Source organism: Peromyscus maniculatus, chromosome 16 (genome assembly GCF_049852395.1).
Source record: "Peromyscus maniculatus bairdii isolate BWxNUB_F1_BW_parent chromosome 16, HU_Pman_BW_mat_3.1, whole genome shotgun sequence".
NCBI classification, from domain to species: Eukaryota; Metazoa; Chordata; class Mammalia; order Rodentia; family Cricetidae; genus Peromyscus; species Peromyscus maniculatus.
The window spans coordinates 55818166-55962344 of record NC_134867.1 but is presented as its reverse complement, the minus strand read 5'-3'; the positions used below and the strand labels follow the sequence as shown (position 1 = coordinate 55962344).

General features: G+C 40.9%; 1 protein-coding gene and 1 long non-coding RNA gene across 2 annotated transcripts; one reads left to right on the top strand and one right to left on the bottom strand.

Moving 5' to 3' along the window:
• Nucleotides 1-49544: 49544 nt before the first annotated feature.
• Nucleotides 49545-111501, top strand: Nox3 (NADPH oxidase 3). The gene is made up of 13 exons (XM_006978063.3): nt 49545-49620; nt 50202-50297; nt 50412-50522; nt 51834-51918; nt 60854-60999; nt 63486-63667; nt 69333-69462; nt 74706-74798; nt 76852-77105; nt 82508-82670; nt 96672-96818; nt 100178-100302; nt 111375-111501. The coding sequence occupies exons 1-13, from the start codon at nt 49573-49575 to the stop codon at nt 111499-111501; spliced, it is 1707 nt and encodes a 568-aa protein (XP_006978125.2). The 5' UTR covers nt 49545-49572.
• On the bottom strand, nt 104196-111106 carry LOC121823097 (uncharacterized). The gene is made up of 3 exons (XR_013045237.1): nt 109646-111106; nt 109406-109513; nt 104196-104313 (listed from the first exon to the last, which is right to left on the bottom strand). It is a non-coding gene; the product is annotated as an uncharacterized LOC121823097 (long non-coding RNA).
• Nucleotides 111502-144179: the final 32678 nt, after the last annotated feature.

Here is a 144179-nt window from a genome sequence, read left to right as displayed (position 1 = left end):
ATGTTCCCTCCAACACATGTCAATATAAGAGTTGTTACATGTTTTATTTCTTATTACATTCTTATTACCTTAAACAACTTTTAAATTTAATTATATTTTGAGTACATTCTTCTCCCCCACCAAGTCCTTCCAGATCCTCTCCTCCTTCCTGCGTATCCAACTTTAAGTTCTTTCTCAAAAAAAAAAAAAAACCCATTACAACAAAATCCCCCAAAACCAAGAAAACAAAGTAAAGCCCCCCCCCAAAAAAACTGCAACTACATAAAAGCACACACAAAACAAACAAATAAACAAACAAACAACAAAAAAAAAACATGGAGTCCATTATAAATTGGTCAGCTACTGAACATAAGGCCTGTCCTGGAGTAGTTGGTATACCCAACATCACTCCATTGGAGAAAAAACCGATTTTCCCTCTCCCGCAGGTATAAATGACAGTTCCATTGTTAACCTTTACCCTAGTGGCTAGGTTTCATTCATTTATTTTTAAAAAAAAAATAGTAAAGTAAGATATAATAAAATACAATAAAGTAAAATAAAATTAAAAACTATCACACTGAAGTAGGACAAGACAAACCCACAGAAGGAAAAGAGCCCAAGAGAGGGCACAAGAGTCAGAGTCACACTAGTTTACACACTCAGAAATATCGTTAAAAACACTAAACTGGAATCCATTATATAGACGTAGAGGACCTGGTGCAGAGCTGTGCAGACCCTGTGGATGCTGCCTCAGCCTTGCTTGTGTTGATGTAGAGAGCCTGGTTCTGGTGTCCTCCATCCCCTCTGGCTCTTACACTCTTTCTGCCTCCTTTCCAAGGGGTGCCCTGAGCCCTGGGGGGAGGGATTTGATGGAGACACCCCATTTAGGGTTGAATGTTACAAAGTCTCTGTCTCTGTGTGTGTGTGTGTGTGTGTGTGTGTGTGTGTGTGTGTGTGTGTCTCTCCCTCCTTTCCTCCCTCCATCACGCCCCTTTTCTCCTCCATTCTCCTTTACAGGGCAGCTACTGAGATTCATAGCCTGCCTACCTGCCTGCCTGCCCTGCCCTGGAATTCTTCTTTTAAACTCTAATAAAATTGTCTTCTTTGGCTAAAAGCACAAAACAAAACAAACTATTAAAATCTCAACGGGCTTTTGGGTAATAATGACAAATTGACTCTATGGAACTAAAAAAGTCAGACTATTCAAATGTATTTTTAGAAAGAACTAGAAACTAATAAAGAACTTACTAATTAATTTCAGGACAAAGATGTAGCTCAGTGGTAGACTACATACATGCACAAATGACACTAGGCCCTCAGTTCAATCTCTAGCATTGAGAAAAGAAAACAAAAAAACAAAACAAACAAAAAAATCTCTCACTACTTTTAAAACTTTTTGGAAAATTATAATAATCATTAAATGAGTCTTGAATGTCAGACATACATAACCAAGAAATAAATTAAATCCAAAAGTATAGCCCATGAATAATTGGCTGACTTTCTGCATAAACACCAAGATAATTCAACAGGAAAATGACTTACCCCTCAATAAATGATGTTAGAATAACTAGAGATCCATATGCAAAAGTGAAACACTTTGAATAAAGCCTCTGGCTTTACTCAAAAAGAAAGCATACACCAACACATATTTTTGGAAGAACTCACAAGAGAAAACTTTTGTGGCCTCAGGCTAGACGGAGATTCTCTAGAAAACAAAAAGCACAATTAAAAAAGAAAACAGCCCAGCCCCAGTTTGGGCCAAGCCCCTCTGCTTCCTGGCTGCTGACATAATGTCCCTAGCCTCCCAGAAGGCCCCAGCCACCATACGCTCCTTCAACTTTACCTTCCTCAGCCTGATGGGCTGCCCTACTGAACTTGTGAGCCAAACAAATTTCTCCTCCCTGTTTCCCTCAGATTTTCATCACAACAATGAGAATGTCAAGACTCTGTGTCTTGACATTGGAAGGGATGCCACTCAGACACAAAAGGAAATACCCCACTAACAGCCCCGAGAGTGTAACTGATATTACGTGAATATCACACAGGAAAGGAAGCAGACACACGGCACTTCATATACAGAGGTAATAAATATATCAGTAGCTACAAGAATCCAGGGCAAAGGAACAGCCTTTCCCACACAAAGGTCTATGGGAAAGCCTTTGGGGTTGATGATAAAAACATTTTGTGTTTAGTTTGTGATGATGCTTGCATAGCTTTACATTTTTGTCAAAACCAACCAAATAAAAGACTCAAAAGGATTCATTTTATTGTATTTAGAAAAGCCATTATCCATCCATTGCACGAATAACCGACCCCCTCCCTGAAAGGCTCTAGTCCCAGTGACCTTATATGCCTTCTCTATGCATGATAAACCTCAATGAAATGTATTACTTATTTATTTAAATATTACATTAAAAAATTTATGTGTATGTGGTATACATCTGTGGGGGTCGGGGAGTGCAGGTACCCACATAGGCTAGAAGAGGGCATCAGAGTCCCCAGAAGCGAGAGTTATAGGCAGTTGTGAGTCACCCAATGTGTACATGCTGAGCACCAAACTCGGCTACCGGCAAGAACAGTAAATGCTCTTAACCTGTGAGCCATCTCTCTATTCCCCTGAAATTTACTTCGTAAAACAGAAAGTCAAATAAATATAATTAAATGAAATTGTCATTATTTATTCAAACATGAGCATTAAAGAGAAATGTCTCTTGCTCCCTATCACTACACATCATAAGTTTGGCAACTTTGCAAAAGTAGCTGAGGGTGACCTAGAACTCCAGATCCACCAGGATCTGCTCCCCTGGAGTTGGGAATACAAGTATGTGTGTAACAACAAGCATGGCTATGCAATACCTGATAAGTTTTTAGCCAATGGTTATATTTTAGAATGCAAAGAATACACATAATTGTAGCTCCATTGTGGAATTAGTAGTTTGGTATGCACACAGAAATGGCAGGGTCTATTACTTTAGTACCTTATCTGGATTATAATTTCATTCATAGCATTCTAATTTTTTAATCAGTGTCATTCATTTTCTATAAATCATAATAAAAGCAGCATTGGGATAATATGATGTTTACCCTTTTGAAGTTTTACTTCTAAACTGATTTGTCAAAATTTGAAAAACAAATTCATTGATTGGAATGGATTTTCCCAGCTCTGCCTCCAAACGTGTTGTAATCTATCTTGTAACACTGAGCACATTTCCTCGTCAATATGAAAATTAAACTTCAGGGAATGACCTTATAAATAGACCAGAGGAGCAGAAGGATGCTGAGAACCAGTTAACGACACTTTCAGGTAATCAAGCCCTGTAAAAATGTACTATTTAAATGTGTGATGTTCAGAATGAATCAATGTGAAAGGTCCATTCCAAGGCTGTAAAGGGGCTATGCTGGATAAGAAGGGTACACCGGCAAGTCCAGATCACAATCACCTTTAAGTGGCCTCTGTGTGTGTGTGTGTGTGTGTGTGTGTGTGTGTGTGTGTGTGTGTGTGTGTGTGTTCTACAGGTTTAAAATATTGGTCATAAAGGCACAAGGAGACGCGCACACACACACACACACAAAATTTCATTATCAAATCAATTAGGACAGTATTGAATTAAACCAAGTAAAGGTGCTTTCCCCTGTCAGGATTTCTCAGAATCTTTCATGCGCAGATCTACGTTGTGATTCTCATCAGAGAGAGGTACACGTTAAATACAGTGTCCCCAAATTATTAGTCAATGACATATTTTATCACAGGTCAGCAACCAGCAGTTGTATTTGAAAAACAAACCCTGAATTATATGGCTTGAAGCATAATTTATTTTCCCTCAGAATCTTTTTCTTAAATATGTGAGCACAGCTCTCCAAGCTGTGTCTCAATCTTTGAACAGGTACCTCATCTCATTTATTCTGGTTTGTAAATGTTAGAAGCAATTATTTTCTTGTTTGTTTTCTAATAGTTTCTTGGAAAATTCAGGTGCACAGAGCAGGACAAGAAATGGACATGGAAAAGAGACCCTCCCAAGAGGACGGGCTCCCAGTGACCTTACATTTGCTCCCATTGCATATATATGTAATTTGTTTTCCATAAGTAATTATAAAGAATGTACATGTAATTTACCTTATCTTAAATGATTAAAATTTATTCTTTAAACTTAGGAAAATTGGTCCAGTACAAAGATACAATACAAAGAGACTGTTTTTTTGTAAGGTGAAGGTAGGGCTGATTTGCTAGCAGCCCCAGTTGAAAGAATGGTTCCTGGACACTTTTAAACATCAAGGTTGGGCTGGAGAGATGTAGAGGGTAAGAGTACACACTGCTCTTGAGAGGACCTGAGTTCAGTTCCCAGCACCCACGTCAGGCAGCTCACAGCCACCCATAACTCAGCTCCAAGGAGAGCTGATGTCTCTGGCTTCTTCAAGCATCTCTACACACATACAAACATAATAAACATGGAGTAAACCCTAAAATGCCAAGGCTACCTCACCTTGACCTTAACCCACTTGCATTAATAAATTTGGCATTGTTGTGGGCTCTATTGTTTAACAAGAATAAAAATGAAAGCAGGCAACCTTTCTTTTGGCTTGTGGTTTCTGCCCACCACACTGGGGAAGGTCTGGTGGAGCAGATGATGTCACTGCAGCATATGGAGGAGTTTGTTGACATCATGGGAAACACCGGGAATCAGAGAGTAAAGAAAAACCAGAGGTCAGATATCACCTTCAAAGACCCACTCTCAGTGACCTTCCTGGACCAGCTATATTTTATCTCTGAAAGGACCCACAGCATTCCAGAACAATGCCACCAGCTTGGGAACACACACAAAACATGAGCAAGTATGGAACATTTCCAACCCGTAACCCTACTGCATATGGCATATGATACATTTCACACTCATGGTTCTCAGGGTGATGGAGGGACATCGCATACATAGAGTTTATGCTTCCTACTAGACTATGAGTAATGATGTCCTTTGTCTATGACCCAGGAGTCTTGTATCTTTCTGAAGGCACTCATGAAACTCTAACACACATTCTTATTAGCTTGCAAACAGGATGAAATCTCAGGCCCCTCATATTTCCTTGACAGCTGTAACATTTACACTGAGATGACATTTTCAGGTAAATATCTTCCCATGTAGCAAGAAAGGTTTGAAGATGTCAGCGGAGGATTGAACAACACAAAGTGGGGATTGTAAGGAGACTTGGCCCTTGCTCATATAACCAAACACTTAGTATGGGTTCCCAGGGGCTGCCCATGTAAGATACGAAAGAAATGTCAAAAGAATGTGAGAGAGGTAGAATTTCAGAACACAGTATTTTGACTTCATGGTCATGCTGTATGTATCCTCTTACACTAATGACTACAGGTCTTAAAAGAAGTTGGCAGGAAGTAACTGGGAGAGTTGGTATGAGTCTATTCTCCAGACTTGGGTAAACAAAGAACAAAACAGAAAAAGGGAAGAGGGAGGGAGGGAGGGAGGGAGGGAGGGAGGGAGGGAGGGAGGGAGGGAGGGAGGGAAGGGCAGTGTTCAGAAGTTAAGTAGCTCTATGTGTAAACTGTTCTGTATCTTTATTTGAGATACCCTGAAATAATCGAAGTGCCTGTAACATACCTATGATTCTAGAACGAAATGGGGGATTAGAAAGGTACTTTACAGGAACAAATTGCAAAGCACAAAATTCTGAAAGAATAAGTTCTTATAAAATTGGAGAAATGCACGCACAATGTCATTGGTTCCTTAAAAGAAAAACAAACAAACAAACAAAAACAAATTCTGTGTAGTGCAAATTCCACTTGGTCTGATAATAAAAACCCAGACTCAAATAACAGAGAGGAAGCTGAAGATCAGAGAAGCAGGACAGCCAGCCACTAGATTCCTCTAGGAATCCTCAGACTGAAAAGGGCTGATCTCCTGTCTCCACCCACCTTATCATTTTCTCTCTCCATCCAGCCATATCACTTCCTGTTTCCTCCTCCCAAGTGCTGGGATTAAAGGCCTGTGCTTCCCAAGTACTGGGATCAAAGGCATGAGATCCCAAGTGCTGAGATTACAAGTATGTGCCACCACTGCCTGGCCTCTAGTGGCTAGCTCTGCACTATGATCGCCAGGTGAGCTTTATTTGTTGGAGCACAAATAAAATATCTCCACAGCTCTGCCTTATTATTTAACATTGTCATAGGCAGGATAATAGTCCCATAAAATGGCCATGTTTTAATTCTCAATAACTGAAAGATGATGAAAACAAGGTAACAAAATAAAAATAAGACCTTGCAGATTTAACTAAGGTTATAACCCTTAAAATGGGGGTGATTATCCTGGATTATCTGGGTGAAACTCATCTAAATACAGGAACTCTTAAAATGGGACAGAGACACATCAGCAGGGAAGGTAGAAAGATTTGTAGCAGGAGAGGGAGGCAACCCCCTGCCCCTGATCCATGGCAGCAAGAGAAGGATATCACCCGCCTTTGCTGGAAGCCCTCATGTGGTCCACAACACAAAACCTATAAGAGCACAGATTGGCTCCCAGGTCACAGTCAGCAAGGAAAGGGAGATCCCAGTCCTACAACTACATGGAACAATATGTATGAGCTAAGGTGGTAAATTCATTTCTAGGGTCTCCAGAAAGGGTCAGCCCAGGAAACTCTAGACAGTATATCCAGCTTGTTTTCAAGTATCCCTGGACTTGTGACCCACAGAACTACAGGACTCTAAATACTGGCATTGTTCTAAGTACTAACAGCATGGCTATTTGTCATAGAAGAAATAGAAAATTAACAGAGATTCCATATTCCCTCTGTAAGCACAGGGGGATAATTTGCATGACTACTTTTTATATTTGAGGGTTTCAGCAGAGATGACCCAATAATAAAGCTAAGGAAATGTTGCCAGTTATAAATTCAGGTGTCAGTTATTTGCCTACAGACATTAGCCAAGTAAATAAAATAACTTGATAAATAATTGAAACTTTGCTATCTGATACCTTTTCAATTATTCAACGACAAAGGATAATGGGAAGCTCATTGCCTCAGAGTTTAAATAAATATTCTCTTATGAATTTAGTTAACTCTTATACTATGACCACGATGTCAAGGCTATGACAACCGGCAAGGATGAGAAGACTTCTTTTGGATTAATCTTCAGTCATTGAACAGGAGGCCACCGTGGGTTAGCGGATTGAATAGGTTAATATTTGCATCTTGCCCAGCAAATGACCTAATCCCTCTGAAAGGACTTTTCTTCTTAGAGTGATTGAAGTTAACTTCTCTTTGAGAATAAGACCCGTTGACTAGTCTAAACTTCAGATTTGAGTACTGTAATTCATGCTTTGGAAAAGTGATAATATAATAATGTAAATGACTATTCTATAACTCACAGTAAGAATTTAAGCAAACTCTAAAAAATGTTAATAAAGAAACAGGAACTTAGGAGAAGACACCCTGTGGGGTACAGTAAGTGATACAGAATGACCACATCTATATGACAGCTTTGGTCAACACTCCTAAAGAGGAGATGCACTCTAAGGTCATTGTGGGAGAATAGCTCTTCACACAGTATCTTACAACCTTTCTCTCTTAATGTAACTGTACAGTGGCTGGTTAGAGGTTACAGATTGCACTATGCCAACTGTCTCTATCTCAGGAGCCAAAGATTCTCCAGATTCAACATTTTTACAGCCTGGTTGTCATCAGCAACAGTAGCAAAACCAGGATAGAAAAATGTACTGGAAACTCTCTAAGAACTTGTCTAGGGCTGGCAAGATGGCCCAATGGGAAAAAGCACTGGCCTATGGATCTGACAACCTGAATTGGATCCTGGGAACCCATGCAATGGTAGGAGGAGACAAGAAAACTATACAGTTCCCTTCCAGCCCCCATACACACAATGTGGCATACACAATCACAATGCATAAAAGCAAGGTCTAAAAAAAATAAATAAATAATGTTGTATCAGAGGTACAACCTATGGATGCCACTGAAGAGACACCAAGGAAATTTCAGGAAGAAAAAGTTATTTTTTTTTTTTTACTGAGTTCGGCGTTTATTTCTTAAATTGCACCCAGTGCTCATAAAAGGCAAACCCAGAATGGAGCTTTAAGGCTAAATGTCATGGACTCTTTCTTTCTATTTGCAAGAAAGATAACAGCAAATTCACCTCAAACAGATATAAAAAGAAAATTTATTTGAAAAAGACCCCAGAAAATGGGAATTGCACATGTCCCATGCAACTCAAAGCAATGCCCGTTTTCAGAATATTTCTTTTTATACATGATTTTTCTTCTGAAAACAACTGTATCATGCACTTTACCATTCATCTGGCTTCTATTACAGCTACTCAGCTCTGCCACTGTAGCATGGAAGTAGTCATTGCCTAGTATCAACCTAGAATGACTGTGTTCTGGTCTTTCAAGTCTTTAAAGACACAATATCTTTTAAACCTATAAATTCTATGCTTTCTGGGATAGAGGTCAATAGAAAAAAAAACATGATGTTTATGTCTTTAAAGACTTTCCTCATGAATCAGGTGAGCATATAGATTTGGCCACTACACAGTAGTTAATAGCCTCTGTTTTACTATATTGTATCTAGAACACAATGCTGCCCTTATAGACATGTGGATATAAACACTGTGGGCAGGATGTTTCCAAGACTAGTCTCCCCCATATTATAAGCTAGAGTCTCAGGTACATCTCCAGACATTAAGCCAATCTAAAAAATGATGGTATCTTCCAATTATTTGGCAGCAACTCATTTTGGAGGGGGAGAATCATTGGAGAAGAGCAGGATTTTTGCAGCCAGAGTTAAAAGCCACAACAACCCAAGACTTCTATACTAGTCTGCTCCATTTGCAGACAAAACATCATAGACCAAGTGACTTAAACAAAAGAAGTTTGTTTTTTATGGTTATGAGGTCTAGGTCTACAGGGAGAATATTAAACTATTGCCAAGACCTCTCTTCTCCTACATCTTCATAGGGAATTTCCTTTGTACTCTTCTGAGTCTGTTTCTAGTTCTTACAAGCAAGAACATCAGTCTTACTGAGTTATAGCTCACCTGACTTTAACTGTGTCTTTAAAGACTCCTTCCAAATGAAATCTCATATGGTGGGACTTCAATGTGCACATTTGGGAGAGAGGACACAATATAGTCCCTAATAGCTTCTCTCAGAAGAGACCCCACAAAACTCATTCTAAAACTGACCCCTAAAGCCTCCTTATTGCCGGTCCCCCTAAGCTTTACTATCCACTCCCTTCCCCATCAAAGTTCACCAAAAACTGGTAAACCTCCCAGCTTTTCCCTTATTCCTCTATCCCAGAAAGCATGGCATTTGCAGGTTTAAAAGATAGCAGAAAATATCCCTTCCCTCTTTCAGAACCTAGATCTTGTCCAGAAAGACATAGTTACTCTCAGAGAAGTCATCCTGTAGATGATGGGCCAAAAAAGAGTTGTCTATTTTCTTAGTAATTGAAGCTAACATTTACATGGAACTTTACTACCAAGAAATCCATATACACACATATGTACATATATACATATACTACACCATTGCTTTGCCACTATGGTTTAGGTCAGGAACACAGGAAATCTTTAAATTAAACACAAAATCTGAGCTTCAGAAAGTTTCATGGATTTGCCTACACCTGAGCTTCTCAACTCAAATCACCAGTGCTCTGATTGACTAAGGTATATTTGGTCCCAGGTATTGTTCAGAAAGCTCTAGCTGCTACCTCTTGGTTTTAAATAAAAGACGGTCTGAAATATCATTTTGGTTCATGGTTTCAAACATCTCAGGAGGAGGGCTTTGGCTCCCATGACCTTGGACCTGGTGCAAAGCTGAATATCATAGAACTGTTAGAAAGGAAGATGGCTGTCTTCTGGAGTCAGAACCAGAGTGTGAGGGAGAGATTGAAGCCCAGGTACCACCTTCAAAGAAAACCCAACTGACTCTCCTCCATCTAGGAACTACCTCCAAAGGTTTCCCCAACCTCTCAAAATAGCTCCACTATCTAGGAACCAAGAGCTGGAACAAGACCATTTTCTATCCAAAAGGGAACTTCCCCAAGGTATGAAAAGCAGATCTGATCCAAGGATAATGGAGAGGAGATAAGGCCAATGGGATGAATACACCAGAAGAGCTAAACACCAATCGAATTGAGAAAGGCCACGTTTCCCTGTGTGGAGGTTTGAATGTAATTGGCCCCCATAAGCTCATAGGGAATGACATCATCAGGAGGTGTGGCTTTGTTGGAGTAGGTATGGCCTTGTTGGAGGAAATGTGTCACTGTGTAGGCGGGCTTTGAGGGCTCATATATGTTTAAGCCACGCCCAGTGCCTCCGAATAATTCCTATTGCCTACCAATCAAGATCCAGGACTCTCAGCTCCAGCACCATGTCTGCCTACATGGTGCCATGTCCCACCATGATGATAATGAACTAAAATTCTGAACTGTAAGCGAGGCACCCCATTAAATGTTTTCCTTTATAAGAGTTGCCATGGTCATGGTGTCTCTTCACAAAAATAGAAACTCTAACTAAGACACCCTGCCTATTCTTACCTGTACTGATTTAATAAATTCCAAACAAAAATTCAAAATGCCAACTTATAGGAAGTGGTGGTGGAAACAATAAAGAGGTACCCACACTTCCTCCAAAGGCAGTTCAAAAAGGAAAGAAGACTGGAGATGATCCCAAGACATGGCGGGAGTCACCCCCACAGGAAGCAGGCTTTGAGATCCATTTCAGACATGCCTAGTAGACTTTTCTTAATATACTGCCTTTGTGTGACAGACACCAGTAAGCTTGATCTGCCTGCAGCCTGTTTATAGACACAATGGTCTGTAGGGGATAAAGCTTAAGAAAAAATCCTCCCATCACAATATTTTGTGTTGAAAAGAAATTGTCCAATCCTTCCCCTGCTGTCCTCTAGAAAGGCCTTTTATTTCCTAAAGGGCATGTTGCTTAAATCATTCCAACCAAGACTGTGCAAGGCTCTTCAAAAGCCCTTCTCCAGCTGCCCTTGGGAGAGAATGCCAAAACACATTAGGTTCTGAAGTTCTGAATTGAAAAAATGTTTCTAATTCAGATCTCACAGTTTCCTTGACTAAATTCCATGGCATTACTTCTCATTATATTTCCTCTTGGCAAAATATATATCCCTACCCTTCTTCTTACCCTTCGGATGGCAGTCAGGAGTTATTGTACCTTTCCGATTCATCACTTAGCTAAGACATATACAGCGTATTGAGTTATTTCAGCCTCTTTCTTCAGGCTCAAATCCTTAATGTGATCTCTTTATTGTAGCCAGCATTCTTCTGTGTAAAGATCTCAAAGTTAGGAGGTATTTTTAAAAGTCACTTTAATCCTGCCACACAAGTGATATCCAAATCTTATCTACCCAGGAGACCCACAGACAGAGCTCCAAACGGTCCCTCAGCCTTCAAGAGACTCAACACCTTACTAGCTAACCCTTTACATTTGAAGAGCAAAGTCTATTTTCTTATTATTTGGGGGGTTTTGTTTGTTTGTGCTTCTGTGGAGAAAAAAAAATGTGACTTACAACTCTTTTTCTATGCTCTGAAGTTCAAATGGAAAGCTGCCTATTGCATATACTTCCAATCAAATGTTGAGAACAACTTCTAAAGTCACCGAGGATCCCTAAGACCCAGCTGATGTCAGGAAGTAAAAGCATTCATTAAGTATGGAATGAGCAACTAGTTTAAGTGCCTGGATAAGGTATTGGGGATGGGAGACAGAGAAAGTTAAAAGACAGAGGAGTCCAGTGGGATAAGATGAACAACTCTGAATATTCTATAGTACAGTAGGGTAATTATTGTGACAACGATTGATTATGCATTTCAAAGTGGCTAGCTGAGAGGATTTTGAATGTCCCCCGACATAAGAACAAACAAATTCTTGAGGTAATGGATATATCAATTCACCTGACCTACTTGTTATACCTGTACACACATATTGAAATGTCACACTGTACTCCATAAATACACATAATTATTATCCGTTAAAATTGCAAGGCCATAGATAAAGCCCTCGCCATGTCTAACGTTGAGAATAACAGCAATATGTCTAAGATTCTAAAATAAACCTACATTTCAAGAATGACTTCTGTTGTTTGTTTTTGGAAGATGACTCAGCGTGTTCGGCTGGCTCTGCAATCAGCTCCACGAAACTGCAGTTGTCTCTAGGAAGTAAACGCCTACCATAAGCACTAAGTCCTAAGCATGCTCAAGGACAGAAACTTTTGGCTAATTCTTTGTACTTGTCTCTAGAAAACCTTTTATCATGTAGATGGAGAAGGACCCCATCAGCTGACTATGAAGAAGGGAAGGCCACTTCCTCCTTCTTGACTGATGGGAAATTAAAGGTCTCCCAGAAAGGAAATGACACTGCTTCCTGTGTTTACCTCTGCCAGCACAGCCTTTAAAGATACATCCAGTGGATTAGGGATACAGTTCTATGGTGAATCATTTGCCTGGCAGGTGCAAAGCCATGGGTTTGATTGACTTCAAGAATTCACCCTCCTGCCAGATTAATCCTTGGAATGCTAGCTCTGACCTGCTCAGAGAAACTCCAACAGATGCATTCTCATGCAGAATAAAAGTTAACCCCTCACCTGGTAAGCCAAATTCTTTACGAGCCACCTTGAGCCATCTTAAGCCTGCCTCTTTCCATCAGCCTCCCATAGTCTCTTCGTAGACCTCGAACACAGACAAAGATGACCGTTATGCCTGGACCCATACATACAGATATTGACACTGTCATGGCAGTACTCTCTACCAGGATTGCCCTCACCACTTCCTCCCAAATGAGTCAGTTCTACCTGTTCTTCAGAGTCTGCACAGGCTCCTCTCCAGGCTCTCTGCTACTGCTCACAGTATCTCCTAAACCCTCATGGAACTGGGTTTTGTTTTTATTGCATTCCTTGAAGTACTTCCATACCCCAATTTGCATTGTCCTATGATCCTCCCCATTATACTGATCTCTTACATAATAGACTAGTTCTAGACCTTGAATCATGTAATGATCAATAAATGTTTATCAAATAACAGCCAACACAGCCAATAATGGGAGGTTATGCAGAAATTCAAGTTCCAAGATAAAGGTGATCAGTATGCATGTAATATATAGAGAGAGAAGTGAAATGTTATATTTATGCATGTGTTTGCATACATACATACATATAGTGTATATATACATTATAGATACATATATACATACACATACATATGCATGGATATATACCATAGATACATTTATATATATTATAAATAATATATATATGTATATATAAAAGCTTTTTAGAACATTGGCTCTGGGTGGGTGCTTGATCCAGAGATTTCTGTGGTGATATGACTGCATCTTTTTTACACACACATTTTGCTTTGAGAAGGAAAAGAATTCATAACTTGCTGTCATTGTGTTTCTGAGCTGATAAGCCAGGCCAGACGCTGCTTCACATCCGTCATGGCCTCCTCCATTGGTGGCTTTGCATTAACTCCTGTTATATTTCTATCCTGTCCTCTTAACGGTCTGGGGATTGCTGCAAAGCTGTCATTATGCTTTATAGCTGGTGAGGAAAAAATGGAACAATTCAATTCCAACAAAGATAATGCTAGGTGACCCTCCTTTGCTTGCTAATTCTATGAAAGGGCCAGAGGAAAAAAATGCAAAGAAACATCAACATGCTATTTCCTGAAATAATCCCACCCTTCCAAAGTCCTCACAACAGTGACAGGCACAGCAGAAGAGGCAAGGTGAGCTTCCAGAAACTAATGATAGGGCCACCCTCCAGGATGGCAATAATTGAGTTTTAATATCCTGATCTTGCCATAAATCCTCTATATGTAAAACTTGAGCCTCCACTAGCCGAGATTAATGGTTAGCAGTGTATATAATATTTATTAAACTTCTTTTTATGTTGCTTGGCAATCTGTGCTACCATCAAACAAGTTGAAGTAATTGACATTTAACGCATCAACCTGCTTTTGACTGAGAAGCATGACATTCATGTAGATAGTAAACATTTGGCAATTGCTGTAAATGTCTCCAAATTTAACGTCATGACCTTTTCTCAGGTAAATGTTTTTGGATAAAATGTAAATAATGATTCACCGGATGTCAAATACCACAGGATGTCAGATACTGTACAATGTCAAGTTTACTGTCTTGTTACCCTCCAGAGGTTCATAGATTGCTTGGCTTGTTGCATCTCTCCATGAGTCTCATATTAAAACTCACTTGCTGCTACTTATTATAACTCCCTCCCCCATCCCCACACACATACACACAATATTTTCAATGAAGAAATGTGGCTTAGTTTCCTTGTGTAATTAAACAGAACTTGGCATTTTAAAAATCCATACTCCAGCATGGAAAAACTAATTCTGTTATAGAGGTCTCTGAGATCCAGCACATGAAATATCCCTCAGAATCTCTGGAAGTACAAGCCTCCTATTGGAAAGTAGAAAGTAGGGCAAACAGATTCAAAGGGTCCACCCTTCCATCTTCCAACATCTCTTTCTCTTTTCCAAAGATACAATGAATGCTCATATTATCAAGCATAAGGTAAGTGCACTGAATCACACCACTCTGCAGAAGCCCACCTCACTCATCAACATGAAAAGCATCTACCCAGTAAACATCACAACCAGTCCTTCTGTGTTTAAATATGCCTCCCGATGAGTTAGTCTGTCCACAAATGTTTCTTTAGTACACACTGAGCATAAGAAATTTTGACCTGCACCTTCCACTCATTTCATTTTTAACGCTGTTGTAATTGTTGCTGTCTGGGTTCTAGGGAAGAAGGGCTGATTGATGGGGGTTGGGGGGACGGAGAGATTTTTGTTTGCTTTTTGAATCAGGATTTCACAGTGTAGCTCAGATTATCTTTGAACCCCAAATCATCCCGCTCTGACTTCTGGGTGCTGGCAGTACAGGTGTATATAGCTGGATCATCCTTTTAGTTTTCAAATTATCCTAAATAGACTATTTGAAAACTGTTAGCAAATTCAATAAGAGTATTGCAATATTGCAACAGAAATAGATACATGCTGACATGCTAAACAGTAAGTTTAAATCTATGTAACATTGTTTTTGAGGTTCAAAGGCAACCAGGCATCTTGGTCGAATTCCCAAAGAGGCTTTCAATATGGAAGTCAGATGATCAGCTACAGAATAAAAGACTGGGACCAGTGATGGACTTGCTATCCATTCTGCTCTCTGCATTACTCTGGACAGTGTGACTTAACTCTGAGGAAGGCATCAAGACCCTTCCCAAAGAGTGCTTACACTCTGAGGGAAACAGCATTGTTTGCACATTTTTCTAGTGTCCATGGTACCAAATCACCATTGATGCTGTTGAACTCTTAGAGACAACATTTCTCTACACCTTCACTGTAGATGTGGAGAACCTGGGTCTCAAAATATTTACACAACCTATTCAAAGTCACATTTCTCCATGGCCTCATAAAGTCAGAGCATCTCCCACTTTCTAGGGGACTTTTCTAGACTCAACCTCATCCGCTCTCCTGTCCACTTAAGTTGTAAAATACTAAAGGTCTCAAAAAAATGATCTGATCCTCATACAGTCATCAGGATCCGAAAATACCAGACAGTCTGAATGCACTCTTTAATATCCCTCAGAAAGACTATTTTGGATTATGTTCAAAATCATAACAATGATAATCATTCAACCTCCTTTATAATGCCTGTTACCTTCCAGACACATTACTAAACTCTTTGCATATATTAACAGACTTAATCCTCACAACAACCGGAGTGAGGTTATTATCCACACTTATAAGATTAAAAAAAAAAAAAAAAGTAAGGCCCAGAGAAGAGGAGGGTAGGTCTTAAATAAAATGTTCTTCAAGTTAATAAGTCAGTGCAGCCGTCAGAGAAATAAGCTCACATGCTTTAATGCTTTGAAATTCCCATGGTGTGCTCTTAAGTAAAAACCAATATATACACATATGTTTACACACGCATGTGTTCTTTTGTCTGCTTTCTTTTACAAAACACAGTGTGCAAGGTCTTAGCCCTAACCTATCAAATCAGAATACCCCTGACTAGAGTCTGCCCCTCTGTATTTATAAACAGATTATTCTGATGGGAGTTGTACTATTAGTTAAGACGACCTGTCCTCTACTGATTCATTCTGGGAGAGAGGGGGAATCATTGCCTCTGGTTGCATTCTCTCTTCTGAGCCCACCAGGCTCCAGCAGATCGCTCCAAACCCACGATCACACAGGGTTTTCGTTAATCTTGGTAAATCACAAAGCAAAACTAATAGAGATGAATATGAATGGGAGAGAGATTTGTAGAGAGAGGGAAAGGTAGGTAGGAACAGTAGTGGTGTGGTAGGTGAGAGTATTCAGTATGTAAGGTGTACATACGTGAAATTGTGAAAATAATACAATACTAGTGATTAAAGTCAAAAATTATCGACTGTCCTTATACTACTGGATTTGGCAAGGAAGGTGCCCTAAATAGCATACAAGATTGGAGCCTACAGTTATAAAGTGATTATTTTAAATCCTCAAGGCATATTTAGATGATTTTAAAAGAAACAAAAACATTCTGTATCAAATGCAAGAAAAATATACCCGAATCCTAGCAGAAGTAGGAGTTTGTAGCCCTGATAACACTGGGTGTCCGTACACTGCCTCATGTCACCATCTGCTAGAAAAAAAAAAATTAAAGTTGGGAACTTTAATTGTTTATCCCTGATTTAGACCCTTGAACCCCAGTGCCCTTCAGGCTAAAGTAAATTTTAAATTCAATTCACTTGAAGGAGTTCATTGGTGACCTTTGAGAAATCAATTGCATGGTGTACCAGGATGAAAGATGGTCTAACTTGCCTATAAACTGGTGATCTGGAAAAAAAAAAATGTGTGTTATCCCTGTCAAACACACTGAAGAACACTTCCCTGTTCAAAGTTCAGTGATGGCCTGTTATGTCCTAATGGGAACCTTTGAATCTCTATTGTGAAGTACAGTTGAAGAAATGAATACTGAGAACCAGGTCTCTGCACAAATATATAGTGATTTTTATAAGCTTTCTTTGGGGCTTATTCTTTGTTTTGACTACTTGAATAAAAATTGGAGTAATTATTAAATTGCAATCTTGATTTTTAAAAAAAAAACAGTGCACTTCTTTTTTCTGTAAAAGTAAAAGTAGTCTGTACATAAACAAAACTTTAGAGTTAATCATACAAACAAAATCTCCCTAAGGTGTACATGGGGATTGTCACAAATGACCAATGAATCTGCCTTTCGGGATTCACACGCTCTCTCTGTTAGGAACCCACAGGCACTTGAATCTCAAGATTCATGACCCAGTAGCTGAACTTATTTCTTATCAGTGCTAATAGACATACCCAGATAACCTGCAGCTCCCCTCTCTAGAGATTACATCCAAAGCATACCTCCTCCTCAAAGCCAGTGCATCACGTCATGTGACTCCAGTAAATCAGTTAACAGCAGCAGCTCTTTCAAATCACTTGTTAACTAGCACTACTACCAGTTTCCAATTTTGGTGACATTTACCAAATTGTCTTAATTACCAAGGCAACTTATATAAGAAAGCATTTAATGTGGGACTCACAGTTCCAGAGGGTTGGCATCCACGACCATCATGGCAGGGAGCACAGTCACAAGCACACAGTCACAGCACTAGAGCAGTAGCTGGGAATTTACATCTTAAGACACAACCACAAGGCAGAAAAAACTGAGAATGGGTGGGTTTCAGAAACCTCAAAGACCAGCCCCGGTGACACACCTCCTTCAACAAAGCCACACCTCCTAATCCTCCCAAAACAGTTCCGCCAGTCGGGAACCAAGTATTCAAATATATGATCCTATGGGGGCCATTCTCATTTAAACCACCACGCTAACTTAATAGATCCACCAATGGAGTAAACAATCAAACTCAGAGGCTAGACCATAAGATACCAACAGTCCTTGTTTGGTGAGGGAGGCCAGCATAAGCTTGGGGGAAAACTGAGAACAGGTCTGGCAGTTCATGACAGAGAGGTTAAAGTGTCCCCAGTTTCTTATCTTTTTGGGAAGCACTTGCATTCCTCTGCGGATTACCCTCAGACTTGGTAAACAACCACTCAAGCCCCATCTCTTGTCTGCCTAGCCAGCAGTTAAACACTGCTTCTCAGGGCAGCTTATATAAATAAGTTATGGACAATATATTGCGAGCCTCCACCACCTAATAACATCATGTATTTTTTATGGATTGTTGGAATTTGCAGGTTGGAGGCATATTCATTGAGATGGATAATAGCTGTGTGCATTTATTTTATGCACTTAGCCTTCTCATTGAGGACTGCATTAATCTTGTATTTTACAATGGTGAATGCCAAAGAAGTATCTATTCCACTCAGAAAAAAAAAAAAATCCTGTTTTGGCTTATAATGTCCTTGCTCCTTCCGCTTATCTTCTGTTTAGACATTTTTATTAGTATAATTGTTTTTTGGAAGCATAAACCAAGCTCTAGAATCTAAGAAACAGAAGTTCCTATGCAAAAGATTTATGACCCAACATGAAATTTTCCTGCACTTTGAAACTCGGGCTCCAAAGTCAAGAAGAATTTGATGTCAGAATGTTTTAAATCATTTTCTAGAAGAGATGTAATGCAAGTGCCTAGAGACACTAAGCTTCCTATAAATGGAGTTAAATTTCAGATTAATATGCCTGGGTATCAGGCAGCATTAGGTGATTTAACCATCATTAGCTTCCAATTGCTACGCAGATTAAATAGCTATTTTATTCTAAATGCAAACACAAGAGCACAACACAGACCTATTATTTAATTGTTTTAAATAGACTACAGTGTTGGATATTTCTAGTATGACAGTTTTTCTTAACCCCACTGCAAAAAGCCATGCTGCTAGTGCATGAACATAAACTAATCCATGCCAGGCATCATGACACTATAGAAAAAATATCCAGCACACAAGAGCTTCGGGGTTTTGCATTTTCAAATATCTGTGTTGACATTCTAGCAATTTCCCTACTTATAGAACATGGGAGATGGAAGGGACCTAAGACGTAATATAGCCCAGCACATGTATTTCACATGGGACAATTTGAATGGGTAAGTGAGGAAAAGACTAAGGCAAAATGCAAAACTTTTGGTTTCTACTATGATGCTCTTTTCTTCCATGTTGCATCATATCTGCATGATCATGGAAACTAAAGAAGCAGTGTGCACAGTAGCAACTTACATCTGTCAGTGTATTCTACGAAGCTCTGTGTAGCTTGGAACCACAGGCAGTATCAAATCCTATACATGCAATGCTGGGGGATAATGTTCCTGTATACTGGTTTCATAAAACACTGATTGGCCAGTTGCCAGGCAGGAAGTATAGGCAGGGTGAGCAGACCAGGAGAATGCTGAGAAGAGAAAGGGCAGAGTCAGGAGTTGCCAGTCAGACACAGAGGGAGCAAGATGACAAGGCAGAACTGAGAAAAAGTACCAAGCCACATGACTAAACATAAATACGAATTATGGGTTAATTTAAGTGTAAGAGCTAGTCAGTAATAAGCCTGAGCTAATGGCCAAGCAGTTATAATTAATATTGATTATTTTATAAGCAGGCTGCAGGACCACAGGGGGCCAAGCAGGACCAGGCAGGACTTGAGAAACTTTCTGACTACAATGCAATATGTTGTTTTCCTCTGTAACCTATAGTTTGATGGTATGGTAATAGATTTAATCTCTTCAATGTTTTACAATCTGGTACCTCCTTTTGCATTACAACTCTTGAACATTGGGACCATGTATATGAAGCATGGGTCACTTGAACACATGCATAGTGATTGTAGGACAGTCAACGTGATAAGTAAGTCTTAGGCAGATGCATATGATATACAGTGTGGATATGCTGGCCAAAGGACTTATTTTATATACTTATATACTGGGTAGGACGAAGTAGGTCAGTGTTTCCATTATGATATACAGAACAGCATACAATTTGATAGTTATAAACTGTCTATCTTTTGAAGTTTCTATTTAGTATTTTTATACTACCATTGACTGCAGGAAATTGAGACCTCAAAAAGCAAAGCCATGTGGGGAAGACTGTTGGATGTGAATTATTTTATATCCTTCTGTGATGACTTGAATGATTCCATGATCATCATAATAAAATTCTTCTTGAATATTTTTTTTCAATGAAACCAACCAACTGAAACTCAAATTGCCTTGTTGTAATGAAAATATTAGCCATTTTCTTTTCCTTGCCTTTTTTTTTTTTTTGACTCATTCATAGGACTTTCTTTTACAGCTTCTCCTTCCTCAAAATTATCTTTTCGAAAGTGCTGTTACTGGAAGCTTGTCTGTTGTTTTCACTTAAGGTAAAAAGTGTGAATGCTTCGCTAAACTTGATTTAGAGTTGTTCTGTCTCAGCTATGCATGTAACAATCCTGAGATTTGAAAGGTCTTGTTCGAATACCCTGAATCAATTGATTCCAATGTCTTATGTAAATGTAAATGAATCTACAGATATCTAAATGCCAGCGCACAGCAGAGAGGGAAACCTGATAAATCCTTAATGAATGCAACCCTTATTAGCAGTCTATGGTCCCAATGAGAACTCTCCTTGTAATTTAAAACAGCATTATAATTATCCCACTTCCCATAAGCTGCTACTGTAATGACACCAAGCTTGCAGTCCGTCATACGGGTGGCAGCACCAAGTACACACGTAGCTGTTCACTTTTAATAAGTCAAATACAGTAATGGGTGTCCTCCAGTAATAACAACGCAGCCTGTATTTATGAATGCTCAGGAATGTTTACTTATAATAGCACACATTAAAACATTAAGTAAGGAGTAAATATAGTAGACAATGAAATACTGCATCCAGATAAACAAAATGTTCTTAGACAATTGGCAGTTCTTGCCCTTGCTGCTCCGTCCGCTATCCTGCAGTTGTGCCCTGGTTTTGTCAAATGACAATGACACCATGGTCTACACTGTGAACAGAGTTCCTCCTACTCATGCAGGAGAAATCTCTTGGTATAAAAGTAAGAATGGCAAATCCAAATTGGTAAGTATATGTGCATCTGGAAATGCTGTGGAGTTCCAGCCACAAAACAGTATGACGTGCCGAAAAGTGGCTTCATTGTGCAATGCCGTTGCTTTAAGTCGTTTCCAATACTTCACGTCACAGCCTGAAGTATTGATAATGAGGTGATTCGTGGAGAGTGATGACAGTAACCTTTTACCTTTGCTATCTCTTCAAAGGTCACTTGGTTTTACGGACTTTTATAGGCACTCATTTGAAGTAATTGTGTACTATATTTCAGTGAAATCAGATGTTTAATGTCAGAAGAGGAAAAGATGCCCCAGCCGAATTTGCCCTATGTCTTCTAGACTGAAGGTCACCATGATGTGTTCTTCACATTAGCAGTACACTCAAAGAATTATTTCTTGAATACATGTTGAATGACAGAAAACTGTAATAAATCTGGTTAGTGGTCTTCATGTTGGCCCTATAACACAGTGGGTTTTCTTCTATCAAACTACTCTGCAATTGTCTATTTACTGGCCTGCACCCTCCTCCATAATGAGCAGCTTGAGACCGTGATGATAACTTATTCCTTATGATTCCTTCAGCTTCTTATTTAGATTTCCAATTGGACATAGTACTTTGCACACAGTAGGCATGTGATATACACTTGTGAATTAAGGGTCAGGTTGGGAGGACAGATCCAGAGTGGAAAGAAGGAATAAACAAAGAAGGGAAACAGGAGGAATTCTTCCCTACCACCCCTTTTTAAATTTTTAACCATTTATTCTTATTACTCTTTAATTATGTATATATGTGTGTATTTGTGTACAGTGATTCTCAATCTTCCTGGTGATGTGACCTTTTATTAGAGTTCTTCATGTTGTGGTGACCCACAACCTTAAAAATATTTTCATTGCTGTTTCATAACTGTAATTTTGCTACTGTTATGAACTGCATTGTAAATGTCTGTGTTTTCTGATGGTCTTAGGTGACCCCTATGAGAGAGTTGTTCGACCTTCCTCAAAGGGGTCTCGACCCATGGATTGAGAACCACTGGTATATGTGCATACATATGCAAGTACAGTGTCTGCAGAGTCCAAAAGAGGGAATTGGATCCCCCTGGAGCTAGAGTTGCAAGTAGTTCTAAGCTCTCTAACATGGGCTCTGGAAACAAAATTCAGGCCTTTTCCCAAAGCAGTGCATATTCTTAAGCACTGAGATACCTCTCCAGCCACCACAACCTCTTGACAAGCTATGCCACTTTATCTTTTGTGGTGGCCCACAGAAGCTCCTAGTAAGGCCTTACTCAAGGTCAGAAAGTCTGAGCTTGCTTTGCCCAGCAGGGCTGCATAATAGGATGATTTGGCCAAAGATGTAGTTACCAGGTGTCTTGAAAGGTCTACACTTGTTGGTACTTTATACCTCAACCTTGGGGGGGAGGCTTTTGCCCCTCCCCTTGCTAATGTTTAAAAAGCTCATCATGAATAAACTCAGGGTGACAGGGTATTGACCCAGTGCCCTCCCAAAGCCATCCTGTACCTCTGTCTTTCTCTCCATCTACGTCTATATTTCTTCCTATTATTTCTCAATTCCTCACTCCTCTCTCCAAGAACACTTCGACAGGTCGGGGCTGGACCCTGACAATCCTTGTAGTACCAGCAGCGTTGTACCTGTGAAGGAAATGGCAATCTCTAGATACCTATGTTCACTCAGAAAGTAACTGTATCAAGAAAAGATGCCAATACAGTGTCCTGATGCTATGAAATTTAGAGAAACTCTCTCTGGTTACAGTATATTTGGAGTTCCATTCAATTAAGTTAATCAAGCATGAGACCATACACATCATTTTTTAATAATTTGAAAACACTGAAGTAATGTTTATGAAGTGCCTGGTGTGTATCTGATAATATGCTACCCACTGAAAGAAACGCAAAAGAAGCTCACAACCATCCATTCACTCGGCATTTATTGGGGATTTAGTAATTTGCCAGATGTGCTGAATGCTTTCCCTGCCCTTGAGATAATTACATTGTTTCTGCAAAGCCAAAGCATGCAAGTATGAGAAACACTATGAGAAGAGGAGATAAATAGAGACATTTTCTAAGGAAGGTAATGTTACCCAACATCTGATAAGTGCTTCCAGCAGCCAGGCGAGGTACTAAGCATTTTACTCATATTATTTTAGTTAATGTTCACCACTCTATACTTACTGAGCTGCCACATTATAGCTGGAAAAAAAAACTTAGCTCAAACAGTTAATTAGCAAACTGTCTCCATTCAATCACACTGCTAGAACAAAAGATCAAGGCCCAGGAGTTTACAGGCATTTCTTACTGTTCTGGAGACTGGGACATCAAAACCAAGGCCCCAACAGACTGAATGTTTAGTGAGAGCCTTCTTTGTATGGATTGTCTTCTCTTTAACTTCACATAATGACAGGCCCAAGGGAGCTCTCTGGGTCTCTCTTTTAAGGGCCCTAATTCCATTCATGAAAGCTCCACTTCCTTGAGCTGATCAGTTCTCAAAGGCCCTACCTTCTAATACCATCACTTGGGGGACAAAATTACAACATAAAAACTCAAGAGAGGGGCATAGCCATTCAGACCAAAACATCCTGCTGTGGATATCGCTCTGTATAAATAAAAGGCTGATTGGCCAGTAGTCAAGCAGGAAGTATAGGTGGGACAAGCAGAGAAGAGAATGCTGGGAAGTGGAAGTCTGAGGCAGAGAGATGCTGCCAGCCAACACCATGAGAAGATGTTAAGATACCGGTAAGCCACGAGCCACATGGCAACTTATAGATTAATAGAATGAGTTGATTTAAGATATAAGAACAGTTAGCAAGAAGCCTGCCATGGCCATACAGTTTGTAAGCAATATAAGTCTCTGTGTGTTTACTTGGTTGAGTCTGAGCGGCTGTGGGACTGGCGGGTGAGAGAGATTTGTCCTGACTGTGGGCCAGGCAGGACCAGGAAAACTCTAGCTACAACATCCCCCAAGTCATCAAGTGATGCCTCCAGCCAATGATCTTCATAGCTCTTAAGTCCATGTAGGTAAGCCCCTGCTCCAATATTTCTGGTTACCTGCCTAAATTTTTAGAGGTAAACAATACATTCTCAAAAAATAAGAATCCCATACCCCCTAAAATTCTAAGAGAAATTTTACAAAAGGAGAATAATCTAGACCTTTGAAGGTTGACCTGATTTTCATGATCTGAATAAATGGAAGAAACAATATCAAAGTAGAAGCAGAGACTTCTTAAAACATCAATGAAACATTCCACAAAATGACAAGTTCTAGCTGGGATCAGAAAATTTAATAAAAAACTGAAACCTCTGCTCAATAAATCGGAGAAGACTAATGGACAGGACAAGAATGACAACCTGTAGCTCATAACCCACCATGCCAACTCCTTCCTCTTCCATCCCCACTTACTTTATGATATTAAGTTCTTGCCCTGCTATCTCTCTCTCTCTCTCTCTCTCTCTCTCTCTCTCTCTCTCTCTCTCTCTCTCTCTCTCTCTCTCACACACACACACACACACACACACACTCTGCTATTCAAACCTCAATTTAAGGCCTTACAATTTCTTCCTGGGATTAGTGCAAGCCCATTTGCTTGTAACTTCATGCAAATTCATCTCTCTCTCTCTCTAAACTACAGTTTTCCTAAGCAACAAAGTAAGCATGATAATTAAACAGTTCTAATAGGCTACTGTGAGCATAAATGGCACAATCCATGGGAAATAGCCACCTGGGGGCCTGGGAAATAAGATGGACTTGCAGGAGAAGGAGAACATTTCTCTTCTATCTCCTTAAGTGTCTGGGCCCTGTGAATTAAACTGACATTTCATAGATTAACTGGTGGAGAAAAGAGGCACTTAATGCCATATGTGTCTATATTTTTATAACTTTTCTATAGCTACAGTCTCAATTTCCTTCAGCTCAAAATAAGCTGTATGCCAATGTAGCAAATTTGGAAACAGCATCTAGTCCCCTTCAAACTGAATGTTTGCTTTGCCTTACTCTTATCTATCCTTTTATGATCTGTCTCCTCTATTATCCATATGCTAAGCTAAAGCTAATGGTCATTTACCAAATACACCCTGACTATTTAGGTCTGCTGACTCCGCGTTTCTCAATGGTCTCTTTGCCTGAAGAATGAGATCTAAACCACCTTGTCTGAATGCTCTTGTTGGCCTACTAATAGGACTCATTCTATTTGAAAAATAAGGAACGCCTCCTCTGGGTGTCAGGAACTAATCTCGATTTGTAATGGGGGCAACAACAAAATGGATGACTCAAAAGCTAGAGCTCTCGATGAAGTTGTGGAACCCAGATAGAGCACCGGGGTCCCCAGCACGTTCAGGAGCCCATAGGTGTGGCTGTGATGCCAGCGGAGAGCATGGAGCATTCGAAGATAAAGGATCGCAGGTCCTCGCGGCCCCAGCATTTAAGGAATAGACGAAAGAATACATGAAGGAACCTGGGGAGACAAGCAACGGAAGTTAAATGGACTCAAAGGGAGCTGCAACTCAACCAGGAACAGAGAAGCAAAGGAGCGGTCAACATGACAGGGAGTTGTGTCTCAGTGCCGTCCCAGTGTGTGCTGTGGCATGGGTATAAACCCAATGGCCACAGCTCCAAAAGAAGACGATGGATGGATGAAAGCACGAGCTACGGGGCTACTCTTGAGATATTTTTCAGCAGGTGAGAGTTTCCATGCACTCAAGAGATGGGATTTCTTTTACGTAAAAAGCTTTCTTTGTGAGAGATTTTTTTTTTCAACCATGACCACCGCCTTTAGAGTTGTTTTAACACGTTTGAAGAGATAGTGATGGTCAGAGAAAATGACATTTAGATCAAGGAAAAAAAAAAAAAACCTCTGATCTAAATGATTTTGAGATTCGATCGGCATCTGGGGATTTTGCTGCTGTTGTTTGTAATTTCAAACATGATTCAGGCTTGTAGCCATGCTTAAGGACCTGCCCATGGTGTAGAAGAGAGATTAAGGAGTCCTTCTGGCTGTCTCATAGACATGGATTCCTTCCCAATCAACACCCAAGGGGAGAAAGAAAAAAAAAATCTCTCCCTCTAAGTTCTCAGCTGTTGTCCTCTGACAAAGAGAGATTAACAAGAGAAAAACAAACAACCTTTATTAACATGTAAATTTCATACATACCTGCGGGGAAACTCAGAGAATAAGCAACTCAAAAAAAAAGCATGGCTTAAAAACACCAGTTTGTGGAGCATTTTCAACAAAGAACAATGCATGGGTGAGGGAGGTGAGTTAAGTGGGTAAAGTGTTCACCCTGCAAGTGCAAGGACCTAAGTTCAAATCCCCAGAACCCACGTAAACCCTAGCACAGTAGCTCATATCTGTAATCCTAAGGCTTCGATGAGAAGCTAGGTGTCGGGGACAGGACAGGCTCCAGAAAGCCCTGGCCAGTCAGCATAAAATATGTAATGGAAAAACAGCAGAGACCCCGCCCCCAAACAAGGTAGATGATATTGATGTCCAAGGTTGTCCTCTGACCTTCACTTGTGTGCGTGAGCGTGTGTGCACTTATGCTCCTGAACACACGTGTGTGAAAATGTGGTTATTTTATATTTTTTTATTCATTTTATATACCAACCACAGATTCCCCTCTCATCTCTCCTCCCGCTCTTCCCTTCCCTCCCAAACTCATCCCTCATCCCCTCCTCCAACAGGATAAGTTCTCCCATGGGGGGGACAGCTCAGCCTGGTATATTCGGTTGACACAGGGCCAAGCCCCTCCCCACTGCATCAAGGGTGAGCAAAGTGTCCAACCATAGGTACTGGGATCCAGAAAGCCAGCTCATGCACCAGGATAGATCCTGATCCCACTGCCAGGGAATCCTCAAACAGACCCAGCTACACAACTGTGCCGCCGTATGCAGAGGGTCTAGTCCGGTCCCAAGCAGGTTCCACAGCTGTCAGTCTAAAGTTCGTGAGTTCCTTTGAGCTTGATTCAATTGTCTCTGTAGGCTTCCCCATCATAATCTTGACCCCCCCTTTCTCATATAACCCCTCTCCCCTCTCTCGGACTGGACTCCCAGAGCTCAGCCTGGTGCTTGGTTGTGGATCTCTGCCTCTGCTTCCATCAGTTACTGGATGAAGGCTCTATGACGACAGCTAGGGTATTCACCAATCTGATTACCAGGGTAGGCCAGTCCAGGCACCCTCACCACTATTGCTAGTACTCTAGTCTGGGGTTGTCCTTGTGGGTTCCTGGGAATTTCCCTAGCTCCGGGTTTCTCTTTTACTCCACACTGTCTCCCTCTATCAAGATATCTCTTTCATTGCCCTCCTACTCCATCCCTCCCCCAGCTGGACCATCCCGTTCCCTCATGTTCTCATGCCCCATCCCCTCCCCTCTATTGCCCTCCCTCACCCCCAGTTTACTCATGGGGATCTCCTCGGTTTCCCCTTCCCAAGGTGATCCACGCATCCCTCTTGGGGTCCTCCTAGCTTCTCTGGAGCTGTCACACAGGTTTTTAAAAGGGAATAGTAAGAGCAATATAACTGCACAGGAATGACAGGACAGAGAAAAGTAGTTTGAGATTCAGAGAACAGCCAATTGTGGGAAAGCACATAGATAAAGAAAATAAATCAGTTGACGAAGCTAGATACTAGAGTTTGCTATGTAGATTTCTTGGGTGTCATCTTCAAGTTAGAAGTTACATCTGTTTGGCTGTGGGTCTCTGCATCTGCTCCTTGGGGAAGGAAGGATTGTAGGAACCAGAGGGGTCAAGAAGACTATAAGAAACCCCACAGAATCAACTTGCTTGGCTCATATGGGGCTCACAGAGACTGAACTGACAAACAGGGCGCCTGCATGGGTCTGACCTAGGTCCTCTGCATATGTGTTGCAGTTTTGTAGCTTGGTGTTCTTGTGGAACTCCTAACAGAGGAAGGGTCTGTCTCTGACTCTTTTGCCTGCTTTTGGAACCCTTTTTCTCCTACTGGGTTGTCTCGTCCAGTCTTGTATGAGGGGAATGTGCCTAGTCTTGTTGTAACTTGATATGCCGTGTTTGGTTGACATCCCTGGGAGGCCTGCCCTTTCCTGAAGGGCAATGGAGGAGAAATGGATCTGTGGGAGAGGGGAGATGGGGGAAAGGGTCTGGGAAGAGAGGAGGGAGGGGAAACAGTGATCAGGATATAACATATGAGGGAAGAATAATTTTTAAAAAGTTGAAATCGTCTCCTTGTCTAACTGTTGACACTCTTGAGAGGGAGGAGAAGAAAGAGTAACAACACAGAGATTTTTATAAATAATGACATAGGCGTTGGTGTGTGAGCTCCACTTGCCCTGGAACTGATGTAAATGATCTTAATACAATCAGCCCAATAAGGTAAGTATTAGACTTAACCTCTCATAAGGCTCTGGGAACCTTTACAAGGTGAATGCTTTGGTCAAGTAAAATTTAGGTTAGCCAGTCTTAACCAGCAGGTAAGGGTGGAGCCAACCTTCAGGAGAGCTTGAGCTATTGGCTCCATTGGCTGTGTACCCAACTCTGTCGCCATCCGCTTATACATGATCAGTTGTCTCCCCCTGACACACACACACACACACACACACACACACACACACACACACACACACACACACACCACAGCAGTGTCATGACTGGAAATACTGAATAATCCCCATGGTTCTAAAAACAAAAGGGGAAACTCATAAACAAAATTTAGGAGTAAACAACGGCTGTGCACGGCCTTGCAAGCCCAACACTGGAGAAGCCAAAGCACTAGGATCATGAGTTCAGAGTAAGCCTGGGTTACACACTCAGGCCCCAAGACTCTGTGTCACAGAAAGTAAATGAGAAACTATATTGTCCTTCCAAGGGAATGGTAGAGAGCAATCATGGGTACCATGCTGTGAACTTCCAAATTGCCTGTACATCATTGACTTGGATAACTAAGCACTGAAAAGTTTTAATTCCCAGATTCAGCATAATCCAGATAAAGCATATGACAGATAATTAATTTTGCTTAAGCTAACCCTGAACCTGAGTGGCACTTCTGTCCTACCTTCCTAAATGACCCCAAGCTGAATAGATACGATGACATAAACCCAAATAATGATTTAGTAGGGCAATTACCAGAAGTTTACATTTGTCTTCTAAATTGGCTACACATAAAGAGTTTTAAATTTGCAGATAAGTGAAAGTTTATTAATTATTCAAGACAGGTGAGCCATAGAACATCATCCAATGCAGTGAATTGTAACTCGTCACTCAAATTCAGTTATGTAGACACTTGCATGCATGAAACTCTCCCAACCATCCACACATGTGCACATACATGTACGTACACACACACACACACACACACACACACACACACACAATGCTTGTCTTTAATGAGTAGACCATGTATGTCACCATGTGTGTGCATGTACACAACAAATGCTCACAGACATCATAGCGATGAAGGGCTGAGATCCATCACAGCAGCAGAGGGTGCACTGATGGTCACAGCGGGAGAGGATGAAAATAAACAAATGGATACTTTTTTAATTTGTAAGTGACAAGATGAAGAATATTGTAGATTTTCCCCACCAGACTGTAACAATATTAAGGTAAATCAAATTTTGCACCTCATTTATTTAACAATGTCGCTTTTCAGTGGCTGAAGGTTTATTTTTTATTTTTTACTCTCAGGATACAAGGCTGCACAAATTTCCCAGAATTTATTTTTGTAAAGAAAAAAAAAATAAGAGTTAGCTCTTGAACACTTAATTATAATTGGTTACGCTTCTTTTCTTTTATTAAGTGATCATTTATGAACGACTACTTCATGATCAGCTAAAACACTGCTTTGGAGAGACTGAAGCAAGTGAGGGAAGATGTAATCACAATGTAATGTAATCAGAATACTTAATTAACATGCAATCATAAAAGAAGAAAACAGTCTCATAGCATTCGTACCAAAAGCCAACAACGGAACTCTATCTAAAAAGAGATATATGCTTTATAAATATTTTAATGGTTACAGCATCTTTAAAAAAAAAATTTCCCAATCGTTCTTCTATTTTAAACAGAAAACTAAAAACCTGGCATAGAATTGGGTATTGCAAGACTATTGCCTCTGGTTGCCAAGCCAGTTCAGCCACACTGAAGTTTCCCAGTTTCTACTTTGAGATGGAGAGGCAAGAGCCCTCCTCACATGTCTCCTTGCCAACCTCTCCCTTTTACATCCTCAGTCTGCCCCACATGTCTCTCCTTTCTATGGAGTTTGGGATTAGCAGGGAAATTATTGTCCAAAAAAACAAAAAACAAAACAAAACAAAAACCCAAAACCTCTATTCCCTGGAAGTGTTGATTGCCTTTTCTACTATTTAAACAATCATAAGAACATATTTGTTACAGTTTAGATCACAAATCTTCCATAAACGTTCGTGTTTTCAAAGCTTGGTCCCTGAAACAGCAGTGTTGAGTGTGGATTTTGAGAAATAACTGGACCATGAGGGCTCTGATATTGTAATCTCATAAATCCACTTACAAATTTCTAGCCTAATGGCCATTGGGAGGTGGTAGAAATTTCAAAAAGTAGGGCTTACTCAAAGGAAGGAGGTCATTAGGGATGTGTCCCAATAATAGAGACAGGAATATAAAAAATATATATTTTATATTTCTATCTCTCCTTTCCATGATGTTCTTTGTCCCCCATTGGTCCAGAAATAATGGGACACACACCCACACCGGGCCCTGCAATCTACAAGACCCACTCCCTACCACAAACCCACCCATCCCCTGCAACCTCAGTGCCTTCCTGAGACACAGAATTCGCCAGCTCTGACTGAACCAAGAGTGGCCCCCTGAGACACAGACACAGCAAGCACAGATTGGACCAAGAGCAGCTCCCTCAGACACAGACACCTCTTGCACCTATTGAAGAGATGGACAGATGCCAGTGCAAAAATACATACAACAACATAAAGAACAATATGGCACCACCAGAACCTAGTGGTTCTGCAACAGCAAGACCTGAACATCACAACATAGAAGAAACAGAGGAAAGAGACCTTAAAAATAACTTTATGAAGATGATAGAGGCCTTTAAAGAGGAAATGAAAAATTCCCTTAAAGAAATTGAGGAAAAGACAGAAATAATGGAGCAAGATGTGATTGTGTCCCAAACCTCTGAAACTATGATTGAAAATAAATGCTGTCTCCTTTAAGTTGATTTTCTCAAGAATACAGTCATTGTAACAGAAAACTGACCAACACAAAATCAAAATCCTGTTATCAAAAACCACTGAAGCTGCTGGGAGGATACATCATTTGATCCACCACACCATATGGTCCACTACATCATTTGGTCCACCACATCATTTGGCCCACCACATCATTTGGTCTACTACATCATGTGGTCCACCACATCAAAAACAAAACAAAGGTCAAGAGAAGAATTTGGTAACAAGTCAGAACATAACCACAAAGAATGAAAACAGTGAACAGAGATCCGAGTGAAGGGCTTTTTAGGTATGCTTCTAGGTATGGAATGTGAAGTGGTCTAAAATCTATTACTTTCTTATGAACAACAGTACATTTATACACAGCTCCTTGGGTGCATGTATGGTAGTTTCTTTATGGTAGGTACCCATCAGAATTGCTAGTCTTTAGGATGTGCTTGTAATCCCAACAAACTGCACACCACTGGAATTCCAAAGTGGTAATAACAAATGGCAGTCCCCTAGAAAGTCACGAGTTCCTACAAAGTCCCTATTTTAGGTCTGACAACAAAATGAAAGGGTGGGGGCAGGCTTTTTCCCCTTCAACTTGGATTTTTCTCCTGGTTGATTCAGTTCATTTCCGTTGATCCCTAAGCAATAAGGTTGCTTCTTCTTAGAGTTGTCTAGTTTCGTTGGTCTAGTTTTCTAAAGTATTCTGTGTCTTTCTTGTGGATTTCTAGAATTTTCTTCTATTTACCTGATATAGAAGATGCTTGGCCTATAAACCCATACAGGACAACTGCCACACAGCTGCAGCTAAACAGGAAACAAAACTGCAAGCTCACCAAGCTGAAGAGTTGCCCAGAAAGCAATTAACAGTGCCACTAATGTTCCATCTGTTTCACATTGATCAGGGACCATGAAAAGAAACTGGTGCTTCGCTGAAGAAAAATACCTAATCATCAAAAAATTTAAATAGTCCAGATAAATGGACAAACATAGGAAAGAAACCTTTAAACCTGATGCACTAAGAAAATGCCAGATCTAGAAACAATGTTAGCTCTAGATTACTTGTTTGTTTGTTTGTTTGTTTGTTTTAGTAGAAAACATAAAAAGAAAATGTTTTATAGACCCTGGGAAATGAATTTTAAAGTACAAGCCTTTAATATTTAATCAATATATATTAATTAATATATTAATTAATTCTAAGTGGAATAGCTTAGAATGTGAGTTCCATTTTAAGTAACATAATTGATAACTGGACAACCAAACTGATAGCTAAACAAGAAAATGTATCTTGGATTATAAAATTCTTACTTTAATAAAAATTCCCAGGGCTGGAAAGGTGGCCCAGTGAACACTGCTCTCGTGGAGGACTTGAATTTGCTTCCCAGCACCCACTTGGATGCCTATAACTACAGTCCCAGGGAACCTGAGGTCCTCGTCTGGGCTCAGTGGCACCTGTGCTCACATGTGTATACCCACACACAGGTCACAATTTGTAGTCTACATTTCTTTACAAAACTATACATCTAATTCTGATTCTTCTCTTATTTTCTGACTAGGTACTGAAAACAAGGTTGGATGACCGCAGTGAACACTTTGCCAAATGAAGTGTTTAAAGGGTAAGGATTTTAAATGTTATGATCATGTATAAGGTTCAATATGAATTATGGGGTATTCTCTAGCTCAAAGACCCAATCTTCTTGTTTAAAAAAATATATCATAAATGAATACTGTATTAAAGGACTTTCCTTACCTATTGAGAAGATCATAAAGATTTTTGTGAGAATTTATTAATGCAAATAACACAAAGCACATTTTTCCATCTTAAAAGAAGACATTCACATTTTCTCAGGGAACACTAAGAAGTCCTAATAAAACTTTCTACCCAGCCAACATTTAGTTAATATTTTTCTTAGAAATTATACAGAAAGTTTGAAAGCAGACTCGTCTGTGATTCTCTTTGCTTACGTTGTTTTATCTATTTGGTTCTCAAGATTACGATGGCATCGGGTAGTGTTTGTAAGACAGGGCTTTCCACACTCTCCACCCACCGCTTTCTTACAAATTATGCCTGGACTGTTGTCTGAGCAGCGGATCTGGGAAGGAGAGGGTAGCCTTGGTTATGAACTCACTCCTTTAACCATGACAGTTCTACCCAGATCTTCTCATTTTCCTTGAGCACGTTACAGTCTGTCCCTACATTCCTTGAATATCATATATTACATCTTTTATTTCAAAAGTTTAAAAATTTCAAAATGCTTGCTGACAATATGTCTGGATGCTTAAAAATATCTGTCATTTAGATTGTTCTCAACTTTGGTTTCATCTTTATTATTTTGCTCTTTGTACTTTTTAACCATTTCATGTTTCTATTTATTGGCCACCTTCCTCTCACAACTCTTGACTATTTTAAATATAATTACTTAAAATTCCCTTTCACATCTATCATTTATTTCATTATAATTTTCAATTGTGGAAAACATTATAATTTTATATATAATATATATATATATTTGTGGAAAATATTTATTGTAAAGGATAGTATCTGTAGTATTATGAATCTCATAATAATCCTGGTTTAAAAAGTAATAACCCCCAAGCCAATCATCATTTTTAATTAGAATCAGATATTATGTATTGTACCCATATGTGCTTTGATATAAAATATTATCTTAAAAATAGAATTGCATTTACATTGTCATCCCTAAAGATATAAAATCCTTAATATAACTATATCCATACAGTGTTGAATTTTCCTTACTATCTCAAAATGTTTTGAAGTTTTATATTTTATTGGGTTTTTATTGAGGTCCATGCAGTACAACTGTCTAAGCCCTAAGTCTTCATCCAACTGTCACTGTTCTCCAATTTTTTTAATTGTTGTTTGAGTTAAGTAGGCAGCCATTCAGAGAATCATTTGGTCCAAGTGCACCATGTAGCATAATTTAAAAAATAATCCCTTGGATAAAAATGTGTTATGCCTTTTTATTGATAATTCTACTTTAAATCTATAATTACAGAGTTCCTGCTTAGTCTCATTAATTTCATTCCCATACCCTTTTCCCTAACACTTGCAATCTCCTTTTCCCATGCCAATACAAATATTCATCTATACTCAATGTATCTTGAAAATTATTGGTTAGATCTATAAGCCTGATTAAATGAAGTTTCTATATTTTGTTTAGAAAAAATATTCTATAATGCTAAGTAGTCCAAAAATATGTGTACTGTCTAGTCAGAATTTTATGTGTAATGTTAGAAGCCAGTGGTGATAAACCACCTATATTTATGTTTGGCATTAGGGTTGGGTTTAGATGTGAGAAAATGTCTTAGCTTTTATTGTTGCTTTGAAGCTCAAGCTTGAACACACTGCTCCAAAAAGAAAGTGTGATTATACGATCAATTACATGATCCCCTTAGGAACAGACCGAAAAGATAGGGCTGAAAGTCCGAATGCACACTCTTTTCTCTTATTTATTCATTTATAAAAGGATGAGTTGGTGCCCCAACAGCTTCGAAACATTCTAACCAAAGTGTTCGTTTTTAATAACCTTATGGATCAATGCACTTTCACATATCTGCTATGGTCATATTCAAGCCTCAGATTGTCACCTCTGACCAGGGACAACCTTCCCATGCTGGTCCTAAGCGCCCTTCACATGAAACGTCTAGTCTATAATGGCAATCTTAATTTCTGATGTGACCAGAAAGTAATCATTGTTTTAATTTTAAATTATAAACATATTTATAACTGTTTAAACTAATTATGAATCACCTGCTCCAAACCTGGACTCAACCCCTCCTCCACGGACTCATGGTGTTTATAGATGAATGACATCTAGAAACACAGACTGAGCCAAGGGAAGCTCATGACCCATATACACTTGGATGTCATATTTTTTTAGAACTTTTCCATGAACATAACTAGAAAATAACCCCTTAGATAAAGTATGCCAGCTTTTTACTGATAATTCTAATTAAATCCATAATTACAGAGTTTCTGCTAAGCCTCATTAATCTCACACTTTTATCCTTTCTCCCAACACTGAAAACCTTTGTGTTCAATGACAGTAATACAAATATTCATTTTCTTTATCCTTCAACAGGCAACACTTAGAGTACAATTACCACTAAAATTGTTTTACTTCTCTTTGCCCTATAGAAATATATCTAATGTAAATAAATTACTTTAAAAAATGGGAGGACCTGCAAAATGGCACAGCAGGAAAGAACACTTACCACCATGACTGATGTGATTGATGTTGATGCCCAGAACTGTGTGCTAGAACGGGAGAACTGACCAACATGCAAGTATGATGTGGCGCACATGTGTATGCAAGTACACACACACACACACACACACACACACACACACACACACACACACTAATAAAAAGCTTAAAATGATTTGGGATAAGTAATTCCTAACTATGTAGTTACTGCTCCATCATTTCTAATCATTGAAAATATAAATTGCCAATTCATTGTCTACAGACTATCATGATATGCTCAAAATCTACTTACCAAAATTTTATATCAAAGTTCATCCTGCAATTTTAATGGAAACCCAGAAGTGGAGACTTTCTCTATTTGGGACATTTACTAGTGCCTCTGCCTAGGAAATTTCATGATTTCTAAGCCATTTTTACATTAATTTGTAGGTCCATGTTTCATCAATTTCCAATATAAATTTACAGTCCCAATCTACAAATGGTTCTGTTTCTTTCCTCAATAAGCAATGAGCCATTCTTTCCAGATTTACAAGCAGTAGGAAGCATAGCTTAGAGTAAGCACTGGAGAAACCAGGACTGTCAATCATGCAGGCCTATTTTCTTCAATGGAAGGCAATGAATGATACCTGGTCACGGGAATGATGGCATGAAAGTGGTCACACAACCTGGTGAAACTTTGCTATTCTATTTAGGAGCCAGCCTCCACCTGAATTTCCCGCAAATCCTGAGACTTATTTAGCCCTAATCCTGGGATTTGTCTCTCAGTGAAGGAGACCCCACATACTTTGCATCCTCCATCAATAACATCCATCCCTGTGTGTATTACAAACCCTTCCTTGAGGTCCTAGCCATGAACAGTGCTTATCAGCCAACAAAACTCATTCTTATTGTAAAGGTCACGGGTGCTTTGCTACTCTTCAAGGGAATTTCTATGTCACCATCCCTGAACTTCTGTTATGAGAATTGTCATGTGGAAACTCTCCCTCCCCACAAAGTCTGGCTGTGTTTAAGGGTGTAAGAGAATTAAACCACGGTACCAGACTTTCTAGAAGCTTTGATACAGTCTGACTGACCAAGTCTGGCTGTATTGAGTTTTCATTCTCATGCTTCACAGTTCCCTTGGTACCTAGAGGGACCTCATAACAAGAAGAAAGGATTTTTCTCTTCCTATTAAGAAAAAGAGCCGTGAGTAGGGACAGGGAATTTGGGAGATGGCTCAGGGGATAAAACCTTTGCCACTGAAGCATCAGGAGCAAAGTTCATATGCCCAGCACATGTAGCGTGTGGTGATCCTGGTGGCCCAACCCATAATTGCAGCACTCATTCAGAACACAGTGCCAGGGAACCCTAGAGGAAGCTAGCTTGCCAAATCAGCAAGTTCGTGGTTCAAGTAAGGACTCTGCCTCAGTATGTAAGTTGGAGAGAGATTTTAGAAGATATGCAAGGTTAACCACTAGCCTCCAAATGCATATGCACATTAAACTCCACACACATATGTCCACACACATGGGACTAGGCATACACTCATGCACACACCACACAAAATAAGTAAATATAAATTATAGGCAGAACTTTCTGTCCTGCCAGCCAGCTCCCAAATAACCACATGGAGATGTCTTATTAATTATAAATGCTTGGCCAACAGCTTAGGCTTGTTACTAAGCACTTACAAATTAAATTAACCCATAGTTCTTATCTATGTTCTCCCACATGGTGTTATCTTTTTTCAGCAAGGCAAGCTCATCTTGCTTCTCTCCACATCATGGTGATTCTGCCCTTCTTCTTTCCAGCATTCTCTCAGTCTGGCTCTCCTGACTAACCTCTTCCTGCCTAACTATTGGCCAGTTGGCTTTTAATTAAAGCAAAGAAAGCAACATATCTTCACAGTCTACAAAAGGATTATTCCACAGGAATAAATAAATAAACAAAGCAGAAATTGTTATATTGAAGTATGCCCTTGTATCTTTACTCTCTCCAGAATGTTTATCATGCAGGGGTGTTGGATTTTGTCAGAGGCCATTTCTGAATCTATGAGATAATCTTGCAGTCTGTGTCTGTCAGTTTGTTTATATGGTGGGTTACATTCACTGATTTACATATGTTAAAACATCCCTACATCTCAGGGATGGTGAATGATAATTTTTGGTGTGTTCTTTGATTCATTTTCCAAGAATTTTACTGAGTACTTTTGCATTTATGTTTATAAGGAAACTGGTCTGTAATTCTCTTTCTTTGTCTTTAGCTGGCATTGTGGTTGAGGTACCAGAATGAATGGGAAGAAAGACTGGAGGAGAAAATCTGAATGATCTACTGGGTATCTTTGCTCTCTTGTACCTCGCAATTGGTGTTACATTTCACAAGCCTTGTTGGACAATCTGAAGCTATATCTAAAATATAACACTGACTAATGGAAGAAGCTGTGAAATTCCTGTGATTACAAATACCTGAACAACTGATCCCATTCCCTAACCAGAAGCCTGAATTCATGCAGTTTTTCTAAACCACTTGGGCTCATCCAATTCAATTTCTGATAGTCATTTCAAAGGATGTATAATTTCTGTTCTGTCATGTTTTGACATTGAGCATAATACTTAAGCTTTCATCAGCCCAATGACTACTGAAGTCCAGATAATGTGACTTCATGTGATGTAGACTGGAACCTTTCAAGTATTTATCCCATAGGTTTGAAAAGGTTCATCTAGGGTTCAGAAGTCATGCTTTAGATGTTTTATTTTAATTAGAAGTATGTGTGGGTGGGTGGGTGGGTATGGATAAGTGGGTGGGTTTGTAAGTGGGTGTGGATGGATGGGTGGGTGGGTGTGAGTGGGTGTGGATGTGTGGGTGGGTGAGTATGTAAGTGGGGTGCTAGAGGCCAGAGAACAAGTTTGGACCAGATTCAAACTATCAAGTTTGCACAGAATCTTAACAACTCTGAAGCAGGTGTGACCTCACCAGTTTGTTATTTGGTCATTTGTTCTGAAAGTGGCATCAGGGCTCCTTACTTGCCTTTGTATTTAAGTTATCTGGTTCCCCAAACTGAACCTTTATCCTCTCTTAAAGGTATAAATTTTTTTTAAAAAAAATACATTTTTAAACGATTTTTCTATGTTTTTTATATATAAATCTTGCCACAGTTTAAAGAAGATATTTAAAAATTAAGTTCATACCTTGGCAATTATACTCATGGGCTGAGGAGAGCAAAGTTTTATAAATGGAAGACTTTTAAATAAATTATAATTAATTAACTATGCAAATATATCAAATAAATTTGGATACATAGTTAGATGACTAATTACAGTGCAGAAAGGTTAGAAATTTTAATACTATTTTTTAGCTTAGTTAATATAATATTATAATTGAGGTTGCTTTGATCCTTGGGAATGTCAGAGACAATAATTTTTCAAGCTTGGCTGATTTTGAAATCATATGGTTATGAGTATTAACAGCTTAATATAAAATGTGGTGCTGTCTGCAAAGTTAAAAGAAATTATTTTTGTCATAATAAGCTATATTGATTTAATTAGTTATGTATAGGGTTATATTTTTCATTTGAAAATGAATGCAGAGAGGGAGTTGTTAGATCTGGTTCTTGAAAGAAAAAAATAAGTCTTTGATGTTCCAAATAGTTCCATGAGAAAAAAAATTTGTACACGTAAATTTTATTATCTCACCTTACAGTTTTTTACATGTCCCGCAATTCATATTTTCATTAAGGAAACATTGACATGGCTCAACAATGTCTTAGAGACTGCCACTCCTGGAGTTAACTTTCATAGATTCCTTCCTGGTCCATTACAGCAACTTCCTACATTGTCTCTAACTTCTGAGCTCACTCATTTCACCTTATCCTCCACCCTGGTCCCCAGACAGTCTTGAACTATAGTGCTCTACAGCCAGCATTTCATATTCACACAGGTCTTACTATGGTGGCTGTCCAAATCTGGAGGTCCCTGAGTCATTTCTCGTGAATAGATACGTTTCTTGGGCTCAGGTTGTGATATCGATCTTGTCCATGTTTTCATTTAATATTTTCCCCCAAATTGAACAGTAAGGTGATTAGGCATCAAGTTCTAGAACTCTGACTTTCAAGAATTAAAAGGGAACATGAAGTTGTTCCTCGCTCTTGGAACTGAGCGGGGGATATTCCTGCAGATACAGTTGTTCAGCAGGCAACAGGTGCCTTCATCTCCTAGCTGAGTGACATGGATTTGGGGGTCTTCTTGGTCTGTGGTCCCTGAATATAGGCCAAGATACAAAAGTAATGTTTGTTTGTTCCTTTCCTACAAGACTATTATGGGTTGTGGTATCCCCAAAAGTACGTCCACTCGGAACATCCAGAGATGATCCTATTTGGGAAAAGGACTTATACAGATACAATGAAAGATCTCAATATAAGATCATCCTGGGCTAAGGAAACCTTCAATACGATGAACAACCCCATAAAAGACAAAACAGAAGACACAGATACACAGACCCTGAAATAAACGGTTGCTCTGTGGAAGCAGACTTTTTTTTGGAAGGCTTTGTCACAGCAACACAAAGCTAGCTACCACACAAGAGAACACCAACAAAAGCTCCCAGAGACACAAGGAAGAGCCCAGAGACAGAAAGGATCCTGCGGACGCCTTCATGTTGGACTTCAAATCTCCAGAACAGGTTTCAGCACGAACACATGCACACACAAAGAAACAAGAAAACGAAAGACAAAAACACAAAACACCTTTCGTTGGAAGCTGCCACCTTTGTGATAATTTGTTAGGGGACCCCAAGTAAACACAAAAGAGGCCTCAACAGCCAGGCCCCCAGTCATCTCTCCAGTGTCTTCCCCCACACGCCCTGTTATCACCTTGCCTGTGTTTCTAACAGCTCCACACTCCTGCTGCTCCCAGGCCTGGGAGACTCTTCCACATTGCTTCTCTCTGATTTAATTCCAATGAGTGTTTAACTTTGGAGCCCTCCTCATCCCTCACTGCTGCCCTCTGTGGCGCCTGCTGTCCCTGGAGCTACCTACAGCAGCAGCTTCTTTTAGCACCTTGCAGTGTGGGCTTGAAATTAGTTCAGGGGGAGGAATCTCACAGAAGAGATTATGTTTAGACAGATCCGCCAAGGGGCTTGAGGTTCTGAAGCGTGAGTAACGCGGGCCAGCTTGACTAAGCCAGGGTGCCCAGTTGTTTCGTCCACCGGCATCGTGTGTTGCCCTAACAGCCGTATTTTGAGATGCCTGCCCTCTACCTCAATCAACCTTGACAGAAGCAGACTGCCCTCTATAAAGTGGTCGGTCTTCCCTAATCAGTTGAAAGCCTGAGGAACAAAACTCAGGTCTTCCAAGTAGGAGGAGACCTCCTGGGTGCCGCAGTCTAGCAACCCCAGACTGAGCCTCCAGTGTGCCTCCCAGGGGAATTTGAAGTCAAGACTGTACTCTGTTGTTGTTGTCGTCGTCGTCGTCCCCGCTCTTTTGTGTTGAGCTTACTTTTTAAATATGTTTTTAATTGAAATACAATTTTATCAGTTTCTCTCCGCCCTTTCCTGCATCCTGTCCCTCCCCATCACTCTCCCTCAAACCCCTCCCATGGCCCCTCCCTCTCAAATTGATAGCCTCTTTTTAAAAAAAATAGTATTGCTACATACGTGTGTGTGTGTGTGTGTGTGTGTAAGCACAAATATATAAATAAAATCTGCTGAAACCATTTTTGTTGGTAGCACATATATGGTTTCAAGGATGACCAATCCACTCTGTGTTGGACAAACAATTAGGAAGCTCACCCCTGAGAGAGGCTAATTGTCTTATCGGACTTTCTAGAATGTCCTATGACTTCCAAATTGCTTGGGATTTCCAATAATGTATGAATGAATTAAATTGTGTGTGCTCTGCCTGTGTCTCACTCTCTGAAAGGGACTCTGGAGTGAAAAACAGAAGGCTACAGCTAGGAGTTGTAGGTTTTATAGCTCCTGTGATCCAGTCATGGTTAAGTTGCCTGGGACGGTTGAGACACCTGGGGAAAATGCAGGACTAGGACCAGAAATCAGAAGTGACTCTACCACACCCAGGTGTCAACATACTTACAGAGTCCACTGTCCCTACCAAAGATTCATTCTCACAATGCACTGTAACTTGGTCTTGGACAGTGCCGATCCCTTTCACTCTTGGCCAAAAGAATCGTTAAAAATACAGAGGTGGGAAAAATTAAATTTAGTTTTAAATTACCTATCAGGGAGACAGCATTTCTTCAGGTCAACTGTCCTACAAAATCATATTCCTCCCTTGGGAAAATTCACATTTTAGATAGAGCTTTTCAAAACTTGACATTAAACTTACACTCTCTCTGAAGTCTACGCTGTCAGAGAAGAAGATCAGCCTGAGACTGATCCTGTCTTTCCAGGGGACTGGAACACAGCTAATGGCCCTGTCATTCTGAATACATCTTTTCTTTATTGGCTCAAGTTAATCAGCCAGGACATCATCAAATCTCAGCATGCCAGTCAAAGCGGAAAGTATGCGAGGTATCATCAGGTGGTTGTCATCGGGTTCCTGTGCATCTGTCTTTAAGACAGCACAGCCGGGCACGTCACCTGGGACGAGGGGTCGGACACAATGGGCACACAACCCAGCTGTGACCCATTTTCACTGTCACAGACCTGAAATACTGGACACCTAAAAGAGCTTCCAAAATATTTCTTCTCCAGGATTTTGGAAAAATAGGACCATCTTTCCTATGAAAACTTCTCAGACTCCATTGCCTGAGACAAAGATCATGGATTTTGCCCATTGTCTCATCCCTGTACACTCTAGACTGCAACGATATGAAAACAGGTGTTGGGAATAATACAATGAAAAAAAAAAAAACAGAGTGGAATACTGTCTCTATTCCCATTTCACTAATCAAGACAAACTTAGCTTAGTGCCTTGACTTCCCTGGCACTATATAATCCCTGAGGCTTCCCTTGGTTCTTCCAAATGATGATTCTAGGCATTTCCATTCAAACCATGTGCTCTGTATACCATCAATTAAAAAAACTATACTAATGTGTATTTTTCTGTATACATGTCCTGTGTTGTGGGATGACAGTACTGATGATAATTGTATGCTTTTTCTCCTCTTTTTAAAAAGTGTATTACTTTCATCCAGTTTCCTAATGGATCTTTGCCAACAGAAGGAGCCTTTCAATTCTAATGATACAAATATTGAGAGTCGGGTAGAATAATAACAAATTGTCCGCCTGATGACAAAGGAGAAATGAATACATTCATCTTGGAAGACAGGTCCTCGCCAGCCTGGTGAGTGACACCGGCATCCGGAAGTATAAATGCACAATGCTTTCTGCAGCTGGTATTTTCATACCTGATGTTGTTGTGTTTTGTTTTGTTTTTTTAATAACCTTTGTTTGAATCCCCTGTTCTCTTCTCAACCCTGATCACACAGATCAAACAGCCTGGCAGTTTGGCAAACTCACTTATAAAGCACTAAGATTAGAAGGAAACTTTCTAGCTTGTCTAAACGAATGGCGAAAACAGAATATTTCAATAGATGTTCATTGGCTTTTTTTATTTGCTACCAGAAAATTCATGGCTGTTATAAGAAATATGTCTTGGGGCAGGGGTGGGGGTTGCTGTTTTGTGTTACCTCTCTTCTTCTCCGTCTATTAAATCAAAGAGATGTAATTTACTATTGGACCCAAAGGAGCTTCCCCAGGGGCAGCACACTGTGGAGGAGGCTGGGGGCTGAGTGAGCACACAGCATGAAAGAGCAGCAGGGTAGGATGGTTGGAAGTGCCTTCCTCATCACAAATATGTGTCTTCAATATTTAGTTGTTGTGGCAGGAAAACGCCAACAAATACATGAACTGTAAACCATCTGGCTTGAAATATGTTCAAATATGAATGTTCATCTTGAAAAATGAAATCTATGGAATTCTGGCATCCACTTTGACTTTTGAAAGATGAACAGCTTGGGTGTGCAAAGGAGGGATTTCTAGACTAGCCTTCTTCAACTTTACATTTTCCCGAACACAGAAGTCAAATAATTCACTTCCTAGAGAGGCAGACTTCCCTTTCATTTTGAAACTTTAATGAAAGCCACTGGCTGCCAGAACCTCCCCGTCACTGTGTCTGTGTGGGGATCTGTACAGAACCCTCTCGTGTGCTAAGAAGTAGAGAAACAAATGTGGTCCTCTATGTATTATTTAACATTAAGTGGTGTCTGATGTGTGCTGGGCATGGTAAGATTCAAGAGGTGAGTCCTATCCTTAACCAGATTTCTAAGCCAAGTGGTTCAAACAGGGACACTTTGTTTAGAGCAAGGGATGATAAATTAGTCACTCTGTAGTTGTCTGTGCAGGGAACTTCAGGAAACCTAACATCAGGGCTCTCCCAAGCAACTTCAAGAATGGCTTTAGAGATCAAACCGATTGTAAATGTGGGAAGATGAGAAAGAGGGACCCCACTAAAGCTGAGGTGTTCTGGACCCAGAAAACCAGGCAGAGAGTTTGTCTGAAGGCCCCAGGTGTGATCTCTGGCCACCCAGGATGCTTCAACTTGAATCTTCAGGTCTTGCATGGGTACCTGCCACCTCCCCATCTATGTGGCAAGAAAGCCTGTGTGCAGTAACCTCAGCACACCTTTCCATTTGGAATTATGATCATGAGATGAAGGAAAGAGTTATGACACAGGTCAGGGAAGGGACCTGGAACGGAGACTCATGAGCTAAACTGGTGACTGGAGCCACTTGAAAATGATAGCAAGAGAATTTTATGTTTCCTGAAATTAAAATGCAATACACTCAATTCAGCAAAAGTTGGGTTATTGTGAGTCGATTACATTTTATTTTAAGAACAGTTATATGTTGATACATATCCTTTTAAACATTTCCTTCTATTCCACTCTTCCTTTAAAAGTAGAATTTATCCAAAACATGATTGATGAAAAATAATTACATAATTACCACCATAAATGCTCCTTGAAATAATTGTGTAAGGATTGGGGATGGAATGTGTTGTTTGCTTTTTTATCCCCTTTGGTTTTTCATCTCTTTTCACCTCAGTATTTAGATGCTGACATGTACATTTAGATGTTTAATTCTTAGAAGATATCCTGGTAATACTATTTTTAGGCCACATCTGCAGGGAACCTGGATTTTAGTATGCAGTAGCAAACTACTAGGTGATCAATCCCGCCCTTGAGGATCAAAGTGTTTCCTCAAAGTGTTTCTTTGTTGTGTTAACTGATGAGCTAAATGACTGAAAAGAACTAACATACAATGGATTAAATTAATCCCAGGAGCATAGCATGGTTAATACAGAGTTTGCATTCAGATATGAAAACAATTAAGCTACCTTTGTAAACATTGTTCTTTTTCGTGCTTTTTCCATTTTAGAAGAATTGTTAAGGCTGAAGATACAGCTTGGTCGATAGAACTAGCATGCACAAGGCCCTGGTTCAAACCCTAGTACAGCATAAACTGTGCATGATGAATAACACATACTCACCATCTTGGCACATAGGAGTTGGAGGCAGGATGATCATGAGTTCAAGGCCAGCTTATGGAACATGAGACCCTGTCTCAAAATCCATTTGCATACATCAAGGAAGAACTGTTATTGGTGAGCTTTCCAAAAGAGCAATACTCCAACAACACATCATCTTTTGTGGTGGACAAAAAGGGCAAATCAGTGTGAGTGCTACATTAGGAAGAGCTTAGAACTAACTAATCAAAATCGGATTCTACCTTCTCTGCTTGGAGACACTTGTGGGAAACAGGATGGTGCTAACTCTTAGCAATGGAAACAGTCATTTAAGTAGATCCAATTCTAAGCATATACACTGTAGCTCTAGATTCTGAGCAAATTACTTCCTGTTAATTTTGTCCCAGGTTATTTGAAAATGAGTCAGTCTTGATTTAAACCGTGTCTTGTACAAATGTCTTCTCTGAAGTAAAATCCAAGGCCTATATGCATCCTCATGTTTTCAGAAGGCTAATTGGGAAACAATAATTTTACCCTCATGTATCATTCAAAAAAACTGTTTCTGTGGAAGTCTTCATAGGTTGCACCAACTTGGACTTTGATGTGTGATAGAAGGCATAATGTCTGATGCTGTATAAGTTTTAATTCTAATTCATTGGTGTAATCAATTTATTTTTAAATATGAAAATTTTGAAAATGTATTTCCATCAATTCCACAAAACTGTTGAATTCTGAATGAATTTGAATATGATTTAGAATTAAATATAAATAGAATATAATTTAGTCTTTGATCTAAGTGAACTAAAGTCATCATAAATTCTACAAAAAAAGATTATAAAGATAATCCTTAAGTTAAACCATGAAAACCTTCATAATATGAACATTAACCATTTTTGTATGCCTTAAGGGATAATAGCTATATGTTAATACAATGTCCATCACATATAAGGACATCGTTGTCTGGGATCACAGTTTCAAATGATTCAGTCCGTGGCCATTTGCCATTGTGCCTAAAGACTGAGCTAAGGCAGATTATCATGGTGGGAGCACAGGACAGAAGTGGTCAGGTCAGTTCACTTCATAGCGGCCATTAGGCAAAATGGAGAGGCTAGGGTCCCCATACCCATTTCAAGGGATGCCGCCATCCTTTGTGAACTTCTAGGTGAACTTCTAAGACTCATATCCTGAAGATTGTCTCACCCCCTGGTAGTGCCACAGGCACCCAAGCCTTTCATCTAGCCTTTAGGGAGCATTTGAGATCCTAAGCATAGGTGTGTGTGTGTGTGTGTGTGTGTGTGTGTGTGTGTGTGTGTGTGTGTGTGTGTGTGTGTGTATACACACACATACATATATATATATATATATATATATATATATATATATATATATATAATCTTGAAAGGCAGCTGTGTTCCTACCATCAATGTTATTATGTATCTTAATTGTAATATTGTGTAAAGAGCACAGAAGACTAAAACAGCTCCCACTCTTGTACTCACTGAATCTGAAGATAATATAAAACCCTGTATGTATTCCTTCTGAATTAGCATTCATAGTCTAACGGAATAAGGTCTCTAAAATATGTAAATCCTAAACATTTCAAAAATAACAAATCATTTAATCATGGAAGATTATTGGATGAAAAATGAATATGAAGATTTTATAGGTTTTTTTTAGGTGTTGTTTTTTTTTAAGGTTTTTAAAGGTTGTTGTTGTTTGTATGTGTGTTTGCCTGTGTGAGTTTCATGTGCACCATGTCTGTGAAAGAACCTAAAGAGACCAGAAGATGTTTCAGATCCCCTGAAACTGGAGTTACAAGTGGTTGTGAGTTACCGTGTAGGTGCTGGGAGCTGAACCTGGGCCCTTTTTTTTTTTTTCTTTTCTGATCTTTATTTTTTTTTCCAGAGCTGAGGACCAAACCCAGGGCCTTGCGCTTGCTAGGCAAGCGCTCAACCTCTGAGCTAAATCCCCAACCCCTCAACCTGGGCCCTTTAACAAGAACAGCAAGTGCCCTTAACCACTGAGCCATCTCTCCATCCCCAAGACGTGACACCTTCATATTGCTCATCATTGAAGAGCAACTGCAGATCCTAACTTACATGCTGATCTCAAGCAAATGCTGCCCCCAAACACCAACGTCTCTATATATCCCCACACAGAAAAAATTTTTTAAAATTATTTCTTTTTCTAGGAAGAAGTGAATTTGATAATTGTTTTACTGCCACATCTGAAAGAGAAAGAGATAGACTTTTATTTACCTTGTCACTGGGGGCCATATGGGGTGACAAAGCCTAAGATCTGATGCTTTGAACAGTTTCTTCAGGCCATGGAATGGTTCTGGCTGTATACCTGGCCCTGGGCTGATTTAGTACAGAGACGTTGTTTTGGTATATGAGAGATTAATGAAGGAGATGGCTGGGTTTATGCATGAAGAAAGACCACAAAGCAAGCTCTTCATTATCCCTAATAAGTTGCTAGCTCTAACTACTAGGAATTAGCTAACTACTCTAACATGAGAGGGCCCTCCCCTCACCACAAGCCTATAAATAAGACCTATGTTGATGCTACAGAAATGTATTCCCTCACAGTTTTAGAGGTTAGGGTCTTGCCTCATCGGTCCACAGCAAGACAGGAGAGGGAGTGAAAGCATGAAATGGGGCTGAATTTGTCCTTTTAGGGACATGACGCTAACTTACGGCATTTATTCAGTCATATCACTGACTTGGTCACTACTTTCATGTGGGTCTTTCCTTTCAACTCCATGTCACTGAAAATCAGATTTCCAAAAAGTATGAGGGACCCACTGAAACCAGAGCAAGCCTTAGTCTATCAAAGCATCACAAAATTTACAACATAAAAGAAGAGTGATTAACACAGCAGAAGTATTTATTCAGTTTTCAATTATTCACTAGCATACTGAAGAAACCGCAAACCTAATCACACATTACAACTTATTTGTTTGTAATTGATAAGTTAAAATAAATGGATTCCTATAACTTAAATATGTCCAATTTGTAGGAATGCTGTTTGTATCTCTATAGTAGCATTTTGATACACAAATCTATATATTAATATTTCATACAGTGATGGTTGAAAATAAAAGTGCTAGAATCAGAACCAGAGTCGAGTCTGAATCATTCCTTCACCAACTTACTTCGTTTGACCCTCTCCCCACAGTTGTGTGGCAACACTTATGAAATCCTCTTAGAGTCAATGTGTAAGTTAATTGGACAATAAATACTCAAACACTCTTAACTAAGTGTCCAGGTAAATGCAAGTCAACAGAAGTCCACAGCTACTCCTCTTATTAGGTTTTTAATTTTTAGACATTCTTTAAGCACAACTAAACAAATCAACTCTCTGAAAACACAAATGCCATGCAATTCTCCAAATAATTTTTAATTATTTAAAAGATGTTTTTATTTAATCTTAATTTATCTGTATGGGTGTTTTGCCTGAGTGTATGTCTGTGTACCACTTGTGTGCCTGGTCCTGCCAAAGCCAGAAGAGAGTGTCTGATCCCCTGGAAATGGAGTTATAGACACCATATGGGTACTGGGAATTGAACCCGGATCCTTTGGAAGAGCAGCAGCTGCTCTTAACTGCTAGGCCATCTCTCCAGCTCCCTATCTAAAAACTTGATAATGAAAATGTCTGGGCCATAACTAGCCAGAACATTATGTCACTTGATAAAGCTTTGTCTTAGAATCACAGTCACTATATTTAATAACTAAGACTTACACAAAAATCAGAGAATCACCAGCCTTACTGGGAACACCAAAGTATGTGTGCTCCAAGTTGGGGCAGGGCCTTTAGCTCATTGGTGCCAAATACACATGCACACTTATACACATGCATACTCACACACTCACACTCTCACGCACACACAAAGAAGTGTACAATATGCTTTATCAACTCTTTATTTTCTTTTGGTTTTTTTGAGACAGGATTTCTCTGTGTAGCTTTGGAATCTATCCTGAAACTCACTCTGTAGACCAGGCTGGCCTCAAACTCACAGAGATCTGCCTGCCTCTGCCTCCCAAGTGCTGGGATTAAAGGCATGTGCCACCTCTCCCTGGCTATCATCACACTTCTTAAGCTTGCAAGAATTTTCCTATCTGGAAATTTTAGAATCTTTTTCACAATATTCTGAAAAATGGCTCAGTCCCTATTTACTTAGCTCTTGCTCTCTGCCTTCTATTGAGAGGTTTTTGAAAGAGAGGCAGAGGGGGAAAGACTTAAGTAATGTGGGGAATGCTGGGTGGAGGTTCTTTGCTATGCCAGCAGCCTTCATAAATAAGATTATCTCTCAAATTTGCACACAGACTTATTATCATCATGACTGCAATCATGGGGAAGATGAATGGCGCATGGGCATGAAGACAATTTAATGAAATGAGTTTCTTTTCCTTTGAATCCTTTGAAGAAGAGAATCACTAGACAGAAACTTGTATTTACCCAGGTTATGAAGCACGTCAGCTTGGTGATGTGCTCTTGGCACTAAGTCCTTAATTAGAAATTCCTTGAGAGCTGCTTCCAACAGGTGCTCCAAGGCAAAAGGATGAAATGATCTCAAAGGGGAGCCCTTACTAAGCACAGAACACACAGGCTCACGTGAACTGGAAGGAATAACGTGTCGGTAGTAAGAGAAGTGTCATGACGGTGTGCTGGATTTTGAACGAGAGCATGTCCACCGTGGTAGTTGTGAGTATCACTTCTGTTAGTTGTATCTAAGAGTCACTCATTCTTGGGGTGACATTTCTAAAACACTTAGAGTCTGGAAATGTGACATTAGATATGAGACTAAAAACTTGTTAGCAGACATCCATTGAATGTATTTTATTTACCCTTATAGAATCATGCAAAGTTGTTTTCCAGTTCAGTCCATTCTTAAGTATTGAAGTCAAGTAGGTTGTATTGCATGATGCAGACGTGTAGCTCTCTATCGATTGAGGTTTTTGAATTAGCCTGTGGGGTTGTCATTTTTTAGAGTGCTTTAAAGATGTCCCGCCTCTCCTCACCATGTCAATCCCTGTTGCCTTAGAAGAGTCTATGCTTGTCAGTTGACCCCACATATTTAAAACAACTTTAACAAAGTCAGTCATTTATTCTTATCTGTCATCACTGCTAAGATCTAATCTGTAAGAAATAAATGTATGGAGCGGTTCTGATGAATACCGACAAGCTCTCCATTTCATCTGAAAAGACGAAGAGCCCCAAGTGATCCTGAGTGGGGGGAATGGTGGACAATCGCATTGATCATGTCTCCTTTTGTTATATCCTAGCTCTCATGGCTGGCAGTAAATTTCTATCTATTTATTGACACGTTCTGTTGGTACGCCGAAGAGGAGGCTTTCTTTTATACACGAGTTATTCTGGGTGTAAGTAGATTTAATGACAATCTGTTATTGTTTCAGAAAAGAAAGTGCATTCTATTTTTCCAAGCTTCCATGTTTTCACTATCCCTCCTTTTTATGTTTCTGACTTATGGACAGTCTACACTGGCGTGGGCCCGAGCATCTGCAGTGTGCCTGAATTTTAACTGCATGCTAATTCTGTTACCTGTCAGTCGAAACTTCATTTCACTGGTGAGGGGAACGAGTATGGTAAGTACTAAAATATTTTAAGTAAGCTCAGTTGTTTCTTCCTAACATAGTGCAACAGAAGGCTGGAAAGATGACCCAGCAGGTATGAGTGCTTTCCACGCAAGCCTTAGGAGCTGAGTTCAAATCTCCAGATGCCATGAGAAAAAAACGGGGTGTATTTGTATGTGTCTGTAAAACCAGCACTGTTATTAGTTGGAGGCAGGAGGATCACCAGGGACTAACTGGCCACCAACCTAACTCCAGACTCAATAAGGGCCCTTATCTCAAGAATATAGGGCAGAGAGTGGTAAAGTAGGCAGCCTGGTGTTCTCTGGCTTTAGCCTGTATACATGGGTACACACATGCACATACATACACACATGCACCTACACTCCATACAAATACCCCATGCTCACAGTCATACATACTTACTTACACACACACACACACACACACACACACACACACACACACACACACAGAGTTTATACAAGTGTAATTGGAAAACATGTATTTCCTATGAAACTCCCAGTAGTTTGCATTTACACTAGTTAAAACTGAAAGTAAGTACACCCAATTTGACTTTGGTTTTTGCCATTGACACTGGACTCTGTCACTCAACCTTTTCCCACATGGAGATGAAAGGATTATGACGGTTTGAACAAGTATTTCTGACTGTAGGAAGATAAACAAAATACTGAGACGGGCACCACTTAGGAAACATCTCTGAGTCCCTACCACAAGCACACCCACAGGACCCAGATTGAATCTGGTCATTTTAACTGATCAGTGGTAACACCTTTCCTGATTCTATTTATTCCTTCATGCCCATTACCTGCTTTCCTCTGATAATGAAAACAACACGCAGAAAAAATAAGATTGCCAGTCACCTTTATCAGGAGAAATACCTCATTGTGGAATCATCACAGCTTAATGAATATTAGTCATAGATGCAGAGTGGCCTTCTTTGCATAATAAGAAACAGTGTACAGGTCACTTAAAACACATGGGCGTGGGTGGCAGTTACCACTTCCTTGTTCTGTACTAACATACTGACTGAGACATGGCTGTAAGGTTCATTTAAGAGCTTTGAGTTATGGACAGAGAGCTAAGAATTCCAGCATTTGGACTGAGCTGAAATGCCAGCAAAACAGCTGAAAATCTTTTGTTTTCCTGTGATCAGGGGCCACAGGAAAGTCTTTAAGTCTTGTGTCCCCACCTGAAGCAACACAGAGGTCCATCAAGCCTCAGTCTTAACCTCTTAGGTCTCATGGCGTGTTAGATCTGTGTCCACTCCCCTAACTCATTTATTCTTTTATTTTGATACCTCAGTGCTGTAGAGGACCATGGGGAAGGCATCTAGACAAAAACCTCAAGTTCCACAAACTCGTTGCCTATGGGATAGCTGTTAATGCGGGTAAGAGCTTACTAATCATCTAGCGGGTTTGGAACTGTCTCAATGTCTAACTTCAGAGTTTTGTTTGAATCTCTCCCAGTCTTGCCCTTAGAGGAAAGAAACTTTCACCCTTTATCTGACCACATGAAACCTTGTATTTACATTTTTTTCAATTTCTAATCTATACTTAAATGAGTTTTTCCATAATGCCTCAATTATCAAAGGAAGTGAGATTTCCTTTTGTTTGTGAATAAGTGGCTTGTTTGCAATACAGTGACAGATACTACGTAATGCTATTTAAATGAGCATTTTGTTATTTGTATAATCCAGAACTAAAATCAACTTAGAGCCAAAATCTTAATCATATAATAGGAAAATTATTAAAATGGTTATTGCCATTTAATGGATGTTAGATACAGATAGGAGAGCATTCTTTGTGTAGTGAAGATACCTTACTCTTAACTCTGACATCAGAGGCAGGAAAAGGAAAAGAGAAAAGAATGGTCATGTGAACCGGGTTCTGAATAGTATTGAGTTAGTAGACATAAAAGGGTCATGAAAAACACAGATTGTATCAGCATATGAACAGCTATGGTTACTGTTACACTTGTCATTTAAGGAGGAATTAGTATCTATATGCAAGGTTAGTCACCCACGAGGAAGAAAAAAAAAATGAAAGGAGAGGTAGCAATCAGCTGACTTGTGGTTTTGCTGGGAAACAAAGACATTGAAATAAAAGGCCACCGGAACGATAAAGAGTTATGATTCGGGACTCTTCCTCTCAAACTAATTTAACTATAAAATGTTTTCCTCATTTGTTTTTATTCTCTCATGCATAAAAAATAGCAGAGTAAAAGGAACACTCAAAACAAATGTGAATTTAATTAAGCAACAAGACATGACAGACGGTGCCCGAGTGCCAATTAACACAACTTTGGGTGTGCAGCAAGACATGTGGAGAAGATTCTCCCCATTGATTGTCTTAAACGCCACATCAAACCAACTCGAAATATGCTTTACAGAAGGTCTTTGTGGTTTGTGAGGAAATTAGTGTAAAAAAAAAAAATCAAGTCCTAGATGAAACAGCTGGTGGACAGAGGGTTAGCGTTAGTTAGGACAAGGCTGTCTAGCTGCATGTCTCAGGGCCTAGAACACTGTAGAACACACCCGTGTGCTTGGAAATGAGGGGCAATGCCAGTAACTAGGCATCAGCTTGGAAATGGAAGTGGTTTCCACACTTTGAAACTATCAAAAATCAGCATCAGTTTCCCCCTGAGGGCACTGAGCTTCCCACAGCGGGGGGGCCTCCAGGCATAGGCCAGGAAGTGGGAAGGATTCTAGGAATCTCTGGGCTTGTATTAAAATCCTCATAATTCCTTATTTTTTGCATTAAGAATAGAGATTGGACACAGTAAAGAGTCAAGAAGGATCCTCTTACTATACATAGCTTAAAGGCAGACTCAGACTCTGTAAGAAAGTTGTAAGGATATAAAGAAAAGGAGGGGGGCATCAAAATGCATCAGAAAGGAACATAAAGGCTACATGAAAACATGAGTTGGAAAGGCTTTCTTCTTAAACCTCTGAGTATATATTCTTTATATGTGCTCATATGTCATTAGTATGAATGCATAGGTAATATACATAGAATGCCTCCTATGAGCAGGGCACCCTGATAAGACCTATTACCTTTTGAAACCCCTGTGATCGGTGCTATTTCAGGATGATGTGAAATTTAATGTGAGCAGCAGTTACCTGGGATCATGTGACCAGCTTCTTTTTTAGTTCACTATTGCTAGCTGTATGAGCTCAGAGTAGGTCTCCTCAGCACTCTGTGGAATTAAAAGAGCACGATAGCAATACAGTTTCTCTACCTCTGTGAGATATGTAGATTAAATCTGCTCGGGAATCTGAAGAATACAAGGTCATTCGCTCACTTGCTGTAATTGCAAATAAGGTCAAGTTCAAGCCCCAGAGCATGGTAGATGGACTCCACAGCTAACTCGCCACACCCTCATTGACTTGGGTGTTCTCCAGAGTCTTGGATGCCTTTGCTCAGATGTTCCCTCTGCTGAAATTCCCTCTTCTTCATGGTCCTCCCTGAGTAAGACACTATCATACCAAGGAGGACCTACTTGTCTTAGAGCCCATACTTCACCTACATGCCACACTCCCTAAACAAGAGTAATGATCCTGTTTCTGACAGCCTTGGAGGCATGGGGAATCTCTTGAATCTTAGCAGCCATGGTCTGCTACATAAGAAGACTGTAACCAATTTGATCAAAACCCGGTAAGCAGTATCTAGCCACATGCAAGAGAGGCTGGAGGAATTGATAGGAAAGGTACAAGGCACAAATGTCCAAGCTCTGGGTGGATGAAATGGAGTTTGAGGGATGAATGGATTAAAAACCATACTAATCATTCAAGATTATAAATTCACATTCTGCGGCAAGGAGAAAAACCAGAATGTGCTTTCTCCCTCTTCCCCTCAAAAATCTCCAAAGGGCATTAGTATTCTTTCCAACCCACTTCTCTTGAACTCCTGCTGCTCTGCTCTGTTCCTGAATATCTCCTGGGGCTCACCCTGGCAGGGTCAGAGCTGTATCTCGGAGCAGAGTACCCTCATCTGGTCTTCCATGGCAACCAGCCCCACTGCCGTGGTTTCCAGCCCAACAAAGGCAGGATGGTGGAAAGGAAAGTCTCCCCCTCATCCAATCCGTGACAAAGCAATTACTGCATTTCACATTAACTAAGAAATGTGGCTAGCCACTGTGCTTTCAGAGGGGAAAGAAAATAACACTAAGTCCCGGTTTCATAGCTATACCTTGGCTTTCTCATTTGTCCTTCTGCTGTATTCATGGGGGAGCAGCCGCTGTGTCCCTGAGCTGATTTTATTAGCCTCGCCCATTATGCTGCTTTTCAAATAGCCAACTGGCTTAATAGAGGTGTGTAACCTTGGAAGAGATGCATCCGCGGAGAAGTTTGCATGCCAACCTCTAATTTCTCATCCCTTCCTCTAGAAGTTGAACTGCAGGCTCTAATTGGTCGGATCATTAAAGGATGTAATTAGAGACTGGTGGATGTAGGCTAGGGAGGGAGGGAAGAGGTGAAACAATGCTATCTCTAATCAAGGGCATCACCGAAAAGGCAGCGACAGGAGCCGTTTCTTCCTGCCTTACTGCTTGCCTGCCTGTGATAAGCAGGAGCCCCCTCCAACCACGAATAAATCGTGTTCAGGGCCCTGTGAGCCCACTGGTATAAAAATCGTAGTTTCACAGCTTTTACGTTCTCATTAATGTGGATCTTTCTGGATCCCCTGGTCCATGGCAGACCTTGAAGACCCCTCCAATTGAAAAGCAGTACTTGGAGCCTGGGTTTCCCATCAACGGAGGTTGTAAATGGTGACCCACGCAGCTCTTTCCGCAAATTCTGCAGCTTGTGTCTGCCAGGTTTCAGGGGTGTAAAATTACCCTGCGTGCAACTCTTGATGAGTTGCTAAAATTAGCTCACAAACATCAATAAACAGAACAGGGGCAGGTTGAGAAAAGAGGCTACAGAATCAAGTACTGAGAAAATAATGATTTGGAGCTCCCAAGGTAGAGGCAGCCCCAAAGGCACAAGCTCCTCCGGATCTGACCGCTAACAAATTGTTAGGGATCAGTCACCAGTTCCACTGGAGGTACTCAGAGAGCCAAAAAGGCTCCACCCCGAGTCCTGCCTCATGGGTTTTAATGGGCTTTACAAACACATGGCTCACAGTGTGCCAGAATGGATCGGTTCCCTTCCGTACCCGGCATTGGAAAGTCAGTCAGATTCTGGCTTCAGAAGCATGGGGAAGATTCTCTCCTAGGTCCCCGTTTCTATGCCCGCTTTAATTAAGAAGTGGCTAATTCCAGACCCACTGTTATATCTGACAAGCAGGCAGAAGGGTACTAGAACTGACCCCTTTCCAAGATTCCCCTCAATTATATCTCCTTTGATCTCCGGGGGGTGGGGGTGTGTGGGGGACCTAAGAAGGCAAAGAAATACGTAAAAGGCACTTTCTCGGGGCAACCGGCTCTAATTGTAACCTTTATAAATTTTTTTGTCTGCTCCTCAATAAATGTTCCTCATTTAAACTCAGAAGTTCACAGACCAATTAAATGCACATGCACAGCATTGCCAAGATAGCTGGTCTCTTCAAAAGTACTTGGGTGAGAGAATAGAATTGTAGGAAGACTGGCTGATAGCCTGGTGCATTCGGGTGCTCCAGGTACCTCGAGCTCTTGCCAGTACACAACAGTGTACACCATGGAAAGTCCACAGGGGCACACGAGGAGCTCATTTTCAGTCCATGGCATTGGAGTCAGTGCAAACTGAAGATCTCCCATTGAAACCACTCACTATGGAGTTTTGGAAACAAATTAACATACGAATTTCACATCGGTAGGTCCTTTTTGAATGAAAAGTGTTTTCAGTGAGCTTCTGAGAAATGCATGGGCATCACATGATGGAAGAGAGCTAAGATGCCATGTGGGAGTATGGGTATTATTTTTGCCCAATCTACCCATTTGACGGATGGGGAAATAGAGGCAGAAATAAATTAAGTAATTGAAAAGCATCCACTTCGGTATTCTTTCTGCTAGATACTAACACCCAATCTAATATGATGAAAGTATCCCAGTGACTGTGAAGGACAGAAACCAACCACACCAGTATCTTAAACCCATGTCAGAAATAGCTACTGTCATACCACAATGGTTTGATTATTCATATTAAAAAAATAAGATGTATTTTTTTAAGAAAGAGAGAAAATACAATGTCTGAAATGGAACAAAAGCAATACCTTTCCTGTTACTTTCAGGCCCCAGCAGTCTTGAGTTCAACAGCTCATAGATATAATTCTAGTTTTCAACCTAGATCAAATCGAAGAGGAAATAAAGTGTTTATGCAGTCAAACATAAACTCAGGTGGTTTTTACCCAGGGGGTCCCTTCGATAACTAAGATATTACGCATTTAATCTCCTTTGTTAAACCAAACCAAAGGTGGAGAAGGCAGAAGCAAAAGAAATTTAATATATAAACTTTAACGTACATGAAAAATACGAGTAACACAGTTCTAGCATAGTCCCTCAGAGGTCACCTCTCGAGGGGTCCCTTGAGTTTCCTTCTCCTCTTCGGTTAGCGCCTTCAGCTCAAACAGAAGGACACATGGCTATAGAAGTGAATCAGACGCTCCACGTCCCGATTCATCTATTCCACATACTTTTGTAGCACTGTTAGATTCTCATGTGGAAGTCAACCTAATAGGAAACAGATTGTGGTCAACAACTCATTACAAGAGAAAGGAGTGCTAGAGAAGCGGTGTCTTCCTGACAGCTGGCTATCGATGACACATTGGTAAGCCAGTCCCATAATATAATAGGGAAATCAGTTCCTAATCCTGTGAAATGGGAATGCCCCCGGTACCTGTCTCCATGGAGAGAGAATGAAGGGAAGCAAAGGGCAAAGAAGTGAGTGGGGAGAGGGGTAAAATGGAAACGAACTCTTAGGATGACTGCGGTGATGACCTCAAACACCAGGGTAGAGCCTTCGCCTTAGAGACAGGGTGGTGCCACACCAAAGGACCCAAGTAAGACAACCCTTGATCTAGGTTCACAGGAGCAACTATTCAGAATAAATAGCAAAGTCAGTCAAAATAAAGCATACAGCCCATATGTCCAAAGATTGGCCTTGAGGTCACATAAGCAGGTTTTCATCTATCCTTCACCATTGTCCTTTTGAATACTGGTCTGTAAAATGAGGCTTAGTGCCTGTAAACCAAATCAAGTGATACAGCATCGTCGACAGTGTCCGGTATGCAGTAAGCATTCTGTATAGGTTAGCTAAAAATTATTTTTTATTTTTATTAAAATAAAAAAAAGATTTTAAAAATTAGGTCAATTATCAGAAATTTAGGAATTATGGGTGATGTCTATGTTAAATTTAGCAAGCAGTTCCCATTTTACCTACACCAGAAGGTTGATGGCAGGTGAGCCTTCCTCTTCTTGGATTCCTGGGCTGAGCAAGAGACCCCCTTTGCAGACATGGACATATCCGGTGATGGAGTTTGAGTATGGTCCATTTTCATTCCTCTGTGGAAATATATAATGCTGGGTATTTTATAAAGAAAATAGATTTGCTTATGAAGTGGAAACACTAAACAATATGGTGCAAATTCCTTCAAGCGGCCCCGAGCTATGCTACATCAGGGCAGACAGCATTGTGTCTGGACCACACAGAGAGGGGATCATTGGGACACCTGGAGCCAGAGCACAGGGAGGTCTAGTAATGACCTCTCCCTTCAGGACCACCTCTTAAAGGTCTCATCACTCCTCAACATTACCAAACCAGTGTTACCATGCAAACCTTAGCAGGGACAAACTACACACAAACCATGACCGTTCCTAAGGAGAAAACACACTATTTATTGGATGAAAACCTCACGGAACTCATAAGAAGGCAATAAAGATGATAGCTACAGAAACACTATCACAAGCTTTACTTTCTTTGGGGAGCTGCAGAAGTATGCCCGACTTAACTTTCAATTTAAAGCTGAAAGAAAACCACACCAGAAATATACATCAATAAACATACGTCTCCAATCAGATTATAGTCAATTGATTTCTTGACCCTTTATTTTTAACCCCTCTGTCTTTCTGTAATCTCAATGTCATTTAGTAAATAATTATGAAATAGTTACTGGTGTCCAGCTGAGGTTTCAAGGAGGGACAAGTATCGACGAGTCAAAGTCCTTTGGAGACATGCAAGCACAAATAAATGTTCAGAACAGTACTTTCTGAGAAGCTGTAATCAAATATTGTGTGTGTGTGTGTGTGTGTGTGTGTGTGTGTGTGTGTGTGTGTGTCTGTGTGTCTGTGTCTCTGGGTGTGTGTCTCTGTGTGTGTATGTGTGTGTGACTGAAGAGTGTGTATACAAAACAACTTTTGAATGGAGTTTTAAAGCATGAGCAAGCAGAGCTTTACTACTCAGAAAAGGAACTGATTTTGATAGAAGGAGCTCAGGTAAGAAAAAAAGATAATTCTGCTAAATGGAAGAAGGCATGTCTAAATAAGTGCACAGCTATGACCAGAGACACCAAAGTAGCAGCAGTGTTTGCAGAAGGCTTGTGTGTGTGCATTCACGCATGCGCACGTGGGTCTATGGAGGCCCGAAGTTGGCATTGGGTATCTTCCTCAGTTGTTTTCTATCTTATATTTTTGAGACAGAGTCTCTCTGTGAGCCTGGAGCTCACCATATTTCTTAGCTAGACTGGCTGGCCAGCAATTCCAAGTATCTACCTCTTTCCCCACCTCTGCCCCACCCAGTATTGAGGTCATAAACCTGCACTGCTGTGCCCAGCTCCTATACAGGTGCTAGAGACAGGGCTCAAGTCTTCACACTTACATAGCAAGCCCTTTCCTGGCTGAGCTTCCCCCCATCCCCAATACTCTCAGAAGCTGCTTGGTTTTCATTTCCCTTCATTCTGCCCCACCTCTAATCACAGCGAACAATCATGGAGGATGCTACAACACACCCACAATGTGTATAGACTATAATAGCAGCTGGCACAGCTACTTCCCATTGTGGATGCAGAAGAAGTTATGAAAGTGGGAAAACTGTGTAACTATATTTCACACTTGAGTCTGATCACAATGGTATGTGTCAACTGGCCACCCACCTTGGTCTCCATGGGGATAACGGGACTGCTGGCTTCCCAACAGAGTTCTCAAGCTAGGAGAGAGCAGCGTGGATGCAGAATCTTCAGGCCAAATCATACTGCATCCTTGAATTTGTCCTGTTTACCTAGAATTTAAACATCAACTCTCAGAATTAGATAGCACACTGTACTTAACAGCACAGAAAGAATGTTTGGTTCCACAAACACTGCTTCATTTAAATTCTGTGAGAATCATCGCGTGTGTGTGTGTGTGTATGTGTGTGTGTGTGTGTGTGTGTGTGTGTGTGTGTGTGTGTGTGTGGTGTAGATGTATAAGGGCATATATATGTATGTACCTATACACACACATACATGTTAAAGTATATAGAGAGGTACAGAAAATATGTCTGAGAAAAATGCAAAGCCAATATCTCCCTGGTATCAACCTATATGTCAAATAAACGTCTATTGCTGTGTATGATGCATAGTATTCTGAAAAATAATTCTTTCTGACTTCTTTGGGAAGCTTTGTATTTCTATTTACATCAACATATCATCTTTCTTTATAAATTACATTGTCTATATAACTGTCTTGTTAGGACCACTATTGTGTTATGATGAAACACCATAACTAAAAAAGCAAGTTGGGGAGGAAAGTTTGTCTCCATCACTGAGGAAGTCAGGGCAGGAGCTCAAACAAGGCAGGATCCTAGAGCCAGGAGCTGATGCAGAGGCCATGGAGGGGTGCTGCATACTACCTTGCTCCCCATGGCTTGCTCAGCCTGTTTTCTTATAGAACCCAGGACCACCAGCCCAGGGATGGCTCCACTCAACAATGGAGTAGGCCCTATCATATCAATCACCAATTAAGAAAATGCCCTGTAGACTGGCTCACAGCTTCCAATAGAGGCATTTTCTCAATTGAGATTCCTCCTCTTAGGTGACTCTAGTTTGTGTCAAGTTGACATAAAACTAACCAGCACAATAACTATGTCTTGATATCATGACTTACATCACTTCCAAAATGATTATATATTTGAAATTAAATCATGGCAAATTGAGATTACTTTATTTCTTAATATAATTAAAATGCATGTGGTAAACCATACACCATATGTCCCACTCTATTCAAGACACTGGGGAAAATGCACAAATAAGTCATTTATCCTTGGCAATTGCCAAAACCATAACAGAGAAACTTAAGGTAGCAGCATGATATTTTGAAAGAATTCAAAGGGATGAGTTTAATACAGCTTATGTCCGATGTCTCTTCTTCCTCAGTGATCCACATTGTGGCACATTTGTTCAACATGGAACGTTACCACCTGGGTCAGGCCAAGGATGCTGAGGGGCTGCTGGCTGCACTTTCCAAACTTGGCAATGCACCAAATGAGAGCTACCTCAATCCAGTCCGCACCTCGTCTACGGTGAGTTCGTGCATGATAACCAGCCTCGCCTCTGCAGAAGCCTTCTCTTCCAGTCCCTGAACCAAGAGCAATAGATTTCAAAAGCTTTATATAAAAGAGCTAGATAAAAGAGGTTCCTGCCAAATGTTAATATCCATTTCACCTTTCTTTTTGAAAAGCTAGTTTTCCAACCATTAATGTGGCTGGAAGGATATGAGCAAGGAGAAAACATACGCTGCTTAATTAATTTATAGTAAAAGTATATACATGATATTTTAGAAATGCAAAAACCTATTAAAGCCCTAATATTATGAATTTTAAAAGTGGCTCCTGATCATATTTCCTTCACTGATGTTAGATTCATAAAGCATATAGCATCTAAATCCAGAAATGATAAAGTGGATGCTTCATTTTCAACCTGCAAATCATTTTCTGGGTCTGTTCTCTGCACCTCCTATTCTGGCACATGAGTGAACAGCTGGTTTGCCAAACCAAATACTGATCGAAGAAGGTCATTTCAGAATGACAACCACATGGCCAGTGATTCCATTAGTGCTAATATCTAAAGGCACAGAGTAGTAGTGTCTCTGGGAAGAGAAAAGTAAAATCAGCCACAGCATACTATAGTAAAGGTAGAGGCAAAGACCTTTCTCTCCCTCATCTCACTCTTACATCTTCTCTTACTGGTTTACCCAAACATTTTTCTATGGACTGACATATTGGAACAAAGACCAATTTTTTTTTGCCTAGAAAAAATAATCTGTTTTCTAAGAAAAGTCTTAAGGCCATACACCCCATCCATAGGGGTCTCCCTGACTGTTATTACCTGGGCCCTATCTATAAGCAGTGGATTTGCTCATGTTCCTTTATCTGAGAAGGAAAATTCAGATTATAGTTAGGAAGAGATTCTTCCAAGTCAAATTCTTGATTCTCTCATGAAGGCTTACAACATCAGGCCATTAATAAACTGAATTCCCTTTTCTTAACTGACAGCAATTAGAAGCACAAATTTCATAGCTACAAATCAAAACTACAGATGCCCTAAGCATGCAGAAATGCCTTTAATGCCATTTTGTTGAATCTCAGAATTTATCTGGCCACCTGTTTGGGTCTACATTTTCCCCTACTAAGGCTTTACAAAATTCACTGCTCACCAGAGACTCAAGAATAAATCTCAACATCTTGAAGAGACTATGCAATAAATAGTATTTATTATAAATAACCTTTAAAGCAATTTAACAAGCTAATTAAGCTACTTCAAACACAGTTGTTTCAAAATTTTAGAAGCAATATACTATGTAAGTACTAATTAAGCTCAGAAGCCCCTCTAATTTGGGCATTTGAAGAGATGATTATCAATAACTCGAAACATACATTGAAGCAATTCATAGGCAATGCACTGGGATTGCCTTAAACTATTCATGGCAATCAGACCAGTCCATAAATGTATCACATGGAAACAAGGAGAAATCGCTTTAACAGTTTTTTTTAAAAAAAGATTTTTAAATTAGCACATCAAATGCTGTAAATTGACTTCTAAAGTTCTGAGTGTACTTATAAAAAAATCTTTAAAATGTTTTCCATATACCCTCTTTCAGCTTTATTCCACTTTTCTATTCTGTGAAAAGAAGAAAGTAAACAATGGAGAAGTCCCTGTCCAAATTACTTCCAAATCTCAAAGCAGCCTAAATTAATGAGGTTTTACTGACAAAAGATATAGTGTGAGTTTATTGAGCTGGTAGTTGGCTCAGTGATGGGAACACAGGGTATGAATACTAATGGCAAAGCAAGAATATGGGAACTCACAATAAAAACAAAATGCTTCGCAATTAATATTCTTAAAGGCTACTTAACTGCCCCTCATACTCATGGGTCAGAATCCTGCTCTTTGGGGAGTACCCACCAGATAAGAATAGCTGTACTCTTATTGATCACAGAGGATTTACCAAGCCTTAGACCAAGCCCCCCTGAGATAATGTGAAGGAAATGCAAGTCATGGTCTTTCCAATTAAAAAGCTAGAGCAAGGCATAACCACCAGGGGAACAGAGCATGCGACTGCTTTATTAGGAGTGCCCCTAAGGAACCTCTCCCCAAAAAAGTGTTTATTAATGTGAAGATGCAATTAAGCATGGCGAGCCACATTTTTAATCTTAAAAAAATTAAAAACTTGAAATTTGAGCTTATTCCGCAGCATTGTTCTTCAAATGTTTTCTAGTACAAAATAGTAGGTTTGACAATAAAATTAATTCGTGCAAATGGAAAAATATGTACTTAATGGCATGGCATTTTATAAAATTTGAGCAAAGTAAATAAATCCCCAGGGTAAGACAGGGGAAGAAAGAAAAATTTGCACAGCTGGTTTCTTGAAGTGTACCTGGACCTTCTTGAGGTCCTGTGCGCTGAAGCAAAATACTCTAAATTGCTCTTTGCCTGGGTCCTCTAGTACTGATCCTGAGCCAAGTGCAAAATTCCAAAATATTGATTTGGTGGTCCTCGTATCTCCTAGAGCACAACCACTGAGCTGCTAATGACAATCTCAGGGATTACTGGCCTGGTGATCTCTCTGGCTTTGATCTTGATTATGACCTCTTCAACTGAGTTCATCAGGCGGACTTCTTATGAGCTCTTCTGGTATGCACACCACATTTTCATCTTCTTCTTCATCAGTCTGGCCATCCATGGAGGAGGGTAAGTCCATGTTACACTCAGGGTGCTCAGATCTGTGTCTCTATGTATACACATTCCCTGACTATTGTGAAATTGTGACTAAGCATTATTGAACATGGTTAAGCAAGTATTTGGAAAGTCCTTTGAGTGGTAGATCTGGGTGGTGTGGCTGATCTACTTTTGGTTCTTTGAGAATGTTCCACACTTAGTTTCATAGCTGCTGCACCAGTTTCCAACCACACCAACAGTGAATAAAGGCTCCCTTGCCCCTGCATCCTCACCAGCATTTCTTCTCAGCTGTTTTCTCAATCTTAGCCATTTTGACAGGCTCAAGATGAAATCTCAGAGTAGTTTCAATCTGCATTGCTCTAATTGCTAAGGATGCTAAACACTTTGAGATGTTTCCTTTTTTATAAATATTTTTATTTTATAATTAATTTAATTTTATATATCAGCCATGGATTCCCCTGTCCTCCCTCCTCCCACCCCCATCCTTCCCCCCAGTCCACCCCCTATTCCCACCTCTTCCAAGGCAAGGTCTCCCCTGGGGAGTCAGCCCAGCCTGGTAGATTCAGTTGAGACAGGTCCAGTCCCCTCCTCCCAGGCTGAGCAAAGTGTCTCAGCATAGGCCCTAGGTTCCAAACAGCCAGCTCCTGCACTAAAGACAGGTCCTGGGCCCACTGCCTGGGGGCCTCCTAAATAGTTCAAGCTCATCAACTGTCTCACTTATCCAGAGGGCCTGATCCAGTTCCATGGGGGCTCCTCACCATTGGTCCACAGTTCATGTGTTTCCACCAGTTTGGCTATTTGTCCCTGTGCTTTTTCCAATCATGGTCTCGGTATCTCTTTCTCATATAATCCCTCCTCTCTCTCACCAATTGGACTCCTGGAGTTCCACCTGTGGTTTGGCCATGGATCTCTGCATCTGCTTTGACCAGTCACTGGATGAGGGTTCTATCATGACAGTTAGGTTGTTCAGCCATCCGATCACCAGAGTAGGTCAGCTCAGGCACTCTCTCCACCATTGCTAGTAGTCTACAGTGGAGTCATCTTTGTGGATTTCTGGGGACCTCTCTAGCACTCTGCCTCTTCCTATTCCCATGGGGTCTTCATTCATCATGGTATCTCTTTCCTTGTTCTCCCACTCTGTTCCCATTCCAGCTGGGACCTCCCTCTCCCCTAAGCTCTCTTTCCCCCGACCCTTGCCCTCCGTTACCCCCCTCACCCCAGTTTGCTCATGTAGATCTCACCCATTTCTCTGTTGCTAGGCAATCCCTGTGTCTTTCCTAGAGTCCCCCCTTCTGGCTAGCCTCCCTGGAGTTGTAAGTTGCAGTCTGGTTATCCTTTGCTTCACATCTAGTATCCACTTATGAGTGAGTACATACCATGTTTGTCTTTTTGAGTCTGGGTTACCTCACTCAAGATAATATTTTCTAGTTCAATCCATTTGCCTGCAAACCTCATGATGTCATTGTTTTTCTCTGCTGAGTAGTAGTCCATTGTGTATATGTACCACATTTTATTCATCCATTCTTCAGTTGAAGGGCATCAAGCCCTTATCCAAACTAACCAAAAGGCAGAGAGAGAGCATCCAAATTAGCAAAATCAGAAATTAAAAGGCAGACATAACAACTAACAACGAGGAAATCCAGAGAATCATCAGGTCATACTTAAAAAACCTGTACTCCACAAAACTGGAAAATCTAAAAGAAATGGATAATTTTCTGGATAGGTACCACATACCTAAGTTAAATCAAGACCATATAAACTATTTAAATAGACCAATAACCCCTAAGGAAATAGAAACAGTCATTAAAAGTCTCCCAATCAAAAAAAAAAAAAAAAACCCAGGACCAAATGGATTCAACGCAGAATTCTACCAGATTCAAAGAAGAGATAATACCAATACTCTTTAAATTGTTCCACACAATAGAAACAGAAGTAACATTACCAAACTCCTTCTCTGAGGCTACAATTACCCTGATTCCCAAGCCAAACAAAGAAAGAGAACTACAGACCATTTTCCCTCATGAACATTGACACAAAAATACTCAATAAAATATTGGCAAATAGACTCCAAGAACACATCAAAACAGTTATCCACCATGATCAAGTAGGCTTCATCCCAGAGATGCAAGGGTGGTTCAACAAACAAAAGTCTGTCAATGTAATACACCATATAAACAAACTGAAAGAAAAAACCACATGATCATCTCAATAGATGCTGAAAAGGCCTTTGACAAAATCCAACACCCCTTCATGATAAAGGTCTTGGAGAGATCAGGAATACAGGGAACATACCTAAACATAATAAAGGCAATTTGCAGAAAGCCAACAGCCAACATCAAAGTAAAATGGAGAGAAACTCAAAGCGATTCCACTAAAATCAGGAACAAGACAAGGCCGTCCACTCTCCCCATACTTATTCAATATAGTACTTGAAGTTCTAGCCAGAGCAATAAGACAACATAAAGAGATCAAGGGGATACATATTGGAAAGGAAGAAGTCAAGCTTTTACTATTTGCAGATGACATGATAGTATACATAAGTGATCCCAAAAATTCGACTGAGGTATTTCTTATCTGTTTTTATTTCTTCTTTTGAGATCTCTCTGTTCAGATCCATAGCTCATGTTTTAATTGGGTTCTTTGTTTTAACCATGGTTTCTGAATTCTTTGTATATTGTGGACATTAATCCCCTATCAGATGTACAGATAACAAACATTCGCTCCTGCTCTGGAGCATCCTTTTCACTTAATTGTTTCCTTCGCTGTACAGAGATTTTTAGTTTTCTGAAGTCACATTTGTCAACTGTTGGCCTTAATTCTTGAGTGAAAGAAGACCTATTCAGAAAGTCCCTTTCTATACCTATGTCTTGTAGGATTCTGTCTATGTGTTCTTCTAACTGTATCAGTGTTTTCAGGTTTCCCACTCAAGTCTTTGATCCATTTGAAGTTGATATTTGTGCGGGGTAATACATATGGGTCTAATTTCACTCTTCTGCATGTAGAAACCCTGTTCTCCCAGCATCCTTTGTGGAAGATGCTGTCTTTCCTCCAGTGTGCATTTTTGGCATCTTTGTCACGTATTAGATGGCTGTAATGATGTGTAGTTATGTTTGAGTCTTCTACTTTGGGTCATGGATCTACAGGTCTGTATTTGTTCCAGTACCATGCTTCTTTTATAACTATGTCTCTTAATGTACTTTAAAGTAAGATATGGTAATCCCCTCAGCATTGTTCTTTTTTCTCAGGATTGCTTTAACTAGCTGGGGTCTTTTGTGGTGCTATATTGATTTTAGTATTTTTTCCTACTTCTGTGAATAATGTCATCGGAATTCTGATTAGGGTTGTACTGAGTCTGCAATGTGAAAATGGTTGTTTTTCACAACATTAATTCTATCAATCCATGAGTATAAGCAGTCTTTCCACTTTCTAGTATTTTCTTCCATTTCTTTCTTTAGAGATTTAATTTTTTCACTATAAAGGTCTTTCACCACTTTGAAAGTTTATTTCTAGACATCTTTGAGGCTTCTGTGAATAGGAATACTTTCATAGTCTCTTTTTCAGTTTGTTTTCTGTTAGTATGTAGGAAGCCTGCTGGTGTGTTCCAAAAAGCCAGCTCATGCACTAGGGTCAGGTCCCAATCCCACTGCCTGGGGGCCCCCTATACAGTTCAAGCTAAACAACTGTCTCACTTATCCAGAGGGCCTAGTCCAGTACCATGGGGGTTCCTCAGCTATTGGTCCACAGTTCATGTGTTTCCACTAGTTTGGCTAGTTGTCTCTGTACTTTTTCCACTCATGGTTTGGAACCTAGTGCCAATGGTGAGACACTTTGCGCAGCCTTGGTACAGGAAGGAGGGGCTTGGACCTGCCTCAACTGAATGTACCAGGCTCTGCTGACTCCCCATTGGAGACCTTGCCTTGGAGGAGGTAGGAATGGAGGGGGGGGGGGTGGAGGGGAGGCTGGAGGGCGGGAGGAGGCAGGACAAGGGAATCTGTGGTTGGTATGTAAAATGAATAGAAAAATCTCTTAATAAAAAATTTATTAAAAATAACAAAAAAAAAGAAATTTCAGTGTGATCCTCCTTTTAACATGGAAAATCTTTCTGTACTCCTCTAAACCTATTTCCCCTGCACCCACATCCCTTCTATCGGAACATAAGTGGATCCCAATGGTCAGTAACTTGCTGAAGATGTTTTTGTGCACAAACAGTATCTCACAGGAGGATGCTGGAGTTATTGCAACCTTGCTGAAAGGCTTATTTGGGGATAAGGACCTTATTTAATCTCATCTTGACATATTCTGCAGCTACTGTTTACATCAAAAGTGATTTGCAAGTTCTATACAAAATGCTAAGTAGTTGTAGGATTGCAGGAAGGCATTAAAGGTCACTAATCTACCTATTACGCAATGGTATAAACAGAGAAATTTTAAACTTTTTATTTTTTAAAATAACATGCATACAGAATGATCTAGAACCTCCTGTAGAAAGCATGGGGATGGTTGCCTAACATCTAAGGATGAAGGTACCAAAATGCATGGTGTCTACAATATGCCTCCCATTTATCATTCACCCACCTTCGCTGACCATCATTTGTGCCCTGGGGATTCACAAATAGTCTTGCTTACCTGACTCAAAAGAATGTTACCAAGTTTGAGTGACTTACAAGGAAGAGTCAGAGGCTAACATGTCATTTCCAACTGACATCACACTATTCCCAAGAGCTTCCCTACCTCCCACCTACACACACACACACACACACACACACACACACACACACACACACACACACACACACACATCCTGTAATACCAAAGGAGACTACTACTCCACAGCCAAGACATGTGTCTCTGAGATGCTGATGTTTCTGGTCTATGAGAACCTAGTTTCTCAAAATAAACCAATGCTTCTTCTTCATAAAGCACCCAGGAATTGAGCAGCTCCCAGATTCTATTACCTCAGTGGTGTAAAGTCGTCCTGTGAGTTGATGCCAAAGCAATTTGCAAAGGTCAGTTAGTCATGCATCTGTAACAAATGCAATACAGTAGGATTACCGGACTCTTTATCCAGTGCTCCATTCATTCAGGACTCTTTCTACTTTTAAATGTATCAATACAGCCTCAAAGACACCTTTCAAAGTGACCTGTTTTGACCTTGTCAAATGCTAAGCCCACTAGTGGTCACTGGGGGGAAAAATACCATTATTCTGGGCACTTCTTTTGACTTATTCACTTGAAACTTCTAAGCGCTCAGAAACAAGCTAAGAAGGGTAGAAGTTAAATCAATCTGCAAAAGGAACCAATCGTACAAAGTTAGCCAATTAGCCCAAATCAGCAATCAGAGCGAGATGAAACTTAATTAAATTCAACAGTCTACAAAAGGATGTGTTCAAACAATTTCCTTCATTATGAATTCTCTAATATAGACACTTTCAATGTGACACAGGAGACCACAGAGGGGCACTTCTTTTCTGGGATCTTCAAAGTTATCCAAAGCTTTTTAAATGCCTATTTTTAAAGATGCCGAGGGAAGTGAGAGGCAGCCGAAGTTTCAAGAGATGGGAGTGCTTTTCTGGAACCCACTGCAGAGTATAAATCTGTGCAAAGACACCGCACAAAATCAGCTTGACATGTTTTGTGCTTTGTGTTTTGGTGTGGTGTATGTGTGTGTTTTTCTAAGTCGGATTGTTCGAGGCCAAACGCCAGAGAGTCTCCGGCTCCACAATGTCACCTTCTGCAGAGAGCACTATGCCGAATGGGAGGCAGCTGCTTTGTGCCCGGTACCTCAATTTTCTGGCAAAGAACCTTCGGTAAGAGTGAACCCAGGAGCTTTTTAAAAATAACTGTCCCCACAGTTAAAATAACGAGAGCTTTTATAGACTTGAAAAAAGAAGCCGCCCATGTCACCACTAGGTGAAGCCAACTTTTTATTAAGTGGGCTAATGGAGAAATCGAGTTATGGATAATTTTAAAAGAGATTTACTGCCAAAAGCACTTTATGCGGCTTTGAAATGTGTGCTACTCAGGCTTAAATATGGATGTCTGATATTGCAGGACTTCATAACAGCAGAGTAATGGCTCCGAGGGAGCTAGCCTGGTGACTCACCACCCTCTGCCTCCTCACTAGCCCTCCGCCTGTCTCCTGAGTAACTGAGAGGACCAAGCCTCTTCATAAACTTACCTTCTTTCTTTCTACAACTTTTTGCAATCCAAAGAATTAGGGGTGTCCAATTGCTTTTGTTCAAATGAAACTCAATGTTAGCCAAGAATAGATTTAATTAGCTTGAGTATTAATTTAGTGATTTTTGAAAGGGACGTTTTCTGGGTATGCAGCAGGCATTGCAGTCAGTAACATCAGTGAACAGGAACAATACTCCTGTTGGGTCTCCAATATATTAGGAAAGTACAAACCTTTGTTTTAACTGGATGATTGACACGTGGCAGGAAGTACACGAAGTACCTACATTAAAAGGAGGAGGAGGAAGCGGAGGCTGTAGTTTGGTAGACTGTTTGCCTAGTGCACACCAAGCCTTGAGTTTAAACCCCAGCACCCCAGCAGGCAGGGAACCATGTGTCTGTAACCTCAGCACTCAGAGCATAGAAGCAGGAGAATCATCAGCTACACGGGGGGTCCCCCCAAAGCCTAACCATCTCGGAAGATAAGAGACCTTGTCTCAAAACAAACAAAAATGGAAAATGAAAATGAGGAGGCAGCAAGCGCCCAAAATGTGTATCATTTAAAATGGGATAATAGAATATAATAGCATATAAATTGTGAGGATTGGGGAAGTTAAACAATGCCATCCGAAGAATATCAATAATCATTTTTTTAAAGTTCTCGAATACAGTAAATCCACTGTCATATTTTAAGGGTGAAACTGCTGGGAGAAATGTTTAAAACTGAGAGACGTGCCCATTAGACTGTGGTTCCTTTAATGGCTGGTATAGATTGTCTCTGTCTTAAACTCAACTCTCGGTAGTCACTATCTAGCCTGCATATTAATGAAGAACATGAATACCTCTCTAAAATTTTCAGCCACAGCATCTCCATTAAAAAAAAAATCAATACTCTCCCACACCTCATGAATACAGACCAGGGCCTGCTTCCAGCAGTGTACGTTGGCATTAATTATGATTAAGAGGGGGGGACTTCCCCCACCTCTTGCTAACTCCCCCGTTACACCTCTTTGCACACCCAAACTCACAGCGTCACTCTTGCCCATTATTTTTAATGGATCCTGATCCAAAGCGTGTGTGGGCTGTGCAATTACCGCTTGGCTGGGCTGTACAATATTCCCTCTGATGTCTTATGGACGCTGGACCAGAAAGGCATTCCAAGGACACCGAGGGGTCCGTGCTTCACTGCGCCAGACAGAATACCGCTTAACAAGACTCAATTCAGTCCTCTTTGCCTCTCTTTCCCGGGGCATTTTTTATGAAGATTTTGTCTGTAGAATATTCATCAGTGATGCAATGTTGAATCAGAGAACCTTTTGTCCATCACCTTGTATAAACTGTCCAAAGAAATCCCCTGCCCCCCTTTCTCCCCTAGCTCACAGGCATACAAGCCTGCAGATTTGAGTATTGCTCATGCATTCAGTCTAGCTTGGTCCTCCTTAAGCAAGGAATTGGTTCCTTTTTCCTGCAGATCGTAATCATACAGCTCTGTTCTTTTCACTTTCTAGGAATAATGTAAATGGTAAGAGGGAAAGTTTGAACCTGGGTAGAGTCAATCAGTAAACGTCCATCAAGTGGTATGTCACCCTGCTTGCACATCAGTAGACAAACACAGGACTTGGGCATAAGAGTCTTACCCAAGGAGAGGTCGTTGTCTATAAAAAATAGTCTATCCATAACCACACACATAAAATAAAAGCAAAGCCACCCTGCCCTTATCTTCTGGTAGGAATAAAAACGGAGGTATCAAGTTTCACTGTTGTTGCTGTTAAATCAACGTGTTTTCAATTCTGTTATAATGCACTCACTGTACTGTGATTTTTCTGAACAGTTTTGGAGTAGGAAACAGGAAAGCTAAGAATTCATACGGTTTTTCAGTACTAAAGAAGCTGACACACTAAACATTTCAGACCCATTAAGAGATGGAGACGGTGAGGTGGAGGGTGTTCCAAAGTGTTGCCTCTGATGCAAAGGCCATTCATTCCAAGCAAAGCCACACCATGAAAAAAAAAACAACCTCCTGACTTTGTGGCAGCCTGTGGCATTTCTTCCCCACATCCTATGACATTCCTTCCAAATCTCTGACCTTCTTCCAAGACTTCCTTTCTGTGTTCCCAGCATCATTTTTATCTCTGTGAATAAACCCAAAACATTCAAGAGCTTGGCAGGGACTTAAATAAGAATGTTCTCCAATCATTTTCCAGTTTGAAAAATGCAAAATTCAAATATACAAAAGCCCAAGATGTGAGCTGGGGAGACAGCTCAGTCAGTAAAGAGCTTTGCATGCGAGTGTGAGGACTTAAGTTCAGTCCCCAGCACCTACGCAAAAGGCTGGCATAGTAGAGTGTGTTTGTAATCCAAACACTGGCAGGTGGAGATAGGCAGCTCCTTGGGGCTCACTGGCCAATCAATCACCTCAGCCTAATCAGTGAACCTCAGGTCTCAGTGAGGGATCCTATTCCAAAAAACAATGTGGAAGGCTCCTGAGGAACAATACCCAAAATTGACCTTGGCAGGCAGGCAGGAATGCACGCAGGCACACACACACACACACACATTTCATGAAGTATCTGAAAATACAGGATAAAAGACAGGAGCATGATCTCTCCATCTATGCTGATTCCCACAGCTGGAGCACTTTCCTAATATCACTGATTGTATCTCACCTCACTCCTGAACTTCTAAGGGACTCTGGGAGTATCACAGTATAAATAAGCTTCACTATCTTCTCCTGGAGCAATTTATATAGTAGCATAGAGCTAGAGCCAAGGATTAATGGCTTACATTCTCCTTCCTGACTAACCATGGAAAGAAAAATAACTCATTCCATTTCATCAATGTGGAAAAATCAGAGGCCATGGCTGATTTGACACCACCAAAATGAACTTTGTGATGTCTAAAATGTGTGTTTTCAAATGGCTATGGAAGATTATTTATGAAAATACACAAAGACTACATGAATGTCTTTGCAAATCTTTCTCTCGTGTAGAAAGAATTGTTGCTGTCATATCTCTAAATAGCCAAACCACAGCTTAAAATACTTTCTGGCCTATTCAAGCATGAGGAAGCTACGGCTTCACTGACTTGGTCCAGCTCCATCTCCATCCTTCCGCCATGTCCTCTGTGTTCCTCCTCTGGTCAACTTCACTGCCTCACCATAGCACAAGTCGACAAAAGGGTTCATCCTAGCTCCTATTCTGAACACGTTGCTGAATCCCACTCAGGCAGAAAAAGTGGGTCAAATTGATTGGTGTTGCCTGAATAAATCCTCGTGTTTATCAAGCAAGCAAGAGGCCCCCAGGAAAGAAGCAGACGGGCTGATAGGTGAGGACAAGTACCATGCAAACAAAGCCAGGACTAACAGAAAAAAAAAAGGAAGGGAGGGAGGGAGGGAGAGAGGGAAGGACTAAACATAAGAAATATAATTTAAAAGAAATAAAAATTATATCAAAAAGCTATAATATATAATATATAAGGTCTTGAAGATGGATCCAGTAAGGACATAATGAGTAGTCAGCATTCAAAGGACACACCAACTCAAAAGAAGGGTGTGCCTTCCCTGCTCCCAAGATCTTATTGAAGAACTTAGATCATGGTAGATTCAGAATGGCGAGAAGGAAATTCAAGAACATTTTCCAAGCCTTGAGGTCCAATGAGGCTCTCTGATATCCAGCCAAGCTTCCGTCGGCAACTCAAACCCATTCTCAGAAAATCAGAGTTCGTTTATGTTTTGTTTTTTCTATAAGATTAAGGCAAGATTTCAGAGGGGGAAAAAAAAACTTGACATCTAAAATTCAATAATCTCAGGAATCGCTGCTGTTTAATAAAGCAAGCTTCGGGATCTATTCCAGTGTTAGTCAGGAAGCAGTGGGACTCCATGTCTGCAGTATAGTTAGTACTCAAGGGAGGCAGCTGAGATTCTGTAAAAACAGAACCTGTGTGCTGGGTCCACCCACCCCAATATCCTCACCAGATACATTATCATGTCGAAGGAGTGGCTTGATCAGACTGAGCCTCCATTTCTTCCTCTATGAAATGAAGAGGCTATATCATATATCAATACCTGACACACACACAATGTAAGGATTGTTTAACACTGAACCACAAAAATTATAAGTTCCCATTCCTTCCCATCTACTGGAGAAACAACCCTTTCATTATACACAGCACCGGAGATAAGAAGAGGCTACCAAATAGTGGGTCATCTATAATGAAGATTATCCTCAAAAAATAACATAATAAGTAATATCTTAGTAATAGTGGTTTTTTTAAGCATGAAAATTTTCACTATCATAGCTCTCCAAACAATTGTTGATGCCTTTGTTCTGATCCTCTGAGACTCAAGGTGTTCAAGAAGCTAGCTTGATTTTTTTTTTTCATTCTAGATAACATTGTGTGTATGGGGGCCAGGGAGACAGTGGGTGTCTGTATTCAGACAGATCCCCTAGTTGTGAGGCACTATTGGCTTCCAACACTACTATTTGAAACTCCTTACGTTGGCTGAAAAATGCTCTTTTGTAAGCCTTTGACTTTGGCTGGGTTTGGGGAGCATTTACAACCCTATCATACATAACATAAACACCAATCTGCCTTTCTTACTTCTTTGAAAATTCAATTATTTCTAATTACATAAAGGCATCATTGATCAAGTAAGTATAAAAACCCATAGAGGAGGATTTAATCTCCTAAATAAGATTGTAGACTTTAAGGAATAATTAAATGTTATCGTATTTAGTACACAGAGACATCTTGGTTGTTGATAGCTGCTCCAATCTTAAGGGAAGTATCTTAGGCCCTTATAGTTATCATACTATAAATTGATACGGTGCAAATTAGAAATTTTTGGATTTTCATCTCTCTCCTCCTCTCTCTCCAGGCCTGGAAATGGGCTTTGGGCCCTGTGGTCTTGTACGCATGTGAAAGAATAATTAGGTCCTGGAGATTTCAACAAGAAGTTGTCATTACCAAGGTATGCTTGTAGCTTTATGTCTGAATAAAAGCCTGAGTGTAGATGAAAATTTTTTATTAGCCCAAGTTTTTAATTTGCCATTTTTATTGCAGAACGGCCTGTAATTTAGAGGCTCATCTTCTGTTCTAATAATTGCTTGCATCGGAGCATCTTTCAGTACAACCAATTTTACTGGAGACAGGGATCAAGGCTCCATGCTGGCACACGCAATTCTGATCAAAGCTTATGGCATGGCACTGGAGTTAGCTATATTTCTCTTTATTATGGTTTCTCTCTAGTGAGGAAAAGACAAGGAAACTACTAAGAATGCTTTACACTGACCATAGTAGCTTCAGATACCATATCAAGGTGAAAATTTGCAAGCATGCCAGTATCACTCACACAGCTTCAAGCATTCACAGTCTTACCTGGGAGTACTGAGCACAGGCTTGAGATGAAGCCACAGGTTCAGGATATGAAGGGTGCTGGACGTTTAAGATGGAGAGGGTGGACATACAGTGTTCTACCCTGTTTAGTGGTGTGCTCCGTGGTAGGACTTTCCTGTCTTGCTATTCATCCTTATGGCTCTTTAATTTTTGCTTCATGCTGAAGGAATATAGGAACAGACAGGCAGAAAAAGCATTACCCCCAGGTTGACAGAAGTTCAAAGTACTCTACTGTCCTAGTTGGGGTTGCTGTTGCTATGACAAACACCGTGACCAAAAAAAACTGATGCAGAGGCCATGGAGGAGTGCTGTTACTAGCTTGTCCTCCATGGCTTTCTCAGCCTGCTTTCTTATAGAATCCACCTGACCATGGATGGTTCACCCACCGTGGGCTGGGTTCTCTCCCATTTATCACTAGTTGAGAAAAATGCCTTACAGCTGGATCTCATGGAGGCATTTCCTCAACGGAGGCTCCTTCCTCTCTGATGACTCTAGCTTGTGTCCAGTTGACACACAATACCATCCAGTACATCTACCCACTCCCAAGTGTTAGCTAGTACAATTTTAACAGAACACTACAACCCTTCACTGTCTCATACAAAGAAGATGAACAAGGGAATGCTCTAGTTTGTTTCTACCTTGCTGAGTTCAGTTTATCACAATGGGATGTCAGCCCAGACTGGAACATGTATGGGAAACTACACCTGTCACTGAGAAGACCATTTTGTAGCTCCATCTGAGGCAATGTCAGAAGGGAGAGCAGAATCCCAGAACTAAAGAATAAAATGCTGTGAGGGGCTCCTCACATGAAAAAGTGTCATCCTCGTATTCACATACTGGATTGTGTTCTTGTATGTGTTTACTATAAAAGGCGTGGAGGTATGCAGAGTTTTCATGAAACATTGGATATCTACGGAGGGCAACTGCTTCTGTCCTCAGATGAGTCATTAGCATAAAATCCTTGTAGAAGCTTTACAGGGCTTCCCTCTACCCAAAACTTAGAACCCAGACAGTACTTAGTAAAAAAACGCAACAAATAAAACATTTTGGGGAGAAGTGGAAGGCTGGTATTTTTTTCCTTCACCATGAAGAAAATTCCAGGGTTAATTCTCAAGAGATTGAGAAAATATGCAAGTAACTGCCAAACATAACAAATTACTGCTAGGGGTTTTTGTTTTTTTAAGTAAAGATGGTGTGGCAATTATTTTAATAAGCTCGAGTAAAATTATGGGCTATGCATTCATGCCCCCTTATACTCAATTAGAAATGGTTATCTGGGCTCAGGGAAGTTTGGTCACGTGGGGCGTGGGGGTCACGTGGGGCGTGGAGTCATGTGGGGCTCGGAGTCACGTGCCTGCCACATTGCCTGCTCCCTCCCCGCCGCCCCCCCCACCCCGCCCCGTGCAGTTAGTAAAAGTCAAGCACAGCGCCCTACACAGTGAACTCTATTATCACTCAAGTTGCAAGTCCAGGCATGAAAGCAGGAACAAATATCAATGGTCTAAGGAAATTATACCTCAAAAAAAAAAAGGCAGTTAACGATTTTGCAAGCCTTTGATGGAATGAAGACTGTGCTCTTGTCGTTTTACCTGAGAGAGAATCCCCGCAGCTATCTTGCTCTGTTGTAGGTGGTGAGCCACCCGTCTGCAGTCCTGGAACTTCACATGAAGAAGCGCGATTTCAAGATGGCGCCCGGACAGTACATCTTCATCCAGTGCCCATCCATCTCCCCTCTGGAATGGCACCCCTTCACACTCACCTCCGCTCCCCAGGAGGACTTCTTCAGTGTGCACATCCGTGCATCTGGAGACTGGACAGAGGCATTATTGAAAGCCTTTGGGGCAGAGGGACAGGCCCCCAGGGAGCTCTGTAATATGCCAAGGTGAGACCACCACCCCCACCCCCAAATCACTGTTTCATTCAAGTCGCAATACTTCAAACAGGAAGATATCTAAATGCATCAATAAATTGTCAATTTCGGAAATTGCTTTACACCAGACTTCAAGCTTGGGTTCGTTTAAAAAAAAAAAAAAGGAAAGTCTTCATAAAATGTATAATTTAAGAGAAGCAAGTACATTTCTGTAAAAATAAATAAATGTTCAACAAAAGTAGGCGATGATCCAGGAAGAACAGTTTCCTTTCCAGATCTAAAAGCAGCTCTTGTCTAATTATGTACAGCCTGCCATGAGTCATGAGCTCTCTCCCATCACATACTGGGGTTTCAGACTGTATTTGCAAAGGCTGGTCTTCTGAAGAAGGATGCTCTATTCTGGTCATTGCTGGACTTGACCTGTACTGTTCCTACATGACCACATGGTAATGTATAGGAGACATCTAGAGAGACTACTCATCTCTGCAACCCTATTTTCAAATACATAGTATAAGACACTGAAGTCAGGGCTTCTTCTCATATTAATCATGTTTCTGCCCATACCGCTACTCTATTCAGAGCAGCCCAGGCATTTGACCCAAGACCCTGTGTGCATGGTCATGCCTTGGCTCCTTTAAGTGAACAAGATGGTCATTTCCCACTCCTATAAAATCATCCAATAGTACATGAAGTCCATGGAATAGGGCCAAAAAAATGAGACAACAGAAAAAGATGAGGAAAAAACAATTTTCAAACTGAATATTTTAATGAATCATTAAAAAAACAAAGTCTACTTGTACCTTTCTCAGGGGACAGTAGCCACCGCATGTTGACTTTACTTATAAAACACCGTGGTGCATAGTTATATGGAAGTTCCTGCGGGTGAGATGTTGTTATCCCTTCTGCTGCATCTCCAGGGTTAAGAACAATGTCAAACACGTAAAGATAACATAGCAGAAAACAGTAACACCTTCAACCTAGTGCATATTCTTTAGCTCAATTATTTATTGATGACTAAGTAAGCACCAGTACGAGTATAAGGCATGAAATGAAGTGAGTCTTTTGCCCCTTTCCCGCTCTCCAGGGAAGGTGGAACCGTAAGGACGCCACACTGGTTTTGTCCAGTGCGTGGAATGGATGCATGCCTTCCTGTCAAAGATGAGTAATAAACAATAAGCAATGAAACAGGGTTCTAAGATTTAAAACGAAGTGAAAATGCCTAAAATTAGGGACAAATGTAGAAGGAAGTAACTCCCCCCCCACACACAAACAATACAACACAATTGCCTACCATGTCTGCTTGCTTACCTCGTCCCTACCCTTCCCTTCCTTTGTTAAGTTTTATACCTTCAACTTCTTTGTTATCCTTGCTTTGGCTCTGTGTGTATCCAGTTACGTAGTTTGCCTAACATTCTTCCCTTCGCCACCCAACTAGCTTTCAATCAACCCACAGAAAACACTGCATGCTGCTTCTTGTCTATGGAGTGTCCCTGGGAGGTCCGACAGGATTTGATCTCTGGGGCCTCTCTGGGTACATCTGCTCCACCCCTTCGTCCTTCATGGATATAACCCTCCTAGCCTTCTTAGTTTTTGGTAACTGACAGACAAAATTACATGTGCTGATTGTTGAAGTACATGTACATTGCATTTATATATGCACATCATGTTTATATATGCATACTATGTTTATATATGTGCTTTATGTTAAGTCTAGTGAGCAGTTGTTTGCACAGTTAGCCCTTCCACGATGAGAACACTTAGCGTGCACTCCCTTTGCATTTTTCAAGATTATAATAGATCTTCACTGATTACAGTAGCCTTGCTGTGCTGTGTGATCTCTGCTGTGTGATCTCTCCAGTGCCCTTCCTATACGGCTGTGCTTAGATCTCCTTTCATGGACACCTCCCAGTCCCCTTTCCCCATTCCCAACCCTCCCCAGCCAACCATCATCCTACTGTCCAATTCTATGAGAACTACATTTTTATATTGCACTTAAGAGTGAGATCACAGTTATCTTAATATTTATTTGATGTAGGATTAGGTTCCATAACGGCCTTGGCATAATGTGTGAGTTCCCAGAAAGGCTTAACCACAATTAGCTGCAAAGTCATAAAGGCCAAATACCCTAGATTATACCAGTGGTTATGTTAGTTACCAATGACCCTCAGCTCAGAAAAATGAGGAAGGAGGCTGATGGTGTGGAGCATCAAGGAGCAAGCAAGACTCAGCTGCTGTGAGAGGAATAACTTCCTACTTTGCATTAAAACACCAAGTCCAGATCAAAGGGATGGCAGGTGAATAAACACAGAAGCCAGAATTTATCCGGGGATCAGGAGATGACTCTGCAGATAAAGCGCTCACTGCAGAAGTGTGACCACCCAAGTTACCATCCCCAGGACCCACGTAAATCTTGGGTTGGCATGGCAGCCCCTTTGTAATCCCAGTGCTCCTGGAGTCAAGACGGGTGATCCTGGAGTCAGCTTGCTAGCCAGACTAGCCAAATCAGTGAGCTGTTGGTTCAAATAAAAGATCCTACATTGATATATAAGAGGGAGAGTGATCAAGGAAGACACTTGGCATCAAGTGCTGACCTCTACATGCATGCACAAACACATATGTGTGCAGACACAGGCACACATGCCAAGGCACATGCAGACACATGATTCCAGGAACACACATAGTCACAGCACACAAAAAAAAAAAAAAAGGAAAGAAGGAAGAAAAGAAGAAAGGAAGAAAGAAAGAGAGGAAAAAGAAAGAGAAAGAAAAAGTATCCAAATGATAACTATTCTAATTGCAAGGGATAGAGAAATGTAGCCCACCCACCCACCCCCCCAAAAAAAACAAATATTAAGGCATCAAGACTTGATATATAGGAAAGGAAAAAGACAGGAAATATACTCTAAAGGAGGCAAAAGGTGAGAGCCTTACAGATTTCAGTAAGACATGAAAAAGAATTATCTCAAACTTAGACCTGCCCCCAGTATATCAAACTTGCAGGTTGATGTCAGAGTATGGTCATTTCTCAGACAGGGCAAGTAAGGGCTCCCAATTCTAAAGAATTAGAAAGATATACATATATATATATATATGTGTGTGTGTGTGTGTGTGTGTGTGTGTGTGTATATATATATGTGTGTGTGTGTGTTTCTATATATATGTATGTATACATATATGTATGTATGTATTTCTGTGGGCTTTGGGACACAGGTGTCCTCTGAATTTAATTGATATCTTTTTTTAATTAGTATCAAACAAATCACTGATCACTAATTATAAAAATAATCAACAATATGACATCTTAATCCATGGGTAAGGTCTCTATTTCTCTGTCTCTCTATCATCTATCTATCTATCTATCTATCTATCTATCTATCTATCTATCTATCTATCTATCTATCTACCTACCTATCATCTATATATCTATCATCTGTCTATCATCTATCATCTATCTATCTCTCTATCATCTATCTATCTATTATCTGTCATCTATCTTTCTACCTATCATCTCTATCTATCTATCTACCTGTCATCTATCTAATTATTTATAAAATAACTTACAGTGGTCTAAGATACTAGCACTTTCTGGTTAATGGCCTTTTATTTTTATTCTTCTATTTCCATATATCAATATGTAATTAAGCCTTAGTAATTAAGATTAACTCAAGGAAAGTTCATTTGAATTATTAGGAAGTCTGGGATACAGAATATTTTTAAATAAATCCATTTGAACTTTCATGAACACAGATTTAATGCCCAAATGGGTTAACCCCCATCCCCACCATGTAGGTGACAGGCTTTCCTCGGGGAATGGTTATGAATGACTTAGAAACCTTTTAATTAGCATATCTTTGTTCATATGTAAATGTGTACTTTTGGAATAGTTGGAGTAATTTAATACATTCTGTGTACTGAAATGCTCTAAATATTCCCTCTACAATTGATTCAACAAATTGTTATTGAACAGCTCCAGGATGGGCAGTCAGCAAAGCATCAGGTAAGCAATGAGTAAAGACAGACCTGCTTCCCACATCCTTAGACCTAGAAGCTTAGGGGTCAAGACAGACATAACTAAATCATGAGCACACATAGTATAAATGGTAATATTAAAACAACAGTAAGGAAGGAGAGATGAGGGAATTTCACCTAGTCAAAGGGGTCCGGGAGGACTTCCCTAGAGAAACAGTGTTTAGACAGGCCCTACAGGAAGGGTACCATTTAAGCAAGTGAAGAGAGAGAATTAACGCAGCTGAGAAGTCCATGTGATATGCTATATGGCAGGAGACAATACTACTATGCATTTAGGAAATAGAATAAATATCAACATGGAGACATGGTGAAGAATCCAGTGCCCTATCCATGTAAAAATGTCTTATTTATTCAAAGAATACGTTTTATCGTTATAAAGAAAAATGCTAAGCAAAGGCAAGACGTTTTTACTGGCCCTGGGGTGATGATCATAAAGGAACTATAAGATTGTATTTTAGCAAATATAAATAGTGAGTTTTACAAGTTGCACATAACAGACAAATCATTTCAAAATTATATTTATTCCAAGCAAATCAACTCTATGTGACTAAAATGGTATAAATGTATGAAAACATGGCCAAACAAACGAAAACAGGGGATTTCACCCTGAAAAGGAAACGCAAATCTTCTAAGCCACTGTGGAGTGTCTCCTTCGCTTTCAGCTGGCAGCTGAGGGAAGCAAGTCAGGGAGGCAGCTAAGAAAGGTGTCAGAACTCTAAAAAGAGCAAGCCATGTCGATGAGGTGAGCCACAGCAGAGAAAGGCACACTTTGCCTTCCATAAATTGCACCTAGCCAGGATGTCCAGGTAGTGTTCTTCCAGTAGAGTGGGCCCCCAAGTGCTAAAGCTTATTCCAAGCTCTCCAAATAGAGCAGTGTGTATACCTGTGTGTGTGTGTGTGTGTGTGTGTGTGTGTGTGTACTCACGTGTGAGTGTGCATGTGTACATGAGTATGCATGCTCATGGGAAGGCTAGGCGTCAATGTCAGGTTGCTTCTCTGATTTTTGTTTCTCCACCCTATTTTCATTTTTAGACATCCTTTGATTTGCCTGAAAGTGGCCATTAGGATAGACTCACTGGCCAGGGAGCTCCCAGGACCTGCCTGTCTCTGCCTCCCCAACACCGGGACTACAAACTTGCTACCACACTCAGCTTTTTATATACGTCCTGGGAATCAAATAAACTGAGGTCCTCATGCTCTTGCAGCAAGCACCGATCCAACCAATTTATCCATCTCCCCTCCCCAAAGAGAGAACCCCGATACACCCCACCAACCTTTCGGCCTGCATTGGCTGACCCATCCTATAAAAACCACCCGCCTGGGATGGCTTTGCGTTCAAGTCAAGACATTCTAATGGTCAAGCAAACTGCATTCTGTGGTTCCAGGCTGGCGGTGGACGGGCCCTTCGGAGGCTCCCTGACGGATGTGTTCCACTACCCTGTGAGTGTGTGCATTGCAACGGGAATTGGAGTCACACCCTTCGCCTCTCTTCTGAAGTCCATGTGGTACAAGTGTTGTGAGTCACAGAGCCTGCCTGAGCTGAGCAAGGTATGGAAAAATCATTAGTTCACCCTTCCATGGAGTGAAAGGTTCAACGCCCTTCTATCTATCATCTGCTGATTCCTGGGGAGGATTTTAATTAACTATGAGGGATAAACTTAAGGATCCTTAACTATACTTATGTTCTTAAAAATCTCCATTCAGGATTACATTTATGAGCGGGGTTATGTCTAATCTTGTTAAAGATGACAAGACATAAATTTTATTGCTTCATTGCCATTACAGGACATGTAATTGCTCATCTCAATAAAATGTGGACAGGCTGCAAATGACTATGTGACTGGGTTGCAGTTAGTCATATTAACAGGCAGGCTTCCCCCTCGTCTCTTTAGATCCATTCTGTGGTTGCAAATGTCCTTCCTTAGGCGGCCTCTGTTAATAGGACTTGTCGGACCTCTTGAAGTGGTCTTGCTACCCAGCACCAAATCCCCCTTGGCGATCTCTTAGACGACGTTTATCCCTCCTTTTGTCCTGTCTGCTATGAGACATCATCTCATGTTTTGGCCCTGTCAAGGTAAAAGGAGCCTTCTTGGACATCCCCTGAAGGTTTGATAATCGAGTTTAATAAGACAAACAACAGCAGACGGATGAACAGGAGAAAAGATACACAAATGTATTCATGTGTAAGATGATGGGCGTCACACAAAAGTACAAAAACTCAAAGAGAGGCCAGAGGGTTGAAGCTTCAATAGCCTTTTTGTCGTGGGCTACAGGCAATTTTATAGTAAAGTATTTTTAGGGGAGGTGAAGGAGCCTGAACAGCAAATACTTGGAACAAAACCCACCTGTGCTCTGCCGATGGTGTCAACTTGGTGTTCTCCATGAGGCTGTATTCTGGAGAATCCAGCCTCTAGGTCTACAGGGGAGTTACAGAGACAGACCCTTCCCTCCCCTCAGGAGGGAGAAAGTGAGGCAGCCGATGAAGGTCAGGGAGACCTTGGTTCTGCTCAGCTCATAGAACTCCTCATGCTCATTGGTCAAACTCTAGACCTTCGTTCTCTGAGCCCAAACCCTCTGGAGACCAGCATCAGGTAGTCCAACAGCAGTGCAAAGATGGCCGTGTGTCTTGGCTGGGGTTCCTATTGCTGCGATAAAACACTACAACTGACAACAACTTGGGAGAAAAGGTTTGTTTCATCTGCCAGTTCCACAGCACAGTCCATCGTGTAAGGAAGTCAGGGCAGGGACTCAAGGGAACCCGGAGTCAGGAACTGAAGCAGAAGTCACGCAGCTCTGCTTCCTGGCTTGCTCCGCCTGCTCTTTTATACACCCGGGACCACCTGCGCTGGGCTCTCCCATGTCTATCACTAATTAAGACAATATACAACAAACTGGCCCACGGGCCAGTCTAGTGGGAACACTTTCTCAATTGAGATGTCGTCTTCCAGATTAACCCTAGCTTGCATCGTGTTGACATAAAACAAGCCAGGACACCGTGTGAACACAGAGCATTGAAACACATGAGGGAGCAGGACACTTGGCAAGTTTAGACCTGATCCTGTCCTGCCCATGCCTGCTCGGGGCAGCCTTTGGTTATGGTTTCCCACTGGACCGAAGGAAGACACCAAAGTCATTAAGTGAACCCCAGCGTCGAGTCATTATCTTTTTTTATTGCTCTGACCAAATACCTGACAAGAAACAAGGGACAGGGGACTTGGTTTGGATCATGATGTGAGGATTTAGCTCATCGTGGTAAGGAAGCTATAGTCGTGGACGGCTCTGTGGCAGGAGGAGCATGCAAGAGGCGGTTGCTCCGGACTTAACAGGCCAAGAAGCAGAGGCTGTACAGGAAGCAGGACACAGCAATAAACCTTAAGCTCCTCCCCCCAATCCAATTCCTGTAGGTAGGTCCCACCTTCCAAAGATCCCACAACCTCTTAAAACAGCTAAGGACCAAGTGTTCAAGCACATGAGCCTGTGGTGAGCATTTAACACTCACATGGCAGCACAGTGTGTGTTCTGTGGAACATTAGTTGTATGCAGGATCTGTTGAAAAGAATTTTGTGGCCCCATAAAACCTAAGAGATGGTCCTTCAACATTCCATTAGAGAAGATTCACAGTATCTGCTACCCTCTCAGACAGGGTCTGCAGAAAAGAATCTCAGGAAGTCTTGTTCCTTCCATTCTTCCAAACCACATTTAGCCACAGAACCTTCCTACATCTGCTACCTACTCAGGAATTGTGTTCTGTGATGTGCTGAGGGAAATGTGACTGAAAAGCTCGAAAACTGGTGCCTTCCCCCACTAAGAAAGAAGAGTAAAATTGGCTGCTTCATGAGGTCCAAAGTGACAGGGGATGGATGTATATTTTCCATTGGATCTTACAGCTGGCTGATCGTACAGCTGGGGGTCAAGTGTTTGAATGCATGATCCTGTGAGTAACATTTCACACTCAAGACTACAGCACAGTAAAACAATTTAAGTTCCTTTTCCAGGATACAGAAATTGATGTTTAGATGTAAAGTGACCTTGCTAAACAATGCACAGACAATCAAAGGAAGAATCCAGATCCAGGTCCATCCAGTTCTTCCTATGACACAGTCAACTCATAGTAGACATGTCCCTGCAACCCACATGCACACTACTATAGGATCTCTATCTGCCTGCCTGCCTGTCTGTCTGTCTATCTATCTGTCTCTCTGTACACACACACACACACACACACACACACACACACACACTCATGTAAGTGCACCTGTAGATTCAAGTTTCAAGCACAGATGCCTGTGTACACAACGTGTGTATCAGGGTCAGAATAAAGACCCAAATACCAGTCCTCAGGCATCTCTACCTTCTGTTGGAGACAGGATTGCTCCTTAGCAGGCTGTCTGGCCTGTGAGCTTCTAGGGATCTGTTTGTCTTACTGGGATCACAGGTGCACACTGTCATGACTGGGTTTTTATGTGGATTCTGGGGATCTGGCCTCAGGTCCTCACACCTGCAAGGCAAGCACTTGACTAACGAGGCCATCTCCTCATCTCCACTGTTTCTGATCAGAGAATCTCTGTACTCGAATCCTGCTCTCCCAGGAACTAAAGAAACACTGCCTGCAATGCTTCTGTTCATCTCTTTGGGCTGGGATTCCTGTTTCCTCCAATGAAGAAACAAGAATCCTTATCAAACGGCGAGTGTTTTTTAAAGGCAAATAATGTGAAATACAGAACTCCTGTGCACACGTACATAAAACAATATGAATATGAATCACATCCACAAAGACATTAACAGATTGCTAGTGCTACCAGAACCAACCTAGATTTATCAAGCATTCTCTACCAGCCAGTATAGAGCTGGGCATTTTACATATTTGATATCACACAATCTCTTGTAAGTGATTGCTATTTATTTCCATTTTACAGAAGAGAAAACACACCAATCCCAAAGCTAAAAAGAATGATACAATTTTCTTATTGGAGTGCCTTGATTAAAATAACTAATACCTTCACTGTGCCAGGGAAGGACACAAAGCACAGAGAAGAAATGAACGGTAGAACGAGAATTCGAATTTAGGTCCTTCTGGTACCCAAACAACCTAGTTTCGTTTTAAGTTGTCATTTGTTATTATAGGGTGTATGGTGGGGGTGGGTGCCACAGCATGCCTGTGGAGGTCAGAGGACAGCTGTGGAGAGTTGGTTATCTGTATCCACCACAGATCCCAGGGATAAGAGCCAGATCATCAGGCTCACACCCCAAGCACACTTACCCACTTACCCATCCCGATGGCCCCAAACCTGTCTTTCCTTCCCAGTCAGTTTAGCAGAGCAAGCAGAACAGCGACTATTCTGTAGGTTCGGATCTCAGAGCGAGGCCTTCTTCATCTTCATCCTGCAGTCTACCAAGTGAAACCCACCTGTGGAGGTGGCTTGTTGCTTCCCAATCCCCTTGACACCTGAGTCACATGGTGCTTCACACAGAGAAGGCAGAGCCTGTGAGTCTCTCCTTCACTTGCTCACTCAAGCAACATAGATTCAGCACCTGCTAGAAGTCAGACTCTCGTACTGCCGGGCCAGTCTCTCAAATCGGCCATCGGGACCCAGCTCACATCTGACTTAAGACAACCTCTCTTCTTTCCACTTCCCCTGCCTCTCTGCTATCCTACTGTATTACCCTGCTCCCTTCCTTATATTGACATTCTTAAGGCATCTTATTGGTCTGAACACACGGTGAGCTCCTTAGTCCTGTTCTTTCCTCTTCATTAGTGAATATGTAGCATGTGTGTGCACTGGTGAGCCACAGAGTCAGCACCAGACTGTGTGATTCCAACGTCCACTTCAGCACTCCCTGTTAGAAGAGGCAGCCTTCTCAGGCTATTCAGAGTTTAGGTTGAAAATTATGCTTAAAACCTGACTCCTAAATCACAGGGTTAGGAAGTTTCTGTCCTTTGAAGCAGGTGTGTTTGTTTGTGTGTGTGTGTGTGTGTGTGTGTGTGTGTGTGCTATCACCAGGCTTATGTAACTAATATTTGTCAGAGCCGCCTACATGCTTTTGAGATATAAATACTACTCCTTCCACTAAACTGTCAGCGTCTATATAATTTTGAAAGTGCAGCGGAGCAAAGTGGTGTGCATTTAGCTAAGAGCATCTTCACAATTTCAGGTCTAGGCTACAGCTTTCAGATTGTTCTCTTTCGTAACTAGAGGAGAGGAACAGGAGCATAGAAATGCAGAGCTGAAGTTTTCAGTGTAAATTGTTAACTGCAATTAGGTAGGATTTTTTTCTCCTCTAGATGCAAAATACCCCCTGGCATAAAGGTACACATTTCTATGTTCAAGCCGCAAGTTGTAACTCCACAGCAAAAAGAAATTGCTGTAACTTTCCTCCATTGTTACCCTTGTACACAATCTCTCCTCCTCCTGCTGCTCCTTCTCTTCCTCCTCATCTTCCTGTTCCTCCTTCTCTTCCTTCTTCCATTGGTTTTTTGAGAAAGGGATTTTCACTGTAGTCCAGGTTGGCCTGGAACTATATGACCAAGGATGGCCTCAAACACTTAGCAATCCTCCTGCTTCTGCCTCCTACATGCTAAGACTACAGGTGTAGGTCGCTATGTCTAGCTACACGGTAGCTTCTTCACCCTTCTCCTTTGCCATGTAATTCTAAAGTCCTTTTAAGTAAAGGTACTCCCATAGCCAGTAAGGTTCAGGTCGGTTCTTGGCAGGATAAAGGAACGTTGTCTATTTGAAGCATACATTTTTAAATGTCTTTGTTTCTGTCTTTATATTTAAAGATGTAAAGTGGGTTGGGGAGATGATTCAGTGAATGAAGTGCTTGCCACTCAAATGTGAGGACTTGAGTCTGAGTCCCCAGGAGCCCCAGAAATCCAAGCCTGGAACTGTGTATCTGTAACCTCATTGTTCCTACTGCGAGATGGGAGGCAGAGACGGGAGAATCCTTGGAACTTCAAGGGCCACCTAGCCTGGTATATGTAGTGACAACAAGAAGCCCTGATGTCCAACAAAGTGAAAGGTGAAGACACAGACCTAAGGTCATTCTCTGAATTCCACACACACCCGTGGATCTGCACTCATGCACACACACACACACCCATGGATCTGCATTCAGGCACACACACACACACACACACACACACACACACACACACACACACTCCCATGGATCTGCATTCAGGCACACACACACACACACACACACACACATGGATCTGCATTCAGGCACACACACACAAAAAAAAAACCCACATACGTGCACCTTCATACACATGTGCACATGCACATCATTCACAATAACAATAATTTAAAATAAAATACATGGAGGGGAAAAGAGAAAGGGACAAATTACCCAAGGAGGAAATTTAACCACATGCATAAAGCTGGATTGATTGAAGAAAGTGAAAGTAAAAGTTGTGTTGCCTGAAAGAGATATTTTCTGCACCGAAGTAAGCGTAAACGTCACAAAGATGAATGGAGATGAGAGCAAGGACCCCGTGGGTGAGGGAAGGGATGGAGGTGGGTGAGAAGTCTCCGGTACAAAATGGAGGAAGCCATGTGCTGAGAGTGTAAATGCCCCATGGTGATGAAAGTCCTCCAACTCCGGCCTAACAGCTATGATTAATTCTACATCACACTCAATTTGTGAAAAGAACTCTTGAAAAAAGTTGGGACAGTTTGCTTGTGCAAACTGTCAAAATGATGAATGAAATAGGTGTGTGTGAATGGGGAAGGAGGGGGAAGACTGCTGACATAAATATATTGGCTTACACATTTTAGTTCTCCTTAATATCACAGCCGCGGAGACGGCTCCCAGGGAAGAGCCAACTGGGAGATTTGGTTCATTTTCTTAACTGCATATGTAATCTTCAGGATACAATAAAATAGATTATAGAAAAGCTGAGATAATCTAATTCCTTCATAATTGTCTCTCTTCATCAACTCAATAATAGATAACAGTGATAATGGGTATTTATAGTGTGTCCCGTAAAAATGGCCTTTGGGTTCCTAACCTAATATAATAAACAGATAATTCAAATAAAAAGACAGTGCAGGCCAGTGGGAACAAGGGAAAGAGGCCAAGAAAGACAAAAATCCATACTCTACTTAAAGATATTAATAAAACAAAGAGGGGCCTGCTCCCTTTCCTAATGAATGAAAAATGCATTTAATTTAATCCGTTTACTTTGAGAAATTATTTACTGCGCTTCCCCTTACACTGGAGCCCTGGCTACGCCTGGAATTGATCACCTCTCCCAGGCCCAGAAATCAGCAATCAATTGTGTAGGGTGGCTCAGGCCACAGTCACCTCTCCCAAGCACACATAGGCACCCCACTTTTATTAGGTGGCCTCAAAAGACTCCAGTACCCCATTAGGCCTTGCCCTTGTCCTACGGGAAGGTGATAACCCTAGCACTTGCAGTACCTTGACAGATTAACCATTCTAGCTTTGGTGATTACTCTCCTTCTATAAGAGATTTAAATAAAACATATAATTTTTAAAAATCTCCCGTTATTGATATCACTTCTTAAATTAGACTTAGACCTGTAAGTCCCCAAGGAGTCTTCATTGAGGCATGCCTCATTCCATTGATTTTCAATGCCTTTACGTAGCTGACTTGTACATGGATGGAGTGGCTGTTTTTACCTAATGTACACGTGTGGACCAAGGAGACAGAGGGAGCTGTACCATTTGTTTTGGTGTGGGTCTCCATTGGAACATGGTTTGAATCTCTGGAAGTGTCACTATCTAATAATCTGTTTCATTTTTTTTTTGTTGTTGTTGTTTTTATTTTTGCTTTGAGTCAGGGTTTCACTCTGTAGCCCAGGCTGGCCTCACACTCCCAGAGATCAACCTGCCTCTGCCTGCCCAGAGCCAGTATTAAAGGTGTGCGTCAGTATCCCAGGCTGCATCTCATTTTATTTTGATGCCTTTGAGTAGTCCACAGAATACCATCCAGATAATCACTCTGCCACTGGTAGAATGTGTCAGTAAGGATTACTGACTATAATTAGAGCAGTCACAAAGATGTCTCGTCATGGACCAGATGACAGAATAGTAATAAAGTTCTGAGGTAGTTAACAGGCAGAATAATGGCTTTAAGAAAAAGAATCTTATGGATGAAAAGTGTTTTACAGTGGCTGATCTAGTCTTATTAATAGTATTCCAGAAAAATAATTTTATAATTGTATTGCTTTAAAGCTGTACATTTTAAATATTGGAGAGTCCCATATGGAAGAAGAAACTCATTCTTCTATATTCTTTTTGTCTCTTCTATACTGTTATACTCATTCAAGATTATTTCGAAAATAACAGCAGCAAAATAGAACCTGAGAAATAATAGCAGGTTCTATTTCCTGGGGAGATAGTACATTTTCTAAATGGCATTTGCAGTCTCTCTCTTTCCAGGGATAAGCATTCTTATTTTTCACAATTGTCACTATGCAGAGTCTCCATCCCAGAACTGGCTTGGAGTTTCCCTTTATTGTGTCTCCTGTACAGTGTGGAGACAGGGGTGTGCTGCTTGGATAGAAGCAGTATTATCACACTGCTACCCATTGCCCTGCTCCTTAGGTAGAGGCAATGTCAAGGTAGCAAGATCAAGCCCCAGCCACCACCACCACCCCGGCTCCCAAACACAACCATAGAATGCTGCCACACAGATTAAGCACATACAGAACCTGGCATGCACTTTCCACAGTGAGGGGATCATCTTGAAAAACTAGGTCATTTGATCCATACTGAAGTTTCAATTTTAAGAGCAGTCCTCAAAATCAAGGCTTTATGTCTTCTCAATGGCCATCTCTAAAATTCTTTAGTAGACAGTGAGAAAAAGACCAAGGGAGGCCAGTGTCCCTGTTTGCTCTGTGGTATAAGTACATTGTACCCATTCTGTTCATGGCTCTGAATGGCAGCAAACATCTTTGCACTACGGTACCCCTCAGACATTGACCAGATACTTTAAAGGGACGTATTTTTTATTCTCACAGAAACCTCATGAGTGGCACTATGTGTATGGATGTTTTATCCACATGGTAAGAGAAGCTTGAACTAAATAACCTGCCCCAGTTCCACAGTGCCTCCATGGCGAAGCCAGGATTTCAGGGCAGATCACAGACCCCAGGGGTCCATTGTATTTAGTGGCTGTGTTCTTCTCATTTCTACATCTGTGCCTGCCTGAACACTTCCCTTCTCTGCAGTGGGTTATAAATAAATACTTTTTCCATTCATTCTTGGGAAACCAATTTTGGCCTCACATGTTATATATGTAACGGAGCCATTGTGTGGACTTCTGAGATGGTATAGCCTGAAAACAGTACACTCTGCTTGGAGAATCCATGAGGCCAAATAGAAAAATTAATTAGCAGCTCTATCTTTTTTATTTTCAGGACTTGCTCAAAAAAATTCTTTTTCAAAGCTCTATCTCCTACTGACCATAGATCATTCTGACCTGTTATACATGAGCTACTGACCTGTACAGAGGAGTTGGGCCTTAGAACATGAAAATGTGTTGAGATATGACAGAGTACACCATAATGGATATAGCTCAGACCTAGACTTCCATGATAAACCCAGCTGAGTTAGGTCAGGCCTTTAGTGCCCCCAAAGGACGGGACGGTGAAGCCTGTATCAGGCCATGTGCACAGAGAATCTCATGATCCCAGAATGAATTCCTAAAACGCCTGAGCCTACACTGTCTCTACAAGAATGTAGGGTAGCTTTTGTTGCCATGAAAGTTCAGAACGTTATTTTACTGACTTTCTACTTAATAAAATCTTTTAACCTCGGGTATTTTAGACCACTAGTACCTACTGTGGAATTCTCAAAGCCATGCTTTGCACAGGGAGCTGATTCCAGGTTTGTTTTATTTTTGGAGACTAAGGAGGGGAAGGCACAGATCACAGAGCCGCCGTCCATTGTTTAGGACACTTGTTCTTCCACTGACCATGTCCTTTCTCCTGGGCCAAATGCAGGGGTGGAACTCTGATGTCTCTTCACAGTGAGTGTCCCCACCATTAGAAACATGAAAGGGAGTCAAAGTAAATACCCCCCTTTCTTCTGTTCAAAGTCTCCTCTTTCTTTTGTCTGCCTGAAGCAACGTCTACAGGGCCAATGCACTCTTCTTCCATTGTCTCTTACACCAAAGAGGCCAGTGTCCCCATAAGTCAATTAGAGAGGGGAAAACTCACAAGGCAATAGCAAGGGAGGAAAAGCATGAAAGGCCCTCCAGCTCTAAGAACACTGGCACAAGGCTATACCATGAGAAAGCGGGGACAGTGACAATTCCTATTTGAAAAGACAGAGATTAGAGTATGGAGAAAGTTAAGACGTGGGCATTTTTTCAGATAAGAAAGGTTGGAACGGGCTCTGAAACTGGAATTTTTTTATTGTCTGCTTTGGTTTGATTTTTTTTTTAAATTATTTTTGGAACACTGAGCTAGAAGAGCCATTGAGTGCTCAGAGCTTAATGAACTCTTATGAGATCGTGGAAGCTAACACGGAGGGAGATGTGGATGGTGCAGGCGTGGCTCATGAGGTTTCAGAAGATAACAAGGATGTAATTAATAACTGGACTATGGGCCATTCGTGTCGTATTTTGGCCAAGAATTGTGATCGCTGGTCATGTGGAGCTGAAGAAGCAGCTGTGATTGTCAAAAAGGTGTGATTCCACTGAGGTCAACCCTGGGCTTCACTAGGACAATGGATGCTGATCATCAGGGACTAAAGAATCAGCTACAATTCATAAGAAATCAGCATCATTCTTGAAATCTTCTGGGAAGTGTTTCCTCGGGGTCAGCCCATAGTAGCTGTGGTCCAGAGGGTCAGAGCTGCATCTCAAGCTAGCAGCTGAACATGGCAGAGGATAAAGATCACCCACCTAGTACCCTAGTGCTTATTTTGAAGGCATAAGAGGTGCAAGATTGAGGAGTCATGAGGTGTATGTGTGTGTGTGTGTGTGTGTGTGTGTGTGTGTGTGTGTGTGAGAGAGAGAGAGAGAGAGAGAGAGAGAGAGAGAGAGAGAGAGAGAGAGAGAGAGAGAGAGAGAGTGAGTTGGTTGTCTGGCTTTGAGTCTTTGTGTATATTTTAGGAACTTTCTTCTGTATTATCCTCAAATGTCCTGTCCCTCAAATGGCCCTTAATTTTAGCTGTCTCCGTATATTCACACCATCAACCTCCTCCCCATCTTCTTCTCCACTTGATCCTCCAATTCCAGCCACTCATCCATCCATAATTATGCATTCTATCTCTCTTTCCTAATGAAATCTGTCTGTACCCTCCAGTTCCTTACTCTAGGCCTACCTTCTTTGGTTCTATGGAATGTAGTTTGGTTATCATTGACTTAACAGCTAATATGTGCATATAAATGAATACATACCATATTTATCTTTCTGGGTCTGAGATACCTCACTCAGGATAATTTTTCCTAGTTCCATCTATTTGCCTGCAAATTAAATGACTTCATTTTTTTAAATGGCTGAGTCATACTCCATTGCATAAATGTACCACATTTTCTTGATCCATTCTTTTGTTGAGGGACATCTAGGTTGTTTCTCATTTCTGGATATTATGAATAAAGCAGCAATGAACATGGTTGAGTGAGTGTCTTGTGGTAGGATGGAGCATCCTTTGGGTATATGTTCTAGAGTGGTCTAGCTGGATCTTGAGGTAGATGAATTCCCATCTTCCTGGGAAACCTCCACACTGATTTCCATAGTGGCTGTACAAGTTTGCGGTCCCACCAGCAGTAAATGAATCCCCCCCCCTTATTTCATAACTAATCTGGTTATTTTTATTCCCAGTTCTTCCCTTTTGCAATAACAGCATATATAACTTGTTTATATTTTTATAAAAGCCCACCATTAGGAGAGTTTAGACTTTTAACGAGACATTAAACTTTTAATTAAAGCATTGGAATTTTCAAATACTGTGGAACTTTTAACTGCAGGCTGTGTTTTATATTATGATATTAACATGAGATCTTGGGGATATGATTTCACAGTGATATTTTTGTGTCCACAAGGGGTGAAGCGTCTTGGTTAGACCTTACTGTCAAGTCCACATGGCCTAAGTCATACGAAAGGAGAAGAAGCCTCAACTGAGGAACTGCCTAGATCGGGCTGGTCTGTGACTGTATCTGTGAGGAATTGTCTTGATGATTAACTGATGCAAGATGGCCCAGGCCACCATGGGCAGATGGTCCTGGACTTTATTTAAAAAAAAAAAGGCTAGATAAGCATGAGCCTGTGAGAGAGCCAGAGAGCAAGCCAGACAGTAGTATTCCTCCATGATTTCTGCTCCACGATCCTGCTTGGGTTATGGATCTTACATCAATGACGGACTGTGACCTGAAAGTATAAGGCAGATAAACCTTTTCTTCATCATGTTTCTTTTGATTCTGGTGTTTTTATCACAGCAACAGAAGGAAACTAGAACACCATCTGACACTTCTTCCCCTTCATGGCTGTGCTCAAGTGTCTCCTCAGTGAGGTGCCTTTGCCATTGGAGTCAACACCATGACCTTTCTTGGATCGCTTTGTTTCTACACTGCACTGATTACCATCTGGCATATTCTATACTCTATGTATGTACACATCAACCTCCTTCTCCAAGACACAAATTCCGAGAATGGGCATTTTACATATATGGCTATCTGTATGCCTGTCTGCCTGTCTGTCTTGTTCACTATCATAATTCCAGAATGTAAACTGGTCCCTACCCATAGGAATTATTGTGCAAGCATTTGTGAACCAGTGAGTGAGTAGATAGGCACGCCCTTCTGCTCATGAGGACTCTTGGAATATTCAGCAGGAGGCACTCTCCTCTCTGTTCTGCTTTGAAGCTACCTGGAGGGACGGTGGACCATGTACTCCAGGGAGGGATGACAGCCAGGAAGATGAGAGAAGTCTTTTAGAGGTGGTAATTGTGCCTAAGGTGTAAGGCAGTGGTTCTCAACCTTCCTAATGCTGCAGCCCTTTAATACAGTTCCTCAAGTTGTGGTTAAAATGATTCCATTGCTACTTCATAACTGTAATTGTGCTACTGTTATGAATTGTAAATATCTGATAGGCAGAATATATGATATGCAAACACACACACACACACACACACACACACACAAAGGGATCACAACCCACAAGTTGAGACCCACTGGTCTTTCTCCTTGGATTAATATTTTGAGTTTCATCTGAGCAGAAGCCATTTAGAAAATATGCAACCTCTGATTTTTGAGAGGGAGGTCTTAGATTCTCACCTCCTGCTCTTCCTGACTGCTAACATTAAAAGGACCTGCTTAAATCTGAGAAGAATAGGCAAGATATTCAGCCATGAAATACATTCCGTGATTTTCTTTTCCTTGTGATACTAATTAAATCTCATCTATAAATCTGATTGTATGATGGTGAGCTTGCAAGCTGATGGGGGGAGGGGGAGAGAGCAGAAGAGAGGGGGAAGCAAACATTGGCCATTGGAGGGCATGTGTCAGCTGGTAACACACCAGACAGTGCCTGGAGTGGGGACAAGGCCCCACAGACACTGTTGAGCCCCACAGATGTCCCTTTGGGTGGACGTCAGGGGTAGACACATGGGAGTGGAATTCAGAGAATAAACAAATTAGTCTCCATTTGTTTATTTGTTTGTTGGTTTGTTTGTTTCTAGATACAATTATCTGAAACTCAAAGCACAAAGCTAAGCCTTTCATTTAGCAAACCCAAACTGCTTCTTGTCACCTGCCATTTGCTCAACCGGGAGAAAATGTTTTCAAAAATAAGTAAATAAGAACAGATCCCTTCCCAGAAACAGTTTTACTACATCAGTCCACACACAGGCACAGCCTCCGCTCCTCACCGGCTTTCGAGGACACTGATATGTCTCACCGAGAGGAAATTTCTGTCTTGTGAGGTTTCCTTCTGCAATTACCATAATCTCCATTCTCCAGAGGCTGTGGCCGGTGAAGTGGATTGGTGAAGTGGATTAGTGCCCCCCGACCCTTCGGGGGTGTCTCTGGAGAAGAGAGTTGAAATCTTTAGCTTAGGTCATAAGTAAAGATGAAGAGGGCTGGTCTAGCAGCATATCCCCTTTGGGGAGCAATGAAAGGCACCGTGAGTTATGATTATTAATCTTGTTCAGAAGAAGGCCAGCCAGAAGTGCGGAAAGTTGATCCTCATCCAAAGAGGCTGGCACAGCCCACAGAAACCCTGACTCCTTGAATTCAGTCTGGGCCTTTTCAAACACAATGGGATTTTTCTCTTCTTCTTCTTCTTCTTCTTCTTCTTCTTCTTCTTCTTCTTCTTCTTCTTCTTCTTCTCCTCCTCCTCCTCCTCCTCCTCCTCCTCCTCCTCCTCCTCCTCCTCCTCCTCCTCTTCTTCTTCTCCCAAAAGAAATCAAGAAATCACTGTATGACGGTTTGTTCACTGGTAGAGAAAAACGTGTGGTTTAACAGAACTGCCCATTTGAGCTCAAATCATTGAATGGACATAAAGTAGCCTGTGGTTATGAGCACATTGTGGAAAGAAGGACCGATGAGTCTCCCGCCTTCTCTCCTGACAGATGTACTTCTATTGGATCTGCCGGGATGCCGGGGCATTTGAGTGGTTTGCCGATCTGTTACTTTCCCTGGAAACACGGATGAGTGAGCAAGGAAAGGCTGACTTGCTGAGTTACCATCTATTTCTCACTGGCTGGGATGAAAACCAGGTACCAGTAAAACCCAGGATCTCTAATACTGCCTCCCTTCTTCAAAGAACCCATTCTGATCATGAGCTGCGGGCTTACCAGGCAGCACCAAATAATCATTCTAAAATTCTTCAAAAGGGAGAGAAGAACAGAACCAAACTAGACTGGAAGCAACTAGTTAAGATATAGCAATAAAAAGACCTCTAGCTATTTTACTGTGGAATAAAAAAAGATAAACATGCTGGGTAATTAACGACAACCCAGATATTAGGAATCTTAAAGTTTGAATTTGTCATTTTTAAGAGTGGCATGGGTGACTGTCACTAATTGGCTGTATCATCTGTTGAATTCCTAATTGGTTCTGATTCTATGCTGCTCAGAGTAAAACAGAAAAGATTCCCCATTGCTTTTATCCGGCCTTTTATATTGAAAAGCACATGCCAGAAAATTGAAAAGCCAGAAAATTAGTATGGACACAGGATTTGCATAGAGAGTTCTCTCTCTTAAGGAGTTCTCGGAAAGCAGGTTCAGTGTGTCTTCTCATCTGAAGCTGAGATGACCTTCTGCTTGGGCAGGTGTTCTGCAAGCCACTATAGTCATGGAGTATAAAGATTGAATCTGGCAAAAATTATCTATCAACTCACTATTCCAATACTGATAAAAAAAAAAGAACTATTATGATCAGTATGTCATCGATGACTAGTATATCAGAATCCAATTGGACTCCCCAAACATGGGAGTTAACAAAGCCATTATACTAGGTTATAAAATGTGTGTTTTAAACAGTGTTTTCTGTAGAGGATATGTAGACGATATCATTGATATATACTTTTAAGGGAAATATGTTTAAGCTAAAGAGCTTTCAACCAATCAGCATATTTACAAATGATTACTCTATTTTGTGAATGCCCCCCTTTCAACTCCATTGTATCTTGGCTTTGTGCTTCTGTAAATGAGTAAGACCCTGGTTGAAATTCTAAAGTTTTATGAATTTTTATGGTCTTAATTCTAGTCCTCCTTAAATATTTAACCCTCTGGGATCATTTGAATTGCAGGTTTCTTGGGAACCAGGCTTGATAGACCTTAATGAATTATATAGAGTTAATTATGTTTTCCAAACAGACATTTTCCCTATCCCAATGGGATTGTTGACTGATGATCCCTTTGGTGAAACACAGCCACGGTTTTTGTCTTTAACTTCCCAGCCCCTGGGTGGCTCTACCACTTCTAAGGCAAATTGGTCCCAAGTGTTCACTTAGCCTATCCCTGTCACTTGGGATTTATGAGACTCAGATTCTCTAAACAGAACTCCTAAGTGGATTTTGTGACAACACAACCCTGCCCTGCCCTATCTTTTACTTTTTTTTTCCCTAAATGAAAGTAAATTAAAGTTGGTAGCTTCTTAAGTTTTCCCATGGCATGTCAGAAATTCTTCACACTTCCAGATTTTGAGCAGGAAATCAGTAATCTCAACATTTAAGGAAAAGAAATCGTTGGTGCATTCTGTCAGTAACTCAAGCACTGAGAGGCTGTTTTAGAAATAGCCGGTTCTGAAGCTGAATCCAACAACCTCAAAGTGGCAAATTGACAAGAACAGAAGGGACAGATGGGAGAGGTATTATGAAGGGCAACTCAAAAGAGTTTGAGATTAATTGAACAGTGGGCTGAGAAATATGGAACAGATAGAATTCCAAATGTTTGAACACCAGAGATTGGGCGCTTCCACAGACATAAGTATGGAAGGTCTTTCTTCCCCCATGAGATAAAACAGTAATGTCTTAACAAGTACTTTAGGGGCCTCCTTAGCCTGACCTGTTTCTAGAGGAGCCTCACTATTTTCCTATTGCCCCAAAGCTGTTGACTGGTGGATGCTTGTGCATCCTGCTGTATGCGTTCAGGCTTTCAAGTCTTTTGCTCCTGGTGGTTCCTCTCTCTGACATGCCACAGGTCCACATCCTCTTCCCCTTACCCATCTTCACGCTGCATGGAGTCCTGTTCCCAAACTCTTGCAATATGAGCACTGTTACCTAAGGTCAGACTTGTAGCCTGGCATTCTGAAGGCCAGTCTGGCGCCGTCCACTGGTCTGTGGACAGCCACTGTGACTTGGATATGAACCTCTGGCACTGGCTGCCTTCTTAGACTAGGGAGAGAACCATTCTGGCAAGTCCCCTTCAAAGCAGGAAGCCGCCGCTGCACAAGCTGAGTGCAGCAGGGCTGTCATTCAAACTGCCACAAAGATCAAGAGTTAGAGGGTGAGGTGAAAATCGGTGTGTGAGCTCCAGGGTTGGTGACAGTTCTCGGGGCGGGGGGGTGCTGCAGGGCACACATACCCAAAGTGGAAAGAACAAGGCAGCTTCTAGAATCTACAGGGGCTGAAGCCAATGATCGTGCTTTAGTATGTTAATTATAAGGATTATTGTGTCCCGGGCTCTTATTTTGCAGCCCCCTAATTACACAAGGGCTGGGTGAGGTCACTGGATTTGAAGTCAGTCACTTACAGAGCTCCATCCAGACCCCTTACTCTTCAGCATTCTATCACACCTTCATCAAGTATATCACCCAGTGCTTAAAACCTAATACTATACAGTTGGCTCTCCATCGCTTTGAGTTCCACATATGTACATTCAACCAACCAAGGACCGAAAATACCTTTAAAAATATATCTGCACTGAAAATATAAATCCTTATTTCTTTACATTATTCCCTAAACAATACAGGACAACAACTCTTTACCGAATAGCTGTATGGCAGTAAGGCTTTATAGACCAGAAAGATGATTTAAAATATATGAAAGGATGTGGGTAGGTTACACACAAATACTCTTGAGCCTCTGCAGACTTTGGTATCTGTGAGAGGGGGCAGTCCTAATATCTGGGAATGACCGTCCATCAACCATGTCAACTCAGTAGGCAAATTCAATTGATATACCCAGCTTCCTCCTGGGCATTTCATGGCACTTTAATCTGGAAATGCCCCTCTCAAGTCCCCTAGAGTTAATTTTAAATGAATGGGGACAGCAGGGAGAGACTGATTTTTGAGAAGTTTGGCAGAAAGGAAACTAACTTGTTCAGTGTTTTCCCTTAACCACATTTACTGTATCACTCTCATCCTTTCAAAGAAAACCATCCTTTCTAGGCTATGTCTTTGCATATCTACTATATACAGGGGAGCATTTTGTCCCAACAAGAATAAATACAAAGACAGATGAGACACGATACTTGCGCTAAAGCACATTGGGGACATCTGCTAATAAAGCATTTCAAGCCCTGTTAAAAAATATTTTAAATATACAAATGATGATCGTGAGTTCATCTTTTATTTATAGGTGGTTCTTATGGTTGTTCTTTAATGTCAACTGATACTGCAATTTTTAACTTAGGCTATTCACATAGCTTTACACTGGGATGAAAGTCTGGATGTGATCACAGGCTTAAAGCAGAAGACCTTCTATGGGAGACCCAACTGGAATGATGAATTCAAGCAGATCGCCTACAATCACCCCAGGTGAGGAAAGCCAGCTCCCTTCCCCTAGCCTGCTGGGATCCCCCCTGAAGTCCAGACAAGCTGACGCTGGGAAGAAAAGTTTGTCTGCAGTCAGAATTGAGAATCCAAGATAAAATATCCACCTTAGAAAATATGGCCATGGCTGTCTTATATTTCAGGAACCACAAAACTCTGTTTAACTGCCTGACAGACTCAGACGATTATCGATTACGTTGAAAATCTTCACACTTAACCTCAATTTAAAGATGGTATTTCTTAAACAGCATATGCCTTCAAAAAAATCTTTGGAGCACAGTTAGTCTCTAATTACCCAACTGGAGAATTTGATTCTATCCAGCGCTACAGTGTGTCTAGCACGTCTAGCAGAAAAGCAAAAAGAAAAAGTTTTCTCAGACAAAGCAGGGATTCGGCAGGGTGCTAAAGGACCCAGATCTAGAACTGGGCTACATGAGTGTCGGTCCCAGCTCTACCATTCCTGCTGGTAGAGCTAGGTCCTCTAACTACCCTGTGCTGATTCTCTCTCCTCCTCTAAAAACTGTCAATAATAGTGCTTGCCTCCAGGGCTTCCACAACAACAACAACAACAAAAAGAGAGTGAAACATTTAAAGTGCCCAAAACAGCAACCTTCGACTGCTGCTGCTGCTGCTGCTGTTTTCTTGATTTCAAGTGTTACTACTATTCTCATAACTCTAGAACAAACTGTAATGCATGGAGGGCCTTGCCTTGGGCCAGAAGCCTGAAGTACAACCTGTGACTCCTGATTCTAGAAGTTTCTATCTACGTGGCCTTGGACAAGGAAGCTTAATTTATCTTTCTTTTTTAACATAAATGTAATGCTGAGGTGATAAATTCAAGTTCAGGGTTGTTTTCTTAAGTTAACACACATGCAGTGTGGAAGAGCTTGGTAAAGGGTAAGTCACTAAGACAGAGAGTTATCCATCCTCACGACTAGGTCCTTTGTCCTGACCTTCCTCATCTATACCATGCACTGACACTGCCTTCATATTTGAGGAAAGACTACAGGGAGGTGAAGAAATGTGCCATGTGGGCAACTGGAAACAAGCAAGGGCCAAGGTCCTGAGGCAAGGGACATTGTTCCTGTCATGATTCAGGGGCCAGTGAGTAGAACAGAGGACATAGGAAGAATCCCAAGAGATGGCATTTAGGTCAGGTGTCGGGGGACATCTGCAAGTCATCATAAGACTTTGGATATGATTGCCAGAGAAAAACCACTTAGTGGTATAAGTCCAAGACTGACATGGGGTCACCCTTGCTGCTGTAAGAAAACAGACTGTAATGGGCCTAGGATGGAGCTAGGGAGGTCAGTGAGGAGCAGGCCTTGGTGGCAGTTTGGTAGGCAGGGAACACTGGAGCAGTTTGATTCTGAACGTTTTCTGAAGGCATGACTTGTTGATGGACTGAGGCACGACCCAAGTTAGAATGAACTTCCACTCATTAGCATGGACATGAACGTGAGAATTGCTGTGTAGTAGACAAGGGATATGGGAAGCTTCATTTTTGACGTTTCACGTAAGATACTTCTCAAACATTCAAATGTCCAGCAAGTGATACATGAAGCAGGATTTCAGGTGAGAACTTCAGTTGAAGGTATCAACATGTAAACTGTGCGTGGAGGCACAATATTAGAATAAGTGATCAGGGGCTGGAGAGATGGCTCAGTGGTTAAGAGCACTGACTGTATTCCAGAGGACCCAGGTTCAATTCCCAGCACCCACATGGCAGCTCACAGCTGTCTGTGACTCCAGTTCCAGGGGACTTGACCAATCCAGGGCAAAACACCAATGTACATAAAATAAAAATAAATAAAAAATTGGACTTTGATCTTCATAGAGTAAATTATCAGAAGAGAATGGCAAGGTTCCTAAGATACATTATATCCAGGGAGCGAGGAACAATAATCTCTATGTGTGCATTATAAAGTTTGATATGCATTACAAAGTTTAATATGCATTACTCTTATCTATCTTAGCAATCATGCCACTTAGGGGTTCTGGGTTTTTATCTGTTCCCTTTATCTGTAAATTAAAAATCTACTCCTGTGTTTCTGACCACGTCTCCATTCTCCATGATTGTGTATGCATTTTCTCACTGGTCTTCCTTCATAGGAGCCATGCTTCTTCAAGCTCTCTGTAGTTTCCTTATGCTGGAATTCTTTTATGGTGAGTATAAATCATCTTTTGGTCAATTCAGCTCCTTTTCACATTTTTCTCTATATTTCCTTTGTTCCAGAACTATGCCATTCTATTTTTATTGGCTGCCTCTGTGTCTGTCTGGCTTTATTGAACCAGCTATTCTGACAGGCGTTGGGTGAGGAGGGGAAGTGAGAAAGAAGTCGTCAGGTAGCAGTCAAGGTTCATGAGCATCCATCGCAGTCTGTGAAATCGCCCTGGCTTCCACTGCCCCGTGTGCTGTGAGACAGACCTCTGCAAACTGAGAGCACAGCCTGTGCTCTCTGCCTGCCGGGGAAGCCTTGCACCCAACACAAGGATGTTCTGTGAGTGACTCAAGACTACTGAGCATATAGTGGAGGGGAGAAGTGAGCAGAAACTTGCACCCATCTAAGACAGGCAGATTTCTAACAAGAAAGTCAGAGACAGTTTAACTTCTAACTGAAAAGCCAAGGGGAGGTGGAGGGATCCATTGCACAGTGTGGTGACCTAGCTTCTTCTCCATGGACTCAGCTACAGGTGACTTGTCAGAGCTGCCAACCCAGGGCAGGTGACCTTGGGAACTCTCCCCAGCCATCACATCCTGGCACTCACTTGTTTACTGTGCTTCTTGTGTTGGCTCTTGCGGGTACCCAGCTTTGAACGCTGGAGCCCCACCTTGTCTCCAAACACGTGCCTCCATCCCAAAAACCCGCCTCCAGGAATCTCAGAACTCAGGTCCTCTCAGCCCCCACTCAACCATGGGTGCTGGGTGGCAACCTCTCAAGCCTTTCTAAGGCCTGCGGAAGTGCCCCTCACCTGACACCTACCTATCTGGTGCTTGTCCAGAGAAAATGGAATACTTTCATATGCAATTCCTTTAAAAAGCTTACATGTAGAAATTATCATGTTATATGCTCATATGGAAAGCCTAGGTGGTTTTGTTCTCATTTTGGAGAGAAGTATGGCTTTGGACAAATCTGTACCTTTAGTTTCTATTGATCATGAAATGAATTTCCCACTTCCTGGCTCCGTGTGAGAGAGAGAGAAATGAGGGGCAATGCCATGCACACATCCGTGTGGAGGCCAGAGGACAACCCTGGGTGTCGTTCCTTAGGCACACACCCCTAGTTTTTTGGACAGGGTCTCTCCTTACTAAAACCGCATTTTCCAAGTACATTGGGCTGGCTAGCTGGCCAGTGGGCCTCAAAGATTCATCTGCCTTCACTTTCCCAGTAACTGGGATAACACGCACACTCCACCAAGCCTGACTTTTTTCATCTGGGCTCTAGCGAGCATTAGTCAGTGAGATAGCTCTCTAGCCTAACCTCAGAGGGCGAGCTTTTGAAACGTACATCTCTAAATTCATGTCGATAGCTCAGTCTTTAGCACGATTGTCCTGCATTGATCCTGCATTGTTTATCTTTGTCACAGTATAAAGTTTGCAGCCCCGTGGAGAAGGCCTTTCAAATCAGATCATTCAATTGTCTCTCGTCACTTGGAGGGTGCGAGCCAGAAAGCCAGAATGTCAGGAAGTCAAAGGCAAAAGCAGCCCTGTGCAATCCTTGCTCAGAAAATGCTGTTCTGTAGACCTGCAAGTCGAGGACAGTTCTATCTCAGTTGGGAAAACTGCGTCGCTTTTCCCTGTCACTGTTGCTGGGGACGTGTTCACCCCGTACCAGAACCCACCATCAGAGCACACAGTTGCCCTTAATGGCTAGCTGCAGCATGGCAGCTGCGCAAACTCTCTTACTCAGGTGCATGATTTCATGTCTGTGAGGGGATTAGAGACCCCTGGAATTCAGTCACTTCAGAACCAAGACTTTGCTGCCTACTTCCTACCTGGAAAAAAAAAAAAAGATTTAATATCAGATTTGTAAAGCTTGAGACTCTGGAACACATCAGCTTATTAAATAGCTTCAAGCATCAATATAATTAATATTAGATAAATCCATGCAAAATCAATCATTATTTCATCTCTGGAATGCCAGGTCCCTGGAACACGGCAAATCTCCAGTGTGAAGCTTAGCGTCGCCCTTCTAGAAGACTTTTAAAATGACCTCCTTAAAATAATTTTTTGTTTTTCTTCTGTGTAAAAGGAGATTTATGCTTAATGAAGCTTTTAATGAAGAAATCACAGAAGGAGAATGCCAATAAAATCTAATTTTTAAACAAGAAAATCTAATATTGAGAAGTATTGCAATACGCTGGCCTTTGTCCAGATAGAAATGAAACACACAATCCAATCACCGCTCCGCACAAAGGACAAAGTAACATTAATTTTCCTCAGGATGGTTATTAGAGAGATAAACAGTATGTTCTCCCCTTATTATGTCATGGGGATGTTTGTTCCCAAGCCTGCTTGGCAACTCTCACAAGACAGGCTTGTCCTGCCATTAGCTGGTATCTCTTGGCAAAGATGGGTCAGGAAGAATTGCTGGATTTGTTAGTGGCCTCAGAAAAGGTTCTTTGTTCTCGAGAGTCTTTGAAGTAGGCTCTCAGCCATTGCTATTCACCAGCACAAAGCTAGGCATTCTTAGCGCAAACCCCTGTAATCACATTTACCTGTTCACTCAAAGCTGGAGTTTGTTCCCGTCCTAAGAAAGAGTTGAATCAAAAGAGCCAAGGGGAGAGGAGTGCAAAAAAAAAAAAAAAAAAAAGTTACAGAACATGAAAAACAGCACCAAAAATAAAGCTTGAAGGGAAGCAGATCAAAGCGGATTGAGCAAGTTCTAAGGGAGCCAGAAAATTGCAAAAATAACAGTAATAGGAGAAACAAATTGATGGCATCAAAATGAATACAAATGAGGAACAGGAAAGACAATTTTTAAATAGATCAAAGGCTGGGAGAAGCAAACAGGAAAGTATCTTCTGCTGTTTTTATCTGTAATTAATTTTGGTAATTATACCAGTTGATTTACAAAAACATCAGTATAGTTCTTAAGACAATCAACAAATAGCAAACGAACACATATTTAAAGAGGTCATTTCTTTCTGTGCGCAAACTCTCCAACATGTGACAATTGCCAATTACTTCAATTACACAAGTGCAGAAAAGCATTGCAAGCGCACCAGGCAAGTCACCCACCCACTAAAGTACAGTGGGCTAATTAATGCATGCATCGACACCTGGGACTTACTAATCTATAGAAATGTGTTTTGCGCAGAAATGGAAGCTGTGTTTCATTTTCTGTAAGCATTCTCAATATTGCTGCCAACCTTTACCCAAGTGTTCGGAAAGCAGGAGATCATCTTCAAGAAGACAGGCAGAGTGAAAACAAATAAAGCTTTGTCATATCTAGCTATTTTTTGACAAACACACATTGTACATCTACTCACCCTTGTGGCTCAGCTGTTGTGAGTTAATTGACTAAGAGGTTTTTTTCCATGGGGCTTCAGTTTTTGATCTTATACTTCGGAAAATATTTATAGTTTGCTGCTTTTGACTTACCTGTTAATATCTTCACCATGCCTTATAGGTGTGAACTTTATGTAATTAATTACCACAAAAACTTCCAAGATTTTCCCAGTTTTCAAAACTTCAATAGGAGTGTTTCTTTAATCATGAAGTGGGGGGTGGAGGGACCAAAGAAGAATGTCATCGTTTGTTAGGACAGAGGAACCCAACCCAGACATAAAGGTATCAATGAGGCGGGGGCTTCTAATCCATCTGACATGAATGTATTTTAGACCCCCATTGTTTTCAGAAGTGTAAAAAAATACCTTTTTACTAAATTGAGTAAATGTGTCCATCTGGAATCACATTTGCTTGTGTGCACACCCTTCAATTCTCATTTGTACATGCATATGTGCAAAAATGTTGTTAAGTGATATTTTTAGGAAATTAGCATTCTGATTATAGCATACAAGGTCCTTTATCTAACAGGGTATCCTAAACATTCATTATATGACTAAAATGTTCAGAACACTCAAAGAAATAAATTTAAATGTAAATCTAGCACACAATAAATTATAGCTTTGTAAGAAAAATAAAGCCATCATCATGGATGAGGGAAAATTGCCCCCATATCTAAATGGTACCTTTTCCACCAGAGGGCATCCAGCTCACTGGTTATCCTAGTAAAAATTCAATGAAAATTACTAGAATTGTTTGTTGTAGGGAGACTAAGGGTATAAGTAAATAGTGGATAGATTTATTACTCTGCAAACTTACTTTTGATGACTTTATTTCAGCAAATTAACAGTTACAGAAACTTATTTTTGGTTATTTATATCTTTACATGTCTTAGTGGAACGGGGGTAAAGGAAAAGACAGAATGAAGAAAAATTATTCCCCCCATTCTCTGGAATCCAATACTATGAATTACCTACCCCTCTCCTCCTCTTTCTCCTTCTCTTCCACTTCCTTCCCATCCCCACCCCACTAAGGGAAGCAGCTTTATTCTCTCATATCTACTGGTAAGCATGAACAAGCAAAGGATGATGAGGCAGAGGAAAAAGAATCAAGAATCCTAAGGACACAGCCCTGTGTGTCAAGAGACAGTTGTTAGAAAGTGGGACAGAGGAGAGGCGCACATTTTGTTAGTGGCATCTGCAGATCCAAATGAACAACAACTCAGTAATGGGAACACTGCACTAGTCACTTTTCTTATTGCCAGGACCAAATAAATACCTGGCAGGAAGCGACTCAGAGAGAGAGGGTTTATTGGGGTTGGTAGTTTGCGGATGCAGTTCATCATGGCGGCAGAAACGGTTCATCGTGGCGGCAGAAGCAGGTGGTGGTTGCTCACATTGCACCCATGGTCAGGAAGCAGAAGAAGATGGTTGTCTCTGCTCAGCTAGCTTCCTCCTTTGTGTTCAGAGTGAAAGCCCAGCCCCTTCAGGGAGTCTTCCCTCCTCCTCGGTTAACTTTCTCTGAAAACACCCTCAGACCTCCCTTTAGGGTGTATCTCCAAGGTGATTCTAAATCAAGTCGACAGTCAAGATTGACCACTGTACACTCGGAGAGAATCAGTGCAGTTGCTGCTGGGCATTGACTGAGACGTGGGTTACAAAGGGAGAGAGCTGGCCAGCAGGACTATCATCTGTAGTTATGAAAAAGATGGTGTTGTATAAAGCGTAATTATGTGATAAATCATTTGGAGGCATTTCTAATGAAAAACATTCACTGAGAAAGATTAACCAGAACTTGTGTGTCCACTGTCTGAAACAGTTTGTAGCTCTCGGTGCCTGCGTCCTAAGCCTCCATAAATCCGGAGGAAGCTTCTGTTTATCGATTTTATTTGCAGAACACACTCAGGGTATAAAGTAATTTGATTTTTTTTAAAAACAGGGTTTAGGGTCTGCCCCAACAGGCTTATAACTTACCAAGCATAAAAGCCAACACATAAAAAACAAACATACAATTTAAAGAGAAAGGGGCTCGTGCCAGCAGAATGCGCGAATCTGGGGAGGTGGTGGGATTCCTTCCAGGAACACACCCACATTCCTATCTATCTGCTAGGCTGAAATCTCCTGGTGGGTGATATTTTGGATGCCTTTCATGCATGGCGTTGCTCAACTGTGTTGAGAGGGAAAAAACCCACATAAATCCCACAGAGAAAAGCATAGTGGTTATTTAACAAGTACAAGGGGTAGGTAGCCGGGAAAGAACCTCCTTTGCTGTTTATCAGAGCTCAGAATAATTACTTGAATGTTAACCATTCTTTTTTCAGCCTCTGTGAAATCTGTCCTTTTCTCATCAAAGTCAGCCAGCCCCTCAGACTGGCCAATGCCATTAATGTTCCCCTTGATCCAGCCCCACACGCGTGTGCAAGCTCTGCGGCTTGCAGGCTGTAAACCGGAGGATAAACGGTGTCTAGTGTTTTTATATTTCTTTTGCACAGAATCTTCTTTTTTAACTCTAAGCAATTGTGGATAATTAAATTTTTATGGAAGAATTTTTTTTCTTTAGCAATCCCATTAAGGCTCTGCTGTACTTGTCCATTGCCTCATAAAAAGGGGAGGGGAGGGGGAACTACCACATCTGTGCCTTCACTGTTCTGTGCAGATTCTCTCAGCTCCATGCTTTATGGGATGCATTCATGACCAGGAAACCCCAGACTTGGTGTCATAAATGCCAAGGTTGGTAAAAATCAAGGTGAGGACTGTGCCTTACTTGGGGACAGCAATGTGAGGAGAGACGGTGGAGGGCTGACCTCTAGGTCACAGTCAAGGGTGGATAATGAATGGCCTTTCTGAGACTTTCTGGTGACCACATAACCATGACAGCTATGGACCCTGAGGACAGAAACGTTTGCACTTAGCTGTGCTGTGCAATAGCCACAGCTTCAAAGAGGCAGGCGAGCTGTGAGGCACTGGAAATACCAGTGGTACACCTGGCAGCCCTCAATCAGGATGCTTTGAAATGGGGTCTTAAAGGCAGGTTTTCAAAGCACACCACCGGCTTCTCAAACAGTGACTGGGGCTACGAATGAAAGGGCAATCACAACCCGTTGGGAACAGGCCAGTGGCAACCTCTTTGGTGACATTCACACTAATGGGAAAAATATCACCACCCATAACAGCACCTTTGAAAATGAATGCAAGGATACCTCTGCACATCATGCCAAGAGCAAAGCTATGACTCCTCATCAGGAAGGGCCTTGCCTGACCTTTTTCACTCAGATGTTTCTGTCCAGAGCTCAAAAGACCAATCCCCTTCATTCACATCCCACTTCCCATCTTCTGTTCAACTCTGTGGAGCAGGAGAAGCCCTGCAGACACGTGTGATACTGATATCCGAGAACCAACAGCTACAGAGACCACCACGGACCAAGAACAGGGCCCAGGCAGGCTTGCTATGCCTCCTTTCATCCGCAGAGAGAAGCTGGGAGTGCAGAGGAGATCCTGAGAGGAAAGGTCTCGAATGCTCCTGACTATATACATGAAGTAATAGGGCTTTGAGGGAATAATTAATGTGCCCAACACTTACAGTAGCCAAATGATGGAGACATCAACCTGTAGCCTGAAGTTTCTCTGGTTCTGCCAGGCCAGCAGTCGGGACAAATCTCTCCCACTCAAGTACCACAGCTACTTGGTCCTAAGTAAACACACAGAGGCTTATATTACTTACAAACTGTTTGGCCTATGAGTCAGGCTTCTTGCTGGATAGCTCTTGTAACTTAACCCATTTCTATTAATCTATGTTTTTCCATGTGCTCCATGGCTTTACCTGTGTCCCATTACGTGTTGATCCTTGGATGATGGTTTGGCGTCTTTCCTCACTCTCCTTTCTCATTTTACTTTCTCTCTTGGATTTCCCCGCCTGGCTCCATCCTGCCCTGCCATAGGCCAATGCAGCTTTATTTATTAGCCAATGGGAGTAACACATATTCACAGCATACAGAAAGACATCCCACATCATCAGCCTCCTTAAACCATTCACCTTCTAGTTCCACAAACAGCTGAAAATTGCCTCAAGTCAAATTATTTAGTACAAAACATCTTTTGAAAAAAAATCATAAATTAAGTCATAGGAAGGATATTTATGAAAGTAGCACTTAGACATTTTGGAAATATTCTTATTTGTAAATGAAACCATTTGGTGAATTCCTTTGAAGCTAGCTTGAAATGTGATTAAACCATCACCTTGTACCATGGGCGTCATGGTCCTGGAGCATGTTGTTAAAACAGGGCTCTGATATTTGGTAGAGAATCACGCCACTGTATAATCGAAGCAGGGAAGGGCTATACAAACACTAACAAAAGCCAGGTGGAAGGAACAGAGGCAGTATAGTGGGCTGGCCCTGGATCTGAAGAATTTCTCTGAGGCAGTACGGCTTACAGGGCCATCTGCCTCAATATTACCTGGCTTCACACCAAACACACTCTTCATGGATCCCAGCCAAAGAATCTGCAATTTAACAGTCTGCCTAACAATTTTATACACAGTAATACAGGTACTTCTGATCTGGACTTGAGCAACTACTTCAGCATATACTGGAGACTAGGAAGAGAAGATGCCACAGGGCACAATAATATTGAATACAAGGGAGGAGAGCTGTGGCCTTTGTACTTTCCAATAGAGGTCGGTGTGTCCTGACTTCAGGAGACAATGTGAACCCCTGAACCAGTGCCCTGTGGCTACAGGACCAGAGTCCCAAGGGATAGGAGCACTCTTGTGATGTGATGCAAAGCTATGTCCTCTCCACTATTTTCTGAAGTGCAAGGGTCAGAGATGACAATGTCTGGCAATCTGCATCTTCAGCAACGCTTTGTCCCTTCCAATCTCTTCATTAGGTCCAAATTGAATTCTAGTAAGATAAATAAATCAAGTTGTTATGGCTTTAATATAAATTTTATTATCTATAAAAATGGCAAGGTTGAACAAGACGTTAGTCATAACTAACCCTTTTAAAAACTTTTTGAATACACTGTCTTATTTTGCTTTCTTTAAAACACACAATGTAATCGTTATCTTTAGATTATATATACAAGGCCTCCAGCCCTGCCCAAGACCAGGCCAGCAATAATCAACATGACCATTTGTTCATTCCTTCAGCAAAGGTATAGCCTTTGCCTACTTAAGCCAGATCCTAGGGCAAGGACACAGGTCAAAAGTCCTGATCCTGGAATGTACATTTTATCCACAGATCCAAGATGTTGATCAAGCTCACCTGACCAAAACCCACGGTATCACAGACCCCTGTACTATTATCACAGCCCCCTCTGGCCTCTGGCCTCTTGAGTCCCTGGCTCCTGTGATTCTGGGAATCAGGAAATCTTGATGGGAGCAATGTACTGGAAACAGAAAGGATGTTAAGAAAAAGGGAAGTTGGTACAGACAAGAAAATAAATAAATAACCTTGCCACCATGCTGCTTCCTAATTGCCTGGGCCGGTCATGGCTTCCTGCTGGCCTTGCCCAGGTAACACATTCTCCTTTTCTTACCATCCCTGCAGCAGCAGCATTGGTGTGTTCTTCTGTGGACCCAAAGCCATGTCAAAGACTCTGCAAAAGATGTGCCATTTGTACTCATCCGCGGATCCTAGGGGTGTTCATTTCTATTACAACAAGGAAAACTTCTAGATGCTGGAGGTAAATTTAATGCACTGTGCAAGTGGCTGCAATCAGAGAGGTCAAGAGTCAGGAGATGTTTTTCCCCCCAAAGGACCAAATAGCAATCATTTTAGACTTCACCGGTAGTATGGTTTTAGCCTAAATCTGCTCAACACTGTGGTTCCAAGATGTTAAAGTAGCCACAAATGAGAACACATCAGAATGGGCTAGCTGAGTTTCTGTTGTCGTAAGAATTTATTATGGCCACAAAAGGTGAATCTCATATAATCTTTTCTGTCGTGAAATTTGTATTTTTGATAATTTAAAAATGTAAAAGTCAGGATTGAGCATATAGGTGAATGGTTGAATACTTAACTAAAATGTAGAAATCATGGGTGTTTAAACTTAGGACGAGGGTCAGATTTAGCCTGTGAAATGTTGATATAATGTTAGTCAACAACATGGTTAGAACTGGGTGGAACCACTGACAGTTTTCTACCTTGCATGACATATACATAAAAAGTAAATTTCGTGTTTGCCTGTCCTCTCTTCTTCCTTCCTTCCTTTCCTTCCTTCCTTCCTTCCTTTCCTTCCTTCCTTCCTTCCTTTCCTTCCTTCCTTCCTTCCTTCCTTCCTTCCTTCCTTCCTTCCTCCCTCCCTCCCTTCCTTCCCCCTCTCTTTTAACAAATATTCATAGCTCAACTCAATGTCCATCCCATAAAATAACTAGGAATGTTTTTTAAATTTCACCAATTTAGTCTTTCCATGCCCTGTTGCTGGTTGCAAAGTATTACTCACATCTTATAGTCTTCTCCACCAGTGTTAATGTTTTATAATCATTTCATCAAATATATCAAGACTGATTTGAAAATTATTGAGCCCCAGACAGCAGCAAGTAGGTGCATTAGTGGCATAATAAATCTTTTATTCAGGTTTTATATCAATGAATTGACTTCAGAAGACTCCTTTGACATCCCTATGCCTGTTAATATGTGTCCAGCTGAAACTGTTTAATAAGCAGCCATTAGGAACTGTATACCACACCATATTTTCTTACCTTCTAGATAATACATTATATGCAATAAAACAAAAGCATTTGCTGAAATTAGGATAGACTGTGCTTTTCAAAAGTTTCTTATCATTGTGGACTATCATAAAAGAAGTAAATTGGTCTGATATGCTTTGATTTTTACAAAACCCAGCAGGTACTTAAGCTTTTTCGTGTATTTCTAAAATACAAATTTATTATTTACTTTCTATTATCAAATTATTTTTTTATTTTGAGTATGATTTCACTCATATTGGTTTAGGTGTACTCATATAATTGGATATATTTGATAATATCTCACACATGATTTCTACTTACTCTACTTGGGAAGTTTTCAGTATCTGAAAGTATCAGATAGATGGATGGATAGATAGATAGATGATAGATAGATAGATAGATAGATAGATAGATAGATAGATAGATAGATAGATAATCATTTGAAATCTAATTGAACACATTCAGGAATACTATCCAATTATTTTTCCATTTAAACTTGATTCAATAATTATTGCAAGAAATTTCTATAGTCAAATCTAACTTTTAGACAGGAAATTAAATATGTTAATTTTTTTCCTCTTAATCATATTCGGTTACTACTTTTCTTTCCTTGCCTATTTAAAAATAAAATGTACTCTTTGGTCATGCAATTATGTCTAATAAAATAAAACTTTTCCTGGTAAAATGTAAGAAATTCAATTGCTTATTATTTCTGTAGATACTGTTCAACTTTTTTTAATACATATATATGGAGAGAGAGATTCTCACCTATCCAAACAGAAAAAATATAAAAATACGATTTCAGTAATGTTGCAATATCCAAATTTAAAGGGAAATAATTCATTCAAAATAGAAACATTCCACAAATATTATTCAAGGTAATAAGGTACGTCAATAAACATAAATGGGAAGACATGTGCAAATGGGTACAGGTAGTATTAACTGAATTTGAATATCAAACATTCTAAAGATATCAATTTATTTGAAATTAATTTCTATGCTAAATGATACTCCAATTAAATTAAAATTTCCTTGATTTTGATTTTAAATAGTATATATTCTAAAGTTCACTTGGGGCAGTATAGGAAAAAAGAAAAGCAAAAAGCTGGTGTGGGGAAGAAACATGGAAACTGGAAAAGATAAGGAAAGAGAGAGAGGACAAGATAGAGAGAGGGGAGGGGAGGGGAGGGGAGGGGAGGGGAGGGGAGGGGAGGGGAGGGGAGGGGAGGGGAGGGGAGAAAAAGAGCAGACAAGAGAAGTGGGAAAGGGAGAAACTTCCTGTGTATAGAAGAAATCATCCTGAGGGGGATCCCCTAAAGCATCCAAAGAGGAAATTGGCATTACCTGCAGGTGAACAACAGTAAGTGTGGGCAGAGCCTCCTCAACAACTTCCCTCAAGACCTAATGCTAAGAAAATCCTGTTTTAAAAGTGCTAAGGTACCTGTGGGCCCCATGAAATTAACTTCCCAAAATGAAGGCAAAAATACAGACTTTCCAAACAGAATCAAATAGGACATGCCCTCTCCTCTCTAGAGTAACTGCCAAAGGATATACTTACTTCAGGAGGGAGGAAGTTCAATTTACCAAGACACAATGTGCAAAGATGAGCCAAGAAAAAAAAATTAAAAAAAAAAAAAAGGGTTTTGTCAGAATCTCTACATGGTGACTGCAAAGGACAATAAAAGATTAGTCATGAATAATTGTGTGGGAGTAGGGCAGGGGTAGAGATGTGTGGAAGCTCCCCATCATGTTTTTTGAGACAGGATGTCTTGCTGAGGCTGAAACTGGTAATTCAGCTGGACTGGCTGCCCAGCAAGCTTTGGGGATCCTCCTTGTCCTTCCTTCCCTAGCATTGGAGTTAAAATCACACACCCCAATGCCCAGCTTTTTCACATGGGTGCCAGAGGAACCCAACTCACAGCAAGCTGTTTACTGGCTGAGCCATCTCCCCGGCCCCTGAAAGAATATTTTTAAAATATAAAGGTGAAATACTGGATATCATCCATTTGTAAGATAGGAGGACCCTGGAACCCAGCATTCCGTGGTCTTTTCATTGTTTGGAAAGACAAAACTGCTGCGTGTAGCGTTTGTTAAGTTCTGTAAGTAAGTAGACCAGGCAACCTGAAATGGCCCATTGTGCGCACCACAGTGACTCTATCCGTGAGTTTTGGTTGAGCCTAAGCTTTTAATTAATTTCTGGGATGATCCAGAAAAGTGTGAAGCTGTTTCCGGGTGAGGTGTGTCTCTGCTTTAATTTGCACGTGAAGCTGTCTGTCTGTCCCGTTTCCAGTCAGCTGGTCTTCGCAGGCTCTACTGTGACCATAGTCAGTCCCCATCAGGGCTCTGTGGACATCTCTCTGGCATTTTCTGTCATCATATTGCTGGGGTGAAGTATGGAGCTAACTTCTTTCCTTCTACTTTATAAATTACTTTTTTATTTTTGGCCTGGATGGTTAAATAATTCTTTTATCTCTGAGACTCGGAACTTTTGACAAACATTTCAAATAATTTTTTTTTTGCTATATTATGCTGTCGGGGGGTAGGGGGGTTTCCTTCACCTCGAGGACATTCTCTTATATTAGATCTTGGAATACATTTGTATGTCCTTTGTTTTCTCCTTTTAGAACCATCAATTATTTTAATAATGGACCCTTTTCCATTCTGTTAATTATTCTAATGGTTATAATCTCTTTGTATCCTTTATTTATATCATTTCCTCCAAATTTTTACTGGCCCAAATTATTACTGTTGGAACTCAAACTGGTTCCTGTTTTAGAAAACAACAAATAAATATATGGTGTGCTATATAACATTACCAGTAGAATCTGGGCAATATTCAAGGGTGGTTTTTTTTCCTTTTTTTTTTTCAATGAAAACTATAAATATTAGTAATCAAGTTCAGTTGAATAAACAAAAATTATAAATAAGCTTCTCTCTGTTCGGAACACATTATGCCACAAAAAGAAAATAAACTGACAAACACAACCTCTGTTTTCATCGTTTCTTACATTTGGGAATTTCAGATTTGGACTTGTAATTCATCCTTCAGTGATGCCCATTCTATCTTTACAGTTTGCAGACGTTAACATGGATGTATAAAGACGCCACTTTCAGCCTTGGTATGTGACCATGGAGGCCCATGGTCCCTTCTGCTCTCGATCTGGTTTGTCCCCTTTGTTTCTTTCATAACTTGGTCTTTTTTCTCTCTCTTATTCAGGTACCTGTTGTCAAGTTTTGCACAGCATGAATGGTGACATAGTACTTTGGTCACAGTTTCTACCCAGTTGTTACAGTTACTTAATTGATTTTTCCATATTGTAAATACACTGTGCGTTATTTTTCTGCACCCATCATATCTGAAACTATGTCAAGTATCCCTCTTTCTCTCCTCTTTCTTCCCCCCTCCCTTCCTCCTCCCTCCCTCCTCTGTCTTTTTTAGCCAGACTTAAACTGGACCAGATTACCTAGTCCTATTCTACACCCTGCAATCAACAGTGAGTTTTCCTGCCTCTGTCCAAGCAAGGGGTGTTGATACTGAGTGTACCTCCGTAAGGAGAGGTGAGGGGTGTTGATAGTGAGTGCACCTCAATTAGGAGAGGTGAGGGGTGTTGATAGTGCACCTCCATTAGGAGAGGTGAGGGGTGTTGATAGTGAGTGCACCTCCATTAGGAGAGGTGAGAGGTGTTGATAGTGCACCTCCATTAGGAGAAGTGAGGGGTGTTGGTAGTGAGTGCACCTCCATTAGGAGAGGTGAGGGGTGTTGGTAGTGAGTGCACCTCCATTAGGAGAGGCTCTCAGGAGCTCTCTTCCAACATAGAAAGTCAACTGTCTTGCTTCTTTTCTCCCAAGTCTACACATGGACAGCAGAAGGGAAAGGGGAAAGAATTTCAACAAACTTTCTCACTCAGGAGTTTCTGACTCACCAATAAGGCACCGAAGAAATAAATGAGCAGAATCCAAGCCACGTTTCTGTTCTCACTCTGCTTCTGAGGCCTTGGCCTCTTTCTTTCATATGGTGTGTGTGTGTGTGTGTGTGTGTGTGTGTGTGTGTGTGTGTGTGTGTGTGTGCTCTCAAGTGCACACGCGTGAGCATGTGGAGGCCAGAGGTTGACTTTGGGTGTCTTCCTTCATGGCTTTCCACATGATGAGACAGGGTCCCTCACTGACACTGGAGCCTCACCAATTCGATGAGAATGGATGGCCCACACTGGAGCTCACCAATTCAATGAGAATGGCTGGCCCGCACTGGAGCTCACCAATTCGATGAGAATGGCTGACCCACACTGGAGCTCACCAATTCGATGAGAATGTCTGGCCCGCACTGGAGCTCACCAATTCGATGAGAATGGCTGGCCCGCACTGGAGCTCACCAATTCGATGAGAATGTCTGGCCCGCACTGGAGCTCACCAATTCGATGAGAATGGCTGGCCCGCACTGGAGCTCACCAATTCGATGAGAATGGCTGGCCCGCACTGGAGCTCACCAATTCGATGAGAATGGCTGGCCCGCACTGGAGCTCACCAATTCGATGAGAATGGCTGGCCCGCACTGGAGCTCACCAATTCGATGAGAATGGCTGGCCCACACTGGAGCTCACCAATTCGATGAGAATGGCTGGCCCGCACTGGAGCTCACCAATTGGATGAGAATGGCTGGCCCGCACTGGAGCTCACCAATTGGATGAGAATGGCTGGCCCGCACTGGAGCTCACCAATTCGATGAGAATGGCTGGCCCACACTGGAGCTCACCAATTCGATGAGAATGGCTGGCCCGCACTGGAGCTCCGGGAACCCTCCTAGCTCCATCTCCCCAGTGCTGGACTAACCAGCATGCACCACTGCACCCAATTTTTATATCAGGTTTGGAGATGCAAACTCAGGTCCTCATGCTTATTATATCTCAATATCTTTGCCAATGGAGCATCTCCTCGGCCCTTGCCTTTCTTGTGTTGGTAGTTTTTCTTAACACTGTGATCAAAATACCTGACAGAATCAGCACATGGGGTAAAGATTTACTTTGGCACATGGATCCTGAGATTCTCCATCCATCACAGTGGGGAAGACTTGGTGGTAGAACCAGCTTCTCCATGGCAGTGGGAGCTTCCAGCAGCAAGCCTTCCCATGGAGCAGAGTAGCAAGCAGAAAGCATGATGACACCAGAAGCTGATACAACCTTCAACCTCCCTGCCTCACACCCCATGAGCTATGTTCACTAGCCAGGCCCTACCTTCTAAATGCCCCCGCCATCCTCAAAATAGCACCACAGGCTGAGAAACAAGTGTTCCCAATGTGAGCCTGTAGGTGACATTTCAGATTCAAACCATAATACTTCTCTCCAGCACAAGTTTTTGAGCTGTATTGGATTACACTTGTCCTTTATCTTCTTTATTGGTCAATGTGTGCAACACTCTGAGGGTGAATGCCCACAGCATTTTCTTTATGATGCACTAACTGGATTATTATCTCCACAACTGTGGCTATTTTCAAGGCCCACAATGGCCTCCTTCCAAGAAGTAAAATGCAACTCTATTTTTAATCAGCTGCTGAAATCATTGGTCAATTTTCTTTCAGAAACAGTTCTATTGACTTCTGTGACATAAGCATCTCTTTGCTTCCATCTCTGATACCTCTGCCCAATTTCAAAGTGTTACTGTGACTTCAGACTTGGTCCTCCTCTCTTTTTCTGTCTGTTCTCTTGAGTTGAAGACCTCAAACACCATCTGTCTGCTGATGAGACCCAAGACTAAAACTCCAATGTAGATATCCCTCTTGAAACTCCATGACATCCCAGCTACCTGTTTCAGCAACTGAGAAGAATAAGCATCTCATGTTCATACTTGAAGAAGCAAACTCTTCTTTTCAACTTCTAGTTCTACTCTTCCTCCAGTTTGTATTATTTCAGTGACTTCCCCATCATCTGCTAAGAAGCATAAAGTAAATACATTAAGAACTTCTAAGTCCTCTTTGTCTCCCCTAGATCCCTCAACAGTGACTATGAACTTTGTCCAAAGTCATTATCTTAACATGCTATTTATTTATTTCTGATAACCATTTCAGAAAAGCATGGGTTGTGCATTCGTGGCTTGCAATAAGTACAATCAAAACTTCTAAGTTAATACTATTAATCTGTCTCATCCAACCACAAGCAAAGTGTTCTAACAAGCAATATCCATGCACTGCATTGGCACAAATAAAGCCCTGGTTTCTAGGCTGGCCAACCTTCTCTACCTCCAAGAAATGGGTGGATCCTGATTATGTTTTTTCCCATATGAGTCACCTCATTCCTAGATAATCTAAAATATTTTCTTATACATCTTACACATCTTATATACCTATTAACATACTGCTATTTTTTAATATTTATTTATTTTATATATATGGTGTTCTATCTCCATGTACACCTGCAGGCCAGAAGAGGGCATCAGATCCCATTATAGATGGCTGTGAAACACCATGTGGTTGCTGGGAGTTGAACTCAGGACCTCAGGAAGAGGTGCCAATGCTCTTAACTACTGAACCATCTTTCCAGCCCACTAACACATTACTATTTTACCTCCTCTCCTTCCCTTTCTTTCCTGTCAACTCTTACATTGTTTTCCTAATGACTTTTATGAGAAAATCCATAGTCCTCCAAGTTTCTTCCTTCCCATTTTCTCCCCAAATGGACAGAAGAAAAGCTGCTCTAAGAGGTTTCTGTTGTTATTGTTTGGGTTTGGCTTAGGTTTTTTTTTTTTTTTTTTTCTATACGCTTCAAGCACTTTCAAATTACTATAAAAACTCCCCATTGTTCTTCAAGGCAGCAGCTTGTGAATGATACAGGATCAGTTTAGCTATTAAATTGTACCAACCCCCAACTATGGAAACATTAGCCATGGCATATTTTATAATGATTTTCTGCCATCCTCTTCAAATTGCCAATCAAATTTCCTCAGGAGTCCAATTTACTTTTTAAAAAATGCCTAGAAGTGTAAGAACAGTTCTAACCGTGTGACACCAATACATGTAACAGAATAAATAAAACTTTTACAACAAAAAGGATAAAACTATTCCTTCACCCTATCTGTCCATACTACTTTGAATGGAGGTATTACTCAGTTACTGTCCCAAACTCCACCTACACCCTGTCAATAATTTCTGCACTACACTTAAAAGATGTGTGCAGAGGCTAGAGAGTGAGTTTTTTAGGTTTGGGTTTGTGTAAAGAGAAAAGGAATCTTCCGTCTAATTATGAGGTCTCAGAGTGTTCCCAGGAGAGCAGTATAACAGACCAGTTAGAGACAACACAACCAAAGTTTTGAGAATTGAACTCTGGTTAGCATTCCTGCTTGAGTTTTAGATCAGCATATGGTTGACAAACAGTGGAGCTTATCAAAATGACATTGTAATGCCCTTGGAAATTAAGTTGACATTTGATCCACAAAGCCTCCAAGTGGGCCGGGCTGTGTATTCTTAACCTAAACCTGCTAACTGCCATCTATAACAGAAGGCCTAAATAAGAGTGTCATAACACTGTTCTCAAAATATATGGGGAACAATCCAGCAGTTCTGCCATACAGAAATGTAAGGGAAGCTCAACTCAGGTAAGAAAATCAACACATGTCAACAACAACACACAAACCTGAGGAAAAGCGTTACAGAACAGCTCTCTTTAAAACATTCCAGCCAGCAGTTAAAATCACTGGAAAACAAATGAAGAAATAGTCTCAGCAAAGAAGGGGGGAAAAGAACCAAATGCAAGTGTTAGAATCTATACCAACTGCAAGACTCACTAGATAGGTGGATCGTCAGAAGAATGTCCCTCCAAAAGATGTCCTCATCCTGATCCCTGGAACCCATGATATGTGATGTCACACTGCAAAAAAAAATGAATTAAGATTCTAGGTAAAGTTATGACAGCTTAGAGATTGTTCCCTGAAGATGAAAGATTAGCCTTTATTAACTGGACTAGCCAAGTGTTATCACTGGATCATTACAAATGACAAGAGAGGCAGAAGGTTCAGGATCCAAGAAGAAGTAACAAGAAAAGTGGAGGCTGGCTACAGAGACAAAGGGTGCTAAAGAATGTGGAGAACTTCTAGAAGTCATAAGGGAAAGGATACATTCTTTCCTCTAAAAGATACAGAAATGAACACAGCCTGTGATTTTAGTCCAGAGATATTCATGGTTCACCTAAAACAAATGTAAGATTTTTAAAAATGTAATATTACAAGCTACAAAATAATTATTTTTGTTATAATAACAATAGATGACATATAGATCAAAAGTAAGATATCAAAAATTCATTACTTCTCCTCCAAACAACCTATACATTTCAATTAGAGTCCTAAAAAGGTTTTTCATGAAACTTGATAGACTTTTTACACATATGTAGAACAAAGAGAGATTAGCAGACAAAACTCAAGAAAGGAGTCCTCAAGCTTTTCTGTGGAAGGCCACACCATGAATATTCTGAGCTGTGTTGGCCACATATGGTCTTTGTCACATCTATTCCTTTGATTTTGTTTATTTTTTAATTTTAAGAATGTAAATCATCCTTAGCTTCAGGGCTATATATAACCAGCAGATGGATTGAGCCCACGGGCCATACTTTGCCTGTCCCAGAATTAGAACATGGATACACTTCACAATCCTGAAAAGGGGGGAAAGCATTGTTGAGGAATATATATCTAAAGGAACCATTTCATTAGATTATATAGCAAGTAAAACAACATCATTTATAAACTTGTGCAACACATAACCAAAAGCATATTGTAAATATCAGGAATGATATATAAACTAAATCATAAACCCTAATTTCATAATATTAATGATTTCTGGTGAGGCAAGTGTGTAGGAACAAATGAAATAAAAAAGGAGAGTTTCAATAGTGTAGGTAATATTTATTTCCTAAATTAGCTTTACAATTCGTGTTACACTAGCTATAAATTTGTGTAAACATGATATATTTCATAGTTTTTCAATAGTCTTGAATTGAAATACATGATATGTTAGATCCCAAAGCAAGTCTAACAAATTTAAGAAAATTGAGATGATGTTAAACATATTCTCTGACCACAGTGAAAGTAGAAATTAGCAAAATAATAATAATAATTCTGGGAGATTTAGAAAGTGTGGAAAGGAAACAATAGGCTTCAGGATGTTGAAAGGGTCAAAAAAGAAATCAAAAAGAACATTTAAATGTTCTGAGACCAGAAGAAAAGAAAACAGGAGAAGTAGAGGCATGGCATAGTTATGAGTTATGAGCTCCAGCAACAGGAACACAACGTAGTCAAGTTATGAGCTCCAGCAACAGGAACACAACATAGTCAAGTTATGAGCTCCAGCAACAGCAACACAACATAGTCAAGTTATGAGCTCCAACAAAAGCAGCTAAGAGAGAACTTTACTGCAAAAATGTGAACAGCTACATCACAAGAGAAGACCAGTCTCAAATAAGCAACTCCCGGGGTTGTATGCCAATGAAGAACAAAGTGAGCTGAAAGTGAGAAGGAAGGAAATAAAAACTATTAGAACAGATGGGGCAGGGATGGGAGAGAGAAGAGAAGAGAGAGGGAAAGAGGAAGAAAAGCAGAAGCTAGAAAAACACCAGTCAAGATTAAGGACACTGAAAGCTGTTTCTGGGGGAAAAATAAACAAAATCATCGAACCTTTAACCAGAATGAAAAAGAAATAAAAAGGCTCAAACAAACAAAATCAGAGGGCTGGAGAGATGGCTTAGCAGTTAAGAGGCCTTGGTAATCTTGCAGAGGACCCAGGTTCATTTCCAACTCCCACACCGCAACTCAGAACTGCCTGTAACTCCAGATCCAGGGGAAGTGATGCTGTCTTCTGGCCTCTGTGGGCACCAGGCATGCATGTGGTACACATACACACATGCAAGCATTCACACATATACACACACAGACACAGATACACACACACACACACACACACACACACACACACACACACACACGAGAGAGAGAGAGAGAGAGAGAGAGAGAGAGAGAGAGAGAGAGAGAGAGAGAGAGAGAGAGAGAGAATAAACAAATCTTTAAACAATTATGACTGGAAAAATGGTCATTGCAACTGCACTCTCGAGATACCAAGGATCATAAGAAGTTGCTATGGACACCTACAGAAGAAATCAGATAAACGAAAGAAACTGACAGATTCCTGGAAGCATGCAAACTGCCAAATCAGGAGGAAGTGGGAAATCTGAGTAGAGCAATAATGAATAACAAAGATAATCTCTCAAAAGTAAAACTCAGGACCGGATGGCCTTACTGCCAAACTCTACCAGACATCTGAAAACCTAAATCAATATCTCTCAAACTCTTCTCCAAACAATAAAGATGACTGGACACTGGCAAACTCATTTTACAAGACCAGCATTACCTTGATTCAAAAACTAGGCAAGGTATTACAAAAATACTGTACATCATGAATAGATTGTGAGATATAGATAGATATAGAGATATTAGATAGATAGATAGATAGATAGATAGATAGATAGATAGATAGATAGATAGATAGATAGATAGATAGATATGGCTATAAAAGCATATATATATATATATATATGCATTTAAATGGAGTTACCATATAACTGGTGAGATATTATCCCAGCTAGACATCATATGCTACCAAATAAAACCCCAGTAACAGGAATGGATTACATTATTTTTGTGTTGTTGGCCTAAGCAGTCCTGTAGACACCTCCCCATATAAACACACACACAAATTATAGGTTATTGCCAATACTGCTGGTTACCCTCTACAACCCTATCTCACCTCATGAGATAAAATGATGGTTATTTTTATAACCATCAAAGTTGACGAAAGATTTACATGTAAGACCTGAAACTGAAAGATGCCCAGAAGAAAATACTGAGGAACATTTGAGGTTGAGTCTAGGACATTGGCCTGATAAATGATTTCAGGCAGGACTCCATTAGCATAGACAAAAAAAAAAAAAAAACAGACAAATGGGATCGCACTGCATTCAAAATAAGAGCCGAGAGGCAATCCACAGAATGGGAGAAAAATATTTGAAAATCCTGCATCCAATAAGACACTGACATCAAAATACAGAAGAAGTTGAAACAACACAATAAAAAGAAAACAAATAACTTGTTTTTAAAATGGGCAAAGAATCCGAACCAACATTTCTCACAAGGAGAAAAAAAAATTAGGGTTGACTAATAGAGATACTGACGGGGCTGGGAGGCAAGCCCAGCGAGGGTGAAAAAGCTGTTAGAGCTGCAAACCAGGCATAAGCAACCCAAGAGCTGAGGTCAGCACGTGGACGTTAGAATTTCCGGAGGAGACCGGCACCTCCCGCAAGGCAGGCAGGCAGGCAAGGCAGGCAGCACACTGTGCTGGAGTTGGCAAGGGTCTTCATCAGGAAGACCGGCACAGGAGCCAGGGCACCGCCACAAGGCTGGAAGGCTCTCTGACTCCTGTCACAAGGGTAAGGGAAGAAAACTCCAAAAGAGCTCACTCAGCTCATTAGGAGCAGAGCACACAGGAGCCCCGGAGACATGGCTGGACTCTCGGGTCTGAGAGACCAGCATCTTCCATCCATGGGATGAAATGATGGAGTTGTCTAAACACTGTCCATCTTTCTTGGGAATCCTCCCATGAGCTGGGGTGGAACTAAGCCTTCCAGTGAGTAGGAAGGCAGACTGGGTCCCTCTCTATGATCTCTGGAAGGTCACTGAATGTCAGGGAGGAGCACCAGTTGGCAGCACTGTGTGTCTCCTCCCGCCTCTCCCCACCTGTCCCCCTCCACCCCCACCCCCACCCCCCATCAATTATTTACTTCACATTTGCAGCACATTCTCCAGATTCCAAGCTGGCACAAAGAAAGAATCGCAAAATAGAGCTCTGTTACTGTGCTTGTAAAATGGTGCGTCTTTGTTTTTAAATTGCTTAAGTTTTTGAAATGCCTCCCCATCCTCATGATTAATGCTATGCATACAGTGCAAAGCAGAGTGAGTAGAGAATTACAGCCGGTGCCAGTTCACCCAGAGGCATTCATCTTTTTTTTCCCCCTTGGTGCCTGCACTGAGCCTCGGGGTAAGCTGACACTTTATTTTTTTTTTTTTTTAATAAATTAAGCTTCATTTTCTTTTTTGCCTGTGTGTTAAGAACCCTGAAAGGAATGAGCAATGTCTGCAGCCTCTGATACCAGCTGCCATGGCAGGGAGGAAGGAGGTGACAATTTCCCACAGATTCAGAATGATTGTTTTAATGGGGCTGTGGCGAAGGTAACAAGCACAAAGATATTGTGCTGCCAGGAAAAGCAGCCTCTCTCTTCCCCCAGCCTTGCGCGACATGATGTAACATTTAGCTTCTGGCTTAACGTGGCATCTCTGCTCGGCTTTGATTTATTCCTGCTTTTGTAAATCACAGAGGTATGTTACAGGGCATGCGTTTAGAGCCATTGTTATAGTTCATTGAGAAGCGAGGCTGTTATCCTCACCAGAGGACAATCTCCTGTGTATCAGGGTGAGTGACCCAGAATAAAAGAAAGGAATTTTTTTTTAAATGAGAGCAGGAATATAGATGTTATGCCAGGATGAAATTGTATTTACCTTGATTGAAAACTCTTTTATTATGAACATAATTTAGATCAGAATGGAAAAGAGAACTATTGGGCTCCCTGCCTGGCTGGGAGTGTTGCTGAGCACACAGTCGCTACAATAATGTAAGTGCATATGTAATGACTGTGTTATTGTGTTTATATTCGAAGGCATTATGTTCCATCAAAGGAAATGAAAAATATCTTCATGGGTTTGCTCAGTCAGCTTCTTTAGCAGAAAATGCTTGGAGGTGTGGAATACTAACAGTGTGACCAAAATACAGAGCATAAAAGAACTCGGCTGGCTTTTCTGATGTGGGAACAGTGGAATGCTGACCAGACCCTGGCCCTAAGAACAGCCGATATCTGGGCCTCTGTTGAGATGCAGGCGTGAGTGCTCCCTGAACAAAACTTATGACCTCACCACCGTGCGAAGTAAAAATGTTATAGAAAAACAGGAGCGCTATCTCCAAGGAGCCCACCACACCAAGTGGGCAGGCAAAGCAAACACAGACAGATGGTGAGGAGCACACAGGGTGCTGAGGAGAGGGGCAGGAGTAGTTGCTGTGCAAGCATTAGGACCTGAGTTCAAATCCCTAACCCCCACATAAAAAGCCGGGCGTGGCTGCCCAGGTTGTTGACTTCAGCATCATGGGAGGTGGAGAGACAGGCAGATCCTGGGAGCTCACTGGCCAGCCAGACGAGCCAAAATGGCATGCTTCTGGTTTAGCCAGACTGCCTCATAAGATAAGGTGAGGATAGGACAATAGAGGAAGACACGGGGCCTCTTCCTCTGTGTGCAGACAGGCATTTGCACAGACACACTTCTGTCATGCATGCCAAACCGAGTGGTAATCCCAAAATGTTCTGAGACTCTCACAAGCAAGACTGCACATTTTCGTTTACAGCTAAAACACACTGGCGTCTGCACAGCTTCTGTGACTGGTGTAGGGTTTTGCCTTCTCAACTGTAATTTTATCTAGAGCTCCCAGCAGTCACCACGGCATCTTAAGTTCCTAGCAACCCTTTCAAACATGACTCTAGAACCCACCAAATCTGTGCGTATGGCCTCTGTGTGGACACTTAAAGGCAGCTGTTTGAGGAGTCGACATTCAAGGACTTGAACATGTGCCCTCCTTCTCCTAAGCATCACTATTCTAATCATTTGCTTAAGCCTATGCTAAAACTCTCTTAATTAATCCTAACTCTGCATTTAAAAAGAGGCCAATGTCATGAGTATTTAAAAAAAATACAACTTTTATAAAAGAATATTTTTTCTTTATTAAAAGATATTCAAGAAACTTTATAATCAAATAAAATACTTTATTTGATTCTGGTTTCAGAAATAAGCTATAAAAGATGTTTCTTGGGGGGGAAATTGGAACATTTGAATGTAGTTAGATCTTAGCTGATATTGAGAATTGCTAATTTTATCCAGAACAACAACAATGGTATGATTATGCAGTGAGTGTCCTTGTTTCTCACAGGGACGTGTGGATTGAAATATGCAAGAGTAGGACATCAAGGCTTACATATATAACATGATTTATAGTTCTACCAAAAAGAAAAGGAGAAACAGATACAACAGGATATGAATAGCAGCAGATATGGGTTAAGAGACTTTCCAGTCAGAATTAAGATTTTAGAGAATGAGATATGCTTATGAATTGTTAAATGAAATTCCTGGCACACAGTAAATTATTACTAATATTGGCTTTTGTCATTATTGTTTTTTTATTATTTCTAAACCATCATCACTGCTTCTCTTGTCTGTTGGCATTGCCATGCAGGCTACTACCAACCACAGTGCAGAGAGACGTGGATATGGAATGTCCTCTCTGGTTCCTGTCTAAGCTGGGAAGTCTGTGTCTCTGTGGCTGATGCTCTTGATGAGGCAAGGTTTTTTGTTTCATTTTGTTTTATTCTGTTTTCTTATTGTTGTTTGGGTTTTTTATTTGTTTATTTTCTTTGTCTGAACACAGACTCTTCTATAGCATCTAGACCAGAGAGCACAGTTGCTCAAGTGCTGACCAGTGAGTGAGGTGTAGGGAAGGTCCATTGTCTTCCTGGGAAGGAGGCCTGCTTGGGTGACTCAGGAGCAAATATCAGGACTGGATTCTCTGACTCTATCTCTGGTTTCTATGAACTATGATGTAAGCCACTCTATCTCTGTGGCAAGAGCCTGTAATGTACCTACAACTGATAGGTCCATTTATCCCAGTCTGAAATTCAAAGTAAAAGTCCATGTTGTCACCTCTAAATCATGTACTAAAGCATCATAATAAAAATAACATTTTCATCTACTCTAGGCTACTTTATCATTTGGTTTAGAATTGAGGGAGAGAAGATACAATGTATCCATTTCCTTAAAAACCCCCAAATCCTTTGCCTCTGTGATGAGCCTTTTCACAGGTCCTTCAGATAACAAACCTGTGTTCTGTCCTATGAATCATGAGAATAAGTTCCTGGACAGGCCTGAATTCTACAGGGGAAATTGATTTGTGATTTCTGTTCTATGTGGTTTTTCAAAAGTTCAATAAATTGGGTATCACTAAATGTCCATAGAATTGGATTTTACATGAGTCTTGCTGTTAAAAAAAAAATTCAAGTTGGAAAACATTCCAAGTAAAGCTGATAAGAAAGATAAAACTGCCACCAGGTCGCCTAGGTATTCCCACTTTTTAAACTTTAAAAAAGAGTACAAAAAAATAAATTAAAAACCACCTCTGTGTGCAATTAGCAGTTCCGGTTAGTGAGTTCTTTTTGTTTTGTTTTGGGGAAATGCTAAAGTAAAGTTTGTAAGTTGAAATGTGGTATATATAAATACTGGAAGAAATCCAGCCAGCAGCCATGGTGAACTCTTCCTTGCCTAAGAATTTCAACTCTCACTATATGCATCTTCTAGATACAAATGCTACTAAACACATAAGGCAAAGGGGTGGTTTCTGTGGGTTTTTATGAGAACAGAAAACACCTACACATAAGACAATTAGTTCACATGTTGTTAATGTGGTGGCATACTTAATAACAAAATTTACTGTTTTAACCATTTTTCTAATGGTTTATACCATAATACAAAACATATGCATTATACAAAAACGTACAAAATATATACCACATAATATTGACTGTCCTAAGAAGTTCAATGACATAAAAGTAGAAGCACACTATGGCACAGCTATCTACACCCCCATTTCCTGAAGACTTCATCCTTCATCACAACTAAAGCCCTGAACCCATAAATATCAATCTCTATTCCTCCCTCCTCTGCTGGTCCTCTGCTACCCTCATTCTATGCTTTGATTTATGAATTTGAATGCTCCAAGCACTTCCTATAAAAGGGACCGCACAGTATTATTCTTTGGAGGACTAAAGACAATCATATTAAGTGGCTTCTTTGGTATCTTCTACCCATCAGTTGCAGCTGCCTTGCCAAGAGTTTATTTCCCTGATAATTCCCCCAGGAACAGCACCAAAACCACCAAAGCCAGGCTTTACATTCAGAAGACCACATCTTTCCTCTTGATTTTTATCAATCTAACAGTTGCCACATTAAATTAGATATCTCTGGCATGGTCTTTTCTCATGGAAATGAAAAACACATGTTAGAACATTTCCAATATTTCACAGAACAGGTACAGTGTGTACACACACACACACACTCTGTAGCTGCCTATATGTGGTATTGGCTTAATATAAGCAGACACTAAAAAGAGAGGGGCCAAAATCTAGACCCAGAATGTCAAGATAGCTGCCAGGAGTCTAGAGGCAAGGCCCCTGAAAGAGGAATGGCAAGAGTCAACTTCACAAACCAGTCAACAGTGAAACCTTTGAAAAGTGTCACCAGAGTACAGTAATTCAGCACATGTGACAGAGACAGGCCTCTACTTAGGGGCCCAAGAGATGGCTCATTGACTAAAAGTAGTTACTGCTTTTTCAGAGGAGATGAGTCTGATTCTTGTACCCATATGGTAGTTTTCAACTGCCTGCTAACTCCAGTTGCAGGAGATCTGATGGCATCTTCTGACCTCCATGGATATCAGGCACACATGTGGTACACGTAAACTCATGCAGTCACACTTACCTATTAAAAACAATAATAATTAATTAATTAGTCTTGTTTTAAAATGTGCTAGCTCAGGAAGCATAGAAAAATACTCTATATATTCCACACTTATTATTCAATATTAAAACAAAATGTTTACACCTCCTGCAGCCTTGAGGCAGGAAGAGGGGCTTGGACTTGCCTCTGCTGGATGTGCCCCCCCATAGGAGGCCTTGCCTTCTTGTGGGGGAAGTGGGGGTGTCTTGGGAGGGGGGAGCTTGGGGGACAAAAGGAAAGAGGGGGATCTTTGATTGGTGTGTAAAATGAATGGAAATTTTTTCTTAATAAAACAAATAAGTAAATAGCCATTAAAAAGAAAAAAAACTTTTAAATAATATGTCTCAGTTCAATGATCTTACTCTACTGATAGAGATGTCAATCCAAAATCTGGATGGAATCTCAAGTCAAATGTTATTCTTGTAAATAACCAGTTCACTTTACTTTAGAAAAGGAGAGAGAGAGAGAGAGAGAGAGAGAGAGAGAGAGAGAGAGAGAGAGAGAAACAAAGAAAGAGAGAAACAGAGAGAGAGAGAAAAACAGAGACACCAGCAGAAAGAGACAGAGACAGAGAAAAGGCATGTGACTATAAGAATGAAGGACAAGGAAAATGAGTGTGTATGCTCAGGGAGACCCAAAGGAAAGAGGTCTTCATCAGTAGCAGTCACAGCTCTTATACGACATTCCGTTGAGAATCAGAAGTCAGCCCATCTTGAACCCTAGACCTGAAACAACCATGGTGGATTTCATACAACGGCCATGAGAAATCATGTTCAGGAATCAGTGACAGATTGCTCAAACTATCGCTAATACATACAATACTTGGTGGTGGCGCACGCCTTTAATCCCAGCTCAAGGTAGAAATTTTCTAAATTTCTCGGGGCGCTGACAGATATAATAGTTTTCATTATCACTTAAAGAATTAAATGGCCGTAAAGATAGCTCAGTTCATTAATTTCTTGCTACACAGCATGGGGACCTGAGCTCCCCTGCACCCTCACAAAAAACTGGATGTGGTGGTATATACTTACAAGCCCAGTGCTGGAGTAAACAGAGATAGGAAGATCCTGGAACTCTGTGGTGAGGTAGCCTACCCTAATCAGTAAGCCCCAGGCCAAGGAAACCTGCCTTTAAAAGCAAAGTAGATGTTGGGGGAGATTGATTCCCAATTTTCTAAGAAAGCACCATATTGATTTCCAAAGTGGTTGTACAAGCTTGCATTCCCACCAGCAGTGGAGGAGAGTTCCCCTAGTTCCACATCTTCTCCAGCATAAAGTGTCTTCAGTGTTTTTGATCTTAGCCATTCTGACAGGCGTAAGGTGGTATCTTAGAGTTGTTTTGATTTGCATTTCCCTGATGATTAGGGATGTTGAGCAATTCCTTAAATGTCTTTCAGCCATTTGAGTTTCCTCTGTTGAGAATTCTCTGTTTAGTTCTATAGCCCATTTCTTAATTGGACTGTTGGTCGTTTTGAGGCTGAGGGGCCCCCAGCTGGATCAGGCCCTCTGAATAGGTGAGACAGTTGATTGGCTTGATCTGTTTGGGAGGCATCTAGGCAGTGGTACCAGGTCCTGGGCTCATTGCATGAGTTAGCTGTTTGAAACCTGGGACTTATGCAGGGACGCTTGGCTCAATCTGGGAGGAGGGGACTGGACCTGCCTGGACTGAGTCTATCAGGTCCATCTCAGTCCTTGGGGGAGGCCTTGATCTGGAGGAGGTGGGAATGGGGGGTGGGCTGGGGAGAAGAGGAGGGAGGCAGGAAGGGAAAGAACAAGGGAATCTGTGGCTGTTATGTGGAACTGAATAGTATTGTAAAATAAAATAAAATAAAAAATAAAAAAAGGGGAAAAAAGCAAAGTAGATGACAGCAATGTAATGACACCCCAGATTGCCCTCTGGCCCCCACATACACCTGTTCACGCGCGCACACACACACATGCATACACACAAAGAGTTAACATTTGAATCTTAACCACTGTAAACTCCATTCTGTTACCATAAACATTGCAGACCGGGAGGCTTACAATGAACAGAAATTTATTGTCTCCTGGTTCTAGAAGCTTGGAATTCCAAGATCAGGGGACTAATACCTCTCAAGAGCTTTCTAGCTATGCCATCCCATGGCAGAAGACAAGAAAGCAAAAGGGTGATAACCTCCTTTTTACACTGTCACCGATCTCATCCAAGAGGGTAGGGCCTTCATGCCCTAATCAACTTCTAAAGGTTCACCTCTTAGGATTATTATAATGCTAGTTAAATTTCAAAAGAATTTTGAAGAGAGTAATATTCTAACTGCAAAAGACCTGACTTTACATGAAAGGTCATGGAGTCCAAAATGGCATCTTTATGTGCCAAATATCAGATCATCTGGACATATCATTGTTTCAAATACATAGTCCACTCACTACAGACTATCAAAATGTTAGCAACAGAGCCTTGAAGCGCAGCTCCAGAAAACTCATACCTCTTGTAATTTACTTCAAGCTATTTTTATCTAAGGAAAAAAAAAAACACCTAAATAGTGAGAACAGGAAGTAGTCTCCATCTGGAATCCAACCCCGAAGATGTTTGCAGAACCATCTTGCCCCAACCAAATTTCTGCAAGGTGAGTAATGATAGTGCACAGAGAAAAACTTGGTTCCTTAGATTAGATAAACTGTCCCATCATGGTGAGCATGTTCTATTTATGTGCTGAAATGTCTATCATAACACCTATGATAACCTTCATCCAACATATAGCTAATTCCATGGAAGATAAACCATTAACAACTATAGAGACTCATTTGAAATAAGCTTTAAATTTAACTGATAAGGCAAATGACATCCATCTAAACTCCAAAATAATTTCTCTGGAAGATTTTAAAGATAAGAGGATTTCCAGTATCTGAATATGTAGACAAGATGATATAAAGAAGAGATTTGTAGGTTCACCAAGAGCCAGGATATGTTTGAGGATAAACAGAATTCTGTAGGAAAAGTAGGCTGCCATCTGAGGTAAAACAGCAGCAAGCTGTTGCAGATAGCTTTCGCATTTCAGAAAGTGTAACATTAAGAAAGAAGGAGAAAACATGGAGGAACACAATATCCAGCCTATTCGAGATTTAAATAAGGCAATCAGGAAAGAGACTGAGGTCCTATGTGAAAACAGTAAGAATAATAAGTGAGCATGCCTTAATCTAAGAACTAATGGATTCAAGGAATGGTGGAAAAAAACTGATCCATTATGCAAAACTGCTTCCAATAAACATTGAAGACTTACCAGACCAAATGGCCATATGGGAACACTTGGCAACAATTGAGGGCTATGATATAATTAGCATGAATGGAACCAGCTAGTCTCTTGCTGCCAGACAAAAATTCTATATAGGAAGGACATGTTGCAGGCATACAAGAGGGGATGTGGCTTCGTGCTATAGAGTTTCATAAGCAAAAGCTTGTGGGGAGAAGAAATAGGAGAGATTCACTTGTAGGTGGAAATGTCATTCTTGAATTATCTAGGTCAGGGGTTGACAAACTATATCCGCTCCTCTGCCTGTTTTTGTATAACCTTTAAACTAAGAATAATAGGCACACTTTTAATGGTGAAAAAGTACAATATTTCATAATGTTTTAGTTACTTCTCACATGGCTATGATTGAATAATTAACCAAAAAGAGTAATCTAAAGAAAGAAGAGTTTTGGCCACCAGTTTGAGCTAATGAGGAAGGTAAGACATCAGGAGTGTAAGGAAGCTGGTCATGTTGCATCCACAATCAACACACAGAGAGCAGAACAGAAGTGGAGTTGGGTAATCATGCTCTCAAGTGTCCACAGTGGACAGTACCCCACCTCCAGCAAGGCTCCACCTCCTAAAGGTTTCACAATTTCCCAGAACAGCACAACCAGCCAGGAACTGAGTCTAAAAACTCACAAGCCTCCGGGGGACATTCCACACTCAAACCATAATACATGATACTTGAAAATCACACGAAACTCAAACTTTAGCAAGTATTAACATGCCATGCTTTACATGGGTAAACATGGCTCACATGTTGTCTGAGTGCTTCCATGTTTCAACAGAGTTGAGCTGTAGCAGAAACCTAACAGTCTGCACAACTTAAAATTTTATGTTCTGATCTTTTATAGAAGATATGTGCCAGAGCTGGAGGGATGGTGGAGGGATGGTTCATTGGTTAAGAGCATTTTAGCTGCTCTTGCAAGAGGACCAAGAGCACCCAGGATTGGTTCCCAGCACCCACATGGTGGTTCATAACCATCAAAAACTCCAGTTCCAGGAGATCTTACACCCTCTTCTGTCCTCTACAGGCTGCACACATGCACGTGGTGTACACACATACATGACACAAAATAAGCATATACTTAAAGTAAGTTACCTAATTTTTAAAAAAGATACAACGAAAGAAAAGATATGCTCATCTCTAGATAATAAAACAGAATCTAATCTAGAGTATTAAAATTGCCTTACACTCTTTCTTAGTGTGGTTTTGATTAACTGCTTCCAATGACAAGACATTTTAGAACTTAGGGCTCTCATAAATCCAAACAATAAGCTGGGCAGGATGTGAAGAATCATCCTGTAAACAGTGATTCAGACCGAATATGAAAAAAATAAATAAAAAGAATGATATGGAGCAACAGGGAAAGGAAGCAACAGGGAAAATGACATCAGTTTAAAAAAAACTGAAATAAAAGCTCTAAGAAAATGCAAAATCTGTGATAAAATATATGCTCAAAGTCCAGGGGGAAAGTGCAAGCCATGAAGAAAAAGACAAGGACTATCTTCAGTGAATACAAGAAAACTCCATATATGTAGTGGGTAGCCATTCCAGCTTTGATCTGGAAGTTCCAACCCCCATTGAGGCTTCAGTAACTGTCACACCTACAAGGCGGGCTGAGAGAGGACACTGAAGACCCGAGATCCAGATGTGCCAGCTCTCTTGGCTCCTGAACCCTGGATGTTGTAGGTAGACCGAGCAGAGTTCTCCAGAGAACACCACCAGACTGTGCTACACCTTTCCCAGACCTTGTAATCTATCCCTTCACTTGTAAGTTACCCCATAAAATAAATCTCCCTTTTAACTATGTGGAGTGACCTTAATAATTTCACCAATATCTGGCGCCCAACATGGGGTATGAACGCACGACCCTGAGATTAAGGGTTTCATGCTTGTGCATATTTCTACTCTTGTTTAAGGTATTATGTTTGCATAGCTCATTTAAAATTGTAACAGATAATTAAGAAATAGATTAATAATTAGTCATCTATGATAATCATACTTGTAGCCATGTTAGTTAAGTCTTCTAAGCATACATAGATATATTTCAGATAGATAGGTAATCTTCAAACACTTCAAAGACCTACAGAATATGGCATTTAAAATGTTTTAAAAATTTAGACTTTCTGGACAGTGAGACATGTCTGCTCCTGGCAGCACCGAATTTACTTCAGAGAGGAGGATGGGCATCAAAGACACTCTATATAGAGTTTATCTTCACCTTAGCAAAAAAGCCATTTTTGCCTGGACTGCTTGAAAAAAATGTATCAACTGGACATGTATGACCCATAGGAAGGTGACCACTGAACTTTGCTTGGCAAAATGGTCCTTCAGGTTCCTGCTTTGCAAAGGAAACTGCCAGACATTCTACAGGACACAGAGAGAAGTAACTGAGAGACTCTAGGCCTGTGGGCTTAAGACAGATGCCCCAACTTTACAGAAAAACTTTGGATGACTGTCCAGGCTGCCAGCTGTCTCTGTCTACTCTTTCAAGACTCCCAAAAGTTGTTTGCATCCTTCTCCCATTTCTCAGGTAATAGTATATCCTTCTGAGGTCTTTGATGTAGTTGAAAACTAGATAGCTATAATTTCCTTAGTTATGATAAAAGATAAGTTAGATATAAAACCTTAGACTCACAAATATAGGATAGATAGGATATCTTCTTTAATTTTGCCAAATACAAATAGATTAGATATTATAAATAGACTAGAAAGTGTTTTATAGTCCATTATAAATAGACTAGATAATTGTTTTGTTATATGTAATTTTACTATGTAAATGTTAAAACCTTCCTTTAAAAAAAGGAGGGGAGTGCTGAGGATATCGCTCTGTATAAATAAAATGCTGATTGGCCAGTAGCCAGGCAGGAAGTATGGGCTGGACAAGCAGAGAGGAGAATTCTGGGAACTGGAAGGCTGAGTCAGAGAGATGCTGCCAGCCACTGCTATGACAAACAAGATGTAAGGTACCTGTAAGCCACGAGCCACTTGGCAACTTATAGATTAATAGAAATGGGTTAATTTAAGATATAAGAACTAGATAGCAAGAAGCCTGCCACAGCCATACAGTTTGCAAGCTGTATAAGTGTCTGTGTGTTTATTTTATAAGTGGGCTATGAGACTGCAGGGGCTTGGCGGGAGTTGAAGAGAAGCTCTCCAGCTACACATATAATTTATCAGTGAAGTTTAGGAAGAAATAATATTTAAGGATGTCTAAGTGAAGAAATAATAAGGGGGAAGTGCTGTACATAGCAGAACAGATGCAAATGAAAACATTTATAAGTTAAAAAAGAAATGGCATATGTTTCTGAAGACCCAAGCTCAGTAATAAAATCTTCAGCAGAAATACGGGATACAGAAAGACAGTGAGGGAGTCAATGAGTTCAGTCAACCAATAGCCACAATGCAAAAGGTTTGTGCAGTTCTAAAAAGGAGAGAGCAGAATGAGTCCAATTGCAGAGGGGAGGCTTCATGATGCTCTTCATCTTAAATCAACTTCTGAAGCAGATCAGTCACAGGTACAAAAGTGAACCTCCAGAAATAAACCAGATGCTCTGAGCTGAGTCGAGAATGTGTTCCCTCACATACGCCTTTTCAAAAATAGTGTAATCACTAGAAATAAAAAAAGCTCCACCCTAGGGTTTAGAAGAAATTTGGGAGTGCAATCTTGGATCCATTAAAATTTCTATGAACAGATCAGTTTAACAGAGAACTGGTAAGTTGTTCACAGAACAGAAATCCATGAGTAGGAACCAAGGATATGATGCCTTGCACATTTACTGAGAAGATAATGTGCATCGGGGCAGGAAGTTTCAGAAAGGGAGAATACATAGATTCTCAATGCTCCTTAAAGTTTTTGTTAATATATTGGTTGCTACCTAATATTTTTAAGGACTCAAAGGGGAAAGGCAGAATTCAATTGCATCTTCTATTTAAATACCTACTAAATGGTGCTGGAGATGGTTTAGTGGTTAGGAGTACTTTATGTTCTTATAGAGAATCCAGGTTCAGTTCCCAGCACACACACAGTAGATTACAACCTTCAGTAATTTCAGCTCCAGAGGATCTACAGCCCTCTTCTGGTCTCCATGGTCATCAGGCACACATATTGTGTACAAACATAATTACAGGCAAAACACTCATTCACGTAAAATAAATCTTTTTTTTAATTCTTAAACAAATATATAAATGCCCATGAAGACTTTGATGAGATTCTATTAAAAAACTACAAACTGTATATATTTGTTACCAAAGCAACAAATGTTCATTTTGGAAAATAGAGAAGCAAAAAGAACAAAATCAAAGTCATCCAAAATCCATCTAACCAGAGAAGTTAACCTTGTCCAACACATTGCTTGGGACCAACATGGAATTCAATTTATTATCTTATTTTAGAAGAGAACTGGCTCTGAAAGAGAAGGGAAGGGCAAGGAGGAGCAAAACTTTTTAAATTGTTCCAACTCACACATGGATGCTAAGACATAACAAGAGACTGTTTATAATAACATCCGCAGGTTTGCACATGACACTAAGTTCTTTTTAATAATGAAATATTGTGCCATTTACACAGAGGAAACTGTGAAAATTTCACAAGGCGGCATATGGGAGCAGGAAACTGGCAGATGAAATTCCTTATAGGCAACTGTAAGAGAGTGCACGTTAGAGGGAGTCGTGTATAATACCAATTACGCTGGAAGATGATGGATTCCCAGGCTTCGAGCATATCTAGAACACGCAGCAAACTGTCATTACAGGCTATACACAGAAGACAGCACACTGATTTCACTGAAAGACAAAAACTCGTGGAGAAAGCAATAGATCTCCAGCTAGAATACATACACATAGAAAGCTATACATGTAAAGCCCTATCTTGACAACACCAAGAAGCCATCAAAGTCACCAAAGAAAAGGAAAACACATACCTACAAAAACCAGTGCTAATAACTGGCATGCTCCAATATATAAAATCTAATTGAAATATAAATATGAGAAATTGTATAGAATGATGAGATCTTGAGTAACCCTTCAACTAGGGTCCATGGACTTAAGGTTTATGAACTCCTTAAGATGGTATGCATATTTCTCATAAACATTTGTTTATATATCTATGTATGTAAATACAAAAGTACATTATAACTATAGTACAATGTAGATATGTATATGTGTATGTGTTATATTGAGTGAATGTATAATTCTCATCATACTATTAACTAGGTCCATAACCTAGAAATCAAGACCTAGTGGTCCAGATGGTAAGAATATAAGTTGTCACTAACCCTGGGGACAGACCTTGAGGTGTAAATGAAAAGGCTTTATAACAAATGCACCCACCAAAACAAGCATGTAGAATGTCTTTCCCTGAGGAATGCTACAGGGCAAATAATTGGAGATGTTTGCAGAAAATGTTTGAGATAGCTCTCTGAGTTCCTGGTACTGGGTCTCCAGGAGGGGGAAAAAAAGAGATTTGTTTTATTCTCAACTGTAACCTACTACTGCATAGTATAGACTTATACACAGTAGCTATTCAGTTAATGCTTGTTGAGTAGAGTAACATGTTGACAAATAGTCATGCCAGAGAGAGAGAAGATACTCAGAGCAGGAAAAGCACACACTAGAGTAGAAGGGGCAGGCATGGCTGTTCTTCTACATTCTACTTAATCCATCCAACAAGTATTGATTGACAGCCTCCTGTGTACCAGGCTTATGCTAAGGGAGTTTTGGTTGTTTGTTGGTTGGTTTGGTTTGGTTTTTTTTTTTTTTTTTTTTTTTTTTTGGATTTTTGAGACAGGGTTTCTCTGTGTAGCTTTGCGCCTTTCCTGGAACTCACTCTGTGTACCAGGCTGGCCTCCAACTCACAGAGATCCACCTGCCTCTGCCTCCCGAGTGCTGGGATTAAAGGCGTGCACCACCACCTCCCTGCTAAGGGAGTATTTTCAAACACTCAGTGTTGGTATCACTGTCAGAGACAGTGACTGCATGAGCTAGGGATGTATCCCCAGTTACACTGCATTTCTGATATCCGCATAAGCCAGGCTAGGTCTCTTCTTTCCTCCTTCCCGCAGCACAATCTTATGCCCTCCCTTGGCATCTGTCACTGTGAGGGCTCCCAGATGTGGTAGCACTGCACTCTGTGGTTAAAGAACTGTGCCAATTTGGCCTTGAAAAAACATGGAGGAAAACCCAGAAATTAAACATCAAAGTCATAAAAAAGGGTATAAGAGTTTTTGGACATAAATTGTATACAACTGTTAAATGGTACACTGTCAAGCAGATTAATTAGTTAACATTTCAAAAGAGCAAGAAAGATGAAAATTGCCAAATAAGGGTTTCATATAGTGAACCAATACTTCATTTGTTATAACTTCATGACATAAGAAATCCACCAATTGCTGAGACAATGATAGTGTCCAAGATGGAATGCACAGTTTGCCCTGGGACAGTGATCCCAGTGTGGTAACCTTCTAAGGCTTTTTGAGTCAAAGCATGCTTTTCCCAAGTGTCCGTGAACTTATGAGTGTGAACTTGTTCTGTCCCAAAGCCCTCTACGTTTGTTGGCCAATTCTGCTGATGCTACCAGCCTCAAAGATAACTAAAGATCCCCACTGTGAGAGGCTGCTTAGGGCCAAGTCATGTCTTTATAAAAAAAATCGTGTTGGATTCTTCCAGCCCTAACAGGATGCTGCTAAAATGGGATTTGGTTAGCATTCCTCAGATACATGGTATTCTACTCTTGAACAATGCTGAATATTGAACCACCTGCATACTCTTGAATCACAGCACGGCCCAAGTCAGGAATCAGCCAAAGCCACCTCTAACCTGGCAGGGCACAAATGATCCACTGGATGTATGAGTCAATGGAGGAGGAATGCCAAGTCAGAAACCACCTTGCTGTGGGTACCCAGCGGCATGTGAAATCACAGCCTTTTTGGCACAATTCATCTCCCGAAACAACTGAGTTCTGTTTATTTGGTGTAGTTACGCTTGTGTAGCTGTATGGCATTGTTTTATTTTTACTAACATTTGTTTCTATTTATGCAAGTTTTAGAACCTCTCTGTCTTCCAAAAGAAACAGAGATAGTTTACAGATTAAAACAGTATGAAGGGCTAAGGTATACAGGAATAAAATAGGAGAAACAATGCATTCCTGTGGGGAGACTCATTAGGTACATTGTCCTTCACTCAAAAAAATAAAAAAATAAAAAAAGTCCTGGAGTTGAAGTAACAAAAATCCTGGGTTCAAGCCCTAGCTAGCTGTGTGGTCTTGCTCTGTCTTTATTCCATTGGCAACAAAAGTTCTCTAAAACCTTTTCAACATGATTTTTGAAGCCTTTGGAAAATGTTCTGGCATTTGTGTGTCGGACAATGCGGGGTGGGGCGTGTAGCAAATCCATGGAAGAGCTTAAGGTAGAGGAGGAAAATAGAGGAATTTACCATAAAAAAAAAATGAAAGAAAGAGGGGAGTCTGAGGAATTGGTGGCTTGTATGAGTAAGGTGAGTCAATGGTGACTGGCCCTTCATGATGAGAAAAGCGTCGTCACTGCAGAGAGAAGTCAGAGGACACAGCTAAGCTGGCTTGTGAGCAACAGGCTAGCCTGCCCTGTGGAGTTTGTGATCATGGGGAAACCTCCAAGGGAAAGTATGGTGTAGTCATGTCTGGTATAACTGGACCTGAGACAAGAAAATAAACCAGGAGATAAATGCACTGAGGTCATGGGTGTTTCTGTAAAGGAACAGCTGAGGACACACAGGAAGTGTAAGGGGGAGAGACTGAGAGCTTAGTCCTGAACTAACCAGAAACAGCCAGCAAAAACAAAATCACCCCTGCGGCCCAGTCAGTCCAAGCATTTGTTCTTGCAATTAAATGACCTGATTTTTTTCCTCTTCCTCCTTGTCTCTAACCTCCTTCATGTTTTCCCAGAGAGAAAGCCTGCTGGTACAGGGTGCCCACACAAAGACTGGAAACACTGTTTCTGATGGGGTACTGTTGAGCAAATGGGCATGTGTGTTTTTCAAGGCTACATTCTGCTTCTATGAAATGGTTCCACCTAGCTGCATCTCCTCTTCTTAAAATGCACACAACCTGGTATCTATGATCAGATGGGCTGGACTCAATATGTTTTAAGCAAGCAAGTTTTATTTACATCTTCCCAAGCCCATTTCTGCCCATTCCAAGCCCCCTCACCTCTTAGGGCCATCGTTGTTATGTGCTCAATGTCATCCTTATCAAGCACATTGGTCATGAGTTTGTGAAGTTGTATTCCTATAGGTCACAAATTTAACTATATGAACTTTTGTGATCCTTTTCCTAAATGGGGAACTCTGAGGCAGGCATACAGTTCTGGAGGTTTCTATTATATAATGATTACTTCTTGTCACATAATAAATTCCAGACCAATGGACTAAACCAGCTAAATACAAATAAATTTGTATTTCCATTTTTCCTTCCCCTCTTATTCTTAGCAACAAACCCTAATCAGTTGGTTAAACAGAGACAGATGTTGCATATGAGAAAATAATTAGTTTCAATGAAATAAAAATTGAATGATATTTTTATATAGAACATAGATATGCTATAAATATATAATACATAGCAATAACTACTAGCAAGTTCTACATATTTTATATATAATAATATACAGTTAATACATTAACACATATTTTGTATATGATGCATGTACTGTGATAGAGTAGTTTCCACTGGTGTATGTTAAGTTATATATCTTAACAACCACAAAACATGATGTTACTCAAAGTTGAAACATCTTTTCAAAAACAGTTATTGATAGTATTATCAATGTAATTTATGCCAGGCCAACATCTCTGATGATATTGATAACACAAATGTTGCAATAATTTTGCAGGGCAAAAGAGGTATAAATTGTAAAATAAAAGGTCAACTGAGGATACAAATTCTACAAGGTGTTGGCTTCACAGAGGCTCAACTCTGGCAACCCAGCGGTTTAGATGAAGATGTTTCCTATCCTCAGCTCTCAGTTATTTGTAAACTGAAATCCATCCTGAGATGGACTGAAATGAGATGCCCTCCACATGAGCTAGAATACAGAAAGGCCCCCCACCCCACTCCCAGCACCATATACTCAAGAGGAAAACAACTGTGTATCAAGCATGGGACAGAAGGAGCAGAATGAAACTTCATTGGCAAGAAAAAAAAAAGATGGAAGGGGAGGAAAAACAGAGTGATATAGCCTATGTGTTCAAGGGAAAAGAACAGATTTGAAGAGGTCTCCAACAAGGGGACTGCTGACATGTTTCCCACTTTCTCTTCAGAGGATATAAAACCCATGCCTTTACCAAGGGAGGTGCCAACATTAAGGAGGACTTTATATTCTCCTCTGCTGAGCATTGTTTGCACGACCTCCACTCTAACATGCCATCCTCCGTAGTCATCTTTCTGTATCCTTAAGAGATTGGCTGCTAGATACCCTGCAAAGTGAGGAACACCAGACTGCATACTGCTAGTCCCCACAGGGTAAGAGAATATCATACTGCACAAGCTAACCCAGGAAAAGAGCAAACAGTATATAAGGCAAAGTACGATTTCTGCTGAAAGTCCCATCACTTTTGTACCATCCTAAAGCTGAAAATTTACTGATGAACTGTTACGGCTTAAATCTGGAATGCCTTCAGAGACTCATGCTTTAAGCGCACCATGCTGTAGCACTGTCCTGGAGGGTTATGGACCCTTTGGGACACGAGTCCTAGATTGTACACAGAGGCCACTAGCAGGCCTTCAGAGGTTCACACCCACGTTGGGTTCTGGTCTGGCTTTATGTTTCCTGGTCCAGCCTTTATATGAGGAGCTCTGCCATATACTCCAATTGCCATGAATACTTCTCCGCCTTCCCCGTTGTGACGGTCTAAAAATCTTCCTCCATTAAGTTGCTTCTGCCTGGTATTTTATGCCAGTGATGAGAGAAGTCACCGGTCATTATAAATGGTCAACCACCTGCATATGGGAACACTTTAGAGCCTATAGCCCAGTTCCTGAGGGTCCCAGCATGTCAAGGACTTAGATCACTAACACAAACACTCAGAAACAGTTGTAGGCTAGGGAATAAGGAAAAGGCCTCTGTTCAGGATTAAAGGACAGGCTCCTAGGGAGGACAAGACATGAGGAAGTCACACAGCTGACATGAATGAAAGACAACAGAAATGGTGAGAAACATGAGAGCCTACAGGGACACACCATAAGACTTCAAGGACCAAAGGGTTCCAAGTTCAAAGCCATACATCACCATGCTTGGGGACCAGAAGCATATGACCGGTTTGGGGGGCTTTAGTAGCGCCTGATGGAACACTGAGAGGCAGGGACTTAGAAGAGTCACTTCAGTGTCAGAGGATGGGACCAGTAAGACAGACACCCTAGGGCTTCTCTGTCCCTCTATTGCCATCTACTGCTTCTTTACCTCCAGGATTGTTTTACTCTGCCTCTTTAGAACAGAAGGCATTGACTCACCTAAGTCTACACAGTAGAACGCTCACCCTCTCCCATCTCCATCCCTCATTAGGCATCTTGTAGAGTTGTTTCTCATAAACTTCCATCCTGCTCTCAGTCTCTCTGCTTGAGTTTCTCCTACTGGTCATGCTCTCAGAGGACACACTATTTAACCACTCAAAGTTGTCACACAATGATTATGTTAGCGCTCTTAACCTATGTCAAATACTTACATGAAATGTAATCTTACCATCTCATAAATTTGACTAAGAATTAATATATTCCTTATAATGAGTTTTAAGCAATTAACAATAACCTTACCTTCCACCTTTGACTTTGGAAGAGTTTTGGAGTGACTCTTTAGATGAGGTTGGCCTCTTTACAAGTCATCTCATGAGCAGAGACCAGTGGCTGGCCTTGGACTGAGTTCTATTGAACATTTTTATTAGCTGTTTAAATAAATTCACTGAGAACACCCTTAAAAACTGGAAGGGAGGCTCTGAGCCTAGATAAGATAATGGATAAAATGAACAAGGATCATGAACTTGATAAGTGGACAGCACTAACAGAATAAAATGCTCTATAGATTTATGATGAGAACTTCATCAGAACAGAAGAATAAACTCTAGGTTGCTGTTTCTATTTCTTAAACTTACTGGATACCTGCCACACTTGAGCTTTGCCTAGTTATAGAGAGATACAAACTAAAGGCTAGTTATAGGGAGATACAAACTAAATTTACTCTAGATTAAAATCAGACAGGACTAGATCTAAACAGACATAAAACAGGTGCATTCTGTAGGCCAGGTAAACCGAAAATGAATAGTCAATGAAACTGAAAACCAGGGAGTTTCTTACTTCCCATAATCCCTCTATCTACTCTAGTAGAGACCACACACATGTGATGTCGTTCTCTGTTGAGTGACCCTGTTGTCTTCCTACCCCACCTTATGTTCCTCAGGACTACCCATTTCCCATTCTTCTGACCCATTGTGGATACACAGAAAATGGTTAGTGCAAAGAGAATAATAAATGAATGCTATATTTTCTAATGGGAAATACTTGAGTATCAAGGAAACTTCCTGAGCTCCCATCCCAACCATTCGGTGAATTTGGATCTGGAACATGTTCTCATGACCAGTCCCTTCCCTTCTGAACATAAAATTGCTTCTCCCCTATATCGGTATCATGTCTGGAACATTTTGCACTGCAAAATCACTTTCATTCGACAGTATTTCTTCTTCCTCTTTCCCTTGAGACAACC

Bases quoted from the DNA above. Each gene is read 5' to 3' on its own strand.
- Nox3 (XM_006978063.3), top strand. From the start codon at position 49,573: ATGACGGTGTGCTGGATTTTGAACGAGAGCATGTCCACCGTGGTAGTT. The intron at 63,668-69,332 runs GTAAGTCCATGT...TGTTTTTCTAAG, and splicing joins CTGGCCATCCATGGAGGAGG to TCGGATTGTTCGAGGCCAAA. The intron at 74,799-76,851 runs GTATGCTTGTAG...GCTCTGTTGTAG, and splicing joins AAGAAGTTGTCATTACCAAG to GTGGTGAGCCACCCGTCTGC.